Source organism: Camelus bactrianus, unplaced genomic scaffold (genome assembly GCF_048773025.1).
Source record: "Camelus bactrianus isolate YW-2024 breed Bactrian camel unplaced genomic scaffold, ASM4877302v1 HiC_scaffold_34, whole genome shotgun sequence".
In the NCBI taxonomy this organism is placed as follows: Eukaryota; Metazoa; Chordata; class Mammalia; order Artiodactyla; family Camelidae; genus Camelus; species Camelus bactrianus.
In genome coordinates this window covers 5,915,313-6,059,491 of record NW_027413949.1, presented here as the reverse complement: position 1 = coordinate 6,059,491, position 144,179 = coordinate 5,915,313, and positions in this window count along the sequence as shown.

Here is a 144,179-nt window from a genome sequence, read left to right as displayed (position 1 = left end):
AGTATGAAAGGCATATTTACACCGAGAAGCATTTAATATTATTTCGCAGCATTTTCTTAACTCCAGATTAGAAAATGAGGCATATTGCGCAGAAAATTCCTCTTTGAGTGTGTTGTATCCACTAGAATTTTTATTTAAATTGTTTCTCTCACCGTGAGTTTCCACGTTCTGAACACGATACATGCATCACGGATTCGACAAATATTTTTAATGAGTTGTGAGCATTTTTCATGAATTACCAAACTTTCATCCTCCATACAAGGCATATTAACAACTAGATATATTTATTCTCAGTTTGCAGGTTATTCATAACGCTGGATTCCAAAATCAGGCAGTTTTCTCAAAAAAATCCTCTTGGAGCGAATTCTAACCAATAGACATGTAATTTACTTTTCTTCCTCCACCGTGACATTCCGTGTTATGAACACGCTACGTGCAACACGGATTCGAGAAAAGATTCATGACTGAGTTGTGAGCATGTGGATTACTGAACTTTCATCCCCATACATGGCAGAGTTACACCTAGAAAATTTTTCTCTGATTTCCCAGGTTTTTCCTAACACCAGTTTTGAAAATTAGGTAGATATCACAGAAAAATTCTCTTGGAGCGAGTTCTACCCAATCGGCATGTAATTTACATATTTTCCTCAGCATGATATTCCGTGTTCCGCACACGTAACATGCATCACGCATACGACAAACATGCATTACAGAGGTGAGAACATGAGGATTAACAAACTTTCAACACCATACAGGGCATATTTACACCAAGAAACATTTACTCTGTGTTCACAGTATTTTCCTAAAGACAGTTTCGAAAATGAGGGAGATTTCACACACAAATGCTCTTGGAGCAAATTCTACCCAATAAAATTATAATTTACATAATTTCCCTCACTGTGACATTCCGTGTTCCGAACATTCTACAAGCATCAAGGATTTCACAAGCATTCATTACTGAGATGTGAGTATGTGTATTGAGATCTTTCATCCACCATGCAAGGCATATTTATACCTAGAAATTTTTACCAGATTTCGCAGAAATTTCCTAAAGCCAGTTTCAAAATTCATGAAGATTTCGCAGAAAAATTCTCTTGGGTGAGTCCGTTCAAATAGTATTTTAATTTACATAGTTTCCTCACCATGATATTCCGTGTTCCGAGCACGCTACATGAATGACGGATTTCACCAACATTACTTACTGAGTTTTAATCATGAGGATTACCAATCTTTCATCCACCATAAAAGGCATATTGTCACCTAGAAGCATTTACTCAGATTTCGCATCTTTTCTTAACATCAGTTACGGAAATGAGGCATATTTTGTGGAAAAATTCTCTTGTAAGGAGCTCTTCCCTATAGATATGTAATTTACATAGCTTAACTGATTGTGTCATTCCGTCTTCCGATCACGTTAAATACAACACGGATTCGAAAAACATACATTACTGAGTTGTGAACATGTGGATAACCGAACTTTCAATCACCATTCAAGGCATATAAACACCTAGAAATATTTATTTTGAGTTTGCATCTTTTTTCTAATGCCAGTATCAAAAATCAGGCAGTTTCCACAGAAATATCCTTGTGGAGGAGGTTATACACAATAGACGTATAATTTACATATTAGCCCTCACCGTGAATATCCGTGTTCTGAACACACTACATGCATGACGGATTCGTCAAACATTTATTTCTGATTTGTGAACTTGTTGATTACTGAACTTTCATCCACCACAGAAGACATATTAACACTTAGAAACACTTACTCTGGTGTCACAGGTTTTTCCTAATGCCATAACCGAAAATGAGGTAGATTACTCAGAAAAATACTCTTGGAGCGATTTATAACCAATAGACATGTAATTTACACTGTTTCCCTCACCATGAATTTCCGTGTTCAGAACAGGCTTTATGTATCACGGATTCGACAAACAATCGTTACTGAGTTCTGAGAATGTGGATTAGAGAACTTTCATCCACCGTACAAGGCATTTTACACCTAGAAACATTTAGTCTGTGTGCGCAGATTTTCCCTAATGTCAGATTCGAAAATCAGGCAGTTTTCATAGAAAAATACTCTTGGAGCGATTTCTACCCAATAGACATGTAATATAATTTGTTTCCCTCACCGTGACATTCGGTGTTCCAAAAATGCTACACGCATTACGGATTCGACAAACAATGGTTACTGAGCTGTGATCATGTGGATTACCGAACTTTCATTCACCATAAAAGGAATCCTTACACATAGAAGTATTTACCTTGATTTTGCAGCTTATTCTTATCGCCAGGTTAGAAAATGAGAAAGATTGTGCTGAAAAATTCTCTTTGAGTGTGTTCTACACACGAGACATGTAAATTACATTGTTTACCAGAACGTGACATCCGTGTTCCCAACAGAGTACAAGCATCCCGGATTTGACAAAAATTCATTACTGAGATGTGAGCATGTGTATTACAAACTTTCATTAACCATACATGGCATATTTATTCCTAGAAATACTTTCTAATTTTTCGCAGGTATTTCATAACGCCTGTTTCAGAAATCATGAAGTTTTTGCAGTAAAATCCTCTTGGTGCGAGTTCTACCAAATAGAAATTTAATTTACACAGTTTCCCTAACCATGATATTCTGTTTTTTGAACACGCTACATACATGACGGATTGCACAAACATTCTTTAATGAGTTGTGTGCATGTGGAGTACCGAACTTTCATCCACCATAAAAGGCATATTGTCACCTTGAAGCATTTACTCAGATTTCGCAGCTTTTCATAACTCCAGTTTTGGATATGTGGTATTTTTCACAGATAAATGGTTTTAGAGCGAGTTCTACCCGACAGATATGTAATTTCCATAGCTTACCTGACCGTGTCATTCCATCTTCCAAACACATTAATTGCATCACAGGCTTGAAAAACATTCATTACTGAGTTGTGAGCATGTGGATTACCGAAATCTCATTCACCATTAAAGACATATGTGCACCTACAGAATTTACTCTGATTTTGAAAGTTTTTCTAATGCCAGTTTAAAAATGAGGCAGATGGCTCAGTAAAATACACTTTGAGATTGATGTACCCACAAGACATCTAGTTTACATAGTCTCTTCACCATGATATTCTGTGTACCGAACACGTTACATGCATCAGGGTTTCGAAAAAACATTCATTACTGAGTTGTGAGAACGAGGATTAATGAACATTCATCACCAAAATGGGCATATTGACACCGAAGAAATTTTACTCTTATTTCCCAGCTTTCTCCTAACACCAGTTTTGAAATTGAGGTAGATTTCACAGAAAAATTCTCTTGGAGCGAGTTTTTCCCAATCGACATTGAATTTACATAGTTTCCTCACCGTGATATTCCACGTTCTGAACCTGTTACATGCATCAAGGATACGAAAAACATTCATTACTGAGGTGAGAACATGTGGATTACCAAACTTTCAACACCATGCAGGGCATATTTACACCAAGAAACATTTACCCTGATTTCACAGACTTTTCCAATAGCCAGTTTCAGAAATGAGGCATATTTTGCAGAAAAATACTCTTTTATCGACTTCTACCCAATAGACATGTAATTTACATAGTTTACCTGACCGTGACATTCTGTGCTCCGAACACATTACATGCATCACGGATTCGACAAACAGTTATTACTGATTAGTGAGCATGTGCATTACCCAGCTTTCATTCACCATTCAAGGAATATTAACACTTAGAATTATTTACTCTGAGTTCCCAGATATATTCTAATGCCAGTTTTGAAAAACAGGCAGTTTTCACAGAAAAACCGTCTTACATCGAGTTCTATCCAACAGAAATGTAATTGACAGAGATTCCCTCACCGTGTAATTCCATGTTCCGTATATGCTACATGCATCACGGATTCGACACATATTCACTAATGAGTTGTTCGCATGTGGATTACTGAACTTTCACCTACTATGAAAGGCATATTTACACCGAGAAGCATTTAATATTATTTCGCAGCATTTTCTTAACTCCAGTTTAGAAAATGAGGCATATTGCGCAGAAAAATCCTCTTTGAGTGTGTTGTATCCACTAGTCCTTTTATTTAAATAGTTTCACTCACCGTGACTTTCCATGTTCTGAATACGATATATGCATCACGGATTCGACAAACATTTTTAATGAGTTTTGAGCATTTTTCATGAATTACTGAACTTTCATCCTCCATACAAGGCATATTAACAACTAGATATATTTATTCTCAGTTTGCAGGTTATTCATAACGCTGGATTACAAAAGCAGGTAGTTTTCTCAAAAAAAATTCTTGGAGCGAATTCTAACCAATAGACATGTAATTTACTTTTCTTCCTCCACCGTGACATTCCGTGTTATGAACACGCTACATGCAACACGGATTCGAAAAAACATTAATGACTGAGTTGTGAGCATGTGGATTACTGAACTTTCATCCCCATACAAAGCAGAGTTACACCTAGAAAATTTTTCTCTGATTTCCCAGCTTTTTCCTAAGACCAGTTTTGAAAATGAGGTAGATATCACAGAAAAATTCTCTTGGAGCGTGTTCTACCCAATCGGCATGTAATTTACATAGTTTCCTCAGCGTGATATTCCGTGTTCCGCACACGTAACATGCATCACGCATACGACAAACATGCATTACAGAGGTGAGAACATGTGGATTAACAAACTTTCAACACCATACAGGGCATATTTACACCAAGAAACATTTACTCTGAGTTCACAGTATTTTCCTAAAGACAGTTTCGAAAATGAGGGAGATTTCACACACAAATGCTCTTGGAGCGAGATCTACCCAATAGAAATGTAACTCACATAATTTCCCTCACTGTGACATTCCGTGTTCGGAACATTCTACAAGCATCCAGGATTTCTCAAGCGTTCATTACTGAGATGTGAGTATGTGTATTGAGATCTTTCAACCACCATGCAAGGCATATTTATACCTAGAAATTTTTACCAGATTTCGCAGAAATTTCCTAAAGCCAGTTTCAAAATTCATGAAGATTTCACAGAAAAATTCTCTTGGGCAAGTCCGTTCAAATAGTATTTTAATTTACATAGTTTCCCTCACAATGATATTCTGTGTTCCGAGCACGCTACATGCATGACGGATTTGACAAACATTACTTACTGAGTTGTAAGCATGAGGATTACCGATCTTTCATCCACCATAAAAGGCATATTGTCACCTAGAAGCATTTTCTCAGATTTCACAGCTTTTCCTAACATCAGTTTCTGAAATGAGGCATATTTCACGGAAAAATGCTCTTGTAGGGAGCTCTTCCCTATAGGTATGTAATTTACATAGCTTAACTGATTGTGTCATTCCGTCTTCCGTTCACGTTAAATACAACACGGATTCGAAAAACATTCATTACTGAGTTGTGTGCATGTGGATAACCGAATTTTCAATCACCATTCAAGGCATATAAACACCTAGAAATATTTATTTTGAGTTCGCATTTTTTTTTCTAATGCCAGTATCGAAAATCAGGCAGTTTCCACAGAAATATCCTTGTGGAGGAAGTTATACACAATAGACGTTTAATTTACATAGTTGCCCTCACCGTGAATATCCGTGTTCTGAACACAATACATGCATGATGGATTCGTCAAACATTTATTTCTGAGTTGTGAACATGTGGATTACTGAACTTTCATCCACCATAGAAGGCATATTTACAAATAGAAACAATTACTCTGTTTTCGCAGGTTTTTCCTAATGTCACATCCGAAAATGAGGTAGATTTCTCATAAAAATCCTCTTGGAGCGATTTATAACCAATAGACATTTAATTTACACAGTTTCCCTCACCATGACGTTCCGTGTTCAGAACAGGCTTTATGTATCACGGATTCGAAAAACAATCATTACTGAGTTTTGAGAATGTGGATTAGAGAACTTTCATCCACCATACAAGGCATTTTACACCTAGAAACACTTAGTCTGTGTGCGCAGATTTTCCCTAATGTCAGATTCGAAAATCAGGCAGTTTTCATAGAAAAATACTCTTGGAGCGATTTCTACCCAATAGACATGTAATATAATTTGTTTCCCTCACCGTGACATTCGGTGTTCCAAAAATGCTACACGCATTACGGATTCGACAAACAATGGTTACTGAGCTGTGATCATGTGGATTACCGAACTTTCATTCACCATAAAAGGAATCCTTACACATAGAAGTATTTACCTTGATTTTGCAGCTTATTCTTATCGCCAGGTTAGAAAATGAGAAAGATTGTGCTGAAAAATTCTCTTTGAGTGTGTTCTACACACGAGACATGTAAATTACATTGTTTACCAGAACGTGACATCCGTGTTCCCAACAGAGTACAAGCATCCCGGATTCGACAAAAATTCATTACTGAGATGTGAGCATGTGTATTACAAACTTTCATTAACCATACATGGCATATTTATTCCTAGAAATACTTTCTAATTTTTCGCAGGTATTTCATAACGCCTGTTTCAGAAATCATGAAGTTTTTGCAGTAAAATCCTCTTGGTGCGAGTTCTACCAAATAGAAATTTAATTTACACAGTTTCCCTAACCATGATATTCTGTTTTTTGAACACGCTACATACATGACGGATTGCACAAACATTCTTTAATGAGTTGTGTGCATGTGGAGTACCGAACTTTCATCCACCATAAAAGGCATATTGTCACCTTGAAGCATTTACTCAGATTTCGCAGCTTTTCATAACTCCAGTTTTGGATATGTGGTATTTTTCACAGATAAATGGTTTTAGAGCGAGTTCTACCCGACAGATATGTAATTTCCATAGCTTACCTGACCGTGTCATTCCATCTTCCAAACACATTAATTGCATCACAGGCTTGAAAAACATTCATTACTGAGTTGTGAGCATGTGGATTACCGAAATCTCATTCACCATTAAAGACATATGTGCACCTACAGAATTTACTCTGATTTTGAAAGTTTTTCTAATGCCAGTTTAAAAATGAGGCAGATGGCTCAGTAAAATACACTTTGAGATTGATGTACCCACAAGACATCTAGTTTACATAGTCTCTTCACCATGATATTCTGTGTACCGAACACGTTACATGCATCAGGGTTTCGAAAAAACATTCATTACTGAGTTGTGAGAACGAGGATTAATGAACATTCATCACCAAAATGGGCATATTGACACCGAAGAAATTTTACTCTTATTTCCCAGCTTTCTCCTAACACCAGTTTTGAAATTGAGGTAGATTTCACAGAAAAATTCTCTTGGAGCGAGTTTTTCCCAATCGACATTGAATTTACATAGTTTCCTCACCGTGATATTCCACGTTCTGAACCTGTTACATGCATCAAGGATACGAAAAACATTCATTACTGAGGTGAGAACATGTGGATTACAAAACTTTCAACACCATGCAGGGCATATTTACACCAAGAAACATTTACCCTGATTTCACAGACTTTTCCAATAGCCAGTTTCAGAAATGAGGCATATTTTGCAGAAAAATGCTCTTTTATCGACTTCTACCCAATAGACATGTAATTTACATAGTTTACCTGACCGTGACATTCTGTGCTCCGAACACATTACATGCATCACGGATTCGACAAACAGTTATTACTGATTAGTGAGCATGTGCATTACCCAGCTTTCATTCACCATTCAAGGAATATTAACACTTAGAATTATTTACTCTGAGTTCCCAGATATATTCTAATGCCAGTTTTGAAAAACAGGCTGTTTTCACAGAAAAACCGTCTTACATCGAGTTCTATCCAACAGAAATGTAATTGACAGAGATTCCCTCACCGTGTAATTCCATGTTCCGTATATGCTACATGCATCACGGATTCGACACATATTCACTAATGAGTTGTTCGCATGTGGATTACTGAACTTTCACCTACTATGAAAGGCATATTTACACCGAGAAGCATTTAATATTATTTCGCAGCATTTTCTTAACTCCAGTTTAGAAAATGAGGCATATTGCGCAGAAAAATCCTCTTTGAGTGTGTTGTATCCACTAGTCCTTTTATTTAAATAGTTTCACTCACCGTGACTTTCCATGTTCTGAATACGATATATGCATCACGGATTCGACAAACATTTTTAATGAGTTTTGAGCATTTTTCATGAATTACTGAACTTTCATCCTCCATACAAGGCATATTAACAACTAGATATATTTATTCTCAGTTTGCAGGTTATTCATAACGCTGGATTACAAAAGCAGGTAGTTTTCTCAAAAAAAATTCTTGGAGCGAATTCTAACCAATAGACATGTAATTTACTTTTCTTCCTCCACCGTGACATTCCGTGTTATGAACACGCTACATGCAACACGGATTCGAAAAAACATTAATGACTGAGTTGTGAGCATGTGGATTACTGAACTTTCATCCCCATACAAAGCAGAGTTACACCTAGAAAATTTTTCTCTGATTTCCCAGCTTTTTCCTAAGACCAGTTTTGAAAATGAGGTAGATATCACAGAAAAATTCTCTTGGAGCGTGTTCTACCCAATCGGCATGTAATTTACATAGTTTCCTCAGCGTGATATTCCGTGTTCCGCACACGTAACATGCATCACGCATACGACAAACATGCATTACAGAGGTGAGAACATGTGGATTAACAAACTTTCAACACCATACAGGGCATATTTACACCAAGAAACATTTACTCTGAGTTCACAGTATTTTCCTAAAGACAGTTTCGAAAATGAGGGAGATTTCACACACAAATGCTCTTGGAGCGAGATCTACCCAATAGAAATGTAACTCACATAATTTCCCTCACTGTGACATTCCGTGTTCGGAACATTCTACAAGCATCCAGGATTTCTCAAGCGTTCATTACTGAGATGTGAGTATGTGTATTGAGATCTTTCAACCACCATGCAAGGCATATTTATACCTAGAAATTTTTACCAGATTTCGCAGAAATTTCCTAAAGCCAGTTTCAAAATTCATGAAGATTTCACAGAAAAATTCTCTTGGGCAAGTCCGTTCAAATAGTATTTTAATTTACATAGTTTCCCTCACAATGATATTCTGTGTTCCGAGCACGCTACATGCATGACGGATTTGACAAACATTACTTACTGAGTTGTAAGCATGAGGATTACCGATCTTTCATCCACCATAAAAGGCATATTGTCACCTAGAAGCATTTTCTCAGATTTCACAGCTTTTCCTAACATCAGTTTCTGAAATGAGGCATATTTCACGGAAAAATGCTCTTGTAGGGAGCTCTTCCCTATAGGTATGTAATTTACATAGCTTAACTGATTGTGTCATTCCGTCTTCCGTTCACGTTAAATACAACACGGATTCGAAAAACATTCATTACTGAGTTGTGTGCATGTGGATAACCGAATTTTCAATCACCATTCAAGGCATATAAACACCTAGAAATATTTATTTTGAGTTCGCATTTTTTTTTCTAATGCCAGTATCGAAAATCAGGCAGTTTCCACAGAAATATCCTTGTGGAGGAAGTTATACACAATAGACGTGTAATTTACATAGTTGCCCTCACCGTGAATATCCGTGTTCTGAACACAATACATGCATGATGGATTCGTCAAACATTTATTTCTGAGTTGTGAACATGTGGATTACTGAACTTTCATCCACCATAGAAGGCATATTTACAAATAGAAACAATTACTCTGTTTTCGCAGGTTTTTCCTAATGTCGCATCCGAAAATGAGGTAGATTTCTCATAAAAATCCTCTTGGAGCGATTTATAACCAATAGACATTTAATTTACACAGTTTCCCTCACCATGACGTTCCGTGTTCAGAACAGGCTTTATGTATCACGGATTCGAAAAACAATCATTACTGAGTTTTGAGAATGTGGATTAGAGAACTTTCATCCACCATACAAGGCATTTTACACCTAGAAACACTTAGTCTGTGTGCGCAGATTTTCCCTAATGTCAGATTCGAAAATCAGGCAGTTTTCATAGAAAAATACTCTTGGAGCGATTTCTACCCAATAGACATGTAATATAATTTGTTTCCCTCACCGTGACATTCGGTGTTCCAAAAATGCTACACGCATTACGGATTCGACAAACAATGGTTACTGAGCTGTGATCATGTGGATTACCGAACTTTCATTCACCATAAAAGGAATCCTTACACATAGAAGTATTTACCTTGATTTTGCAGCTTATTCTTATCGCCAGGTTAGAAAATGAGAAAGATTGTGCTGAAAAATTCTCTTTGAGTGTGTTCTACACACGAGACATGTAAATTACATTGTTTACCAGAACGTGACATCCGTGTTCCCAACACAGTACAAGCACCCTGGATTCGACAAAAATTCATTACTGAGATGTGAGCATGTGTATTACAAACTTTCATTAACCATACATGGCATATTTATTCCTAGAAATACTTTCTAATTTTTCGCAGGTATTTCATAACGCCTGTTTCAGAAATCATGAAGTTTTTGCAGTAAAATCCTCTTGGTGCGAGTTCTACCAAATAGAAATTTAATTTACACAGTTTCCCTAACCATGATATTCTGTTTTTTGAACACGCTACATACATGACGGATTGCACAAACATTCTTTAATGAGTTGTGAGCATGTGGAGTACCGAACTTTCATCCACCATAAAAGGCATATTGTCACCTAGAAGCATTTACTCAGATTTCGCAGCTTTTCATAACTCCAGTTTTGGATATGTGGTATTTTTCACAGATAAATGGTCTTAGAGCGAGTTCTACCCGACAGATATGTAATTTCCATAGCTTACCTGACCGTGTCATTCCATCTTCCAAACACATTAATTGCATCACAGACTTGAAAAACATTCATTACTGACTTGTGAGCATGTGGATTACCGAAATCTCATTCACCATTAAAGGCATATATGCACCTACAGAATTTACTCTGATTTTGCAAGTTTTTCTAATGCCAGTTTAAATATGAGGCAGATGGCTCAGTAAAATACATTTTGAGATTAATGTACCCACTAGATATCTAGTTTACATAGTCTCTTCACCATGATATTCTGTGTTCCGAACACGTTACATGCATCAGGGTTTCGAAAAAACATTCATTACTGAGTTGTGAGCACGAGGATTAATGAACATTCATCACCAAAATGGGCATATTGACACCGAAGAAATTTTACTCTTATTTCCCAGCTTTTTCCTAACACCAGTTTTGAAATTGAGGTAGATTTCTCAGAAAAATTCTCTTGGAGCGAGTTCTTCCCAATCGACATTGAATTTACATAGTTTCCTCACCGTGATATTCCGCGTTCCGAACCTGTTACATGCATCAAGGATACGAAAAACATTCATTACTGAGGTGAGAACATGTGGATTACCAAACTTTCAACACCATACAGGGCATATTTACACCAAGAAACATTTACCCTGATTTCACATACTTTTCCAATAGCCAGTTTCGGAAATGAGGCATATTTTGCAGAAAAATGCTCTTTTATCGACTTCTACCCGATAGACATGTAATTTACATAGTTTACCTGACCGTGACATCCTGTGCTCCGAACACATTACATGCATCACGGATTCGACAGTTATTACTGATTTGTGAGCATGTGCATTACCGAGCTTTCATTCACCATTCAAGGAATATTAACACTTGGAATTATTTACTCTGAGTTCCCAGCTATTTTCTAATGCCAGTTTTGAAAAACAGGCAGTTTTCACAGAAAAATCGTCTTACATCGAGTTCTATCCAACAGAAATGTAATTGACAGAGATTCCCTCACCGTGTAATTCCATGATCCATATATGCTACATGCATCACGGATTCGACACATATTCACTAATGAGTTGTTAGCATGTGGATTACTGAACTTTCACCTACTATGAAAGGCATATTTACACCGAGAAGCATTTAATCTTATTTCGCAGCATTTTCTTAAATCCTGTGTATAAAATGTGGCATATTGTACAGAAAAATCCTCTTTGAGTGTGTTATATCCACTAGACCTTTTATTTAATTGTTTCACTCACCGTGACTTTCCATGTTCTGAACACGATACATGCATCACGGATTCGACAAATATTTTTTATGAGTTGTGAGCATATTTCATGAATTACCGAACATTCATCCACCATATAAGGCATATTTACACCTAGATATATTTATTCCAGTTTGCAGTTTATTCATAATGCCAGATTCCAAAATCCGGCAGTTTTCTCAAAAAAAATCCTCTTGGAGCGAGTTCTAACCAATATAAATATCATTTACATTTCTTCCTCCACTGTGACATTCCGTGTTACGAACACACTACATGCAACACGGATTCGAAAAAACATTCATGACTGAGTTTTGAGCATGTGGATTACTGAACTTTCATCCCCATACATGGCAGAGTTACCCCTAGAAAATTTTTCTCTGATTTCCCAGCTTTTTCCTAACACCAGTTTCAAAAATGAGGTAGATATCACAGAAAACTTCTCTTTCAGCGAGTTCTACCCAATCGGCATGTAATTTACATGGTTTCCTCAGCTTGATATTCCGTGTTCCGAACAAGTTACATACATCGCGGATACGACAAACATGCATTACAGAGGTGAGAACATGTGGATTAACAAACTTTCAACACCATACAGGGCATATTTACACCAAGAAACATTTACTCTGTGTTCACAGATATTTCCTAATGACAGTTTCGAAAATGATGGAGATTTCACAGTCAAATACTCTTGGAGCGAGTTCTACACAGTAGAAATGTAATTTACATAATTTCCTTCACCGTGACTTTACGTGTTCCAAACATTCTACAACCATCAATGATTTCACAAGCATTCATTACTGAGATGTGAGTATGTGTATTGCGATCTTTCATCCACCATGCAAGGCATATTTTTACCTAGAAATTTTTACCAGATTTCGCAGAAATTTCCTAACGCTAGTTTCAAAATTCATGAAGATTTCGCAGAAAACTTCTCTTTGGGCGAGTCATTTCAAATAGTATTTTAATTTACATAGTTTCCCTCACCATGATATTCTGTGTCCGAGTATGCTACATGCATGAAGGATTTGACAAACTTTACTTACTGATTTGTCAGCATGTGGATTACCGATCTTTCATTCACCATGCATGGCCTATACGTACCTAGAAATATTTACACTTATTTCTCAGTTTTTCTAACGCCAGTTTTAAAAATCATGAAATTATCACAGAAAAATCCTCTTGCTGTGAGTACTACCAAATAGAATTTTAATTTACATAGTTTCCCTCACCATGAAATACTGTGCTACAAAACGCTACATGCATGATGGATTCGACAAACATACTTTAATAAGTTGTGAGCATGTGGATTATCGAAATTTCATCCACCATAAAAGGCCAATTGTCACCTAGAAGCATTTACACATATTTCGCTGCTTTTCCTTAAGCCAGTTTCTGATATGAGTCATATTTCACATAAAAATGATCATTTAGCGATTTCTAACCGACAGATATTTATTTTACATAGCTTAATTGACAATGTCATTCCGTGTTCCAAACACATTAAATTCATCACGGATTGGAAAAACTTTCATTACTGAGTATTGAGCATGTGGATTACACAACTTTCATCCACAATAAAAGCGATCCTTACACAGAGAATTATTTACCTTGATTTTGCAGCTTATTCTTTTCGCCCGGTTAGAAAATGAGAAAGTTTGCGCAGATAAATCCTCTTTGTGTGAGTTCTACACACGAGACATGTAAATTACATTGTTTTCCAGATCCTGATATCCGTGTTCCCAACACAATACAAGCATCACGGATTCGACAAAAATTCATTACTGAGATGTGAGCATGTGTATTACAAACTTTCATTCACCATGCATGGCATATTTATTCTTAGAAATATTTACTCAGATTTCGCAGGTTTTTCATAAAGCCTGTTTCAGAAATCATGAAGTTTTTGCAGTAAAATCCTCTTGGTGCGAGTTCTACCAAATAGAAATTTAATTTACACAGTTTCCCTAACCATGATATTCTGTGTTTCGAACACATTACATGCATGATGAATTGCACAAAAATTCTTTAATGAGTTGTGAGCATGTGGAGTACTGAACATTCAACCACCATAAAAGGCATATTGTCACCTAGAATCATTTACTCAGATTTTGCAGATTTTTCCAATGCCAGTTTAAAAATGAGGCAGATGGCTCTGTAGAATACACTTTGAGCGTGATGTACCCACTAGACATCTAGTTTACATAGTTTCCTCACCATGATATTCTGTGTTCCTAACACGCTTCATGCATAATGGATAAGAGAACATTAATAACTCAGTACTCAGAATGTGTATTACTGACATTTCAACCACGATAGAAGGCATATTTACACCTAGAAGTACTGACTCTGTTTTCACAGATTTTTCCTAATGCCACATCCAAAAATGTGGTACATTTTGCAGAAAAATCCTCTTGCAGTGATTTTGACCCAAGAGACATGCAATTTACATACTTTCAATCCCCATTACATTCCATGTTCTGAACATGATTCAAGCATCACTGATTCGACTACATTCGTTGCTAAGCAGTGAGGATGTGTATTACTAAACTTGTATCCACAATACAATGCATAGTAAAACCTAGAAACATTTATTGTTAGTTCGCAGTTTTCCTAACGCCAGTTTTGAAAATGAGGCATATTTCACAGAAAAATGCTGTTTTATCGAGTTCTACCCAAGAGACATGTAATTTACATAGTTTAACTGACCGTGACATTCTGTGTTCCAAACACATTACATGCAATAGGGATTCGACAAACATTTATTACTGAGTTGTGAGCATGTGGATTACCGAGCTTTCATTCACCATTCAAGGCATATTAACACCTAGAAATATTTACACTGAATTCCCAGTTCTTTCTAACACCAGGTTTGAAAAACAGTTTTCACAGTTAACTACCCTTACATCGATTTCTAACCATTACAAATGTAATTGACATAGATTCCCTCACCATGTCATTCTGTGTTCCGAACATACTACATGCATCATGGATTCTAGAAAAATTAATTACTGAGATGTGACCATGTGTTTTACGAACATTCATCCACCATGCATGGCCTATACATACCTAGAAGTATTTACACTGATTTCGCAGTATTTTCCTAATGCCAGATTTAAAAAACCTGAAATTATCACAGAAAAAATCTCGTGCTGCGAGTCCTACCAAATAGAATTTTAATTTACATAGTTTCCCTCACCATGATATACTGTTACGAAAACGCTACGTGCATGCTGGATTCGACAAACATACTTTAATGAGTTGTGAGCATGTGGATTATCGAAATTTCATCCACCATAAAAGCCCTATTGTCACCTAGAAGCATTTACACAGATTTCGCTGCTTTTCCTTAAGCCAGTTTCTGATATGAGGCATATTTCACATAAAAATGGTCATTTAGCGAGTTCTACCCGTCAGATATGTAATTTACATAGCTTACTTGACCATGTCATTCCGTGTTCAAAACACATTAAATTCATCACAGATTGGAAAAACTTTAATTACTGAGCTTTGAGCATGTGGATTAACAAACTTTCACCCACCGTACAAGGCATATTAACACCTAGAAGCATTTACTTTTATTTTGCAGCTTTTTCCTCGCTCCAGTATAGAAAATGAGGCATATTGCGCAGAAAAATCCTCTTTGAGTGAGTTGACCCACTAGAAATTTTTTTTAAATTGTTTCACACAATGTGACATTCCGTGTTCTGAACATGCTACATGCATCATGGATTCGACAATCATTCTTTAATGAGTTGTGAGCATGTGGATTACCGAAATTTCATTCACCATTTAAGACATATGTGCACCTACAGCATTTACTCTGATTTTGCAGCATTTTTCTAATGGAAGTGTAAAAATGAGGCAGATTGTTCAGTAAAATACACTATGAGCGTGTTGTACCCACTAGACCTGTAGTTTACATAGTCTCCTCACCATGATATTCTGTACTCCGAAAACATTACATGCATCAAGGATTCGACAAACAGTTATTACTGATTTGTGAGCATGTGGATTACAGAGCTTTCATTCACCATTCAAGGAGTATTAACACTTAGAATTATTTACTCTGAGTTCACAGCTTTTTTCTAATGCCAGGTTTGAAAAACAGGCAGTTTTCAAAGAAAAACAGTCTTACATCGAGTTCTATCCAACAGAAATATAATTGACAGAGGTTCCCTGACTGTGTATTTCTGTGTTCCGTATATGCTACATGCATCACGGATTCGACACATATTCACTACTGAGTTGTTCGCATGTGGATTACTGAACTTCCACCTACTATGAAAGGCATATTTACACCGAGAAGCATTTAATCTTATTTCGCAGCATTTTCTTAAATCCAGTATAGAAAATGAGGCATATTGCACAGAAAAATTCTCTTTGAGTGTGTTGTATCCACTAGACCTTTTATTTAAATTGTTTCACTCACCGTGACTTTCCATGTTCTGAACACGATACATGCATCACGGATTTGACAAAAATTTTTAATGAGTTGTGAGAATTTTTCATGAATTACCGAACTTTCATCCGCCATACAAGGCATATTTACTCCTAGATATATTTATAATCAGTTCGCAGTTTATTCATAACGCCGGATTTCAAAATCAGGCAGTTTTCTCAAAAAAATTCTCTTGGAGCGAGTTCTAACCAATAGACATGTAATTTACATTTTTTCCTCCACCTTGACATTCACTGTTACGAACACGCTACAGGCAACACGGATTCGAACAAACATTCATGACTCAGTTGTGAGCATGTGGATTACTGAACTTTCATCCCCATACATGGCAGAGTTAAACCTAGAAAATTTTTCTCTGATTTCCCACTTTTTCCTAAGACCAGTTTTGAAAATGAGGTAGATATCACAGAAAAATTCTCTTGGAGCGAGTTCTACCCAATCGACATGTAATATACATAGATAACTCAGCGTGATATTCCGTGTTCCGAACACTTTACATGCATCACGGATACGACAAACATGCATTACAGAAGTGAGAACATGTGGATTAACAAACTTTCCACACCATACAGGGCATATTTACACCAAGAAAAATTTACTCCTGGTTCACAGTTTTTTCCTAATGACAGTTTCGAAAATGAGGGAGATTTCTCAGACAAATGCTCTTGGAGCGAGTTCTACCCAATAGAAATGTAATTTACATAATTTCCCTCACCGTGACATTCCATGTTCCGAACATTCTACAAGCATCAAGGATTTCACAAGCATTCATTACTGAGATGTGAGTATGTGTATTGCGATCTTACATCCACCATGCAAGGCATATTTATACCTAGAAATTTTTACCAGATTTTGCAGAAATTTCCTAGCGCCAGTTTCAAAAATCATGAAGATTTCGCAGAAAACTACTCTTGGGGCGAGTCCTTTCAAATAGTATTTTAATTTACATAGTTTCCCTCACCATGATATATCATGTTCCGAGCACGCTACATGCATGACGGATTTGACAAACATTACTTACTGAGTTGTGAACATGTGGATTACCGATCTTTCATCCACCATGCATGGCCTCTACATACCTAGAAATATTTACACTAATTTCTCATCTTATTCCTAAAGCCAGTTTTAAAAATCATGAAATTATCACAGAAAAATTCTCTTGCTGCGTGTCCTACCAAATAGAATTTAAATTTACTTAGTTTCCCTCACCATGAAATATTGTGTTACATACACACTACATGCATGATGGATTCGACATTCTTAATGGGTTGTGAGCATGTGGATTATCGAAATTTCATTCACCATAAAAGTCCTATTGTCACCTGGAAGCATTTACACAGATTTCGCTGCTTTCCTTAAGCCAGTTTCTGATATGAGTCATGTTTCACATAAAAATGGTCATTTAACAAGTTCTACCCGACAGATATGTAATTTATATAGATTATTTGACCATGTCATTCCGTGTTCCAAACACATTAATTTCATCACGGAATGGAAAAACTTTCATTACTGAGTTGTGAGTATGTGGATTACCCAACTCTCATCCACCATACAAGGCATATTAACACCTAGAAGCACTTACTCTTATTTCGCAGCTATTTCCTCACTCCAGTATAGAAAATGAAGCATATTGCGCAGAAAAATTTCTTTGAGTGAGTTGACCCACTAGACATTTTATTTAAAGTGTTTCACTCACCGTGACATTCCGTGCTCTGAACATGCTATATGAATCATGGATTCGACAATCATTCTTTAATGAGTTGTGAGCATGTTGATTACCTAAATTTCATTCACCATTTAAGGCATATTTGCACCTACAGCATTTACTCTGATTTTGCAGCATTTTTCTAACGGCAGTTTAAAAATGAGGCAGATTGCTCAGTAAAATACTCTTTGAGCGTGTTGTACCCACTAGACCTGTAGTTTACAAAGTCTCCTCACCATGATATTCTGTGTTCCGAACACGTTACATGCATCATGGATTCGAAAAAACATACATTACTGAGTTGTGAGCACGAGGATTAATGTACATTCATCACCAAAATGGGCATATTAACACCGAAGACAGTTTACTCTTATTTCCCAGCTTTTCCTAGCACCAGTTTTGAAATTGAGGTAGATTTCACAGGAAAATTCTCTTGGAGCGAGTTCTACCCAATCGACATTTAATTTACATAGATTCCTCACTGTGATATTCTGCATTCCGGAACTTTTACATGCATCATGGATTCGACAAACAGTTATTACACATTTGTGAGCATGTGGATTACAGAGCTTTCATTCACCATTCAAGAAATATTAACACTTAGAATTATTTACTCTGAGTTCTCAGCTTTTTTCTAATACAAGTTTGAAAAACAGGCAGTTTTCACAGAAAAACTGTCTTACATCAATTAATATCCAACAGAAATCTAAATGACAGAGATTCCCTAACCGTGTAATTCCGTGTTCCATATATGCTACATGCATCACGGATTCAACACAAATTCACTACTGAGTTGTTTGCATGTGGATTACTGAACTTTCACTTACTATGAGAGGCATATTAACACTGAGAAGCATTTAATCTTATTTCACAGCATTTTCTTAACTCCAGTTTAGAAAATGAGGCATAATGCACAGAAAAATCCTCTTTGAGTGTGTTGTATCCACTAGACCTTTTATTTAAATTGTTTCACTCACCGTGACTTTCCATGTTCTGAACACGATACATGCATCATGGATTTGACAAATATTTTTAATGAGTTGTGAGCATTTTTCATGAATTACCGATCTTTCATCCACCATAAAAGGCATATTTACTCCTAGATACATTTATTCTCAGTTCGCAGGTTATTCATAAGGCCAGATTCCAAAATCAGGTAGTTTTCTCAAAAAAATCCTCTTGGAGCGAGTTCTAACCAATAGACATGTAATTTACATTTCTTCCTCCACCGTGACATTCCGTGTTACAAACACGCTGCATGCAACACGGATTCGAAAAAACATTCATGAATGAGTTGTGAGCATGTGGATTACTGAACTTTCATCCCCATACATGGCAGAGTTAACCTAGAAAACTTTTCTATGATTTCCCAGCATTTTCCTAACACCAGTTTCGAAAATGAGGTAGATATCACAGAAAAATTCTCTTGGAGCGAGTTCTACCCAATCGGCATGTAATTTACATAGATTCCTCAGCGTGATATTCCATGTTCCGAACACGTTTCATGCATCACGGATAGGACAAACATGAATTACAGAGGTGAGTACATGTGGATTAACAAAATTTCAACACCAAACAGGGCATATATACACCAAGAAAGATTTACTCTGAGTTCACAGTTTTTTCCTAATGACAGTTTGGAAAATGAGGGAGATTACGCAGACAAATGCTCTTGAAGCGAGTTCTACCCAATAGAAATGTAATTTACATAATTTCCCTCACCGTGACATTCCATGTTCCGAACATTCTACAAGCATCAAGGATTTCACAAGCATTCATTACTGAGATGTGAGTATGTGTATAGCGATGTTTCATCCACCATGTAAGGCATATTTATACCTAGAAATTTTACCATATTTCGCAGAAATTTCCTAACGCCAGTTTAAAAAATCATGAAGATTTCGCAGAAAACTACTCTTGGGGCGAGTCCTTTCAAATAGTATTTTAATTTACATAGTTTCCCTCACCATGATATATCATGTTCCGAGCACGCTACATGCATGACAGATTTGACAAACATTACTTACTGAGTTGTGAACATGTGGATTACCGATCTTTCATCCACCATGCATGGCCTCTACATACCTAGAAATATTTACACTAATTTCTCATCTTATTCCTAAAGCCAGTTTTAAAAATCATGGAATTATCACAGTAAAATCCTCTTGCTGTGGGTCCTACCAAATAGAATTTTAATTTACATTGTTTCCCTCACCATGAAATACTGTGTCACGAACACGCTACATGCATGATGGATTCGACATTCTTTAATGAGTTATGAGCATGTGGATTATCGAAATTGCATCCACCATAAAAGCCCTATTGTCACCTAGAAGCATTTACACATATTTCGCTGATTTTCCTTAAGCCAGTTTCTGATATGAGGCATATTTCACATAAAAATGGACATTTAGCGAGTTCTAACCGACAGATATGTAATTTACATAGCTTACTTGACCATGTCATTCCGTGTTCCAAACACATTAAATTCATCACGGATTGGAAAAACTTTCATTACTGAGTTGTGAGCATGTGGATTACCCAACTATCATCCACCGTAGAAGGCATATTAACACCTAGAAGCATTTACTCTTATTTCGCAGCTATTTCCTCACTCCAGTATAGAAAATGAGGCATATTGCGCAGAAAAATCCTCTTTGAGTGAGTTGACCCACTAGACATTTTATTTACATTGTTTCACTCACCGTGACATTCCGTGCTCTGAACATGCTACATGAATCATGGATTCGACAATCATACTTTAATGAGTTGTTTGCATGTGGATTCCCTAAATTTCATTCACCATTTAAGGCATATTTGCACCTACAGCATTTACTCTGATTTTGCAGCATTTTTCTAACGGCAGTTTAAAAATGAGGCAGATTGCTCAGTAAAATACTCTTTGAGCGTGTTGTACCCACTAGACCTGTAGTTTACATAGTCTCCTCACCATGATATTCTGTGTTCCGAACACGTTACATACATCAAGGATTCGAAAAAACATTCATTACTGAGTTGCACGAGGATTAATGTACATTCATCAGCAAAATGGGCATATTAACACCGAAGAAAGTTTACTTTTATTTCCCAGGTTTTCCTAACACCAGTCTTGAAATTGAGGTAGATTTCACAGGAAAATTCTCTTGGAGCGAGTTCTAACCATTCGACATTTAATTTACATAGTTTCCTCACCGTGATATTCCACATTCTGAACCTGTTACATGCATCAAGGCTACGACAAACATTCATTACTGAGGTGAGAACATGCGGATTACCAAACTTTCAACAAAATACAGGGCATATTTACACCAAGAAACATTTACCCAGATTTCACAGTGTTTTCCAAAAGCCAGTTTCGGAAGTGAGGCATATTTTGCAGAAAAATGCTCTTTTATCTAGTTCTACCCGATATACATGTAATTTACATAGTTTACCTGACCGTGATATTTTGTTCTCTGAACACATTACATGCATCAAGGATTCGAGAAACAGTTATTACTGATTTGTGAGCATGTGTATTACCGAGCTTTCATTCACCATTCAAAGGAATTTTAACACTTAGAATTATTTACTCTGAGTTCCCAGCTTTTTTCTAATACAAGTTTGAAAAACAGGCAGTTTTCACAGAAAAACTGTCTTACATCGAGTTCTATCCAACAGAAATATAATTAACAGAGATTCCCTCACCGTGTAATTCCGTGTTCCATATATGGTACATGCATCACGGATTCAACACATATTCACTACTGAGTTGTTCTCATGTGGATTACTGAACTTTCACCTACTATGAAAGGCATATTTACACCGAGAAGCATTTAATCTTATTTCGCAGCATTTTCTTAACTCCAGTTTAGAAAATAAGGCATATTGCGCAGAGAATTCTTCTTTGAGTGTGTTGTATCCACTAGACATTTTATTTAAATGGTTTTACTCAACGTGACTTTCCATGTTCTGAAAACGATACATGCATCACGGATTTTACAAAAATTTTTAATGAGTTTTGAGCATTTTTCATGAATTACCGAACTTTCATCCACCATACAAGGCATATTTATTCCTAAATATATTCATTATCATTTTGCAAGTTATTCATAACGCCAGATTCCAAAATCAGGCAGTTTTCTCAAAAAAATTCTCTTGGAGCGTGTTCTAACCAATAGATATGTAATTTACATTTCTTTCTTCACCGGGACATTCCGTGATACGAACACGCTAAATGCAACTCGGATTCGAAAAAACATTCATAACTGAGTTGTGAGCATGTGGATTACTGATCTTTCATCCCCATACATGGCAGAGTTAAACCTAGAAAATTTTTCTCTGATTTCCCACTTTTTCCTAAGACCAGTTTTGAAAATGAGGTAGATATCACAGAAAAATTCTCTTGGAGCGAGTTCTACCCAATCGACATGTAATATACATAGATAACTCAGCGTGATATTCCGTGTTCCGAACACTTTACATGCATCACGGATACGACAAACATGCATTACAGAAGTGAGAACATGTGGATTAACAAACTTTCCACACCATACAGGGCATATTTACACCAAGAAAAATTTACTCCTGGTTCACAGTTTTTTCCTAATGACAGTTTCGAAAATGAGGGAGATTTCTCAGACAAATGCTCTTGGAGCGAGTTCTACCCAATAGAAATGTAATTTACATAATTTCCCTCACCGTGACATTCCATGTTCCGAACATTCTACAAGCATCAAGGATTTCACAAGCATTCATTACTGAGATGTGAGTATGTGTATTGCGATCTTACATCCACCATGCAAGGCATATTTATACCTAGAAATTTTTACCAGATTTCGCAGAAATTTCCTAGCGCCAGTTTCAAAAATCATGAAGATTTCGCAGAAAACTACTCTTGGGGCGAGTCCTTTCAAATAGTATTTTAATTTACATAGTTTCCCTCACCATGATATATCATGTTCCGAGCACGCTACATGCATGACGGATTTGACAAACATTACTTACTGAGTTGTGAACATGTGGATTACCGATCTTTCATCCACCATGCATGGCCTCTACATACCTAGAAATATTTACACTAATTTCTCATCTTATTCCTAAAGCCAGTTTTAAAAATCATGAAATTATCACAGAAAAATTCTCTTGCTGCGTGTCCTACCAAATAGAATTTAAATTTACTTAGTTTCCCTCACCATGAAATATTGTGTTACATACACACTACATGCATGATGGATTCGACATTCTTAATGGGTTGTGAGCATGTGGATTATCGAAATTTCATTCACCATAAAAGTCCTATTGTCACCTGGAAGCATTTACACAGATTTCGCTGCTTTCCTTAAGCCAGTTTCTGATATGAGTCATGTTTCACATAAAAATGGTCATTTAACAAGTTCTACCCGACAGATATGTAATTTATATAGATTATTTGACCATGTCATTCCGTGTTCCAAACACATTAATTTCATCACGGAATGGAAAAACTTTCATTACTGAGTTGTGAGTATGTGGATTACCCAACTCTCATCCACCATACAAGGCATATTAACACCTAGAAGCACTTACTCTTATTTCGCAGCTATTTCCTCACTCCAGTATAGAAAATGAAGCATATTGCGCAGAAAAATTTCTTTGAGTGAGTTGACCCACTAGACATTTTATTTAAAGTGTTTCACTCACCGTGACATTCCGTGCTCTGAACATGCTATATGAATCATGGATTCGACAATCATTCTTTAATGAGTTGTGAGCATGTTGATTACCTAAATTTCATTCACCATTTAAGGCATATTTGCACCTACAGCATTTACTCTGATTTTGCAGCATTTTTCTAACGGCAGTTTAAAAATGAGGCAGATTGCTCAGTAAAATACTCTTTGAGCGTGTTGTACCCACTAGACCTGTAGTTTACAAAGTCTCCTCACCATGATATTCTGTGTTCCGAACACGTTACATGCATCATGGATTCGAAAAAACATACATTACTGAGTTGTGAGCACGAGGATTAATGTACATTCATCACCAAAATGGGCATATTAACACCGAAGACAGTTTACTCTTATTTCCCAGCTTTTCCTAGCACCAGTTTTGAAATTGAGGTAGATTTCACAGGAAAATTCTCTTGGAGCGAGTTCTACCCAATCGACATTTAATTTACATAGATTCCTCACTGTGATATTCTGCATTCCGGAACTTTTACATGCATCATGGATTCGACAAACAGTTATTACACATTTGTGAGCATGTGGATTACAGAGCTTTCATTCACCATTCAAGAAATATTAACACTTAGAATTATTTACTCTGAGTTCACAGCTTTTTTCTAATACAAGTTTGAAAAACAGGCAGTTTTCACAGAAAAACTGTCTTACATCAATTAATATCCAACAGAAATCTAAATGACAGAGATTCCCTAACCGTGTAATTCCGTGTTCCATATATGCTACATGCATCACGGATTCAACACAAATTCACTACTGAGTTGTTTGCATGTGGATTACTGAACTTTCACTTACTATGAGAGGCATATTAACACTGAGAAGCATTTAATCTTATTTCACAGCATTTTCTTAACTCCAGTTTAGAAAATGAGGCATAATGCACAGAAAAATCCTCTTTGAGTGTGTTGTATCCACTAGACCTTTTATTTAAATTGTTTCACTCACCGTGACTTTCCATGTTCTGAACACGATACATGCATCATGGATTTGACAAATATTTTTAATGAGTTGTGAGCATTTTTCATGAATTACCGATCTTTCATCCACCATAAAAGGCATATTTACTCCTAGATACATTTATTCTCAGTTCGCAGGTTATTCATAAGGCCAGATTCCAAAATCAGGTAGTTTTCTCAAAAAAATCCTCTTGGAGCGAGTTCTAACCAATAGACATGTAATTTACATTTCTTCCTCCACCGTGACATTCCGTGTTACAAACACGCTGCATGCAACACGGATTCGAAAAAACATTCATGAATGAGTTGTGAGCATGTGGATTACTGAACTTTCATCCCCATACATGGCAGAGTTAACCTAGAAAACTTTTCTATGATTTCCCAGCATTTTCCTAACACCAGTTTCGAAAATGAGGTAGATATCACAGAAAAATTCTCTTGGAGCGAGTTCTACCCAATCGGCATGTAATTTACATAGATTCCTCAGCGTGATATTCCATGTTCCGAACACGTTTCATGCATCACGGATAGGACAAACATGAATTACAGAGGTGAGTACATGTGGATTAACAAAATTTCAACACCAAACAGGGCATATATACACCAAGAAAGATTTACTCTGAGTTCACAGTTTTTTCCTAATGACAGTTTGGAAAATGAGGGAGATTACGCAGACAAATGCTCTTGAAGCGAGTTCTACCCAATAGAAATGTAATTTACATAATTTCCCTCACCGTGACATTCCATGTTCCGAACATTCTACAAGCATCAAGGATTTCACAAGCATTCATTACTGAGATGTGAGTATGTGTATAGCGATGTTTCATCCACCATGTAAGGCATATTTATACCTAGAAATTTTACCATATTTCGCAGAAATTTCCTAACGCCAGTTTAAAAAATCATGAAGATTTCGCAGAAAACTACTCTTGGGGCGAGTCCTTTCAAATAGTATTTTAATTTACATAGTTTCCCTCACCATGATATATCATGTTCCGAGCACGCTACATGCATGACAGATTTGACAAACATTACTTACTGAGTTGTGAACATGTGGATTACCGATCTTTCATCCACCATGCATGGCCTCTACATACCTAGAAATATTTACACTAATTTCTCATCTTATTCCTAAAGCCAGTTTTAAAAATCATGGAATTATCACAGTAAAATCCTCTTGCTGTGGGTCCTACCAAATAGAATTTTAATTTACATTGTTTCCCTCACCATGAAATACTGTGTCACGAACACGCTACATGCATGATGGATTCGACATTCTTTAATGAGTTATGAGCATGTGGATTATCGAAATTGCATCCACCATAAAAGCCCTATTGTCACCTAGAAGCATTTACACATATTTCGCTGATTTTCCTTAAGCCAGTTTCTGATATGAGGCATATTTCACATAAAAATGGACATTTAGCGAGTTCTAACCGACAGATATGTAATTTACATAGCTTACTTGACCATGTCATTCCGTGTTCCAAACACATTAAATTCATCACGGATTGGAAAAACTTTCATTACTGAGTTGTGAGCATGTGGATTACCCAACTATCATCCACCGTAGAAGGCATATTAACACCTAGAAGCATTTACTCTTATTTCGCAGCTATTTCCTCACTCCAGTATAGAAAATGAGGCATATTGCGCAGAAAAATCCTCTTTGAGTGAGTTGACCCACTAGACATTTTATTTACATTGTTTCACTCACCGTGACATTCCGTGCTCTGAACATGCTACATGAATCATGGATTCGACAATCATACTTTAATGAGTTGTTTGCATGTGGATTCCCTAAATTTCATTCACCATTTAAGGCATATTTGCACCTACAGCATTTACTCTGATTTTGCAGCATTTTTCTAACGGCAGTTTAAAAATGAGGCAGATTGCTCAGTAAAATACTCTTTGAGCGTGTTGTACCCACTAGACCTGTAGTTTACATAGTCTCCTCACCATGATATTCTGTGTTCCGAACACGTTACATACATCAAGGATTCGAAAAAACATTCATTACTGAGTTGCACGAGGATTAATGTACATTCATCAGCAAAATGGGCATATTAACACCGAAGAAAGTTTACTTTTATTTCCCAGGTTTTCCTAACACCAGTCTTGAAATTGAGGTAGATTTCACAGGAAAATTCTCTTGGAGCGAGTTCTAACCATTCGACATTTAATTTACATAGTTTCCTCACCGTGATATTCCACATTCTGAACCTGTTACATGCATCAAGGCTACGACAAACATTCATTACTGAGGTGAGAACATGCGGATTACCAAACTTTCAACAAAATACAGGGCATATTTACACCAAGAAACATTTACCCAGATTTCACAGTGTTTTCCAAAAGCCAGTTTCGGAAGTGAGGCATATTTTGCAGAAAAATGCTCTTTTATCTAGTTCTACCCGATATACATGTAATTTACATAGTTTACCTGACCGTGATATTTTGTTCTCTGAACACATTACATGCATCAAGGATTCGAGAAACAGTTATTACTGATTTGTGAGCATGTGTATTACCGAGCTTTCATTCACCATTCAAAGGAATTTTAACACTTAGAATTATTTACTCTGAGTTCCCAGCTTTTTTCTAATACAAGTTTGAAAAACAGGCAGTTTTCACAGAAAAACTGTCTTACATCGAGTTCTATCCAACAGAAATATAATTAACAGAGATTCCCTCACCGTGTAATTCCGTGTTCCATATATGGTACATGCATCACGGATTCAACACATATTCACTACTGAGTTGTTCTCATGTGGATTACTGAACTTTCACCTACTATGAAAGGCATATTTACACCGAGAAGCATTTAATCTTATTTCGCAGCATTTTCTTAACTCCAGTTTAGAAAATAAGGCATATTGCGCAGAGAATTCTTCTTTGAGTGTGTTGTATCCACTAGACATTTTATTTAAATGGTTTTACTCAACGTGACTTTCCATGTTCTGAAAACGATACATGCATCACGGATTTTACAAAAATTTTTAATGAGTTTTGAGCATTTTTCATGAATTACCGAACTTTCATCCACCATACAAGGCATATTTATTCCTAAATATATTCATTATCATTTTGCAAGTTATTCATAATGCCAGATTCCAAAATCAGGCAGTTTTCTCAAAAAAATTCTCTTGGAGCGTGTTCTAACCAATAGATATGTAATTTACATTTCTTTCTTCACCGGGACATTCCGTGATACGAACACGCTAAATGCAACTCGGATTCGAAAAAACATTCATAACTGAGTTGTGAGCATGTGGATTACTGATCTTTCATCCCCATACATGGCAGAGTTACACCTGGAAAATTTTTCTCTGATTACCCAGAATTTCCTAACACCAATTTCGAAAATGAGGTAGATATCACAGAAAAATTCTCTTGGAGCTAGTTCTACCCAATCGGCATGTAATTTACATAGATTCCTCAGCGTGATATTCCATGTTACGAAAACGTTACATGCATCACGGATACGACAAACATGCATTACAGAGGTGAGAACATGTGGATTAACAAACTTTCAACACCATACAGGGCATATTTACACCAAGAAACATTTACACTTAGTTCACAGTTTTTTCCTAATGACAGTTTGGAAAATGAGGGAGATTACGCAGACAAATGCTCTTGGAGCGAGTTCTACCCAATAGAAATGTAATTTACATAATTTCCCTCTCCTTGACATTCCATGTTCCGAACATTCTACAAGCATCAAGGATTTCACAAGCATTCATTACTGAGATGTGAGTATGTGTATTGCGATGTTTCATCCACCATGCATGCCCTATTCATACCTAGAAATATTTACACTGACTTCTCTGTATTTCCTAACGCCAGTTTTAAAAATCATGAAATTATCACAGAAAAATTCTCTTGCTGCTGTTCCTACCAAACAGAATTTTAATTTACATAGTTTCCCTCACCATGAAAAACTGTGTTACGAACACTCTACATGCATGATGGATTCGACATTCTTTAATGAGTTGTGAGCATGTGGATTATCTAAATTTCATCCACCATAAAAGTCCTATTGTCACCTAGAAGCATTTACACAGATTTCGCTGCTTTTCCTTAAGCCAGTTTCTGATATGAGGCATATTTCACATAAAAATGGTCATTTAGCGAGTTTTACCCGACAGATATGTAATTTACACAGCTTACTTGACCATGTCATTCCATGTTCCAAACACATTAAATTCATCACGGATTGGAAAAACTTTCATTACTGAGTTGTGAACATGTGGATTACCCAACTATCATCCACCGTAGAAGGTATATTAACACCTAGAAGCACTTACTCTTATTTCGCAGCTATTTCCTCACTCCAGTATAGAAAATGAGGCATATTGCGCAGAAAAATCCTCTTTGAGTGAGTTGACCCACTAGACATTTTAATTAAATTGTTTCACTCACCGTGACATTCCATGCTCTGAACATGCTACTTGAATCATGGATTCGACAATCATACTTTAATGAGTTGTGAGCATGTGGATTACCTAAATTTCATTCACAATTTAAGGCATATTTGCACCTACAGCATTTACTCTGATTTTGCAGCATTTTTCTAACGGCAGTTTAAAAATGAGGCAGATTGCTCAGTAAAATACTCTTTGAGCGTGTTGTACCCACTAGACCTGTAGTTTACATAGTCTCCTCACCATGCTATTCTGTGTTCGGAACACGTTACATGCATCATGGTTTCGAAAAAACATTCATTACTGAGTTGAGAGCACGAGGATTAATGAACATTCATCACCAAAATGGGCATATTAACACCGAAGAAATTTACTCTTATTTCCCAGTTTTTCCTAAATCCAGTTTTGAAATTGAGGTAGATTTCACAGGAAAATTCTCTTGGAGCGTGTTCTACCCAATCGATATTTAATTTATATAGTTTCCTCACCGTGATATTCCGCATTCCGAACCTGTTACATGCATCAAGGATATGACAAACATTCATTACTGAGGTGAGAACATGTGGATTACCAAACTTTCAACAAAATACAGGGCATATTTACACCAAGAAACATTTACCCAGATTTCACAGTCTTTTCCAAAAGCCAGTTTCTGAAGTGAGGCATATTTTGCAGAAAAATGCTCTTTTATCGACTTCTACCCGATATACATGTTATTTACATAGTTTAGCTGACCGTGATATTTTGTGCTCCGAACACATTACATGCATCACGGATTCGACAAAGAGTTATTACTGATTTGAGTGCATGTGGATTACCGAGCTTTCATTCACCATTCAAGGAATATTAACACTTAGAATTATTTAACCTGAGCTCCCAGCTATTTTCTAATGCCAGTTTGAATAACAGGCAGTTTTCACAGAAAAACTGCCTTACATCGAGTTCTATCCAACAGAAATGTAATTGACAGTGATTCCCTCACCGTGAAATTCCGTGTTCTATATATGCTACATGCATCATGGATTCAACACATATTCACTACTGAGTTGTTCGCATGTGGATTACTGAACTTTCACCTACTATGAGAGGCATATTAACACCGAGAAGCATTTAAACTTATTTCGCAGCATTTTCTTAACTCCAGTTTAGAAAATAAGGCATATTGCGCAGAGAAAACCTCTTTGAGTGTGTTGTATCCACTAGACATTTTATTTAAATTGTTTTACTCAGCGTGACTTTCCATGTTCTGAACATGATACATGCATCACGGATTTGACAAAAATTTTTAATGAGTTGTGAGCATTTTTCATGAATTACCGAACTTTCATCCACCATACAAGGCATATTTACTCCTAGATATATTCATTATCAGTTCGCAGGTTATTCATAACGCCAGATTCCAAAATCAGGCAGTTTTCTCAAAAAAATCCTCTTGGAGCGTGTGCTAACCAATAGGTATGTAATTTACATTTCTTTCTTCACCGGGACATTCCGTGTTACGAACACGCTACATGCATCTCGGATTCGAAAAATCATTCATAACTGAGTTGTGAGCATGTGGATTACTGGACTTTCATTCCCATACATGGCAGTGTTACACCTAGAAAATTTTTCTCTGATTACCCAGCTTTTTCCTAACACCAGTTTTGAAAATGAGGTAGATATCACAGAAAAATTCCCTTGGAGCGAGTTCTACCCAATCAGCATGTAATTTACATAGATTCCTCAGCGTGATATTCCATGTTTAGAACACGTAACATGCATCACGGATTCAACAAACATGCATTACAGAGGTGAGAACATGTGGATTAACAAACTTTCAACACCATACAGGGCATATTTACACAAAGAAATATTTACTCTGAGTTCACAAATTTTCCTAATGAAAGTTTGGAGAATGAGGGAGATTTCTCAGACAAATGCTCTTGGAGCGAGTTCTACCCAATAGAAATGTAATTTACATAATTTCCCTCACCGTGACAATCCATGTTCCGAACATTCTACAAGCATCAAGGATTTCACAAGCATTCATTACTGAGATGTGATTATGTGTATTGCGATGTTTCATCCACCATGCAAGGCATATTTATACCTGTAAATTTTTACCAGATTTCGCAGAAATTTCCTAACGCCAGTTTAAAAATCATAATTTCATAGAAAAATTCTCTTGAGGCGAGTATGTTCAAATAGTATTTTAATTTACATAGTTTCCCTCACCATGATTTTCCTTGTTCCAAGCATGCTACATGCATGACAGATTTTACACACATTACTTACTGAGTTGTAAGCATGTGGATTACAGATCTTTCATCCACCATGCATGCCCTCTTCATACCTAGAAATATTTACACTGATTTCTCAGTTTTTCCTAAAGCCAGTTTTAAAAATCAAGAAATTATCATAGAAAAATACTCTTGCTGCGAGTCCTACCAAATAGAATTTTAATTTACATTGTTTCCCTCACCATGAAATACTGTGTCACGAACACGCTACATGCATGATGGATTCGACATTCTTTAATGAGTTGTGAGCAAGTTGATTATCGAAATTTCATCCACCATAAAAGTCCTATTGTCACCTGGAAACTTTTACACACATTTCGCTGCTTTTCCTTAAGCCAGTTTCTGATATGAGGCATATTTCACATAAAAATGGTCATTTAGCGAGTTCTACCCGACAGATTTGTAATTTACATAACTTACTTGACCATGTCATTCCATGTTCCAAACACATTAAATTCATCACGGATTGGAAAAACTTTCATTACTGAGTTGTGAACATGTGGATTACCCAACTATCATCCACCGTAGAAGGCATATTAACACCTAGAAGCACTTACTCTTATTTCGCAGCTATTTCCTCACTCCAGTATAGAAAATGAGGCATATTGCGCAGAAAAATCTTCTTTGAGTGAGTTGACCCACTAGACATTTTATTTAAATTGTTTCACTCACCTTGACATTCCGTTCTCTGAACATGCTACATGAATCATGGATTCGACAATCATTCTTTAATGTGTTGTGAGCATGTGGATTCCCTAAATTTCATTCACCATTTAAGGCATATTTGCACCTAAAGCATTTACTCTGATTTTGCAGCATTTTTCTAACGGCAGTTTAAAAATGAGGCAGATTGCTCAGTAAAATACTCTTTGAGCGTGTTGTACCCACTAGACCTGTAGTTTACATAGTCTCCTCACCATGATATTCTGTGTTCGGAACACGTTACATGCATCATGGTTTCGAAAAAAACATTCATTACTAAGTTGAGAGCACGAGGATTAATGAACATTCATCACCAAAATGGGCATATTAACACCGAAGAAATTTACTCTTATTTCCCAGTTTTTCCTAAAACCAGTTTTGAAATTGAAGTAGATTTCACAGGAAAATTCTCTTGGAGCGAGTTCTACCGAATCGACATTTAAATTACATAGTTTCCTCACCGTGATATTCCGCATTCCGAACCTGTTACATGCATCGATATAACAAACATTCATTACTTAGGTGAGAACATATGGATTACCAACTTTCAACACCATACAGGGCATATTTACACCAAGAAACATTGACACTGATTTCACAGTCTTTTGCAAAGCCAGTTTTGGAAACGAGGCATATTTGAAGGAAAATGCTCTTTTATCGAGTTCTACCCAATAGACATGTAATTTACATATTTTACCTGACCGTGACATTCTGTGCTCCGAAAACATTACATTCATCACGGATTCGACAAACAGTTATTATGGATTTGTGAGCATGTGGATTACAGAGCTTTCATTCACCATTCAAGGAGTATTAACACTTAGAATTATTTACTCTGAGTTCCCAGCTTTTTTCTAATGCCAGTTTTGAAAAACAGGCAGTTTTCACAGAAAAACCGTCTTACATCGAGTTCTATCCAACAGAAATCTAATTGACAGAGTTTCCCTCAACGTGAAATTCCATGTTCCATATATGCTACATGCAACACGCATTCGACACATTCACTACTGAGTTGTTCGCATGTGGATTACTGAACTTTTACCTACTATGAAAGGCATATTTACACCAAGAAGAATTTAATCTTATTTTGCAGCATTTTCATAACTGCAGATTAGAAAATGAGGCATATTGCGCAGAAAAATCCTCTTTGAGTGTGTTGTATCCACTAGACCTTTTATTTAAATTTTTTCACTCACCGTGACTTTCCATGTTCTGAACAAGATATATGCATCACGTATTTGACAAACATTTTTATTGATTTGTGAATATTTTTCATGAATTACCGAACTTTCATCCACCATAAAAGGCATATTTATTCCTAGATATATTTATTCTCAGTTCGCAGGGTATTCATAATGCCAGATTCCATAATCAGGCAGTTTTCTCAAAAAAATCCTCTTGGAGCGAGTTCTAACCAATAGACATGTAATTTACATTTCTTCCTCCACCGTGACATTCCGTGTTACGAACACACTACATGCAACACGGATTCGAATAAACATTCATGACTGAGTTGTGAGCATGTGGATTAGTGAACTTTCATCCCCATACATGGCAGAGTTACACCTAGAAAATTTTGCTCTGATTTCCCACCTTTTTCCTAACACCAGTTTCGAAAATCAGGTAGATATCACAGGAAAATTCCCTTGGAGCTAGTTCTACCCAATCGACATATAATTTACAGTTTCCTCACCGTGATATTCCGCATTCTGAACCTGTTACATGCATCAGGGATACGACAAACATTCATTCCTGAGGTGAGAACATGTGGATTACCAAACTTTCAACACCATACAGGGCATATTTACACCAAGAAACATTTACCCTGATTTCACAGTATTTTCCAAAAGCCAGTTTCGGAAATGAGGCATATTTTGCAGAAAAATGCTCTTTTATCGAGTTCTACCCAATAGACATGTAATTTACATAGTTTACCTGACCGTGACATTCTGTGCTCCGAAAAAATTATATGCATCATGGATTCGACAAACAGTTATTACTCATTTGTGCACATGTGGATTCACAATTCAAGGAATATTAAAACTTAGAATTATTTACTCTGAGTTCCCAGCTTTTTTCTAATGCCAGATTTGAAAAAAAGGCAGTTTTCACAGAAAAACCGTCTTACATCGTGTTCTATCCAACAGAAAGCTAATTAACAGAGATTCCCTCACCGTGTAATTCCGTGTTCCATATATGCTACATGCATCACGGATTCAACACATATTCACTACTCAGTTGTTTGCATGTGGATTACTGAACTTTCACCTACTATGAGAGGCATATTAACACCGAGAAGCATTTAATCTTATTTCGCGGCATTGTCTTAACTCCAGTTTAGAAAATGAGGCATATTGCACAGAAAAATCCTCTTTGAGTGTGTTGTATCCACTAGAACATTTATTTAAATTGTTTCACTCAACGTGACTTTCCATATTCTGAACACGATACATGCATCATGGATTTGACAATCATTTTTAATGAGTTGTGAGAATTTTTCATGAATTACCGATCTTTCATCCTCCATAAAATCATATATACTCCTAGATATATTTATTCTCAGTTCGCAGGTTATTCATAACGCCAGATTCCAAAATCATGCAGTTTTCTCAAAAAAATCCTCTTGGAGTGAGTTCTAACCAATAGACATGTAATTTACATTTCTTCCTCCACCGTGACATTCCGTGTTACAAACACGCTACATGCAATACGGATTCGAAAAAACATTCCTGACTGAGTTGTGAGCATGTGGATTACTGAACTTTCATCCCCATACATGGCAGAGTTACACCTAGAAAACTTTTCTATGATTTCCCAGCATTTTCAAAACACCAGTTTCGTAAATGAGGTAGATATCACAGAAAAATTCTCTTGGAGCGAGTTCTACCCAATCGGCATGTAATTTACATAGACTCCTCAGCGTGAAATTACATGTTCCTAACACTTACATGCATCACGGATACGACAAACATGCATTACAGAGGTGAGAACATGTGGATTAACAAAATTTCCACACCATACAGGGCATATTTACACCAAAAAAGATTTACTCTGAGTTCACAGTTTTTTCATAATGACATTTTGGAAAATGAGGGAGATTTCTCAGAAAAATGCTCTTGGAGCGAGTTCTACCCAATAGAAATGCAATTTACATAATTTCCCTCACCGTGACATTCCGTGTTCCGAACATTCTACAAGCATCAAGGATTTCACAAGCATTCATTACTGAGATGTGACTATGTGTATTGCGATCTTTCATCCAACATGTAAGGCATATTTATACCTAGAAATTTTACCAGATTTCGCAGAAATTTCCTAACACCAGTTTCAAAAATCATGAAGATTTCGCAGATAATTCCTCTTGGGGTGAGTCCTTTAAAATAGTATTTTAATTTACATAGTTTCGCTCACCATTATATTGAGTTTTCCGAGCATGCTACATGCATGACGGATTTGAAAAACATTACTTACTGAGTTGTGAGCATGTGTATTAGCGATCTTTCATCCACCATAAAAGGCATATTGTCACCTAGAAGCATTTACTCAGATTTCGCAGATTTTCCTAACACCAGTTTCGGAAATCAGGCATATTTCGTGGAAAAATGCTCTTGTAGGGAGTTCTTCCCGATAGATATGTAATTTACATAGCTTAACTTATTGTGTCATTCCGTCTTCCGATCACGTTAAATACAACACGGTATCGAAAAACATTCATTACTGAGTTGTGAGCATGTGGATTACCGAACTTTCATTCACCATAAAAGAAATCCTTACACATAGAATTATTTACCTTGATTTTGCAGCTTATTCTTATCTCCAGGTTAGAAAATGAGAAAGATTGTGTAGAAAAATCCTCTATGAGTGAGTTCTAAACATGAGACATGTAAATTACATTGTTTTCCAGAACGTGACATCCGTGTTCCCAACACAATACAAGCATCACGGATTCGACAATAATTCATTACTGAGATGTGAGCATGTGTATTACAAACTTTCATTCACCATGCATGGCATATTTATTCCTAGAATTATTTACTCAGATTTCGCAGGTTTTTCTTAACGCCTGTTTCAGAAATCATGAAGTTTTTGCAGTAAAATCCTCTTGGTGCGAGTTCTACCAAATAGAAATTTAATTTACACAGTTTTCCTAACCATGATATTCTGTGTTTCGAACACGCTACATACATGACGGATTGCACAAACATTATTTAATGAGTTGTGAGCATGTGGAGTACCGAACTTTCATCCACCATAAAAGGCATATTGTCACCTAGAAGCATTTACTCAGATTTCGCAGCTTTTCCTAACGCCAGTTTTGGATATGAGGAATTTTTCTCAGATAAATGATCTTATAGCGAGGTCTACCCGACAGATATGTAATTTCCATAGCTTACCTGACCGTGTCGTTCCATCTTCCAAACACATTAATTGCATGACAGACTTGAAAAACATTCATTACTGAGTTGTGAGCATGTGGATTACCGAAATCTCATTAAACATTAAAGGCATATATGCACCTACAGTATTTACTCTGATTTTGCAAGTTTTTCTAATGCCAGTTTAAAAATGAGGCAGATGGCTCAGTAAAATACACTTTGAGCTTGATTTACCCACTAGACATTTAGTTTACATTGTCTCCTCACCATATTCTGTGTTCCGAACATGTTACATGCATCACGGATTCGAATGTACATTCATTACTGAGTTGTGAGCACGAGGATTAATGAACATTCATAACCAAAATGGGCATATTGACACCGAAGAAATTTTACTCTTATTTCCCAGCTTTTTCCTAACACCAGTTTTGAAATTGAGGTAGATTTCACAGAAAAATTCTCTTGGAGCGAGTTCTTCCCAATTGACATTGAATTTACATAGTTTCCTCACCGTGATATTCCACGTTCCGAACCTGTTACATGCATCATGGATAAGACAAAGATTCATTACTGAGGTGAGAACATATGGATTACCAAACTTTCAACACCATACAGGGCATATTTACACCAAGAAATATTTACCCTGATTTCACAGTCTTTTCCAAAAGCCAGTTTCGGAAATGAGGCATATTTTTCAGAAAAATGCTCTATTATCGAGTCCTACCTGATAGACATGTAATTTACATAGTTTAAATTACTGTGACATTCTGTGCTCTGAACACATTACATGCATCACGGATTCGACATATATTCACTACAGACTTGTTAGCATAAAGATTACCGAACTTTCATCCACCATAAAAGCCATTTTGATACTTTGAATCATTTTCTCATATTTCGAAAGTTGTTCCTAATGCCAGTTTTGAAAAGGAGGCTGATTCGCAGAAAAATTCTCGTGGAGCGAGTACTTCCCTATAGAAATGTAATTTACATTGTTTCCCTCACAGTGACATTCGATTTTCCGAACACGTTACATGTATCAAGGTTTCAAAAAATTTTTTGAATGAGCTGTGAACATGTAGATTAAAGAACTTTCATCCACCATAAATGGCATATATACATCTAGAAACATTAACTCTGAATTTGCAGCTTTTTCCTAATGCCAGTTTCGAAAATCAGGCAGATTTTTCAGGAAAAAATTTTTGGAGCGAATTCTAACCAGTAGGTGTGTAATTTACATAGATTCCATCTCCGGCATTTTCCGTGAAACCATCAGGCTACATGCATAATGCTTTCTACAAATATTCACCACAGATTTGTTTGCATGTGTTTTTACAATCTTGCATCACAATACAAGGCATATTGACACTTTGAAGCATTTTCAATGATTTTGCAGATATTTTCAAATGCCAGATTCAAAAATGATGAAGTTTTCTCAGAAAAACCCTCTCGGAGCTAGTTCTACCCAATAGAGAAGTAATTTAAATTGTTTCATTCACCGTGAAATTCCAAGTTCTAAACACGGTACATGCACCACGGATTAGAAAAGATTCTTTAATATGTTGTGAAAATTTGGATTACCGAACCTTCTTGCAACATAAAGGCACATGTACACCTACAAAAATTTACTCTCGATCTTGCATCACAATACAAGGCATATTGACTCTTTGAAGCATTTTCAATGATTTTCCTGATATTTTCAAAAGCCAGTTCCAAAAATGAGGCAGATTTCCCAGATAAAACTTTTGGAGAGAATTCTACCCAAGAGAAATATATTTTACATAGATTCGCTCACCGTGATATTCTGTGTTCCGAACACGTTTCACGTATCTCGGATTCAACTAATATTCACTACAGAGTTGTTAGCATGCGGATAACCAAACTTTCATCCACCATACAAGGCAGATTTATACCGAGAATCTAGTAATCTGAGTTCGTAGAGTTTTCCTAAAGTCAGTTTCAAAAATCAGGATTATTCCTCAGAAAAAACTCTTGGAATGATTTCTAACCAAGAGAAATGTAATTTACATAAATTCCCTGGCCGTGAAATTCCGTGTTCCGAACATGCTACATGCATAAAGGATTCGACAAATATTCACTACAAATTTGTTAGCATGTGGATTACCGAACTATCATCACAATACATTGAATATTAATTCTTAGAAGTATTTTCTCAGATTTTGCAGCGATATCCAAACGCCAGTTTCGAAAATGACAAAGTTATCGCAGAAAAAATCTCCCAGAGCGAGTTCTACCCAATAGAGAATTATTTTAAATTGTGTCAATCACCGTGAAATTTCACGTTCTGAACACGGTACATGCACAACGGATACAAAAAGATTTTTAATATGTTGTGAAAATGTGGATTACTGAACTTTCTTGCAAAATAAAGGCACATGTACACTTACAAATATTTATTCTCGTTTTGCAGGTTTTTCCAAACTTCAGATTCGATAATCATACAATTTTCGCAGAAAAATTCTCTTCTAGCTCATTCTACTCAATAGAATTGTAATTTACATCGTTTCATTACCGTGAAATTCCATTTTCCAAAAGCACTACATGAATCATGGTTTACAAAATAATTACTACACTGTTATTAACATGTGGATTACCGGACTTTCATTCACCATTCAAGGCATATTGACACTTAGAAGCATTTTCTCAGATTTCACAGGGTTCTCCTAATGGCAGTTTTGAAAATGAGGCACATTTCGCAGAAAAATTCTCTTCAAGCGAGTTCTACCCAATAGACATATAACTTACATTGTTTCCTTCACTATGACATTCCGTATTCCGAAGACGTTACATGCATCACGAATTTGACAAACATTCTTTAATGAGTGTGAGCATGTGGATTACCGAACTTTCATCCACCATACAAGGCATATTTACACCTAGAAGTAGTTATTCTGATTTCGCAGGTTTTTCCTTACATCCAGTTTCGAAAATCATGAAATTGTCGCAGAAACATTCAATTCAAGCGAGTTCTATCTAGAAGAATTGTTATTTTCAGAGTTTCACTCACCGAGACATTCCGTGTTCCGAAAACGTTACATTCATCACGGCTTAGACAAACATTATTTAATGACCGTGAGCATGTGGTTTACCGATTTTTCAACCACAATACAAGGCATATATACACGTAGAAACATTTACTTAAATTTCGCAGGTTTTCCTAACGTCAGGTACGAAAATCAGGCAGTTTTCGCAGAAAAATTCTCTTGGTGCATGTTCTAACCAATAGACATCTCATTTTCATAGATACCGTCACCGTAACATTCCGTGTTCCGAAAACGGTACATGCACCACGGATTCAACAAATATTCACTGCTGAGTTCTTACCATGTGAATTACACATCTTTAATAACCCATTGAAGAAATATTGTCACCTTAAAGCATTTACTCAGATTTTGCAGCATTTTCAAAACACCAGTTTCCAAACTGAGGCAGATTTTTCAGTAAAATGCTCCTGGAGCGTGTTCTAAACAAGAGATATGTAATTTACATAGTTTCCCTCACCGTGACAGTCCGTGTTCCGAACACGCTACATACATCACGGATTTGAGAAACATTTTTAATGAGTTGTGTACATGTGTATTACAGAACTTTCATCCACCATACAAGGCATATTTACACCTAGAAACATTAACTGTCATTTCGCAGCTTTTTCCTAATAGCAGTTTCGAAAATCAGGCAGTTTTCAAAGAAAAAAACTGTTGGAGCGTTTTCTACCCAATAGATATGTAAATTACAAATATTCTCCCGCTGTGAAATTACGTGTTTCAAACACGCTACATGCCGAAAAGATTCGAAAAAAATACACTACAGTGTTGTTTGCATGTGGATTAAAGGACTTTCAAAACAGTAGTAGGCATATTGATGCTTAGAAGTTTTTCTCTGATTTCACAGAGCTTTCGAAACGCCAGTTTCGAAAATGAGGCAGCTTTCATGGCAAAATCCTCTTGGAGCGGGTTCTAACCAATAGACATTTAATTTACATGGATTCGCTCACCGTGAAATTCCGTGTTCCGAACATGCTACATGCATCTCGGATGCGAGATTTATTCACTACAGAGTTGTTAGCAAGTGGATTACAGCACTTTCATCCACCATACAAGGCTTAATGACACTTTGAAGAATTTTCTCAGATTTCACAGCTTAGTTTTAATGCCAGTTTTGAAAATGAGGCAGATTTGGCCGAAAAATGCTCTTGGAGCCAGTTCTACCCAAAAGATATGTAACTTACTTAGTTTCAATCACCGTGACATTCCGTGTTCTGAACACGTTACATGCACCACGGATTCAACAATCATTCTTTAATGAGTTGTGAACATGTGTATTAACGAATTTTCATCCACCATACAGTGCATATTTATACATAGAAATTTTATTCTGATTTAGTAGTTTTCTCCTAATGTCAGTCTCTAAATTCATGCAGTTTCCACAGAAAAATCCTCTTGGAGCGAGTTCTACCCAATAGACATGCAATTTACATACAACACGTCATCGTGAAATTCCGTGTTCCGAAAAAGCTAAATGCATCACGGATTCAAAAATATTCACCACAGAGTTGTTAGCATAAGGATTACCGAACTTTTATCCACCATAAAAGCCATGTTGACACTTTGAAGCATTTTCCCATATTTCGAAAGATTTTCCTAATGCCAGTTTTGAAAAGGAGGCAGATTGGCAGAAAAATCCTCGTGGAATGAGTACTTCCCAATAGAAATGTAATTTACATAGTTTCCCTCACAGTGACATTCCATTTTCTGAACACAATAAATGCATCAAGGTTTCAACAAACTTTCTCGAATGAGTTGTGAACATGTAGATTACAGAACTTTTATCCACCATAAATGGCATATATACACTTAGAAACTAACTCTGAATTTGCAGGTTTTTCCTAATGCCAGTTTTGAAAATCAGGCCGTTTTCTCAGGAAAAAATTTTTGGAGCAAATTCTAACCAATAGGCGTGTAGTTTACATAGATTCCATCGCCGGCATTTTCCGTGAAACCATCAGGCTACATGCATAATGCTTTCTACAAATATTCACCACAGATTTGTTTGCATGTGGTTTTACGATCTTGCATCACAATACAAGGCATATTGACACTTTGAAGCATTTTCAATGATTTTGCAGATATTTTCAAAAGCCAGTTTCAAAAATGAGGCAGATATCCCTGAAAAATCTCTTGGTGCGAATTCTACCCAAGAGACATATATTTTACATAGATTCGCTCACCGTGATATTCTGTGTTCCGAACACATTTCACGTATCTCGGATTCAACAAATATTCACTACGAAGTTGATAGCATACGGATTACCAAACTTTCATCCACCATACAAGGCAGATTTACACCGAGAATGTTGTAATATAATTTCGCAGGGTTTTCCTAATGTCAGTTTCAAAAATAAGGCCTATTTCTCAGGAAAAATCTCTTGGATTGATTTCTAACCAAGAGGAATGTGATATACATAAATTCCCTTGCCGTGAAATTCCGTGTCACGAACATGCTACATGCATAAAGTATTCTACAAATATTCACTACAAATTTGTTAGCATGTGGATTACCGAACTTTCATCAGAATACATTGAATATTGATTCTTAGAAGTATTTTCTCAGATTTTGCAGCGTTTTCCAAACGCAGGTTACAAAATTGATGAAGTTTTCGCAGATAAACCCTCTCGGAGCGAGTTCTACCCAAAAGAAATGTCATTTAAATTGTTTCAATCACCGTGAAATTCAACGTTCTGAACATGGTAAATGCACCACGGATTAGAAAAAGATTCTTTAATATGTTGTGAAAATGAGGATTACCGAACTTTCTTGCAACATAAAGGCACATTTACACCTACAAATATTTACTCTCATTTTGCAGCTTTTTCCAAAATTCAGATTCGATAATCATGCAATTTTCGCAGAAAAATTCTCTTCTAGCTCGTTCTACTCAATAGAATTGTAATTTACTTTGTTTCATTACCATGAAATTCCAATTTCCAAAAGTGCTACATGAATCACGGTTTACAAAATAAATACTACACTGTTATTAACATGTGGATTACCGGACTTTCATTCACTATTCAAGACATATTGACACTTAGAAGCATTTTCTCAGATTTCACAGGGTTCTCCTAATGGCAGTTTTGAAAATGAGTCACATTTCGCAGAAAAATTCTCTTCAAGCGAGTTCTACCCAATAGACATGTAACTTACATTGTTTCCTTCACTATGACATTCCATATTCCCAACACGTTACATGCATCACGAGTTCGACAAACATTCTTTAATGAGTGTGAGCATGTGGATTACCGAACTTTCAAACACCATACAAGGCATATTTACACCTAGAAGTAGTTATTCTGATTTCGCAGGTTTTTCCTAACATCCAGTTTCAAACATCATGAAATTTTCACAGAAACATTCAATTCAAGTGAGTTCTATCCAGTAGAATTGTTATTTTCAGAGTTTCACACACCGAGACATTCCGTGTTCCGAAAACATTACATTCATCATGGCTTCGAGAAACATTATTTAATGACCGTGAGCATGTGGATTACCATTTTTTAAACCACAATAAAAGGCATATTTACACCTAGAAATATTTACTTAGATTTCTCAGGTTTTCCTAACGTCAGTTACGAAAATCAGACAGTTTTCGCAGAAAAATTCTCTTGGTGCATGTTCTATCCAATAGACATCTCATTTTCATAGATACCGTCACCGTAACATTCCGTGTTCCGAGAACGGTACATGCACCACGGATTCAACAAATAATCACTGCTGAGTTCTTAGCATGTGAATTACACATCTTTAATAACCCATTGAAGACATATTGTCACCTTAAAGAATTTACTCAGATTTTGCAGCATTTTCAAAACACCGGTTTCCAAACTGAGGCAGATTTTTCAGTAAAATGCTCCTGGAGCGTGTTCTAAACAAGAGATATGTAATTTACATAGTTTCCCTCACCGTGACAGTCCGTGTTCCGAACACGCTACATACATCACGGATTTGACAAAAATTCTTAATGAGTTGTGTACATGTGTATTACAGAACTTTTATCCACCATACAAGGCATATGTACACCTAGAAACATTAACTGTGAGTTCGCAGCTTTTTCCGAAAAGCAGTTTTGAAAATCAGGCAGTTTTGAAAGGAAAACACATTTGGAGCATGTCCTACCCAATAGATAAGTAAATTACATAGATTCTCCCGCTGTGAAATTACGTGTTTTGAACACGCTACGTGCAGAAAAGTTTCGACAGAAATTCACTACACTGTTGTTTGCATGTGGATTATAGGACTTTCTTCTCAGTAGTAGGCATTTTGATGCTTAGAAGCTTTTTCTCTGATTTCACAGAGCTTTCGAAACACCAGTTTCAAAAATGAGGCAGATTTCATGGCAAAAACCTCTTGGAGCGTGTTCTAACCAATAGACATGTAATTTACATGGATTCGCTCACCGTGAAATTCCGTGATTCGAACACCCTACATGCATCTCGGATGCGAAAAATATTCACTACAGAGTTGTTAGCAAGTGGATTACAGCACTTTTATCCACCATACAAGGATTACTGACACTTTGAAGAATTTTCTCAGATTTCACAGGTTAGTTTTAATGCCAGTTTTGAAAATGAGGCAGATTTGGCAGAAAAGTGCTCTTGGAGCCAGTTCTACCCAAAAGATATGTAACTTACCTAGTTTCAATCACCGTGACATTCCGTGTTCTGAACACGTTGCATGCACCACGGATTCAACAATCATTCTTTAATGAGTTGTGAACATGTGTATTAACGAACTTTCATCCACCTTACAGTGCATATTTATACATAGAAATTTTATTGTGATTTAGTAGATTTCTCCTAATGTCAATCTCTAAAATCATGCAGTTTCCACAGAAAAGTCTTTTTGGAGCGAGTTCTACCCAATAGACATGCAATTTACATACAAACTGTCATCGTGAAATTCCTTGTTCCGAAAAAGCTACATGCATTACGGATTCAACAATTATTCACCACAGAATTGTTAGAGTAAGGATTAACAAACTTTCATCCACCATAAAAGCCATGTTGACATTTTGAATTATTTTGTCATATTTCAAAAGATTTTCCTAATGCCAGTTTTGAAAAGGAGGCAGATTGGCAGAAAAATCCTCTTGGAGCGAGTACTTCCCAATAGAAATGTAATTTACATAGTTTCCCTCACAGTGACGCTCCATTATCCGAACACAATAAATGCATCAAGGTTTCAACAAACTTTCTCGAATGAGTTGTGAACATATAGATTACAGACCTTTCATCCACCATAAATGGAATATATACACCTAGAAACATTAACTCAGAATTTGCACCTTTTTCCTAATGCCAGTTTCGAAACTCAGGCCATTTTCTCAGGAAAAAATTTTTGGAGCATATACTAACCAATAGGTGTGTAATTTACATAGATTACATTGCCGGCATTTTCCGTGAAAACATCAGGCTACATGCATAATGATTTCTACAAATATTCACCACAGATTTGTTTGCATGTGTTTTTACGATCTTGCATCACAATACAAGGCATATTGACACTTTGAAGCATTTTCAATGATTTTGCAGATATTTTCAAAAGCCAGTTTCAAAAATGAGGCAGATATCCCAGAAAAATCTCTTGGAGCGAATTCTACCCAAGAGACATATATTTTACATAGATTCGCACACCGTGATATTCTGTGTTTCGAACACGCTTCATGTATCTAAGATTTGACAAATATTCACTACAGATTTGTTAGCATGTGGATTACCGAACTTTCATCCGTCATACAAGGCAGATTTACACCGAGAATCTAGTAATCTGATTTCGCAGGTTTTTCCTAACATCAGTTTCAAAAATCAGGCCTATTTCTCAGGAAAAATAGCTTGGAGTGGTTTCTAACCAAGAGAAATTTAATTTACATAAATTCCCTGGCCGTGAAGTTATGTGTTCCGAACATGCTACATGCTTAAAGATTCGACAAATATTCACTACACATTTGTTAGCATGTGGATTACCGAACTTTCAACACAATACATTGAATATTGATTCTTAGAAGTATTTTCTCAGATTATGCAGCGTTTTCCAAACGCCAGTTTCAAAAATGATAAGTTTCCCAGAAAAACCCTCTCGGAGCGAGTTCTACCCATTAGAGAAGTAATTTACATTGTTTCAATCACCGTGAAATTCCACGTTCTGAACACGGTACATGCACAATGGTTTAGAAAAAGATTCTTTAATATGTTGTGAAAATGTGGATTACCGAACTTTCTTGCAACATAAAGGCACATTTACACCTACAAATATTTACTCTCATTTTGCAGCTTTTTCCAAACTTCATATTCGATAATCATGCAATTTTCGCAGAAAAATTCTCTTCTAGCACGTTCTACTCAATAGAATTGTAATTTACATCATTTCATTACCGTGAAATTCCATTTTCCAAAAGCGCTACATGAATCACGGTTTACAAAATAATTACTACACTGTTATTAACATGTGCATTACCGGACTTTCATTCACCATTCAAGGCATATTGACACTTAGAAGCATTTTCTCAGATTTCACACGGTTCTCTTAATGGCAGTTTTGAAAATGAGGCACATTTTGCAGAAAAATTCTCTTCAAGCGAGTTCTACCCAACAGATATGTAACTTACATTGTTTCCTTCACTATGACATTCCGTATTCCGAACACGTTACATGCATCACTAATTCGACAAACATTCTTTAATGAGTGTGAGCATGTGGATTACCGAACTTTCATCCACCATACAAGGCATATTTACACCTAGAAGTAGTTATTCTGATTTCGCAGGTTTCTCCTAACATCCAGTTTCGAAAATCATGAAATTGTCGCAGAAACATTCAATTCAAGCGAGTTCTATCCAGTAGAATTTTTATTTTCAGAGTTTCACTCAACGAGACATTCTGTGTTCCGAAAATGTTACATTAATCACGGCTTCGACAAACAATATTTAGTGACCGTGAGCATGTGGATTACCGATTTTTCAACCACAATACAAAGCATATTTACACCTAGAAACTTTTACTTAGATTTCGCAGGTTTTCCTAAAGTCAGTTATGAAAATCAGGCAGTTTTCGCAGAAAAATTCTCTTGGTGCATGTTCTATCCAACAGACATCTCATTTTCATAGATACATTCACCGTAAAATTCCGTGTTCCGAAAACGGTACATGCACCACGGATTCAACAAATATTCACTGCTGAGTTCTTAGCATGTGAATTACACATCTTTAATAACCCATTGAAGACATATTGTCACCTTAAAGCATTTACTCAGATTTTGCAGCATTTTCAAAACACCAGTTTCCAAACTGAGGCAGATTTTTCAGTAAAATGCTCCTGGAGCGTGTTCTAACCAAGAGATATGTAATTTACATAGTTTCCCTCACCGTGACATTCCATGTTCCGAACACGCTAAATACATCATGGATTTGACAAACATGTTTAATGAGTTGTGTACATGTGTATTACAGAACTTTCATCCACCTTACTAGGCATATGTACACCTAGAAATATTAACTCTGAGTTCGCAGTTTTTCCTAACAGCAGTTTTGAAAATAAGGCCGTTTTCAAAGGAAAAACTGTTGGAGCGTGTTCTACCCAATAGATATGTAAATTACATAGATTCTCCCGCTGTGAAAATACGTTATTCGAACACGCTACATGCCGAACAGATTCGACAAAAATACACTACAGTGTTGTTTGCATGTGGATTACAAGACTTTCATTCACCATAAAAGGAATCCTTACACATAGAATTATTTACCTTGATTTTGCAGCTTATTCTTATCGCCAGGTTAGAAAATGAGAAAAATTGTGCCGAAAAATCCTTTTAGTGAGTTCTAAACATGAGACATGTAAATTACATTGTTTTCCAGAACGTGACATCCGTGTTCCCAACACAGTACAAGCATCACGGATTCGACAAAAATTCATTACTCAGATGTGAGCATGTGTATTACAAACTTTCATAAACCATGCATGGCATATTTATTCCTAGAAATATTTACTCAGATTTCGCAGGTATTTCTTAACGCCTGTTTCAGAAATCATGAAGTTTTTGCAGTAAAATCCTCTTGGTGCGAGTTCTACCAAATAGAAATTTAATTTACACAGTTTTCCTAACCATGATATTCTGTGTTTCGAACATGCTACATGCATGACGGATTGCACAAACATTCTAATGAGTTGTGAGCATGTGGAGTACCAAACTTTCATCCACCATAAAAGGCATATTGTCACCTAGAAACATTGACTCAGATTTCGCAGCTTTTCCTAACTCCTGTTTTGGATATGAGGAATTTTTCTCAGATAAATGATCTTATAGCGAGGTCTACCCGACAGATATGTAATTTCCATAGCTTACCTGACCGTGTTGTTCCATCTTCCAAACACATTAATTGCATCACAGACTTGAAAAACATTCATTACTGAGTTGTGGGCATGTGGATTACCGAAATCTCATTAACCATTAAAGGCATATGTGCACCTACAGTATTTACTCTGATTTTGCAAGTTTTTCTAATGCCAGTTTAAAAATGAGGCAGATGGCTCAGTAAAATACACTTTGAGCTTGATTTACCCACTAGACATTTAGTTTACATAGTCTCCTCACCATATTCTGTGTTCCGAATATGTTACATGCATCACGGATTCGAAAGTACATACATTACTGAGTTGTGAGCACGAGGATTAATGAACATTCATAGCCAAATTGGGCATATTGACACCGAAGAAATTTTACTCTTATTTACCAGCTTTTTCCTAACACCAGTTTTGAAATTGAGGTAGATTTCACAGAAAAATTCTCTTGGAGCGAGTTCTTCCCAATCGACATTGAATTTACATAGTTTCCTCACCGTGATATTCCACGTTCCGAACCTGTTACATGCATCAAGGATAAGACAAAGATTCATTACTGAGGTTAGAACATATGGATTACCAAACTTTCCACACCATACAGGGCATATTTACACCAAGAAATATTTACCCTGATTTCACAGACTTTTCAAAAGCCAGTTTCGGAAATGAGGCATATTTTTCAAAAAAATGCTCTATTATCGAGTCCTACCTGATAGACATGTAATTTACATAGTTTAAATGACCGTGACATTCTGTGCTCTGAACACATTACATGAATCACGGATTCGACAAATATTCACTACAGAGTTGTTAGCATAAGGATTACCGAACTTTCATCCACCATAAAAGCCATTTTGATACTTTGAATCATTTTCTCATATTTCGAAAGTTGTTCCTAATGCCAGTTTTGAAAAGGAGGCTGATTCGCAGAAAAATCCTCGTGGAGCGAGTACTTCCCAATAGAAATGTAATTTACATTGTTTCCCTCACAGTGACATTCCATTTTCCGAACACTCTACATGTATCAAAGTTTCAAAAAATTTCTCGTATGAGCTGTGAACATGTAGATTACATAACTTTCATCCACCATAAATGGAATATATACATCTAGAAACATTAACTCTGAATTTGCAGTTTTTCCTAATGCCAGTTTCGAAAATCAGGCATTTTTTTCAGGAAAAAATTTTTGGAGCGAATTCTAACCATTAGGTGTGTAATTTACATAGATTCCATCTCCGGCATTTTCCGTGAAACCATCAGGCTACATGCATAATGCTTTCTACAAATATTCACCACAGATTTGTTTGCATGTGTTTTTACAATCTTGCATCACAATACAAGGCATATTGACACTTTGAAGCATTTTCAATGATTTTGCATATATTTTCAAAAGCCAGTTTCAAAAATGATGAAGTTTCCTCAGAAAAACCCTCTCGGAGCTAGTTCTACCCAATAGAGAAGTAATTTAAATTGTTTCATTCACCGTGAAATTCCAAGTTCTAAACACAGTACATGAACCACGGATTAGAAAAGATTCTTTCTTATGTTGTGAAAATTTGGATTACCGAACTTTCTTGCAACATAAAGGCACATGTACACCTACAAAAATTTACTCTCGATCTTGCATCACAATACAAGGCATATTGACACTTTGAAGCATTTTCAATGATTTTGCAGATATTTTCAAAAGCCAGATTCAAAAATGAGGCAGATATCCCTGAAAAATCTCTTGGTGCGAATTCTACCCAAGAGACAAATATTTTACATAGATTCGCTCACCGTGATATTCTGTGTTCCGAACACATTTCACGTATCTCGGATTCAACAAATATTCACTACGAAGTTGATAGCATTCGGATTACCGAACTTTCATCCACCATACAAGGCAGATTTACACCGAGAATGTAGTAATATAATTTCCCAGGGTTTTCCTAATGTCAGTTTCAAAAATAAGGCATATTTCTCAGGAAAAATCTCTTGGAGTGATTTCTAACCAAGAGGAATGTAATATACATAAATTCCTTGCCCGTGAAATTCCGTGTTACGAACATGCTACATGCATAAAGTATTCTACAAATAATCACTACAAATTTGTTAGCATGTGGATTACCGAACTTTCATCACAATACATTGAATATTGATTCTTAGAAGTATTTTCACAGATTTGGCAGCGTTTTCCAAACGCAAGTTACAAAAATGATGAAGTTTTCGCAGATAAACCCTCTCGGAGCGAGTTCTACCCAAAAGAAATGTCATTTAAATTGTTTCAATCACCGTGAAATTCCACGTTCGGAACATGGTAAATGCACCACGGATTAGGAAAAGATTCTTTAATATGTTGTGAAAATGAGGATTACCGAACTTTCTTGCAACATAAAGGCACATTTACACCTACAAATATTTACTCTCCATTTGCAGCTTTTTCCAAACTTCAGATTCGATAATCATGCAATTTTCGCAGAAAAATTCTCTTCTAGCTCGTTCTACTCAATAGAATTGTAATTTACATTGTTTCATTACCATGAAATTCCATTTTACAAAAGTGCTACATGAATCACGGTTTACAAAATAACTACTACACTGTTATTAACATGTGGATTACCGGACTTTCATTCACTATTCAAGACATATTGACACTTAGAAGCATTTTCTCAGATTTCACAGGGTTCTCCTAATGGCAGTTTTGAAAATGAGGCACATTTCGCAGAGAAATTCTCTTCAAGCCAGTTCTAACCAATAGACATGTAACTTACATTGTTTCCTTCACTATGACTTTCCGTATTCCGAACACATTACATGCATCACGAGTTCGACAAACATTCTTTAATGAGTGTTAGCATGTGGATTACCGATTTTTCAAATACAATACAAGGCATATTTACACCTAGAATAATTTACTTAGATTTCGCAGGTTTTCCTAACGTCAGTTACGAAAATCAGGCAGTTTTCACAGAAAAATTCTCTTGGTGCATGTTCTATCCAATAGACATCTCATTTTCATAGATACCGTCACCGTAACATTCCGTGTTCCGAGAACGGTACATGCACCACGGATTCAACAAATATTCACTGCTGAGTTCTTAGCATGTGAATTACACATCTTTAATAAACTATTGAAGACATACTGTCACCTTAAAGAATTTACTCAGATTTTCCAGCATTTTCAAAACACCGGTTTCCAAACTGAGGCAGATTTTTCAGTAAAATGCTCCTGGAGCGTGTTCTAAACAAGAGATATGTAATTTACATAGTTTCCCTCACCGTGAAAGTCCTTGTTCCGAACACGCTACATACATCACGGATTTGACAAACATTGTTATTGAGTTGTCTACATGTGTATTACAGAACTTTCATCCACCATACAAGGCATATGTACACCTAGAAACATTAACTGTGATTTCGCAGCTTTTTCCAAAAAGCAGTTTTGAAAATCAGGCAGTTTTGAAAGGAAAACACAGTTGGAGCATATTCTACCCAATAGATAAGTAAATTACATAGATTCTCCCGCTGTGATATTACGTGTTTTGAACACGCTACATGCAGAAAAGATTCGACAAAAATTCACTACACTGTTGTTTGCATGTGGATTATAGGACTTTCACCTCAGTAGTAGGCATTTTGATGCTTAGAAGCTTTTTCTCTGATTTCACAGAGCTTTCGAAACGCCAGTTTCAAAAATGAGGCAGATTTTACGGCAAAAACCTCTTGGAGCGGGTTCTAACCAATAGACATGTAATTTACATGCATTCGCTCACCGTGAAATTCCGTGTTCCGAACACGCTACATGCATCTCGGTTGCGACAAATATTCACTACAGAGTTGTTAGCAAGTGGATTACAGCGCTTTCATCCACCATACAAGGCTTACTGACACTTTGAAGAATTTTCTCAGATTTCACAGGTTAGTTTTAATGCCAGTTTTGAAAATGAGGCAGATTTGTCAGAAAAATGCTCTTGGAGCCAGTTCTACCCAAAAGATATGTAACTTACCTAGTTTCATTCACCGTGACATTCCGTGTTCTGAACACGTTACATGCACCACGGATTCAAAAATCATTCTTTAATGAATTGTAAACATGTGTATTAACGAACTTTCATCCACCTTACAGTGCATATTTATACATAGAAATTTTATTCTGATTTAGTAGATTTCTCCTAATGTCAGTCTCTAAAATCATGCAGTTTCCACAGAAAAATCCTCTTGGGGCGAGTTCTACCCAATAGACATGCAATTTACATACAAACCGTCATCGTGAAATTCCTTGTTCCGAAAAAGCTACATGCATCACGGATTCAACAATTATTCACCACAGAGTTGTTAGAATAAGGATTACCAAACTTTCATCCACCATAAAAGCCATGTTGACACTTTGAAGTATTTTGTCATATTTCAAAATATTTTCCTAATGCCAGTTTTGAAAAGGAGGCAGATTGGCAGAAAAATCCTCGTGGAGCGAGTACTTCCCAATAGAAATGTAATTTACATAGTTTCCCTCACAGTGACATTCCATTATCCGAACACAATAAATGCATCAAGGTTTCAACAAACTTTCTCGAATGAGTTGTGAACATGTAGATTACAGACCTTTCATCCACCATAAATGGAATATATACACCTAGAAACATTAACTCTGAATTTGCAGCTTTTTCCTAATTCCAGTTTCGATACTCAGGCCATTTTCACAGGAAAAAATTTTTGGAGCGAATTCTAACCAATAGGTTTGTAATTTACATAGATTACATCGCCGGCATTTTCCGTGAAACCATCAGGCTACATGCACAATGATTTCTACAAATATTCACCACAGATTTGTTTGCATGTGTTTTTACGATCTTGCATCACAATACAAGGCATATTGACACTTTGAAACATTTTCAATGATTTTGCAGATATTTTCAAAAGCCAGTTTCAAAAATGAGGCAGATATCCCAGAAAAATCTCTTGGAGCGAATTCTACCCAAGAGACATATATTTTACATAGATTCGCACACCGTGATATTCTGTGTTTCGAACACGCTTCACGTGTCTCAGATTTGAGAAATATTCACTACAGAGTTGTTAGCATGTGGATTACCGAACTTTCATCCGACATACAAGGCAGATTTACACCGAGAAACTAGTAATCTGATTTCGCAGGTTTTCTTACATCAGTTTCAAAAATCAGGCCTATTTCTCAGGAAAAATCTCTTGGAATGGTTTCTAACCAAGAGAAATTTAATTTACATAAATTCCCTGGCCGTGAAGTTCTGTGTTCCGAATATGCTACATGCTTAAAGATTCGACAAATATTCACTACACATTTGTTAGCATGTGGATTATTGAACTTTCATCACAATGCATTGAATATTGATTCTTAGAAGTATTTTCTCAGATTTTGCAGCGTTTTCCAAACGCCAGTTTCAAAAATGACGAAGTTTCCCAGAAAAACCCTCTCGGAGCGAGTTCTACTCATTAGAGAAGTAATTTACATTGTTTCAATCACCGTGGAATTCCACGTTCTGAACAAGGTACATGCACCACGGATTAGAAAAAGATTCTTTAATATGTTGTGAAAATGTGGATTACCGAACTTTCTTGCAACATAAAGGCACATTTACACCTACAAATATTTACTCTCCTTTTGCAGCTTTTTCCAAACTTCATATTCGATAATCATGTAATTTTCGCAGAAAAATTCTCTTCTAGCTCGTTCTACTCAAAAGAATTGTAATTTACATAGTTTCATTACCGTGAAATTCCATTATCCATAAGCGCTACATGAATCACGGTTTAAAAAATTATTAATACACTGTTATTAACATGTGGATTACCGGACTTTCATTCACCATTCAAGGCATATTGACACTTAGAAGCATTTTCTCAGATTTCACAGGGTTCTCCTAATGGCAGTTTTGAAAATGAGGCACATTTCGCAGAAAAATTCTCTTCAAGCGAGTTCTACACAATAGATCTGTAATTTACATTGTTTCCTTCACTATGACATTCCATATTCCGAACAGGTTACATGCATCACGAGTTCGAAAAAACATTCTTTAATGAGTGTGAGCATGTGGATTACCGAACTTTCATCCACCATACAAGGCATATTTACACCTAGAAGTAGTTATTGTAATTTCGCAGGTTTTTCCTAACATCCAGTTTCGAAAATCATGAAATTGTCGCAGAAACATTCAATTCAAGCGAGTTCTATCTAGTAGAATTGTTATTTTCAGAGTTTCACTCACCGAGACATTCCGTGTTCCGAAAACGTTACATTAATCACGGCTACGACAAACATTATTTAATGACCGTGAGCATGTGGATTACCGATTTTTCAACCACAATACAAAGCATATTTACACCTAGAAACTTTTACTTAGATTTCAGAGGTTTTCCTAACATCAGTTATGAAAATCAGGCAGTTTTCGCAGAAAAATACTCTTGGCGCATGTTCTATCCAATAGACATCTCATTTTCATAGATACCGTCACCGTAACATTCTGTGTTCCGAAAACGGTACATGCACCACGGATTCAACAAATATTCACTGCTGAGTTCTTAGCATGTGAATTACACATCTTTAATAACCCATTGAAGACATATTGTCACCTTAAAGCATTTACTCAGATTTTGCAGCATTTTCAAAACACCAGTTTCCAAACTGAGGCAGATTTTTCAGTAAAATGCTCCAAGAGCGTGTCCTAACCAAGAGATATGTAATTTACATAGTTTCCCTCACCGTGACAGTCCGTGTTCCGATCACGCTACATACATCACGGATTTGACAAACATTTTTAATGAGTTGTGTACATATGTATTACAGAAATTTCATCCACCATAGAAGGCATATGAACACCTAGAAACATTAACTCTGAGTTCGCAGCTTTTTCCTAATAGCAGTTTCGAAAATCAGGCAGTTTTCAAAGGAAAAAATTTTGGAGCGTGTTCTACCCAATAGATATGTAAATTACATAGATTCTCCAGCTGTGAAATTACGTGATTCGAACACGCTACATGCCGAACACATTAGACAAAAATACACTACAGTGTTGTTTGCATGTGGATTACAGGACTTTCATCGCAGTAGTAGGCATATTGATGCTTAGAAGCTTTTTCTCTGATTTCACAGAGCTTTCGAAACGCCACCTCGAAAATGAGACAGCTTTCACGGCAAAAACCTCTTGGAGCGGGTTCTAACCAATAGGCATGTAATTTACATGGATTCGCTCACCGTGAAATTCCGTGTTCCGAACACGCTACATGCATCTCGGATGCGAGAATTATTCACTACCAAGTTGTTAGCAAGTGGATTACAGTACTTTAATCCACCATAAAAGGCTTACAGACACTTTGAAGAATTTTCTCTGATTTCACAGGTTAGTTTTAATACCAGTTTTGAAAATGAGGCAGATTTGGCAGAAAAATGCTCTTGGAGCCAGTTCTAACCAAAAGATATGTAACTTACCTAGTTTCAATCACCGTGACATTCAGTGTTCTGAACACGTTACATGCACCACGGATTCAACAAACATTCTTTAATGAGTTGTGAACATGTGTATTAACGAACTTTCGTCCACCTTACAGTGCATATTTATCCATAGAAATTTTATTCTGATTTAGTAGTTTTATCCTAATGTCAGTCTCTAAATTCATGCAGTTTCCAGAGAAAAATCTTCTTGGAGCCAGTTCTACCCAATAGACATGCAATTTACATACAACCCGTCATCGTGAAATTCCATTTTCCGAAAAAGCTACATGCATCATGGATTCAACAAACATTCACTACAGAGTTGTTAGCATAAGGATTACCAAACTTTCATCCACCATAATAGCCATGTTGACACTTTGAAGCATTTTCCCATATTTCAAAAGTTTTCGTAATGCCAGTTTTGAAAAGGAGGCAGATTGGCAGAAAAATTCTCGTGGAGCGAGTACTTCCCAATAGAAATGTAATTTACATAGTTTCCCTCAGAGTGACATTCCATTTTCCGAACACGCTTCATGCATCAAGGTTTCAACAAACTTTCTCGAATGAGTTGTGAACATGTAGATTACAGAACTTTCATCCACCTTAAATGGAATATATACACCTAGAAATATTAACTCAGAATTTGCAGATATTTCCTAATGCCAGTTTAGAAAATCAAGCCGTTTTCTCAGGAAAAAATTTTTGGAACGAATTCTAACCAAAAGTCGTGTAACTTACATAGATTACATCGCCGGCCTTTTCCGTGAAACCATCAGGGTTCATGCATAATGCTTTCTACAAATATTCACCACAGATTTGTTTGCATCTCTTTTTACAATCTTGCATCTCAATACAAGGCATATTGACACTTTGAAGCATTTTCAATGATTTTGCAGACTCTTTCAAAAGCCAGTTTCAAAAATGAGGCAGATTTCCCAGAAAAATCTTGGAGAGAATTCTACCCAAGAGACATGTATTTTAAATAGATTCGCACACCGTGATATTCTGTGTTACGAACACGCTTCTCGTATTTCGGTTTCGACAAATATTCACTACAGAGTTTTTATCATGCGGATTACCGAACTTTCATCCACCATACAAGGCAGATTTACAGCGAGAATCTAGTAATCTGAGTTCACAGATTTTTCCTAACGTCAGTTTCAAAAATCAGGCTTATTTCTCAGGAAAAATCTCTTGGAGTGATTTCTAACCAAGAGAAATTTAATTTACATAATTTCCCTGGCCGTGAAATTCCGTGTTCCGCACATGCTACATGCATAAAGGATTGGACAAATATTCACTACAAATTTGTTAGCATGTGGATTACCGAACTTTCATCACAATACATTGAATATTGATTCTTAGAATTATTTTCTCAGATTTTGCAGCATTTTCCAAACGCCAGTTTCAAAACTGACGAAGCATTGGCAGAAAAACACTCTCGGAGCGAGTTCTACCCAATAGAGAAGTAATTTACATTGTTTCAATCACCGTGAAATTCCACGTTCTGAACACGGTACATGCACCACGGATTAGAAAAAGATTCTTTAATATGTTGTGAAAATGTGGATTACCGAAATTTCTTGCAACATAAAGGCACATTTACACCTACAAATATTTACTCTCCTTTTGCAGCTTTTTCCAAACTTCAGATTGGATAATCATGCAATTTTCGCAGAAAAATTCTCTTCTAGCTCGTTCTACTCAATAGAATTTTAATTTAAATTGTTTCATTACCGTGAAATTCCATTTTCCAAAAGCGCTACATGAATCACGGTTTAAAAAATAATTAAAATACCATTATTAACATGTGGATTACCGGATTTTCATTCACCATTCAAGGCATATTGACACTTAGAAGCATTTTCTCAGATTTCACAGGGTTCTCCTAATGGCAGTTTTGAAAATGAGGCACATTTCGCAGAAAAATTCTCTTCAAGCGAGTTCTACACAATAGATCTGTAATTTACATTGTTTCCTTCACTATGACATTCCATATTCCGAACAGGTTACATGCATCACGAGTTCGAAAAAACATTCTTTAATGAGTGTGAGCATGTGGATTACCGAACTTTCATCCACCATACAAGGCATATTTACACCTAGAAGTAGTTATTGTAATTTCGCAGGTTTTTCCTAACATCCAGTTTCGAAAATCATGAAATTGTCGCAGAAACATTCAATTCAAGCGAGTTCTATCTAGTAGAATTGTTATTTTCAGAGTTTCACTCACCGAGACATTCCGTGTTCCGAAAACGTTACATTAATCACGGCTACGACAAACATTATTTAATGACCGTGAGCATGTGGATTACCGATTTTTCAACCACAATACAAAGCATATTTACACCTAGAAACTTTTACTTAGATTTCAGAGGTTTTCCTAACATCAGTTATGAAAATCAGGCAGTTTTCGCAGAAAAATACTCTTGGCGCATGTTCTATCCAATAGACATCTCATTTTCATAGATACCGTCACCGTAACATTCTGTGTTCCGAAAACGGTACATGCACCACGGATTCAACAAATATTCACTGCTGAGTTCTTAGCATGTGAATTACACATCTTTAATAACCCATTGAAGACATATTGTCACCTTAAAGCATTTACTCAGATTTTGCAGCATTTTCAAAACACCAGTTTCCAAACTGAGGCAGATTTTTCAGTAAAATGCTCCAAGAGCGTGTCCTAACCAAGAGATATGTAATTTACATAGTTTCCCTCACCGTGACAGTCCGTGTTCCGATCACGCTACATACATCACGGATTTGACAAACATTTTTAATGAGTTGTGTACATATGTATTACAGAAATTTCATCCACCATAGAAGGCATATGAACACCTAGAAACATTAACTCTGAGTTCGCAGCTTTTTCCTAATAGCAGTTTCGAAAATCAGGCAGTTTTCAAAGGAAAAAATTTTGGAGCGTGTTCTACCCAATAGATATGTAAATTACATAGATTCTCCAGCTGTGAAATTACGTGATTCGAACACGCTACATGCCGAACACATTAGACAAAAATACACTACAGTGTTGTTTGCATGTGGATTACAGGACTTTCATCGCAGTAGTAGGCATATTGATGCTTAGAAGCTTTTTCTCTGATTTCACAGAGCTTTCGAAACGCCACCTCGAAAATGAGACAGCTTTCACGGCAAAAACCTCTTGGAGCGGGTTCTAACCAATAGGCATGTAATTTACATGGATTCGCTCACCGTGAAATTCCGTGTTCCGAACACGCTACATGCATCTCGGATGCGAGAATTATTCACTACCAAGTTGTTAGCAAGTGGATTACAGTACTTTAATCCACCATAAAAGGCTTACAGACACTTTGAAGAATTTTCTCTGATTTCACAGGTTAGTTTTAATACCAGTTTTGAAAATGAGGCAGATTTGGCAGAAAAATGCTCTTGGAGCCAGTTCTAACCAAAAGATATGTAACTTACCTAGTTTCAATCACCGTGACATTCAGTGTTCTGAACACGTTACATGCACCACGGATTCAACAAACATTCTTTAATGAGTTGTGAACATGTGTATTAACGAACTTTCGTCCACCTTACAGTGCATATTTATCCATAGAAATTTTATTCTGATTTAGTAGTTTTATCCTAATGTCAGTCTCTAAATTCATGCAGTTTCCAGAGAAAAATCTTCTTGGAGCCAGTTCTACCCAATAGACATGCAATTTACATACAACCCGTCATCGTGAAATTCCATTTTCCGAAAAAGCTACATGCATCATGGATTCAACAAACATTCACTACAGAGTTGTTAGCATAAGGATTACCAAACTTTCATCCACCATAATAGCCATGTTGACACTTTGAAGCATTTTCCCATATTTCAAAAGTTTTCGTAATGCCAGTTTTGAAAAGGAGGCAGATTGGCAGAAAAATTCTCGTGGAGCGAGTACTTCCCAATAGAAATGTAATTTACATAGTTTCCCTCAGAGTGACATTCCATTTTCCGAACACGCTTCATGCATCAAGGTTTCAACAAACTTTCTCGAATGAGTTGTGAACATGTAGATTACAGAACTTTCATCCACCTTAAATGGAATATATACACCTAGAAATATTAACTCAGAATTTGCAGATATTTCCTAATGCCAGTTTAGAAAATCAAGCCGTTTTCTCAGGAAAAAATTTTTGGAACGAATTCTAACCAAAAGTCGTGTAACTTACATAGATTACATCGCCGGCCTTTTCCGTGAAACCATCAGGGTTCATGCATAATGCTTTCTACAAATATTCACCACAGATTTGTTTGCATCTCTTTTTACAATCTTGCATCTCAATACAAGGCATATTGACACTTTGAAGCATTTTCAATGATTTTGCAGACTCTTTCAAAAGCCAGTTTCAAAAATGAGGCAGATTTCCCAGAAAAATCTTGGAGAGAATTCTACCCAAGAGACATGTATTTTAAATAGATTCGCACACCGTGATATTCTGTGTTACGAACACGCTTCTCGTATTTCGGTTTCGACAAATATTCACTACAGAGTTTTTATCATGCGGATTACCGAACTTTCATCCACCATACAAGGCAGATTTACAGCGAGAATCTAGTAATCTGAGTTCACAGATTTTTCCTAACGTCAGTTTCAAAAATCAGGCTTATTTCTCAGGAAAAATCTCTTGGAGTGATTTCTAACCAAGAGAAATTTAATTTACATAATTTCCCTGGCCGTGAAATTCCGTGTTCCGCACATGCTACATGCATAAAGGATTGGACAAATATTCACTACAAATTTGTTAGCATGTGGATTACCGAACTTTCATCACAATACATTGAATATTGATTCTTAGAATTATTTTCTCAGATTTTGCAGCATTTTCCAAACGCCAGTTTCAAAACTGACGAAGCATTGGCAGAAAAACACTCTCGGAGCGAGTTCTACCCAATAGAGAAGTAATTTACATTGTTTCAATCACCGTGAAATTCCACGTTCTGAACACGGTACATGCACCACGGATTAGAAAAAGATTCTTTAATATGTTGTGAAAATGTGGATTACCGAAATTTCTTGCAACATAAAGGCACATTTACACCTACAAATATTTACTCTCCTTTTGCAGCTTTTTCCAAACTTCAGATTGGATAATCATGCAATTTTCGCAGAAAAATTCTCTTCTAGCTCGTTCTACTCAATAGAATTTTAATTTAAATTGTTTCATTACCGTGAAATTCCATTTTCCAAAAGCGCTACATGAATCACGGTTTAAAAAATAATTAAAATACCATTATTAACATGTGGATTACCGGATTTTCATTCACCATTCAAGGCATATTGACACTTAGAAGCATTTTCTCAGATTTCACAGGGTTCTCCTAATGGCAGTTTTGAAAATGAGGCACATTTCGCAGAAAAATTCTCTTCAAGCGAGTTCTACACAATAGATCTGTAATTTACATTGTTTCCTTCACTATGACATTCCATATTCCGAACAGGTTACATGCATCACGAGTTCGAAAAAACATTCTTTAATGAGTGTGAGCATGTGGATTACCGAACTTTCATCCACCATACAAGGCATATTTACACCTAGAAGTAGTTATTGTAATTTCGCAGGTTTTTCCTAACATCCAGTTTCGAAAATCATGAAATTGTCGCAGAAACATTCAATTCAAGCGAGTTCTATCTAGTAGAATTGTTATTTTCAGAGTTTCACTCACCGAGACATTCCGTGTTCCGAAAACGTTACATTAATCACGGCTACGACAAACATTATTTAATGACCGTGAGCATGTGGATTACCGATTTTTCAACCACAATACAAAGCATATTTACACCTAGAAACTTTTACTTAGATTTCAGAGGTTTTCCTAACATCAGTTATGAAAATCAGGCAGTTTTCGCAGAAAAATACTCTTGGCGCATGTTCTATCCAATAGACATCTCATTTTCATAGATACCGTCACCGTAACATTCTGTGTTCCGAAAACGGTACATGCACCACGGATTCAACAAATATTCACTGCTGAGTTCTTAGCATGTGAATTACACATCTTTAATAACCCATTGAAGACATATTGTCACCTTAAAGCATTTACTCAGATTTTGCAGCATTTTCAAAACACCAGTTTCCAAACTGAGGCAGATTTTTCAGTAAAATGCTCCAAGAGCGTGTCCTAACCAAGAGATATGTAATTTACATAGTTTCCCTCACCGTGACAGTCCGTGTTCCGATCACGCTACATACATCACGGATTTGACAAACATTTTTAATGAGTTGTGTACATATGTATTACAGAAATTTCATCCACCATAGAAGGCATATGAACACCTAGAAACATTAACTCTGAGTTCGCAGCTTTTTCCTAATAGCAGTTTCGAAAATCAGGCAGTTTTCAAAGGAAAAAATTTTGGAGCGTGTTCTACCCAATAGATATGTAAATTACATAGATTCTCCAGCTGTGAAATTACGTGATTCGAACACGCTACATGCCGAACACATTAGACAAAAATACACTACAGTGTTGTTTGCATGTGGATTACAGGACTTTCATCGCAGTAGTAGGCATATTGATGCTTAGAAGCTTTTTCTCTGATTTCACAGAGCTTTCGAAACGCCACCTCGAAAATGAGACAGCTTTCACGGCAAAAACCTCTTGGAGCGGGTTCTAACCAATAGGCATGTAATTTACATGGATTCGCTCACCGTGAAATTCCGTGTTCCGAACACGCTACATGCATCTCGGATGCGAGAATTATTCACTACCAAGTTGTTAGCAAGTGGATTACAGTACTTTAATCCACCATAAAAGGCTTACAGACACTTTGAAGAATTTTCTCTGATTTCACAGGTTAGTTTTAATACCAGTTTTGAAAATGAGGCAGATTTGGCAGAAAAATGCTCTTGGAGCCAGTTCTAACCAAAAGATATGTAACTTACCTAGTTTCAATCACCGTGACATTCAGTGTTCTGAACACGTTACATGCACCACGGATTCAACAAACATTCTTTAATGAGTTGTGAACATGTGTATTAACGAACTTTCGTCCACCTTACAGTGCATATTTATCCATAGAAATTTTATTCTGATTTAGTAGTTTTATCCTAATGTCAGTCTCTAAATTCATGCAGTTTCCAGAGAAAAATCTTCTTGGAGCCAGTTCTACCCAATAGACATGCAATTTACATACAACCCGTCATCGTGAAATTCCATTTTCCGAAAAAGCTACATGCATCATGGATTCAACAAACATTCACTACAGAGTTGTTAGCATAAGGATTACCAAACTTTCATCCACCATAATAGCCATGTTGACACTTTGAAGCATTTTCCCATATTTCAAAAGTTTTCGTAATGCCAGTTTTGAAAAGGAGGCAGATTGGCAGAAAAATTCTCGTGGAGCGAGTACTTCCCAATAGAAATGTAATTTACATAGTTTCCCTCAGAGTGACATTCCATTTTCCGAACACGCTTCATGCATCAAGGTTTCAACAAACTTTCTCGAATGAGTTGTGAACATGTAGATTACAGAACTTTCATCCACCTTAAATGGAATATATACACCTAGAAATATTAACTCAGAATTTGCAGATATTTCCTAATGCCAGTTTAGAAAATCAAGCCGTTTTCTCAGGAAAAAATTTTTGGAACGAATTCTAACCAAAAGTCGTGTAACTTACATAGATTACATCGCCGGCCTTTTCCGTGAAACCATCAGGGTTCATGCATAATGCTTTCTACAAATATTCACCACAGATTTGTTTGCATCTCTTTTTACAATCTTGCATCTCAATACAAGGCATATTGACACTTTGAAGCATTTTCAATGATTTTGCAGACTCTTTCAAAAGCCAGTTTCAAAAATGAGGCAGATTTCCCAGAAAAATCTTGGAGAGAATTCTACCCAAGAGACATGTATTTTAAATAGATTCGCACACCGTGATATTCTGTGTTACGAACACGCTTCTCGTATTTCGGTTTCGACAAATATTCACTACAGAGTTTTTATCATGCGGATTACCGAACTTTCATCCACCATACAAGGCAGATTTACAGCGAGAATCTAGTAATCTGAGTTCACAGATTTTTCCTAACGTCAGTTTCAAAAATCAGGCTTATTTCTCAGGAAAAATCTCTTGGAGTGATTTCTAACCAAGAGAAATTTAATTTACATAATTTCCCTGGCCGTGAAATTCCGTGTTCCGCACATGCTACATGCATAAAGGATTGGACAAATATTCACTACAAATTTGTTAGCATGTGGATTACCGAACTTTCATCACAATACATTGAATATTGATTCTTAGAATTATTTTCTCAGATTTTGCAGCATTTTCCAAACGCCAGTTTCAAAACTGACGAAGCATTGGCAGAAAAACACTCTCGGAGCGAGTTCTACCCAATAGAGAAGTAATTTACATTGTTTCAATCACCGTGAAATTCCACGTTCTGAACACGGTACATGCACCACGGATTAGAAAAAGATTCTTTAATATGTTGTGAAAATGTGGATTACCGAAATTTCTTGCAACATAAAGGCACATTTACACCTACAAATATTTACTCTCCTTTTGCAGCTTTTTCCAAACTTCAGATTGGATAATCATGCAATTTTCGCAGAAAAATTCTCTTCTAGCTCGTTCTACTCAATAGAATTTTAATTTAAATTGTTTCATTACCGTGAAATTCCATTTTCCAAAAGCGCTACATGAATCACGGTGTACAAAATAATTACTACACTGTTATTAACATTTGGATTACCGGACTTTCATTCACCATTCAAGGCATATTGACACTTAGAAGCATTTTCTCAGAATTCACAGTGTTCTCCTAATGGCAGTTTTGAAAATGAGGCACATTTCGCAGAAAAATTCTATCAAGCGAGTTCTAACCAATAGACATGTAACTTACATTTTTTCCTTCACTATGACATTCCGTATTCCGAACATGTTACATGCATCACGAATTCGACAAACATTCTTTAATGAGTGTGAGCATGTGGATTACCGAACTTTCATCCACCATAAAAGGCATATTTACACCTAGAAGTAGTTATTCTGATTTCGCAGGTTTTTCCTTACATCCAGTTTTGAAAATCATGAAATTGTCGCAGAAACATTCAATTCAAGCGAGTTCTATCCAGTAGAATTGTTATTTTCAGAGGTTCACTCACCGAGATATTCCGTGTTCCGAAAACATTACATTCATAACGGCTTCAACAAAGATGATTTACTGGCTGTGAGCATGTGGATTATCGATTTTTCAACCACAATACAAGGCATATTTACACCTAGAAACATTTACTTATATTTCGCAGCTTTTCCTAACGTCAGTTACGAAAATCAGGAAGTTTTCGCAGAAAAATTCTCTTGGTGCATGTTCTTTCCAATAGACATCTCATTTTCATAGATACCGTCACCGTAACATTCCGTGTTCCGAAAACGGTACATGCACCACGGATTCAACAAATATTCAATGCTGAGTTCTTAGCATGTGAATTACACATCTTTAATAACCCATTGAAGACATATTGTCACCTTAAAGCATTTACTCAGATTTTGCATCATTTTCAAATCACCAGTTTCCAAACTGAGGCAGATTTTTCAGTAAAATGCTCCTGGAGAGTGTTCTAAACAAGAGATATGTAATTTATATATTTTCCCTCACCGTGACAGTCCGTGTTCCGAACACGCTACATACATCACGGATTTGACAAACATTTTTAATGAGCTGTGTACATATGTATTACAGATCTTTAATCCACCATAGAAGGCATATGTACACCTAGAAATATTAACTGTGAGTTCGCAGATTTTTCCTACTAGCAGTTTCAAAAATCAGGCAGTTTTCAAAGGAAAAAACTTTTGGAGCGTGTTCTACCCAATAGATATGTAAATTACATACATTCTCCCGCTGTGAAATTACGTGTTTCGAACAAGCTACATGCCGAACAGATTCGACAAAAATACACTACAGTGTTGTTTGCATGTGGATTACAGGACTTTCATCACAGTAGTAGGCATATTGATGCTTAGAAGCTTTTTCTCTGATTTCACAGAGCTTTCAAAACGCCAGTTTCGAAAATGAGGCAGCTTTCACGGCAAAAACCTCTTGGAACGAGTCCTAACCAATAGACATTTAATTTACATGGATTCGCTCACCGTGAAATTCCGTCTTCCGAACACACTACATGCATCTCGGATGCGACAAACATTCACTACAGAGTTGTTAGCATAAGGATTAATGAACTTTCATCCACCATAAAAGCCATGTTGACACTTTGAAGCATTTTCTCATATTTCGAAAGATTTTCCTAATGCCAGTTTTGAAAAGGAGGCAGATTTGCAGAAAAATTCTCGTGGAGCGAGTACTTCCCAATAGAAATGTAATTTACATAGTTTCCCTCACAGTGACATTCCATTTTCCGAACACGCTACATGCATCAAGGTTTCAATAAACTTTCTCGAATGAGTTGTGAACATGTAGATTACAGAACTTTCATCTACCTTAAATGGAATATATACACCTATAAATATTAACTCAGAATTTGCAGATTTTTCCTAATGCCAGTTTAGAAAATCAAGCCGTTTTCTCAGGAAAAAATTTTTGGAGTGAATTCTAACCAAAAGTCGTGTAATTTACATAGATTACATCGCCGGCATTTTCCGTGAATCCTTCAGGATACATGAATAATGCTTTCTACAAATATTCACCACAGATTTGTTTGCATGTTTTTTACGATGTTGCATCACAATAAAATGCATATTGACACTTTGAAGCATTTTCACTGATTTTGCAGATATTTTCAAAAGCCAGTTTCAAAAATGAGGCAGATTTCCCAGAAAGTACTCTTGGAACGAATTCTACCCAAGAGACATGTATTTTACATAGATTCGCACACCGTGATATTCTGTGTTTCGAACACGCTTCACGTATCTCAGATTTGAGAAATATTCACTACAGAGTTTTTAGCATGTGGATTACCGAACTTTCATCCACCATCCAATGCAGATTTACACTGAGAATCTAGTAATCTGAGTTTGCAGTGTTTTCCTAATGTCAGATTCAAAAAGCAGGCCTATTTCTCAGGAAAAATCTCTTGGAGTGATTTCTAACCAAGAGGAATGTAATATAAATAAATTCCCTGGCCGTGAAATTGCGTGTTCCGAACATGCTACATACATAAAACATTCGACAAATATTCACTACAAATTTGTTAGCATGTGGATTACGGAACTTTCATCACAATACATTGAATATTGTTTCTTAGATGTATTTTCACAGATTTTGCAGCGTTTTCCAAACGCCACTTTCAAAAATAATGAAGTATTTGCATAAAAACACTCTCAGAGCGAGTTCTACCCAATAGAGTAGTAATTTACATTGTTTCAATCACCGTGAAATTCCACGTTCTGAACACAGTACATGCACCATGGATTAGAAAAAGATTCTTTAATATGTTGTGAAAATGTGGATTACCGAACTTTCTTGCAACATAAAGGCACATTTACACCTACAAATATTTACTCCCTTTTTGCAGCTTTTTCCAAACTTCAGATTTGATAATCATGCAATTTTCGCAGAAAAATTCTCTTCTAGCTCGTTCTACTCAATAGAATTGTAATTTACATAGTTTCATTACCGTGAAATTCCATTTTCCAACAGCGCAACATGAATCACGGTTTACAAAATAATTACTACACTGTTAATAACATGTGGATTACCGGACTTTCATTCACCATTCAAGGCATATTGACACTTAGAAGCATTTTCTCAGATTTCACAGGGTTCTCCTAATGGCAGTTTTGAAAATGAGGCACATTTCACAGAAAAATTCTCTTCAAGCGAGTTCTACCCAATAGACATGTAACTTACATTGTTTTTAAATATGACATATCGTATTCCGAACAGGCTACATGCATCATGAATTCGAAAAACATTCTTTAATGGGGGTGAGCATGTGGATTACCGAATTTTCATCAACCATACAAGGCATATTTACACCTAGAAGTAGTTATTCTGATTTCGCAGGTTTTTCCTAACATCCAGTTTTGAAAATAATGAAATTGTCACAGAAACATTCAATTCAAGCGAGTTCTATCCAGTAGAATTGTTATTTTCAGAGTTTCACTCACCGAGGTATTCCATTTTCTGAAAAACTTACATTCATCACGGCTTCTACAAACATTATTTAATGACCGTGAGCATGTGGATTACCGATTTTTCAACCACAGTACAAGGCATATTTACAACTAGAAACATTTACATAGATTTCGCAGGTTTTCATTACGTCAGTTACGAAAATCAGGCAGTTTTCGCAGAAAAATTCTCTTGGTGCATGTTCTATCCAATAGACATCTCATTTTCATAGATACCGTCACCGTAACATTCCGTGTTCCGAAAACGGTACATGCACCACGGATTCAACAAATATTCACTGCTGAGTTCTTAGCATGTGAATTACACATCTTTAATAACCCATTGAAGACATATTGTCACCTTAAAGCATTTACTCAGATTTTGCAGCAGTTTCAAAACACCAGTTTCCAAACTGAGGCAGATTTTTCACTGAAATGCTCCTGGAGCGTGTTCTAACCAAGAGATATGTAATTTACATAGTTTCCCTCACCGTGACAGTCCGTGTTCCGATCACACTACATATATCACGGATTTGACAAACATTTTTAATGAGATGTGTACATGTGTATTACAGAACTTTCATCCACCATACAAGGCATATGTACACCTAGAAACATTAATTCTGAATTTGCAGCTTTTTCCTAATAGCAGTTTCGAAAATCAGGCAGTTTTCAAAGGAAAAAACTGTTGGACCGTGTTCTACCCAATAGATATGTAAATTACATAGAGTCTTCCGCTGTGAAATTACTTGTTTTGAACACGCTACATGCAGGAAAGTTTCAACAAATATACACTAAACTATTGTTTGCATGTGGATTACAGGACTTTCATCGCAGTAGTAGGCATATTGATGCTTAGAAGCTTTTTCTCTGATTTCACAGAGCTTTCGAAACACCAGTTTCGAAAATGAGGCAGATTTCATGGCAAAAATCTCTTGGAGCGGGATCTAACCAATTGACATGTAATTTACATGGATTCGCTCACCGTGAAATTCCGTGTTCTGAACACGCTACAAGCATCTCGGATGCGACAAATATTCACTACAGAGTTGTTAGCAAGTGGATTACAGCACTTTCATCCACCATACAAGGCTTAATGACACTTTCAAGAATTTTCTCAGATTTCACAGGTTACTTTTAATGCCAGTTTTGAAAATGAGGCCGATTTGACAGAAAAATGCTCTTGGAGCCAGTTCTAGCCAAAAGATATGTAATTTACCTAGTTTCAATCACCATGACATTCCGTGTACTGAACACGTTACATGCACCACGGATTCAACAAAACTTCTTTAATGAGTTGTGAACATGTGTATTAACGAACTTTAATCCACCTTATAGTTCATATTTATACAGAGAAATTTTATTCTGATTTAGTAGTTTTCTCCAAATATCAGTCTCTAAAATCATGCAGTTTCCACAGTAAAATCCTCTTGGAACGAGTTCTACAAAATAGACATGCAATTTACATAGAACCAGTCATCGTGAAATTCCGTGTTCTGAAAAAGCTACAAGCATCTTGGATTCGACAAATATTCACTACAGAGTAGTTAGCATAAGGATTACCGAACTTTCATCCACCATAAAAGCCATGTTGACACTTTGAAGCATTTTCTCATATTTCGAAAGTTTTTCCTAATGCCAGTTTTCAAAAGGAGGCAGATTGACAGAAAATTTCTCGTGGAGCGAGTACTTCCCAAAAGAAATGTAATTTACATAGTTTCCCTCAGAGTGACATTCCATTTTCCAAACACGCTACATGCATCAAGATTTCAACAAACTTTCTCGAATGAGTTGTGAACATGTAGATTACAGAACTTTCATCCAACATATATGGCATATATACACCTAGAAATATTAACTCTGAATTTGCAGTTTTTCCTAATGCCAGTTTCGAAAATCAGGCCGGTTTCTCAGAAAAAAATTTTTGGAGCAAATTCTAACCAATAGGCGTGTAATTTACATAGATTCCATCGCCGGCATTTTCCGTGAAACCATCAGGCTACATGCATAATGCTTTCTACAAATATTCACCACAGATTAGTTTGCATGTGTTTTTATGATCTTGCATCACAATACAAGGCATATTGTCACTTTGAAGCATTTTCAATTAATTTGCAGATATTTTCAAAAGCCAGTTTCAAAAATGAGGCAGATTTCACAGAAAAAATTCTTGGAGCGAATTCTACCCAAGAGACATGTATTTTACATAGATTCACTCAACGTGATATTCTCTGTTCCGAACACGCTTCACGTATCTCGGATTCGACAAATATTCACTACAGAGTTGTTAGCATGCGGATTATCGAACTTTCATCCACCATACAAGGCAGATTTACACCGAGAATCTAGTAATCTGAGTTCGCAGGTTTTCCTAAAGTCAGTTTCAAAAATCAGGCCTATTTCTCTGGAAAAATCACTTGCAGTGAATTCTAACCAAGAGAAATGTAATTTACATAAATTCGCTGCCCGTGAAATTCTGAATTCCGAAGATGCTACATGCATAAATGATTCGACAAATATTCAGTACAAATTTGTTAGCATGTGGATGACCGAACTTTCATCACAATACATTGAATATTGATTCTTAGAAGTATTTTCTCAGATTTTGCAGCGTTTTCCAGATGCCAGTTTCAAAAATGACGAAGTTTTTGCAGAAAATCTCTCCCGGAGCGAGTTCTAACAAAAAGAGAAGTAATTTATATTGTTTCAATCACCGTGAAATTCCACGTTCTTAACACGGTACATGAACCACGGATTAGAAAAAGATTCTTTAATAAGTTGTGAAAATGTGGATTACCGAACTTTTTTGCAACATAAAGGCACATTTACACCTGCAAATATTTACTGCATTTTTGCAGATTTTTCCAAACTTCAGATTCGATAATCATGCAATTTTTGCAGAAAAATTCTCTTCTAGATCGTTCTACTCAATAGAATTGTAATTTACATAGTTTCATTACCGTGAAATTCCATTTTCCAAAAGTGCTACATGAATCACGGTTTACAAAATAATTACTACACTGTTAATAACATGTGGATTACCGGACTTTCATTCAGCACTCAAGGCATATTGACACTTAGAAGAAGCATTTTCTCAGATTTCTCAGTGTTCTCCTAATGGCAGTTTTGAAAATGAGGCACATTTCGCAGAAAAATTCTCTTCAAGAGTGTTCTACCCAACAGACATGTAACTTACATTGTTTCTTTAACTATGACGTTCCGTATTCCAAACAGGCTACATGCATCATGAATTCGAAAAACATTCTTTAATGAGTGTGAGCACGTGGATTAGAGAACTTTCATCCACCATACAAGGCATATTTACACCTAGAAGTAGTTATTCTGATTTCGCAGGTTTTTCCCAACATCCAGTTTTGAAAATCATGAAATTGTCGCAGAAACATTCAATTCAAGCGAGTTCTATCCAGTAGAATTGTTATTTTCAGAGTTTCACTCACCGAGGTATTCCGTGTTCCGGAAACGTTACATTCATCACGGCTTCTACAAACATTATTTAATGACCGTGAGCATGTGGATTACCGATTTTTCAACCACAGTACAAGGCATATTTACAACTAGAAACATTTACATAGATTTCGCAGGTTTTCCTTACGTCAGTTACGAAAATCAGGCAGTTTTCGCAGAAAAATTCACTTGGTGCATGTTCTATCCAATAGACATCTCATTTTCATAGATACCGTCACCGTAACATTCCCTGTTCCGAAAACGGTACATGCACCACGGATTCAACAAGTATTCACTGCTGAGTTCTTAGCATGTGAATTACACATCTTTAATAACCCATTGAAGACATATTGTCACCTTAAAGCATTTACTCAGATTTTGCAGCATTTTCAATACACCAGTTTCCAAACTGAGGCAGATTTTTCAGTAAAATGCTCCTGGAGCGTGTTCTAACCAAGAGATATGTAATTTACATAGTTTCCCTCACCGTGATATTCCGTGTTCCGATCACGCTACATACATCACGGATTTGACAAACATTTTTAATGAGTTGTGTACATGTGTATTACAGAATTTTCATCCACCATACAAGGCATATGTACACCTAGAAATATTAACCCTGAGTTCGCAGCATTTTCCTAATAGCAGTTTCGAAAATCAGGCAGTTTTCAAAGGAAAAAACTTTTGGAGCGTTTTCTACCCAATAGATATGTAAATTACATAGAGTTTCCAGCTGTGAAATTACTTGTTTTGAACAGGCTACATGCAGAAAAATTTCGACAAAAATTCACTACACTGTTGTTTGCAAGTGGATTACTGGACTTTCATCTCCGTAGTAGGCATATTGATGCTTAGAAGCCTTTTCTCTCATTTCACAGAGCTTTCCAAATGCCAGTTTTGAAAATGAGGCAGATTTCACGGCAGAAAACTCTTGGAGCGGGTTCTAACCAATAGACATGTAATTTACATGGATTCGCTCACCGTGAAATTCCGTGTTCCGAACATGCTACATGAATCGCGGATGCGAGAAATATTCACTACAGAATTGTTAGCAAGTGGATTAAAGCACTTTCATCCACCATACAATGGTTACTGACACTTTGAAGAATTTTCTCAAATTTCACAGTTTAGTTTTAATGCCAGTTTTGAAAATGAGGCCGATTTGGCAGAGAAATGCACTTGCAGCCAGTTCAACCCAAAAGATATGTAACTTACCTAGTTTCAATCACCGTGACATTCCGTGTTTTGAACACATACATGCACCACGGATTCAACAAATATTCTTTAATGAGTTGTGAACATGTTAATTAACGAAATTTCATCCACCTTACAGTGCATATTTATACATAGAAATTTTATTCTGATTTACTAGATTTCTCCGAATGTCAGTCTCTAAAATCATGCAGTTTCCACAGAAAAATCCTCTTGGAGCGATTTCTACCCAATAGACATGCAATTTACATACAACCCGTCATCGTGAAATTCCGTGTTCCGAAAAAGCTACATGCATCACGGATTCGACAATATTCACCACAGAGTTGTTAGCATAAGGATTACCGAACTTTCATCCACCATAAAAGCCATGTTGACAATTTGAAGCATTTTCTCATATGTCGAATGATTTTCCTAATGCCAGTTTTGAAAAGGAGGCAGATTGGCAGAAAAATTCTCTTTGATTGAGTACTTCCCAATAGAAATGTAATTTACATAGTTTCCCTCACAATGACATTCCATTTTCCGAACACGCTACATGCATCAAGGTTTCAAAAAAATTTCTCGAATGAGTTGTGAACATATAGATTACAGAATTTCATCCACCATAAATTGCATATATACACCTAGAAACATTAACTCTGAATTTGCAGCTTTTTCCTAATGCCAGTTTGGAAAATCAGGACGTTTTCTCAGGAAAAAACTTTTGGAGCGAATTCTAACCAATAGGCGTGTAATTTACATAGATTCCATCGCCGGCATTTTCCGTGAAACCATCAGGCTACATGCATAACGCTTTCTACAAATATTCACCATAGATTTGTTTGCATGTGTTTTTATGATCTTGCATCACAATACAAGGCATATTGACACTTTGAAGCATTTTCAATGATTTTGCAGATATTTTCTAAAGCCAGTTTCAAAAATGAGGCAGATTTCCCAGAAAAATCTCTTGGAGCGAATTCTACCCAAGAGATATGTATTTTACATAGATTCGCTCACCTTGATATTCTGTGTTCCGAACACACTTCATGAATCTCGGATTCGAGAAATATTCACTACAGAGTTCTTAGCATGCGGATTACCGAACTTTCATCACAATACATTGAATATTGATCCTTAGATGTACTTTCTCAGATTTTGCAGCGTTTTCTAAAAGCCAGTTTCAAAAATGACAAAGTTTTTGCAGAAAAACTCTCTCTGAGCGAGTTCTACCCAATAGAGAAGTAATTTACATTGTTTCAATCACCGTGAAATTACAAGTTCTGAACACGGTACATGCACCATGGATTAGAAAAAGATTCTTTAATATGTTGTGAAAATGTGGATTACCGAACTTTCTTGGAACATAAAGGCACATTTACACCTACAAATATTTACTCTCGTTTTCCAGCTTTTTCCAAACTTCAGATTCGATAATCATGCAATTTTTGCAGAAAAATTCTCTTCTAGATCGTTCTACTCAATAGAATTGTAATTTACATAGTTTCATTACCGTGAAATTCCATTTTCCAAAAGTGCTACATGAATCACGGTTTACAAAATAATTACTACACTGTTAATAACATGTGGATTACCGGACTTTCATTCAGCACTCAAGGCATATTGACACTTAGAAGAAGCATTTTCTCAGATTTCTCAGTGTTCTCCTAATGGCAGTTTTGAAAATGAGGCACATTTCGCAGAAAAATTCTCTTCAAGAGAGTTCTACCCAACAGACATGTAACTTACATTGTTTCTTTAACTATGACGTTCCGTATTCCGAACAGGCTACATGCATCATGAATTCGAAAAACATTCTTTAATGAGTGTGAGCACGTGGATTAGAGAACTTTCATCCACCATACAAGGCATATTTACACCTAGAAGTAGTTATTCTGATTTCGCAGGTTTTTCCCAACATCCAGTTTTGAAAATCATGAAATTGTCGCAGAAACATTCAATTCAAGCGAGTTCTATCCAGTAGAATTGTTATTTTCAGAGTTTCACTCACCGAGGTATTCCGTGTTCCGAAAACGTTACATTCATCACGGCTTCTACAAACATTATTTAATGACCGTGAGCATGTGGATTACCGATTTTTCAACCACAGTACAAGGCATATTTACAACTAGAAACATTTACATAGATTTCGCAGGTTTTCCTTACGTCAGTTACGAAAATCAGGCAGTTTTCGCAGAAAAATTCACTTGGTGCATGTTCTATCCAATAGACATCTCATTTTCATAGATACCGTCACCGTAACATTCCCTGTTCCGAAAACGGTACATGCACCACGGATTCAACAAGTATTCACTGCTGAGTTCTTAGCATGTGAATTACACATCTTTAATAACCCATTGAAGACATATTGTCACCTTAAAGCATTTACTCAGATTTTGCAGCATTTTCAATACACCAGTTTCCAAACTGAGGCAGATTTTTCAGTAAAATGCTCCTGGAGCGTGTTCTAACCAAGAGATATGTAATTTACATAGTTTCCCTCACCGTGATATTCCGTGTTCCGATCACGCTACATACATCACGGATTTGACAAACATTTTTAATGAGTTGTGTACATGTGTATTACAGAATTTTCATCCACCATACAAGGCATATGTACACCTAGAAATATTAACCCTGAGTTCGCAGCTTTTTCCTAATAGCAGTTTCGAAAATCAGGCAGTTTTCAAAGGAAAAAACTTTTGGAGCGTTTTCTACCCAATAGATATGTAAATTACATAGAGTTTCCAGCTGTGAAATTACTTGTTTTGAACAGGCTACATGCAGAAAAATTTCGACAAAAATTCACTACACTGTTGTTTGCAAGTGGATTACTGGACTTTCATCTCCGTAGTAGGCATATTGATGCTTAGAAGCTTTTTCTCTCATTTCACAGAGCTTTCCAAATGCCAGTTTTGAAAATGAGGCAGATTTCACGGCAGAAAACTCTTGGAGCGGGTTCTAACCAATAGACATGTAATTTACATGGATTCGCTCACCGTGAAATTCCTTTTTCCAAACACACTACATGCATCTCGGATGCGATAAATATTCACTACAGAGTTGTTAGCAAGTGGATTACAGCACTTTCACACACCATACAAGGCTGAATGAAACTTTGAAGAATTTTCTCTGATTTCACATGTTAGTTTTAATGCCAGTTTTGAAAATGAGGCAGATTTGGCAGAAAAATGCCCTTGGAGCCAGTTCTAACCAAAAGATATTTAATTAACCTAGTTTCAATCACCGTGAAATTCCGTTTTCTGAACACGTTACATTCACCATGGATTCAACAAACCTTCTTTAATGAGTTGTGATTATGTGTATTAACGAACTTTCAACCACCTTACAGTGCATATTTATACATAGAAATTTTATTCTGATTTAGTAGATTTATCCTAATGTCAGTCTCTAAAATCATGCAGTTTCCACAGAAAAATACTCTTGGAGCGAGTTCTACCCAATAGACATGCAATTTACATAGAACCCGTCATCGTGAAATTCCGTGTTCCGAAAAAGCTACATGCATCAAGGATTCGACAATTATTCACTACAGAGTTCTTAGCAAAAGGATGACCGAACTTTTATCCACCATAAAAGCTATGTTGACCCTTTGAAGCATTTTCTCATATTTCAAAAGTTTTCCTAATGCCAGTTTTGAAAAGGAGGCAGATTCACAGAAAAATTCTCGTGGAGCGAGTACTTCCCAATAGAAATGTAATTTACATAGTTTCCCTCAGAGTGACATTCCAATTTCCGAACACGCTACATGCATCTAGGTTTCAACAAACTTTCTCGAATGAGTTGTGAACATGTAGATTACAGAACTTTCATCCACCATAAATGGGATATATACACCTAGAAATATTAACTCTGAATTTGCAGCTTTTTCCTAATGCCAGTTTCGAAAATCAGGACTTTTTCTCAGGAAAAAATTTCTGGGGCGAATTCTAACCAATAGGCGTGTAATTTACTTAGATCCCATTGCCGGCATTTTCCGTGAAACGATCAGGCTACATGCATAATGATTTGTACAAATATTCACCACAGATATGTTTGCATGAGTTTTTAAGATCTTGCATCACAATACAAGGCATATTGACACTTTGAAGCATTTTCACTGATTTTGCAGATATTTTCAAAAGCCAGTTTCAAAAATGAGGCAGATTTCCCAGAAAAATCTCTTGGAGCGAATTCTACCCAAGAGACATGTATTTTACATAGATTCGCTAACCGTGATATTCTTTGATCAGAATATGATTCACGTATCTCGGATTCGACAAATATTCACTACAGAGTTGTTAGCATGCGGATTACCGAACTTTCATCCACCATTCAAGGCAGATTTAGACCGAGAATCTAGTAATCTGAGTTCGCAGGGTTTTCCTAACATCAGTGTCAAAAACCAGGCCTATTTCTCAGGAAAAAACTCTTGGAGTGATTTCTAACCAAGAGAAATGTAATTTACATAAATTCCCTGGCCGTGAAATTCTGTGTTCCGAACATGCTACATGCATAAAAGATTCGACAAATATTCACTACAAATTTGTTAGCATGTGGATTACCGAATTTTCATCACAATACATTGAATATTGTTTCTTAGAAGAATTTTCTCACATTTTGCTGCGTTTTCAAAATGCCAGTTTCAAAAATGACGAAGTTTTCGCAGAAAAATCCTCTCGGAGCGAGGTCTACCAAATAGAGAAGTAATTTACATTGTTTCAATCACCGTGAAATTCCACGTTCTGAACACGGTACATGCACAACGGTTTAGAAAAAGATTCTTTAATATGTTGTGAAAATGTGGATTACTGAACTTTCTTGAAAAACAAATGAACATTTACACCTACAAATATTTACTCTCATTTTGCAGCTTTTTCCAAATTTCAGATTTGAAAATCATGCAATTTTCGCAGAAAAATTCTCTTCTACCTCGTTCTACTCAATAGAATTGTAATTTACATAGCTTCATTACCGTGAAATTTGGTTTTCCAAAAGCGCTACGTGAATCACGGTTTTAAAAATAATTACAACACTGTTATTAACTTGTGGAATCCCTGACTTTCATTCAGCATTCAAGGCATATTGACACTTAGAAGCATTTTCTCAGATTTCACAGGGTTCTCCTAATGGCAGTTTTGAAAATGAGGCACATTTCACAGAAAAATTTTCTTCAAGCCAGTTCTACCCAATACAAAATGTAACTTACATTGTTTCCTTCAGTATGACATTCCGTATTCCGAACACGTTACATGCATCACGAATTCGACAAACATTCTTTAATGGGTGTGAGCATGTGGATTACCGAACTTTCATCCACCATACAAGGCATATTTACACCTAGAAATACTTATTCTGATTTCGCAGGTTTTTCCAAACAGCCAGCTTCGAAAATCATAAAATTTTCGCAGAAACATACAATTCAAGGGAGTTCTATCCACTAGAATTGTGATTTTCAGGGTTTCGCTCACAGAGACATTCCATGTTCTGAAAACGTTACATTCATCACGACTTCGACAAACATTATTTAATGACCGTGAGCATGTGGATTACTGATTTTTCAACCACAATACAAGGCATATTTACACCTAGAAACATTTACTTAGATTTCGCAGGATTTCCTAACGTCAGTTATGAAAATCAGGCAGTTTTTGCAGAAAAATACTCTTGGTGCATGTTCTATCCATTAGACATCTCATTTTCATTCATACCGTCACCGTAAAATTCCGTGTTCCGAAAACGGTACAAGCACCACGGATTCAACAAATATTCACTGCTGAGTTCCTTGCATGTGAATTACACATCTTTAATTACCCTTTGAAGACATATTGCCACCTTAGTGCATTTACTCAGATTTTGCAGCATTTTCAAAACACCAGTTTCCAAACTGAGGCAGATTTTTCAGTAAAATGCTCCTGGAGCGTGTTCTAACCAATAGATATGTAATTTACATAGTTTCCCTCACCGTGACAGTCCGTGTTCCGAACACGCTACATACATCACGGATTTGACAAACATTTTTAATGAGTTGTGTACATGTGTATTACAGAACTTTCATCCACCTTACAAGGCATATTTACACCTAGAAACATTAACTCTGAGTTCGCAGAATTTTCCTAATAGCAGTTTCGAAAATAAGGCAGATTTCAAAGGAAAAAATGTTGGAGCGTGTTCTACCCAATAGATATGCAAATTACATAGATTCTCCCGCTGTGAAATTACGTGTTTCGGACACGCTACATGCAGAAAAGTTTCAACAATAAAACACTACATTATTGTTTCCATGTGGATTAAAGGACTTTCATCACAATATAAGGCATATTGATGCTTAGAAGCATTTTCTCTGATTTCACAGAGCTTTCGAAACGGCAGTTTCGTAAATGAGGCAGATTTCATGGCAAAAACTCTTGGAGCGGATTCTAACCAATAGAAATATAATTTACATTGATTCGCTCACCGTGAAATTCCGTGTTCCGAACACGCTACATGCATCGCGGATTCGACAGATATTCACTACAGAGTTGTTAGCAAGTGGATTACAGTACTTTCATCCACCATACAAGGCTTAATGACACTTTGAAGAATTTTCTCAGATTTCACAGGTTAGTTTTAATGCCAGTTTTTAAAATGAGGCAGATTTGGCAGAAAAATGCTCTTGGAGCCAGTTCCACCCAAAAGATATGTAATTTACATAGTTTAACTCACTGTGACTTTCCGTGTTCCGAACACGTTTCATGCACCACAGATTCAACAAACCATCTTTAATGAGTTGTTAACATGAGTATTACTGAACTTTCATCCACCTTACAATGCAGATTACACCATAGAATATTTTATTCTGATTTAGTAGATTTCTCCTAACGTAAGTGTCTAAAATTATTCAGTATTCGCAGAAAAATCCTCTTGGAGCGAGTTCTACCCAATAGATATGCAATTTACATAGAACCCGTCATCGTGAATTTCCGTGTTCCGAAAAAGCTACAAGCATCACGGGATCGACAAATATTCACTACAGAGTTGCTAGCATAAGGATTACCGTACTTTCATCCACCATAAAAGCTATGTTGAAACATTGAAGCATTTTCTCATATTTCAAAAGATTTTCCTAATGCCAGTTTTGAAAATGAGGTAGATTCGCAGAAATATACTCTTGGATCGAATACGTCCGAATAGATATATAATTTACATAGTTTCCCTCACAGTGACATTCCAAATTCTGAACACGCTACATGCATCATGGCTTCAACAAACTTTCTCGAATGAGTTGTGAACATGTAGATTACAGAACTTTCATCCACCATACATGGCATAATTACACCTAGAAACATTAACTCTGAGTTTGCACCTTTTTCCTAATGCCAGTTTCGAAAATCAGGCCGGTTACTCAGGAAAAATATTTGGAGCCAATTCTAACGAATTGGCGTGTAATTTACATAGATTCCATCTCCGGCATTTTGCGTCATACGATCAGGCTACATGCATAATGTTTTCTAAAAATATTCACCACAGAATTGATTGCATGTGTTTTTATGATCTTGCATCACAATACAAGTCATATTGACACTTTGAAGCATTTTCTCTGATTTTCCAGAGATTTTCAAACGCCAGTTTCCAAAATGAGGCATATTTGGGAAAATAATCTCTTGGAGCAAATTCTACCCAAGAGACGTGTATTTTACATACATTCGCTCACCGTGATATTCTGTGTTCTGAACACGATTCACGTATCTCGGATTCGACAAATATTCTCTACAGAGTTGTTAGCATGCGGATTACCGAAGTTTCATCCACATTACAAGGCAGATTTACACCAAGAATCGAGTAATCTGACTTTGCAGGATTTTCCTAATTCCAGTTTCGAAAATCAGGCCGATTTCTCAGGAAAAAATCTCTTGGAGTGATTTCTAACCAAGAGAAATGTAATTTATATAAATTCCCTGGCCGTGAAGTTCCGTGTTCCGAACATGCTACATGCATAAAGGATTCGACAAATATTCACTACAAATTTGTTAACATGTGGATTACTGATCTTTCATCACAATACATTGAATATTGTTTCTTAGAAGTATTTTCTCAGATTTTGCTGCGTTTTCAAAAGGCCAGTTTCAATAATGACGAAGTTTTCGCATAAAAACACTATCGGAGCGAGGTCTACCCAATAGAGTAGTAATTTACATTGTTTCAATCACTGTGAAATTCCACATTCTGAACACGGTACATGAATCACGGATTAGAAAAAGATTCTTTAATATGTTGTGAAAATGTGGATTACCGAACTTTCTTGCAAAACAAAGGCACATTTACACCTACAAATATTTACTCTCATTTTGCAGCTTTTTCAAAGTTCAGATTCGATAATCAAGTAATTTTCTCAGAAAAATTCTCCTCTAGCTCGTTCTACTCAATAGAATTGTAATTTAAATAGCTTCATTACCGTGAAATTTGGTTTTCCAAAAGCGCTACGTGAATCACTGTTTTAAAAATAATTACAACACTGTTATTAACATGTGGATTCCCTGACTTTCATTCAGCATTCAAGGCATATTGACACTTAGAAGCATTTTCTCAGATTTCACAGTGTTCTCCTAATGGCAGTTTTGATAATGAGGCACATTTCGCAGAGAAATTCTCTTCAAGCCAGTTCTACCCAATACAAAATGTAACTTACATTGTTTCCTTCAGTATGACATTCCGTATTCCGAACACGTTACATGCATCACGAATTCGACAAACATTCTTTAATGGGTGTGAGCATGTGGATTACCGAACTTTCATCCACCATACATGGCATAATTACACCTAGAAACATTAACTCTGAGTTTGCACATTTTTCCTAATGCCAGTTTCGAAAATCAGGCCGATTTCTCAGGAAAAAATCTCTTGGAGTGATTTCTAACCAAGAGAAATGTAATTTATATAAATTCCCTGGCCGTGAAGTTCCGTGTTCCGAACATGCTACATGCATAAAGGATTCGACAAATATTCACTACAAATTTGTTAACATGTGGATTACTGATCTTTCATCACAATACATTGAATATTGTTTCTTAGAAGCATTTTCTCAGATTTTGCTGCGTTTTCAAAAGGCCAGTTTCAATAATGACGAAGTTTTCGCATAAAAACACTATCGGAGCGAGGTCTACCCAATAGAGTAGTAATTTACATTGTTTCAATCACTGTGAAATTCCACATTCTGAACACGGTACATGAATCACGGATTAGAAAAAGATTCTTTAATATGTTGTGAAAATGTGGATTACCGAACTTTCTTGCAAAATAAGGGCACATTTAAACCTACAAATATTTACTCTCATTTTGCAGCTATTTCCAAATTTCAGATTCGATATTCATGCAATTTTCGAAGAAAAATTCTCCTCCAGATCGTTCTACTCAATAGAATTGTAATTTACATAGCTTCATTACCGTGAAATTTGGTTTTCCAAAAGCGCTACGTGAATCACGGTTTTAAAAATAATTACAACACTGTTATTAACATGTGGAATCCCTGACTTTCATTCAGCATTCAAGGCATATTGACACTTAGAAGCATTTTCTCAGATTTCACAGGGTTCTCCTAATGGTAGTTTTGATAATGAGGCACATTTCACAGAAAAATTATCTTCAAGCCAGTTCTACCCAATACAAAATGTAACTTACATTGTTTCCTTCAGTATGACATTCCGTATTCCGAACACGTTACATGCATCACGAATTCGACAAACATTCTTTAATGGGGGTGAGCATGTGGATTACCGAACTTTCATCCACCATAGAAGGCATATTTACACCTAGAAGTAGTTATGCTGATTTCGCAGGTTTTTCCAAACAGCCAGTTACGACAATCATGAAATTTTCGCAAAATCATACAATTCAATGGAGTTCTATCCAGTAGAATTGTGATTTTCAGAGTTTCGCTCACAGAGACATTCCGTGTTCTGAAAACGTTACATTCATCACGACTTCGACAAACATTATTTAATGAACGTGAGCATGTGGATTACTGATTTTTCAACCACAATACAAGGCATATTTACACCTAGAAACATTTACTTAGATTTCGCAGGATTTCCTAACGTCAGTTATGAAAATCAGGCAGTTTTTGCAGAAAAATACTCTTGGTGCATGTTCTATCCATTAGACATCTCATTTTCATACATACCGTCACCGTAACATTCCGTGTTCCGAAAACGGTACATGCACCACGGATTCAACAAATATTCACTGCTGAGTTCCTTGCATGTGAATTACACATCTTTAATTACCCTTTGAAGACATATTGTCACCTTAATGCATTTAATCATGTTATGCAGCATTTTCAAAACGCCAGTTTCGAAACTGAGGCAGATTTTTCAGTAAAATGCTCCTGGAGCGTGTTCTAACCAATAGATATGTAATTTACATAGTTTCCCTCACCGTGACAGTCCGTGTTCCGAACACGCTACATACATCACGGATTTGACAAACATTTTTAATGAGTTGTGTACATGTGTATTACAGAACTTTCATCCACCTTACAAGGCATATTTACACCTAGAAACATTAACTCTGAGTTCGCAGCATTTTCCTAATAGCAGTTTCGAAAATAAGGCAGATTTCAAAGGAAAAAATGTTGGAGCGTGTTCTACCCAATAGATATGTAAATTACATATATTCTCCCGCTGTGGAATTACGTGTTTCGAACACGCTACATGCAGAAAAGTTTCAAAAAAGAAACACTACAGTATTGTTTCCATGTGGATTAAAGGACTTTCATCACAATATAAGGCATATTGATGCTTAGAAGCATTTTCTCTGATTTCACAGAGCTTTCGAAACGGCAGTTTCATAAATGAGGCAGATTTAATGGCAAAAACTCTTGGAGCGGATTCTAACCAATAGAAATATAATTTACATGGATTCGCTCACCGTGAAATTCCGTGTTCCTAACACGCTACATGCATCACGGATGCGAGATATATACACTACAGAGTTGTTAGCAAGTGGATTACAGCACTTTCATCCACCATACAAGGCTTAATGACACTTTGAAGAATTTTCTCAGATTTCACAGCTTAGTTTCAATGCCAGTTTTGAAAATGAGGCAGATTTGGCAGAAAAATGCTCTTGGAGCCAGTTCTACCCAAAAGATATGTAATTTACCTAGCTTCAATCACCATGATATTCCATGTTCTGAACACGTTACATGCACCATGGATTCAAAAAACCTTCTTTAATGAGTTGTGAACATGTGTATTAATGAACTTTAATCCACCTTACAGTGCATATATATACATAGAAATTTTATTCTGATTTAGTAGATTTCTCCTAACGTCAGTGTCTAAAATTATGCAGTTTTCGCAGAAAAATCCTCTTGGAGCGAGTTCTACCCAATAGATATGCAATTTACATAGAAACCGTCATCGTGAATTTCCGTGTTCCGTAAAAGCTACATGCATCATGGAATCGACAAATATTCACTACAGAGTTGTTAGCATAAGGATTACCGAACTTTCATCCACCATAAAAGCTATGTTGAAACATTGAAGCATTTTCTCATATTTCAAAAGATTTTCCTAATGCCAGTTTTGAAAATGAGGTAGATTCGCAGAAATACACTCTTGGATCGAATACGTCTGAAAAGATATATAATTTAAATAGTTTCCCTCATAGTGACATTCCAAATTCAGAACACGCTACATGCATCATGGTTTCAACAGACTTTCACGAATGAGTTGTGAACATGTAGATTACAGAACTTTCATCCACCATACATGGCATAATTACACCTAGAATCATTAACTCTGAGTTTGCAAATTTTTCCTAATGCCAGTTTCGAAAATCAGGCCGGTTACTCAGGAAAAATATTTGGAGCCAATTCTAACGAATTGGCGTGTAATTTACATAGATTCCATCTCCGGCATTTTCCGTCATACGATCAGGCTACATGCATTATGCTTTCTACAAATATTCACCACAGATTTGATTGCATGTGTTTTTATGATCTTGCATCACAATACAAGTCATATTGACACTTTGAAGCATTTTCTCTGATTTTCCAGAGATTTCCAAACGCCAGTTTCCAAAATGAGGCATATTTGGGAAAATAATCTCTTGGAGCAAATTCTACCCAAGAGACATGTATTTTACATTCATTCGCTCACCGTGATATTCTGTGTTCCGAACACAATTCACGTATCTCGGATTCGACAAATATTCTCTACAGAATTGTTAGCATGCGGATTACCGAAGTTTCATCCACATTACAAGGCAGATTTACACCGAGAATCGAGTAATCTGAGTTTGCAGGATTTTCCTAATTCCAGTTTCGAAAATCAGGCCGATTTCTCAGGAAAAATCTCTTGGAGTGATTTCTAACCAAGAGAAATGTAATTTATATAAATTCCATGGCCGTGAAGTTCCGTGTTCCGAACATGCTACATGCATAAAGGATTCGACAAATATTCACTACAAATTTGTTAACATGTGGATTACTGATCTTTCATCACAATACATTGAATATTGATTCTTAGAAGTATTTTCTCAGATTTTACAGCATTTTCCAAAGGCCAGTTTCAAAAATGACGAAGTTTTCGCATAAAAACTCTATCGGAGGGAGGTCTACCCAATAGAGTAGTAATTTACATTGTTTCAATCACTGTGAAATTCCACATTCTGAACACGGTACATGAATCACGGATTAGAAAAAGATTCTTTAATATGTTGTGAAAATGTTGATTACCGAACTTTCTTGCAAAATAAAGGCACATTTACACCTACAAATATTTACTCTCATTTTGCAGCTTTTTCCAAAGTTCAGATTCGATAATCAGGCAATTTTCTCAGAAAAATTCTCATCTAGCTCGTTCTACTCAATAGAATTGTAATTTACATAGCTTCATTACCGTGAAATTTGGTTTTCCAAAAGCGCTACGTGAATCACGGTTTTAAAAATAATTACAACACTGTTATTAACATGTGGATTCCCTGACTTTCATTCAGCATTCAAGGCATATTGACACTTAGAAGCATTTTCTCATATTTCACAGGGTTCTCCTAATGGCAGTTTTAAAATTGAGGCACATTTCGCAGAGAAATTCTCTTCAAGCCAGTTCTACCCAATACAAAATGTAACTTAAATTGTTTCCTTCAGTATGACATTCCGTATTCCGAACACGTTACATGCATCACGAATTCGACAAACATTCTTTAATGGGTGTGAGCATGTGGATTACCGAACTTTCATCCACCATACAAGGCATATTTACACCTAGAAATAGTTATTCTGATTTCGCAGGTTTTTCCAAACAGCCAGTTTCGAAAATCATGAAATTTTCGCAGAAACCTACAATTCAAGGGAGTTATATCCAGTAGAATTGTGATTTTCTGGGTTTCGCTCACAGAGACATTCCGTGTTCTGAAAACCTTACATTCATCACGACTTCGACAAACATTATTTAATGACCGTGAGCATGTGGATTACTGATTTTTCAACCACAATGCAAGGCATATTTACACCTAGAAACATTTACTTAGATTTCGCAGGATTTCCTAACGTCAGTTATGAAAATCAGGCAGTTTTCGCAGAAAAATACTCTTGGTGCATGTTCTATCCATTAGACATCTCATTTTCATACATACCATCACCGTAACATTCCGTGTTCCGAAAACGGTACATGCACCACGGATTCAACAAATATTCACTGCTGAGTTCCTTGCATGTGAATTACACATCTTTAATAACCCATTGAAGACATATTTTCACCTTAATTCATTTACTCAGATTTTGCAGCATTTTCAAAACACCAGTTTCCAAACTGAGGCAGATTTTTCAGTAAAATGCTCCTGGAGCGTGTTCTAACCAATAGATATGTAAATTACATAGATTTTCCCGCTGTGAAATTACGTGTTTCGAACACGCTACATGCAGAAATGTTTCAACAATAAAACACTACAGTATTGTTTCCATGTGGATTAAAGGACTTTCATCACAATATAAGGCATATTGATGCTTAGAAGCATTTTCTCTGATTTCACAGAGCTTTCGAAACGGCAGTTTCGTAAATGAGGCAGATTTCATGGCAAAAACTCTTGGAGCGGATTCTAACCAATAGAAATGTAATTTACATGGATTCGCTCACCGTGAAATTCCGTGTTCCAAACACGCTACATGCATCTCGGATGCGAGATATATTCACTACAGAGTTGTTAGCAAGTGGATTACAGCACTTTCATCCACCATACAAGGCTTAATGACACTTTGAAGAATTTTCTCATATTTCACAGCTTAGTTTTAATGCCAGTTTTGAAAATGAGGCAGATTTGGCAGAAAAATGCTCTTGGAGCCAGTTCTACCCAAAAGATATGTAATTAACCTAGCTTCAATCACCATGATATTCCATGTTCTGAACACATTACATGCACCACGGATTCAAAAAACCATCATTAATGAGTTGTGAACATGTGTATTAATGAACTTTAATCCACCTTACAGTGCATATTTATAGATAGAAAATTTATTCTGATTTAGTAGATTTCTCCTAACGTCAGTGTCTAAAATTATGCAGTTTTCGCAGAAAAATCCTCTTGGAGCGAGTTCTACCCAATAGATATGCAATTTACATAGATCCCGTCATCGTGAATTTCCGTGTTCCGTAAAAGCTACATGCATCATGGAATCGACAAATATTCACTACAGAGTTGTTAGCATAAGGATTACCGAACTTTCATCCACCATATAAGCTATGTTGAAACATTGAAGCATTTTCTCATATTTCAAAAGATTTTCCTAATGCCAGTTTTGAAAATGAGGTAGATTCGCAGAAATATACTCTTGGATCGAATACGTCCGAATAGATATATAATTTACATAGTTTCCCTCACAGTGACATTCCAAATTCTGAACACGCTACATGCATCATGGTTTCAACAAACTTTCTCGAATGAGTTGTGAACATGTAGATTACAGAACTTTCATCCACCATATATGGCATAATTACACCTAGAAACATTAACTCTGAGTTTGCACCTTTTTCCTAATGCCAGTTTCGAAAATCAGGCCGGTTACTCAGGAAAAATATTTGGAGCCAATTCTAACGAATTGGCATGTAATTTACATAGATTCCATCTCCGGCATTTTCCGTCATACGATCAGGCTACATGCATAATGCTTTCTACAAATATTCACCACAGATTTGATTGCATGTGTTTTTATGATCTTGCATCACAATACAAGTCATATTGACACTTTGAAGCATTTTCTCTGATTTTCCAGAGATTTTCAAACGCCAGTTTCCAAAATGAGGCATATTTGGGAAAATAATCTCTTGGAGCAAATTCTACCCAAGAGACATGTATTTTACATACATTCGCTCACCGTGATATTCTGTGTTCCGAACACGATTCACGTATCTCGGATTCGACAAATATTCTCTACAGAGTTGTTAGCATGCGGATTACCGAAGTTTCATCCACATTACAAGGCAGATTTACACCGAGAATCGAGTAATCTGAGTTTGCAGGATTTTCCTAATTCCAGTTTCGAAAATCAGGCCGATTTCTCAGGAAAAATCTCTTGGAGTGATTTCTAACCAAGAGAAATGTAATTTATATAAATTCCCTGGCCGTGAAGTTCCGTGTTCCGAACATGCTACATGCATAAAGGATTCCACAAATATTCACTACAAATTTGTTAACATGGGGATTACTGATCTTTCATCACAATACATTGAATATTGATTCTTAGAAGTATTTTCTCAGATTTTGCAGCGTTTTCCAAAGGCCAGTTTCAAAAATGACGAAGTTTTCGCATAAAAACTCTATCGGAGCGAGGTCTACCCAATAGAGTAGTAATTTACATTGTTTCAATCATTGTGAAATTCCACATTCTGAACACGGTACATGAATCTCGGATTAGAAAAAGATTCTTTAATATGTTGTGAAAATTTGGATTATCGAACTTTCTTGCATAATAAAGGCACATTTAAACCTACAAATATTTACTCTCATTTTGCACCTTTTTCCAAAGTTCAGATTCGATAATCATGCAATTTTGGCAGAAAAATTCTCCTCCAGCTCGTTCTACTCAATAGAATTGTAATTTACATAGATTCATTACCATGAAATTTGGTTTTCCAAAAGCGCTACGTGAATCACGGTTTAAAAAATAATTACAACACTGTTATTAACATGTGGATTCCCTGACTTTCATTCAGCATTCTAGGCATATTGACACTTAGAAGCATTTTCTCAGATTTCACAGGGTTCTCCTAATGGCAGTTTTGAAAATGAGGCACATTTCGCAGAGAAATTCTCTTCAAGCCAGTTCTACCCAATACAAAATGTAACTTACATTGTTTCCTTCAGTATGACATTCCGTATTCCGAACACGTTACATGCATCACGAATTCGACAAACATTCTTTAATGGGTGTGAGCATGTGGATTACCGAACTTTCATCCACCATACAAGGCATATTTACACCTAGAAATAGTTATTCTGATTTCGCAGGTTTTTCCAAACAGCCAGTTTCGAAAATCATGAAATTTTCGCAGAAACCTACAATTCAAGGGAGTTCTATCCAGTAGAATTGTGATTTTCAGAGTTTCGCTCACAGAGACATTCCGTGTTCTGAAAACGTTACATTCATCACGACTTCGACAAACATTATTTAATGACCGTGAGCATGTGGATTACTGATTTTTCAACCACAATACAAGGCATATTTACACCTAGAAACATTTACTTAGATTTCGCAGGATTTCCTAACGTCAGTTATGAAAATCAGGCAGTTTTCGCAGAAAAATACTCTTGGTGCATGTTCTATCCATTAGACATCTCATTTTCATACATACCGTCACCGTAACATTCCGTGTTCCGAAAACGGTACATGCACCACGGATTCAACAAATATTCACTGCTGAGTTCCTTGCATGTGAATTACACATCTTTAATAACCCATTGAAGACATATTGTCACCTTAATGCATTTACTCAGATTTTGCAGCATTTTCAAAACACCAGTTTCCAAACTGAGGCAGATTTCTCAGTAAAATACTCCTGGAGCGTGTTCTAACCAATAGATATGTAATTTACATAGTTTCCCTCAACGTGACAGTCCGTGTCCCGAACACGCTACATACATCACGGATTTGACAAACATTTTTAATGAGTTGTGTACATGTGTATTACAGAAATTTCATCCAGTTTACAAGGCATATTTACACCTAGAAACATTAACTCTGAGTTCGCAGCTTTTACCTAATAGCAGTTTCGAAAATCAGGCAGATTTCAAAGGAAAAAAATGTTGGAGCGTGTTCTACCCAATAGATATGTAAATTACATAGATTCTCCCGCTGTGAAATTACGTGTTTCGAACACGCTACATGCAGAAAAGTTTCAACAAAGAAACACTACAGTATTGTTTCCATGTGGATTAAAGGACTTTCATCACAATATAAGGCATTTTGATGCTTAGAAGCATTTTCTCTGATTTCACAGAGCTTTCGAAACGGCAGTTTCGTAAATGAGGCAGATTTCATGGCAAAAACTCTTGGAGCGGATTCTAACCAATAGAAATGTAATTTACATGGATTCGCTCACCGTGAAATTCCGTGTTCCGAACACGCTACATGCATCTCGGATGCGAGATATATTCACTACTGAGTTGTTAGCAAGTGGATTACAGCACTTTCATCCACCATACAAGGCTTAATGACACTTTGAAGAATTTTCTCAGATTTCACAGCTTAGTTTTAATGCCAGTTTTGAAAATGAGGCAGATTTGGCAGAAAAATGCTCTTGGAGCCAGTTCTACCCAAAAGATATGTAATTTACCTAGCTTCAATCACCATGATATTCCATGTTCTCAACACGTTACATGCACCACAGATTCAACAAGCCTACTTTAATGAGTTGTGAACATGTGTATTAATGAACTTTAATCCACCTTACAGTGCATATTTATACATAGAAATTTTATTCTGATTTAGTAGTTTTCTCCTAACGTCAGTGTCTAAAATTATGCAGTTTTCGCAGAAAAATCCTCTTGGAGCGAGTTCTACCCAATAGATATGCAATTTACATAGAACCCGTCATCGTGAATTTCCGTGTTCCGTAAAAGCTACATGCATCACGGAATCGACAAATATTCACTACAGAGTTGTTAGCATAAGGATTACCGAACTTTCATCCACCATAAAAGCTATGTTGAAACATTGAAGCATTTTCTCATATTTCAAAAGATTTTCCTAATGCCAGTTTTGAAAATGAGGTAGATTCGCAGAAATATACTCTTGGATCGAAGACGTCCGAATAGATATATAATTTACATAGTTTCCCTCACAGTGACATTCCAAATTCTGAACACGCTACATGCATCATGGTTTCAACAAACTTTCTCGAATGAGTTGTGAACATGTAGATTACAGAACTTTCATCCACCATACATGGCATAATTACACCTAGAAACATTAACTCTGAGTTTGCACCTTTTTCCTAATGCCAGTTTCGAAAATCAGGCCGGTTTCTCAGGAAAAATATTTGGAGCCAATTCTAACGAATTGGCATGTAATTTACATAGATTCCATCTCCGGCATTTTCCGTCATACGATCAGGCTACATGCATAATGCTTTCTACAAATATTCACCACAGATTTGATTGCATGTGTTTTTATGATCTTGCATCACAATACAAGTCATATTGACACTTTGAAGCATTTTCTCTGATTTTCCAGAGATTTTCAAACGCCAGTTTCCAAAATGAGGCATATTTGGGAAAATAATCTCTTGGAGCAAATTCTACCCAAGAGACATGTATTTTACATACATTCGCTCACCGTGATATTCTGTGTTCCGAACACGATTCACGTATCTCGGATTCGACAAATATTCTCTACAGAGTTGTTAGCATGCGGATTACCGAAGTTTCATCCACATTACAAGGCAGATTTACACCGAGAATCGAGTAATCTGAGTTTGCAGGATTTTCCTAATTCCAGTTTCGAAAATCAGGCCGATTTCTCAGGAAAAATCTCTTGGAGTGATTTCTAACCAAGAGAAATGTAATTTATATAAATTCCCTGGCCGTGAAGTTCCGTGTTCCGAACATGCTACATGCATAAAGGATTCGACAAATATTCACTACAAATTTGTTAACATGTGGATTACTGATCTTTCATCACAATACATTGAATATTGATTCTTAGAAGTATTTTCTCAGATTTTGCAGCGTTTTCCAAAGGCCAGTTTCAAAAATGACGAAGTTTTCGCATAAAAACCCTATCGGAGCGAGGTCTACCCAATAGAGTAGTAATTTACATTGTTTCAATCACTGTGAAATTCCACATTCTGAACACGGTACATGAATGACGGATTAGAAAAAGATTTTTTAATATGTTGTGAAAATGTGGATTACCGAAATTTCTTGCAAAATAAAGGCACATTTACACCTACAAATATTTACTCTCATTTTGCAGCTTTTTCCAAAGTTCAGATTCGATAATCATGCAATTTTCGCAGAAAAATTCTCCTCCAGCTCGTTCTACTCAATAGAATTGTAATTTACATAGCTTCATTACCGTGAAATTTGGTTTTCCAAAAGCTCTACGTGAATCACGGTTTAAAAAAAATTACAACACTGTTATTAACATGTGGATTCCCTGACTTTCATTCAGCATTCAAGGCATATTGACACTTAGAAGCATTTTCTCATATTTCACAGGGTTCTCCTAATGGCAGTTTTGAAATTGAGGCACATTTCGCAGAGAAATTCTCTTCAAGCCAGTTCTACCCAATACAAAATGTAACTTACATTGTTTCCTTCAGTATGACATTCCGTATTCCGAACTCGTTACATGCATCACGAATTCGACAAACATTCTTTAATGGGTGTGAGCATGTGGATTACCGAACTTTCATCCACCATACAAGGCATATTTACACCTAGAAATAGTTATTCTGATTTCGCAGGTTTTTCCAAACAGCCAGTTTCGAAAATCATGAAATTTTCGCAGAAACCTACAATTCAAGGGAGTTCTATCCAGTAGAATTGTGATTTTCAGAGTTTCGCTCACAGAGACATTCCGTGTTCTGAAAACGTTACATTCATCACGACTTCGACAAACATTATTTAATGACCGTGAGCATGTGGATTACTGATTTTTCAACCACAATACAAGGCATATTTACACCTAGAAACATTTACTTAGATTTCGCAGGATTTCCTAACGTCAGTTATGAAAATCAGGCAGTTTTCGCAGAAAAATACTCTTGGTGCATGTTCTATCCATTAGACATCTCATTTTCATACATACCGTCACCGTAACATTCCGTGTTCCGAAAACGGTACATGCACCACGGATTCAACAAATATTCACTGCTGAGTTCCTTGCATGTGAATTACACATCTTTAATAACCCATTGAAGACATATTGTCACCTTAATGCATTTACTCAGATTTTGCAGCATTTTCAAAACACCAGTTTCCAAACTGAGGCAGATTTCTCAGTAAAATACTCCTGGAGCGTGTTCTAACCAATAGATATGTAATTTACATAGTTTCCCTCAACGTGACAGTCCGTGTCCCGAACACGCTACATACATCACGGATTTGACAAACATTTTTAATGAGTTGTGTACATGTGTATTACAGAAATTTCATCCAGTTTACAAGGCATATTTACACCTAGAAACATTAACTCTGAGTTCGCAGCTTTTACCTAATAGCAGTTTCGAAAATCAGGCAGATTTCAAAGGAAAAAAATGTTGGAGCGTGTTCTACCCAATAGATATGTAAATTACATAGATTCTCCCGCTGTGAAATTACGTGTTTCGAACACGCTACATGCAGAAAAGTTTCAACAAAGAAACACTACAGTATTGTTTCCATGTGGATTAAAGGACTTTCATCACAATATAAGGCATTTTGATGCTTAGAAGCATTTTCTCTGATTTCACAGAGCTTTCGAAACGGCAGTTTCGTAAATGAGGCAGATTTCATGGCAAAAACTCTTGGAGCGGATTCTAACCAATAGAAATGTAATTTACATGGATTCGCTCACCGTGAAATTCCGTGTTCCGAACACGCTACATGCATCTCGGATGCGAGATATATTCACTACAGAGTTGTTAGCAAGTGGATTACAGCACTTTCATCCACCATACAAGGCTTAATGACACTTTGAAGAATTTTCTCAGATTTCACAGCTTAGTTTTAATGCCAGTTTTGAAAATGAGGCAGATTTGGCAGAAAAATGCTCTTGGAGCCAGTTCTACCCAAAAGATATGTAATTTACCTAGCTTCAATCACCATGATATTCCATGTTCTCAACACGTTACATGCACCACAGATTCAACAAGCCTACTTTAATGAGTTGTGAACATGTGTATTAATGAACTTTAATCCACCTTACAGTGCATATTTATACATAGAAATTTTATTCTGATTTAGTAGATTTCTCCTAACGTCAGTGTCTAAAATTATGCAGTTTTCGCAGAAAAATCCTCTTGGAGCGAGTTCTACCCAATAGATATGCAATTTACATAGAACCCGTCATCGTGAATTTCCGTGTTCCGTAAAAGCTACATGCATCACGGAATCGACAAATATTCACTACAGAGTTGTTAGCATAAGGATTACCGAACTTTCATCCACCATAAAAGCTATGTTGAAACATTGAAGCATTTTCTCATATTTCAAAAGATTTTCCTAATGCCAGTTTTGAAAATGAGGTAGATTCGCAGAAATATACTCTTGGATCGAAGACGTCCGAATAGATATATAATTTACATAGTTTCCCTCACAGTGACATTCCAAATTCTGAACACGCTACATGCATCATGGTTTCAACAAACTTTCTCGAATGAGTTGTGAACATGTAGATTACAGAACTTTCATCCACCATACATGGCATAATTACACCTAGAAACATTAACTCTGAGTTTGCACCTTTTTCCTAATGCCAGTTTCGAAAATCAGGCCGGTTTCTCAGGAAAAATATTTGGAGCCAATTCTAACGAATTGGCATGTAATTTACATAGATTCCATCTCCGGCATTTTCCGTCATACGATCAGGCTACATGCATAATGCTTTCTACAAATATTCACCACAGATTTGATTGCATGTGTTTTTATGATCTTGCATCACAATACAAGTCATATTGACACTTTGAAGCATTTTCTCTGATTTTCCAGAGATTTTCAAACGCCAGTTTCCAAAATGAGGCATATTTGGGAAAATAATCTCTTGGAGCAAATTCTACCCAAGAGACATGTATTTTACATACATTCGCTCACCGTGATATTCTGTGTTCCGAACACGATTCACGTATCTCGGATTCGACAAATATTCTCTACAGAGTTGTTAGCATGCGGATTACCGAAGTTTCATCCACATTACAAGGCAGATTTACACCGAGAATCGAGTAATCTGAGTTTGCAGGATTTTCCTAATTCCAGTTTCGAAAATCAGGCCGATTTCTCAGGAAAAATCTCTTGGAGTGATTTCTAACCAAGAGAAATGTAATTTATATAAATTCCCTGGCCGTGAAGTTCCGTGTTCCGAACATGCTACATGCATAAAGGATTCGACAAATATTCACTACAAATTTGTTAACATGTGGATTACTGATCTTTCATCACAATACATTGAATATTGATTCTTAGAAGTATTTTCTCAGATTTTGCAGCGTTTTCCAAAGGCCAGTTTCAAAAATGACGAAGTTTTCGCATAAAAAACCTATCGGAGCGAGGTCTACCCAATAGAGTAGTAATTTACATTGTTTCAATCACTGTGAAATTCCACATTCTGAACACGGTACATGAATGACGGATTAGAAAAAGATTTTTTAATATGTTGTGAAAATGTGGATTACCGAAATTTCTTGCAAAATAAAGGCACATTTACACCTACAAATATTTACTCTCATTTTGCAGCTTTTTCCAAAGTTCAGATTCGATAATCATGCAATTTTCGCAGAAAAATTCTCCTCCAGCTCGTTCTACTCAATAGAATTGTAATTTACATAGCTTCATTACCGTGAAATTTGGTTTTCCAAAAGCTCTACGTGAATCACGGTTTAAAAAAAATTACAACACTGTTATTAACATGTGGATTCCCTGACTTTCATTCAGCATTCAAGGCATATTGACACTTAGAAGCATTTTCTCATATTTCACAGGGTTCTCCTAATGGCAGTTTTGAAATTGAGGCACATTTCGCAGAGAAATTCTCTTCAAGCCAGTTCTACCCAATACAAAATGTAACTTACATTGTTTCCTTCAGTATGACATTCCGTATTCCGAACACGTTACATGCATCACGAATTCGACAAACATTCTTTAATGGGTGTGAGCATGTGGATTACCGAACTTTCATCCACCATACAAGGCATATTTACACCTAGAAATAGTTATTCTGATTTCGCAGGTTTTTCCAAACAGCCAGTTTCGAAAATCATGAAATTTTCGCAGAAACCTACAATTCAAGGGAGTTCTATCCAGTAGAATTGTGATTTTCAGAGTTTCGCTCACAGAGACATTCCGTGTTCTGAAAACGTTACATTCATCACGACTTCGACAAACATTATTTAATGACCGTGAGCATGTGGATTACTGATTTTTCAACCACAATACAAGGCATATTTACACCTAGAAACATTTACTTAGATTTCGCAGGATTTCCTAACGTCAGTTATGAAAATCAGGCAGTTTTCGCAGAAAAATACTCTTGGTGCATGTTCTATCCATTAGACATCTCATTTTCATACATACCGTCACCGTAACATTCCGTGTTCCGAAAACGGTACATGCACCACGGATTCAACAAATATTCACTGCTGAGTTCCTTGCATGTGAATTACACATCTTTAATAACCCATTGAAGACATATTGTCACCTTAATGCATTTACTCAGATTTTGCAGCATTTTCAAAACACCAGTTTCCAAACTGAGGCAGATTTCTCAGTAAAATGCTCCTGGAGTGTGTTCTAACCAATAGATATGTAATTTACATAGTTTCCCTCAACGTGACAGTCCGTGTCCCGAACACGCTACATACATCACGGATTTGACAAACATTTTTAATGAGTTGTGTACATGTGTATTACAGAAATTTCATCCAGTTTACAAGGCATATTTACACCTAGAAACATTAACTCTGAGTTCGCAGCTTTTACCTAATAGCAGTTTCGAAAATCAGGCAGATTTCAAAGGAAAAAAATGTTGGAGCGTGTTCTACCCAATAGATATGTAAATTACATAGATTCTCCCGCTGTGAAATTACGTGTTTCGAACACGCTACATGCAGAAAAGTTTCAACAAAGAAACACTACAGTATTGTTTCCATGTGGATTAAAGGACTTTCATCACAATATAAGGCATTTTGATGCTTAGAAGCATTTTCTCTGATTTCACAGAGCTTTCGAAACGGCAGTTTCGTAAATGAGGCAGATTTCATGGCAAAAACTCTTGGAGCGGATTCTAACCAATAGAAATGTAATTTACATGGATTCGCTCACCGTGAAATTCCGTGTTCCGAACACGCTACATGCATCTCGGATGCGAAATATATTCACTACAGAGTTGTTAGCAAGTGGATTACAGCACTTTCATCCACCATACAAGGCTTAATGACACTTTGAAGAATTTTCTCAGATTTCACAGCTTAGTTTTAATGCCAGTTTTGAAAATGAGGCAGATTTGGCAGAAAAATGCTCTTGGAGCCAGTTCTACCCAAAAGATATGTAATTTACCTAGCTTCAATCACCATGATATTCCATGTTCTCAACACGTTACATGCACCACAGATTCAACAAGCCTACTTTAATGAGTTGTGAACATGTGTATTAATGAACTTTAATCCACCTTACAGTGCATATTTATACATAGAAATTTTATTCTGATTTAGTAGATTTCTCCTAACGTCAGTGTCTAAAATTATGCAGTTTTCGCAGAAAAATCCTCTTGGAGCGAGTTCTACCCAATAGATATGCAATTTACATAGAACCCGTCATCGTGAATTTCCGTGTTCCGTAAAAGCTACATGCATCACGGAATCGACAAATATTCACTACAGAGTTGTTAGCATAAGGATTACCGAACTTTCATCCACCATAAAAGCTATGTTGAAACATTGAAGCATTTTCTCATATTTCAAAAGATTTTCCTAATGCCAGTTTTGAAAATGAGGTAGATTCGCAGAAATATACTCTTGGATCGAAGACGTCCGAATAGATATATAATTTACATAGTTTCCCTCACAGTGACATTCCAAATTCTGAACACGCTACATGCATCATGGTTTCAACAAACTTTCTCGAATGAGTTGTGAACATGTAGATTACAGAACTTTCATCCACCATACATGGCATAATTACACCTAGAAACATTAACTCTGAGTTTGCACCTTTTTCCTAATGCCAGTTTCGAAAATCAGGCCGGTTTCTCAGGAAAAATATTTGGAGCCAATTCTAACGAATTGGCATGTAATTTACATAGATTCCATCTCCGGCATTTTCCGTCATACGATCAGGCTACATGCATAATGCTTTCTACAAATATTCACCACAGATTTGATTGCATGTGTTTTTATGATCTTGCATCACAATACAAGTCATATTGACACTTTGAAGCATTTTCTCTGATTTTCCAGAGATTTTCAAACGCCAGTTTCCAAAATGAGGCATATTTGGGAAAATAATCTCTTGGAGCAAATTCTACCCAAGAGACATGTATTTTACATACATTCGCTCACCGTGATATTCTGTGTTCCGAACACGATTCACGTATCTCGGATTCGACAAATATTCTCTACAGAGTTGTTAGCATGCGGATTACCGAAGTTTCATCCACATTACAAGGCAGATTTACACCGAGAATCGAGTAATCTGAGTTTGCAGGATTTTCCTAATTCCAGTTTCGAAAATCAGGCCGATTTCTCAGGAAAAATCTCTTGGAGTGATTTCTAACCAAGAGAAATGTAATTTATATAAATTCCCTGGCCGTGAAGTTCCGTGTTCCGAACATGCTACATGCATAAAGGATTCGACAAATATTCACTACAAATTTGTTAACATGTGGATTACTGATCTTTCATCACAATACATTGAATATTGATTCTTAGAAGTATTTTCTCAGATTTTGCAGCGTTTTCCAAAGGCCAGTTTCAAAAATGACGAAGTTTTCGCATAAAAACCCTATCGGAGCGAGGTCTACCCAATAGAGTAGTAATTTACATTGTTTCAATCACTGTGAAATTCCACATTCTGAACACGGTACATGAATGACGGATTAGAAAAAGATTTTTTAATATGTTGTGAAAATGTGGATTACCGAAATTTCTTGCAAAATAAAGGCACATTTACACCTACAAATATTTACTCTCATTTTGCAGCTTTTTCCAAAGTTCAGATTCGATAATCATGCAATTTTCGCAGAAAAATTCTCCTCCAGCTCGTTCTACTCAATAGAATTGTAATTTACATAGCTTCATTACCGTGAAATTTGGTTTTCCAAAAGCTCTACGTGAATCACGGTTTAAAAAAAATTACAACACTGTTATTAACATGTGGATTCCCTGACTTTCATTCAGCATTCAAGGCATATTGACACTTAGAAGCATTTTCTCATATTTCACAGGGTTCTCCTAATGGCAGTTTTGAAATTGAGGCACATTTCGCAGAGAAATTCTCTTCAAGCCAGTTCTACCCAATACAAAATGTAACTTACATTGTTTCCTTCAGTATGACATTCCGTATTCCGAACACGTTACATGCATCACGAATTCGACAAACATTCTTTAATGGGTGTGAGCATGTGGATTACCGAACTTTCATCCACCATACAAGGCATATTTACACCTAGAAATAGTTATTCTGATTTCGCAGGTTTTTCCAAACAGCCAGTTTCGAAAATCATGAAATTTTCGCAGAAACATACAATTCAAGGGAGTTCTATCCAGTAGAATTGTGATTTCCAGAGTTACGCTCACAGAGACATTCCGTGTTCTGAAAACGTTACATTCATCACGACTTCGACAAACATTATTTAATGACCGTGAGCATGTGGATTACTGATTTTTCAACCACAATACAAGGCATATTTACACCTAGAAACATTTACTTAGATTTCGCAGGATTTCCTAACGTCAGTTATGAAAATCAGGCAGTTTTCGCAGAAAAATACTCTTGGTGCATGTTCTATCCATTAGACATCTCATTTTCATACATACCGTCACCGTAACATTCCGTGTTCCGAAAACGGTACATGCACCACGGATTCAACAAATATTCACTGCTGAGTTCCTTGCATGTGAATTACACATCTTTAATAACCCATTGAAGACATATTGTCACCTTAATGCATTTACTCAGATTTTGCAGCATTTTCAAAACACCAGTTTCCAAACTGAGGCAGATTTCTCAGTAAAATGCTCCTGGAGTGTGTTCTAACCAATAGATATGTAATTTACATAGTTTCCCTCAACGTGACAGTCCGTGTCCCGAACACGCTACATACATCACGGATTTGACAAACATTTTTAATGAGTTGTGTACATGTGTATTACAGAAATTTCATCCAGTTTACAAGGCATATTTACACCTAGAAACATTAACTCTGAGTTCGCAGCTTTTACCTAATAGCAGTTTCGAAAATCAGGCAGATTTCAAAGGAAAAAAATGTTGGAGCGTGTTCTACCCAATAGATATGTAAATTACATAGATTCTCCCGCTGTGAAATTACGTGTTTCGAACACGCTACATGCAGAAAAGTTTCAACAAAGAAACACTACAGTATTGTTTCCATGTGGATTAAAGGACTTTCATCACAATATAAGGCATTTTGATGCTTAGAAGCATTTTCTCTGATTTCACAGAGCTTTCGAAACGGCAGTTTCGTAAATGAGGCAGATTTCATGGCAAAAACTCTTGGAGCGGATTCTAACCAATAGAAATGTAATTTACATGGATTCGCTCACCGTGAAATTCCGTGTTCCGAACACGCTACATGCATCTCGGATGCGAGATATATTCACTACAGAGTTGTTAGCAAGTGGATTACAGCACTTTCATCCACCATACAAGGCTTAATGACACTTTGAAGAATTTTCTCAGATTTCACAGCTTAGTTTTAATGCCAGTTTTGAAAATGAGGCAGATTTGGCAGAAAAATGCTCTTGGAGCCAGTTCTACCCAAAAGATATGTAATTTATCTAGCTTCAATCACCATGATATTCCATGTTCTGAACACATTACATGCACCACGGATTCAACAAACCTTCTTTAATGAGTTGTGAACATGTGTATTAATGAACTTTAATCCACCTTACAGTGCATATTTATACATAGAAATTTTATTCTGATTTAGTAGATTTCTCCTAACGTCAGTGTCTAAAATTATGCAGTTTTCGCAGAAAAATCCTCTTGGAGCGAGTTCTACCCAATAGATATGCAATTTACATAGAACCCGTCATCGTGAATTTCCGAGTTCCGTAAAAGCTACATGCATCACGGAATCGACAAATATTCACTACAGAGTTGTTAGCATAAGGATTACCGAACTTTCATCCACCATAAAAGCTATGTTGAAACATTGAAGCATTTTCTCATATTTCAAAAGATTTTCCTAATGCCAGTTTTGAAAATGAGGTAGATTCACAGAAATATACTCTTGGATCGAATACGTCCGAATAGATATATAATTTATATAGTTTCCCTTACAGTGACATTCCAAATTCTGAACACGCTACATGCATCATGGTTTCAACAAACTTTCCCGAATGAGTTGTGAACATGTAGATTACAGAACTTTCATCCACCATACATGGCATAATTACACCTAGAAACATTAACTCTGAGTTTGCACCTTTTTCCTAATGCCAGTTTCGAAAATCAGGCCGGTTTCTCAGGAAAAATATTTGGAGCCAATTCTAACGAATTGGCATGTAATTTAGATAGATTCCATCTCCGGCATTTTCCGTCATACGATCAGGCTACATGCATAATGCTTTCTACAAATATTCACCACAGATTTGATTGCATGTGTTTTTATGATCTTGCATCACAATACAAGTCATATTGACACTTTGAAGCATTTTCTCTGATTTTCCAGAGATTTTCAAACGCCAGTTTCCAAAATGAGGCATATTTGGGAAAATAATCTCTTGGAGCAAATTCTACCCAAGAGACATGTATTTTACATACATTCGCTCACCGTGATATTCTGTGTTCCGAACACGATTCACGTATCTCGGATTCGACAAATATTCTCTACAGAGTTGTTAGCATGCGGATTACCAAAGTTTCATCCACATTACAAGGCAGATTTACACCGAGAATCGAGTAATCTGAGTTTGCAGGATTTTCCTAATTCCAGTTTCGAAAATCAGGCCGATTTCTCAGGAAAAATCTCTTGGAGTGATTTCTAACCAAGAGAAATGTAATTTATATAAATTCCCTGGCCGTGAAGTTCCGTGTTCCGAACATGCTACATGCATAAAGGATTCGACAAATATTCACTACAAATTTGTTAACATGTGGATTACTGATCTTTCATCACAATACATTGAATATTGATTCTTAGAAGTATTTTCTCAGATTTTGCAGCGTTTTCCAAAGGCCAGTTTCAAAAATGACGAAGTTTTCGCATAAAAACCCTATCGGAGCGAGGTCTACCCAATAGAGTAGTAATTTACATTGTTTCAATCACTGTGAAATTCCACATTCTGAACACGGTACATGAATGACGGATTAGAAAAAGATTTTTTAATATGTTGTGAAAATGTGGATTACCGAAATTTCTTGCAAAATAAAGGCACATTTACACCTACAAATATTTACTCTCATTTTGCAGCTTTTTCCAAAGTTCAGATTCGATAATCATGCAATTTTCGCAGAAAAATTCTCCTCCAGCTCGTTCTACTCAATAGAATTGTAATTTACATAGCTTCATTACCGTGAAATTTGGTTTTCCAAAAGCTCTACGTGAATCACGGTTTAAAAAAAATTACAACACTGTTATTAACATGTGGATTCCCTGACTTTCATTCAGCATTCAAGGCATATTGACACTTAGAAGCATTTTCTCATATTTCACAGGGTTCTCCTAATGGCAGTTTTGAAATTGAGGCACATTTCGCAGAGAAATTCTCTTCAAGCCAGTTCTACCCAATACAAAATGTAACTTACATTGTTTCCTTCAGTATGACATTCCGTATTCCGAACACGTTACATGCATCACGAATTCGACAAACATTCTTTAATGGGTGTGAGCATGTGGATTACCGAACTTTCATCCACCATACAAGGCATATTTACACCTAGAAATAGTTATTCTGATTTCGCAGGTTTTTCCTAACAGCCAGTTTCGAAAATCATGAAATTTTCGCAGAAACCTACAATTCAAGGGAGTTCTATCCAGTAGAATTGTGATTTTCAGAGTTTCGCTCACAGAGACATTCCGTGTTCTGAAAACGTTACATTCATCACGATTTCGACAAACATTATTTAATGACCGTGAGCATGTGGATTACTGATTTTTCAACCACAATACAAGGCATATTTACACCTAGAAACATTTACTTAGATTTCGCAGGATTTCCTAACGTCAGTTATGAAAATCAGGCAGTTTTCGCAGAAAAATACTCTTGGTGCATGTTCTATCCATTAGACATCTCATTTTCATACATACCGTCACCGTAACATTCCGTGTTCCGAAAACGGTACATGCACCACGGATTCAACAAATATTCACTTCTGAGTTCCTTGCATGTGAATTACACATCTTTAATAACCCATTGAAGACATATTGTCACCTTAATGCATTTACTCAGATTTTGCAGCATTTTCAAAACACCAGTTTCCAAACTGAGGCAGATTTTTCAGTAAAATGCTCCTGGAGCGTGTTCTAACCAATAGATATGTAATTTACATAGTTTCCCTCACCGTGACAGTCCGTGTTCTGAATACGCTACATACATCACGGATTTGACAAACATTTTTAATGAGTTGTGTACATGTGTATTACAGAACTTTCATCCACCTTACAAGGCATATTTACACCTAGAAACATTAACTCTGAGTTCGCAGCTTTTTCCTAATAGCAGTTTCGAAAATCAGGCAGATTTCAAAGGAAAAAAATGTTGGAGCGTGTTCTACCCAATAGATATGTAAATTACATAGATTCTCCCGCTGTGAAATTATGTGTTTTGAACACGCTACATGCAGAAAAGTTTCAACAAAAAAACACTACAGTATTGTTTCCATGTGGATTAAAGGACTTTCATCACAATATAAGGCATATTGATGCTTAGAAGCATTTTCTCTGATTTCACAGAGCTTTCGAAACGGCAGTTTCGTAAATGAGGCAGATTTCATGGCAAAAACTCTTGGAGCGGATTCTAACCAAAAGAAATGTAATTTACATGGATTCGCTCACCGTGAAATTCCGTGTTCCGAACACGCTACATGCATCTCGGATGCGAGATATATTCACTACAGAGTTGTTAGCAAGTGGATTACAGCACTTTCATCCACCATACAAGGCTTAATGACACTTTGAAGAATTTTCTCAGATTTCACAGCTTAGTTTTAATGCCAGTATTGAAAATGAGGCAGATTTGGCAGAAAAATGCTCTTGGAGCCAGTTCTACCCAAAAGATATGTAATTTACCTAGCTTCAATCACCATGATATTCCATGTTCTGAACACATTACATGCACCACGGATTCAAAAAACCATCATTAATGAGTTGTGAACATGTGTATTAATGAACTTTAATCCACCTTACAGTGCATATTTATAGATAGAAAATTTATTCTGATTTAGTAGATTTCTCCTAACGTCAGTGTCTAAAATTATGCAGTTTTAGCAGAAAAATCCTCTTGGAGCGAGTTCTACCCAATAGATATGCAATTTACATAGAACCCGTCATCGTGAATTTCCGTGTTCCGTGAAAGCTACATGCATCAAGGAATCGACAAATATTCACTACAGAGTTGTTAGCATAAGGATTACCGTACTTTCATCCACCATATAAGCTATGTTGAAACATTGAAGCATTTTCTCATATTTCAAAAGATTTTCCTAATGCCAGTTTTGAAAATGAGGTAGATTCGCAGAAATATACTCTTGGATCGAATACGTCCGAATAGATATATAATTTACATTGTTTCCCTCACAGTGACATTCCAAATTCTGAACACGCTACATGCATCATGGTTTCAACAAACTTTCTCGAATGAGTTGTGAACATGTAGATTACAGAACTTTCATCCACCATACATGGCATAATTACACCTAGAAACATTAACTCTGAGTTTGCACCTTTTTCCTAATGCCAGTTTCGAAAATCAGGCCGGTTACTCAGGAAAAATATTTGGAGCCAATTCTAACGAATTGGCGTGTAATTTACATAGATTCCATCTCCGGCATTTTCCGTCATACGATCAGGCTACATGCATAATGCTTTCTACAAATATTCACCACAGATTTGATTGCATGTGTTTTTAAGATCTTGCATCACAATACAATTCATATTGACACTTTGAAGCATTTTCTGTGATTTTCCAGAGATTTTCAAACGCCAGTTTCCAAAATGAGGCATATTTGGGAAAATAATCTCTTGGAGCAAATTCTACCCAAGAGACATATATTTTACATACATTCGCTCACCGTGATATTCTGTGTTCCGAACACGATTCACGTATCTCGGATTCGACAAATATTCTCTACAGAGTTGTTAGCATGTGGATTACCGAAGTTTCATCCACATTACAAGGCAGATTTACACCGAGAATCGAGTAATCTGAGTTTGCAGGATTTTCCTAATTCCAGTTTCGAAAATCAGGCCGATTCTCAGGAAAAATCTCTTGGAGTGATTTCTAACCAAGAGAAATGTAATTTATATAAATTCCCTGGCCGTGAAGTTCCGTGTTCCGAACATGCTACATGCATAAAGGATTCGACAAATATTCACTACAAATTTGTTAACATGGGGATTACTGATCTTTCATCACAATACATTGAATATTGATTCTTAGAAGTATTTTCTCAGATTTTGCAGCGTTTTCCAAAGGCCAGTTTCAAAAATGACGAAGTTTTCGCATAAAAACACTATCAGAGCGAGGTCTACCCAATAGAGTAGTAATTTACATTGTTTCAATCATTGTGAAATTCCACATTCTGAACACGGTACATGAATCACGGATAAGAAAAAGATTCTTTAATATGTTGTGAAAATGAGGATTAACGTACTTTCTTGCAAAATAAAGGCACATTTACACCTGCAAATATTTACTCTCATTTTGCAGCTTTTTCCAAAGTTCAGATTCGATATTCATGCTATTTTCTCAGAAAAATTATCCTCCAGCTCGTTCTACTCAATAGAATTGTAATTTACATAGCTTCATTACCGTGAAATTTGGTTTTCCAAAAGCGCTACGTGAATCACGGTTTAAAAAATAATTACAACACTGTTATTAACATGTGGATTCCCTGACTTTCATTCAGCATTCAAGGCATATTGACACTTAGAAGCATTTTCTCAGATTTCACAGGTTTCTCCTAATGGCAGTTTGGAAAATGAGGCACATTTCGCAGAAAAATTCTCTTCAAGCCAGTTCTACCCAATACAAAATGTAACTTACATTGTTTCCTTCAGTATGACATTCCATATTCCGAACACGTTGCATGCATCACGAATTCGACAAACATTCTTTAATGGGTGTGAGCATGTGGATTACCGAACTTTCATCCACCATACAAGGCATATTTACACCTAGAAATAGTTATTCTGATTTCGCAGGTTTTTCCAAACAGCCAGTTTCGAAAATCATGAAATTTTCGCAGAAACATACAATTCAATGGAGTTCTATCCAGTAGAATTGTGATTTTCAGAGTTTCGCTCACAGAGACATTCCGTGTTCTGAAAACGTTACATTCATCACGACTTCGACAAACATTATTTAATGACCGTGAGCATGTGGATTACTGATTTTTCAACCACAATACAAGGCATATTTACACCTAGAAACATTTACTTAGATTTCGCAGGATTTCCTAACGTCAGTTATGAAAATCAGGCAGTTTTCGCAGAAAAATACTCTTGGTGCATGTTCTATCCAATAGACATCTCATTTTCATACATACCGTAACCGTAACATTCCGTGTTCCGAAAACGGTACATGCACCACGGATTCAACAAATATTCACTGCTGAGTTCCTTGCATGTGAATTACACATCTTTAATAACCCATTGAAGACATATTGTCACCTTAATGCATTTACTCAGATTTTGCAGCATTTTCAAAACACCAGTTTCCAAACTGAGGCAGATTTTTCAGTAAAACGCTCCTGGAGCGTGTTCTAACCAATAGATATGTAATTTACATAGTTTCCCTCACCGTGACAGTCCGTGTTCCGAACACGCTACATACATCACGGATTTGACAAACATTTTTAATGAGTTGTGTACATGTGTATTACAGAACTTTCATCCACCTTACAAGGCATATTTACACCTAGAAACATTAACTCTGAGTTCGCAGCTTTTTCCTAATAGCAGTTTCGAAAATCAGGCAGATTTCAAAGGAAAAAAATGTTGGAGCGTGTTCTACCCAATAGATATGTAAATTACATACATTCTCCTGCTGTGAAATTACGTGTTTCGAACACGCTACATGCAGAAAAGTTTCAACAATAAAACACTACAGTATTGTTTCCATGTGGATTAAAGGACTTTCATCACAATATAAGGCATATTGATGCTTAGAAGCATTTTCTCTGATTTCACAGAGCTTTCGAAACGGCAGTTTCGTAAATGAGGCAGATTTCATGGCAAAAACTCTTGGAGCGGATTCTAACCAATAGAAATGTAATTTACATGGATTCGCTCACCGTGAATTTCCGTGTTCCGAACACGCTACATGCATCTTGGATGCGAGATATATTCACTACAGAGTAGTTAGCAAGTGGATTACAGCACTTTCATCCACCATACAAGGCTTAATGACACTTTGAAGAATTTTCTCAGATTTCACAGCTTAGTTTTAATGCCAGTTTTGAAAATGAGGCAGATTTGGCAGACAAATGCTCTTGGAGCCAGTTCTACCCAAAAGATATGTAATTTACCTAGCTTCAATCACCATGATATTCCATGTTCTGAACACGTTACATGCACCACGGATTCAACAAACCTTCTTTAATGAGTTGTGAACATGTGTATTAATGAACTTTAATCCACCTTACAGTGCATATTTATACATAGAAATTTTATTCTGATTTAGTAGATTTCTCCTAACGTCAGTGTCTAAAATAATGCAGTTTTCGAAGAAAAATCCTCTTGGAGCGAGTTCTACCCAATAGATATGCAATTTACATAGAACCCGTCATCGTGAATTTCCGTGTTCCGTAAAAGCTACATGCATCACGGAATCGACAAATATTCACTACAGAGTTGTTAGCATAAGGATTACCGAACTTTCATCCACCATAAAAGCTATGTTGAAACATTGAAGCATTTTCTCCTATTTCAAAAGATTTTCCTAATGCCAGTTTTGAAAATGAGGTAGATTCGCAGAAATATACTCTTGGATCGAATATGTCCGAATAGATATATAATTTACATAGTTTCCCTCACAGTGACATTCCAAATTCTGAACACGCTACATGCATCATGGTTTCAACAAACTTTCTCGAATGAGTTGTGAACATGTAGATTACAGAACTTTCATCCACCATACATGGCATAATTACACCTAGAAACATTAACTCTGAGTTTGCACCTTTTTCCTAATGCCAGTTTCGAAAATAAGGCCGGTTACTCAGGAAAAATATTTGGAGCCAATTCTAACGAATTGGCGTGTAATTTACATAGATTCCATCTCCGGCATTTTCCGTCATACGATCAGGCTACATGCATAATGCTTTCTACAAATATTCACCACAGATTTGATTGCATGTGTTTTTAAGATCTTGCATCACAATACAATTCATATTGACACTTTGAAGCATTTTCTGTGATTTTCCAGAGATTTTCAAACGCCAGTTTCCAAAATGAGGCATATTTGGGAAAATAATCTCTTGGAGCAAATTCTACCCAAGAGACATGTATTTTACATACATTCGCTCACCGTGATATTCTGTGTTCCGAACACGATTCACGTATCTCGGATTCGACAAATATTCTCTACAGAGTTGTTAGCATGCTGATTACCGAAGTTTCATCCACATTACAAGGCAGATTTACACCGAGAATCGAGTAATCTGAGTTTGCAGGATTTTCCTAATTCCAGTTTCGAAAATCAGGCCGATTCTCAGGAAAAATCTCTTGGAGTGATTTCTAACCAAGAGAAATGTAATTTATATAAATTCCCTGGCCGTGAAGTTCCGTGTTCCGAACATGCTACATGCATAAAGGATTCGACAAATATTCACTACAAATTTGTTAACATGTGGATTACTGATCTTTCATCACAATACATTGAATATTGATTCTTAGAAATATTTTCTCAGATTTTGCAGCGTTTTCCAAAGGCCAGTTTCAAAAATGACGAAGTTTTCGCATAAAAACACTATCAGAGCGAGGTCTACCCAATAGAGTAGTAATTTACATTGTTTCAATCATTGTGAAATTCCACATTCTGAACACGGTACATGAATCACGGATAAGAAAAAGATTCTTTAATATGTTGTGAAAATGAAGATTAACGTACTTTCTTGCAAAATAAAGGCACATTTACACCTGCAAATATTTACTCTCATTTTGCAGCTTTTTCCAAAGTTCAGATTCGATATTCATGCTATTTTCTCAGAAAAATTATCCTCCAGCTCGTTCTACTCAATAGAATTGTAATTTACATAGCTTCATTACCGTGAAATTTGGTTTTCCAAAAGCGCTACGTGAATCACGGTTTAAAAAATAATTACAACACTGTTATTAACATGTGGATTCCCTGACTTTCATTCAGCATTCAAGGCATATTGACACTTAGAAGCATTTTCTCAGATTTCACAGGTTTCTCCTAATGGCAGTTTGGAAAATGAGGCACATTTCGCAGAAAAATTCTCTTCAAGCCAGTTCTACCCAATACAAAATGTAACTTACATTGTTTCCTTCAGTATGACATTCCATATTCCGAACACGTTGCATGCATCACGAATTCGACAAACATTCTTTAAGGGGTGTGAGCATGTGGATTACCGAACTTTCATCCACCATACAAGGCATATTTACACCTAGAAATAGTTATTCTGATTTCGCAGGTTTTTCCAAACAGCCAGTTTCGAAAATCATGAAATTTTCGCAGAAACATACAATTCAATGGAGTTCTATCCAGTAGAATTGTGATTTTCAGAGTTTCGCTCACAGAGACATTCCGTGTTCTGAAAACGTTACATTCATCACGACTTCGACAAACATTATTTAATGACCGTGAGCATGTGGATTACTGATTTTTCAACCACAATACAAGGCATATTTACACCTAGAAACATTTACTAAGATTTCGCAGGATTTCCTAACGTCAGTTATGAAAATCAGGCAGTTTTCGCAGAAAAATACTCTTGGTGCATGTTCTATCCAATAGACATCTCATTTTCATACATACCGTAACCGTAACATTCCGTGTTCCGAAAACGGTACATGCACCACGGATTCAACAAATATTCACTGCTGAGTTCCTTGCATGTGAATTACACATCTTTAATAACCCATTGAAGACATATTGTCACCTTAATGCATTTACTCAGATTTTGCAGCATTTTCAAAACACCAGTTTCCAAACTGAGGCAGATTTTTCAGTAAAACGCTCCTGGAGCGTGTTCTAACCAATAGATATGTAATTTACATAGTTTCCCTCACCGTGACAGTCCGTGTTCCGAACACGCTACATACATCACGGATTTGACAAACATTTTTAATGAGTTGTGTACATGTGTATTACAGAACTTTCATCCACCTTACAAGGCATATTTACACCTAGAAACATTAACTCTGAGTTCGCAGCTTTTTCCTAATAGCAGTTTCGAAAATCAGGCAGATTTCAAAGGAAAAAAATGTTGGAGCGTGTTCTACCCAATAGATATGTAAATTACATACATTCTCCTGCTGTGAAATTACGTGTTTCGAACACGCTACATGCAGAAAAGTTTCAACAATAAAACACTACAGTATTGTTTCCATGTGGATTAAAGGACTTTCATCACAATATAAGGCATATTGATGCTTAGAAGCATTTTCTCTGATTTCACAGAGCTTTCGAAACGGCAGTTTCGTAAATGAGGCAGATTTCATGGCAAAAACTCTTGGAGCGGATTCTAACCAATAGAAATGTAATTTACATGGATTCGCTCACCGTGAATTTCCGTGTTCCGAACACGCTACATGCATCTTGGATGCGAGATATATTCACTACAGAGTAGTTAGCAAGTGGATTACAGCACTTTCATCCACCATACAAGGCTTAATGACACTTTGAAGAATTTTCTCAGATTTCACAGCTTAGTTTTAATGCCAGTTTTGAAAATGAGGCAGATTTGGCAGAAAAATGCTCTTGGAGCCAGTTCTACCCAAAAGATATGTAATTTACCTAGCTTCAATCACCATGATATTCCATGTTCTGAACACGTTACATGCACCACGGATTCAACAAACCTTCTTTAATGAGTTGTGAACATGTGTATTAATGAACTTTAATCCACCTTACAGTGCATATTTATACATAGAAATTTTATTCTGATTTAGTAGATTTCTCCTAACGTCAGTGTCTAAAATTATGCAGTTTTCGAAGAAAAATCCTCTTGGAGCGAGTTCTACCCAATAGATATGCAATTTACATAGAACCCGTCATCGTGAATTTCCGTGTTCCGTAAAAGCTACATGCATCACGGAATCGACAAATATTCACTACAGAGTTGTTAGCATAAGGATTACCGAACTTTCATCCACCATAAAAGCTATGTTGAAACATTGAAGCATTTTCTCCTATTTCAAAAGATTTTCCTAATGCCAGTTTTGAAAATGAGGTAGATTCGCAGAAATATACTCTTGGATCGAATATGTCCGAATAGATATATAATTTACATAGTTTCCCTCACAGTGACATTCCAAATTCTGAACACGCTACATGCATCATGGTTTCAACAAACTTTCTCGAATGAGTTGTGAACATGTAGATTACAGAACTTTCATCCACCATACATGGCATAATTACACCTAGAAACATTAACTCTGAGTTTGCACCTTTTTCCTAATGCCAGTTTCGAAAATCAGGCCGGTTACTCAGGAAAAATATTTGGAGCCAATTCTAACGAATTGGCGTGTAATTTACATAGATTCCATCTCCGGCATTTTCCGTCATACGATCAGGCTACATGCATAATGCTTTCTACAAATATTCACCACAGATTTGATTGCATGTGTTTTTAAGATCTTGCATCACAATACAATTCATATTGACACTTTGAAGCATTTTCTGTGATTTTCCAGAGATTTTCAAACGCCAGTTTCCAAAATGAGGCATATTTGGGAAAATAATCTCTTGGAGCAAATTCTACCCAAGAGACATGTATTTTACATACATTCGCTCACCGTGATATTCTGTGTTCCGAACACGATTCACGTATCTCGGATTCGACAAATATTCTCTACAGAGTTGTTAGCATGCTGATTACCGAAGTTTCATCCACATTACAAGGCAGATTTACACCGAGAATCGAGTAATCTGAGTTTGCAGGATTTTCCTAATTCCAGTTTCGAAAATCAGGCCGATTCTCAGGAAAAATCTCTTGGAGTGATTTCTAACCAAGAGAAATGTAATTTATATAAATTCCCTGGCCGTGAAGTTCCGTGTTCCGAACATGCTACATGCATAAAGGATTCGACAAATATTCACTACAAATTTGTTAACATGTGGATTACTGATCTTTCATCACAATACATTGAATATTGATTCTTAGAAGTATTTTCTCAGATTTTGCAGCGTTTTCCAAAGGCCAGTTTCAAAAATGACGAAGTTTTCGCATAAAAACACTATCAGAGCGAGGTCTACCCAATAGAGTAGTAATTTACATTGTTTCAATCATTGTGAAATTCCACATTCTGAACACGGTACATGAATCACGGATAAGAAAAAGATTCTTTAATATGTTGTGAAAATGAAGATTAACGTACTTTCTTGCAAAATAAAGGCACATTTACACCTGCAAATATTTACTCTCATTTTGCAGCTTTTTCCAAAGTTCAGATTCGATATTCATGCTATTTTCTCAGAAAAATTATCCTCCAGCTCGTTCTACTCAATAGAATTGTAATTTACATAGCTTCATTACCGTGAAATTTGGTTTTCCAAAAGCGCTACGTGAATCACGGTTTAAAAAATAATTACAACACTGTTATTAACATGTGGATTCCCTGACTTTCATTCAGCATTCAAGGCATATTGACACTTAGAAGCATTTTCTCAGATTTCACAGGTTTCTCCTAATGGCAGTTTGGAAAATGAGGCACATTTCGCAGAAAAATTCTCTTCAAGCCAGTTCTACCCAATACAAAATGTAACTTACATTGTTTCCTTCAGTATGACATTCCATATTCCGAACACGTTGCATGCATCACGAATTCGACAAACATTCTTTAAGGGGTGTGAGCATGTGGATTACCGAACTTTCATCCACCATACAAGGCATATTTACACCTAGAAATAGTTATTCTGATTTCGCAGGTTTTTCCAAACAGCCAGTTTCGAAAATCATGAAATTTTCGCAGAAACATACAATTCAATGGAGTTCTATCCAGTAGAATTGTGATTTTCAGAGTTTCGCTCACAGAGACATTCCGTGTTCTGAAAACGTTACATTCATCACGACTTCGACAAACATTATTTAATGACCGTGAGCATGTGGATTACTGATTTTTCAACCACAATACAAGGCATATTTACACCTAGAAACATTTACTAAGATTTCGCAGGATTTCCTAACGTCAGTTATGAAAATCAGGCAGTTTTCGCAGAAAAATACTCTTGGTGCATGTTCTATCCAATAGACATCTCATTTTCATACATACCGTAACCGTAACATTCCGTGTTCCGAAAACGGTACATGCACCACGGATTCAACAAATATTCACTGCTGAGTTCCTTGCATGTGAATTACACATCTTTAATAACCCATTGAAGACATATTGTCACCTTAATGCATTTACTCAGATTTTGCAGCATTTTCAAAACACCAGTTTCCAAACTGAGGCAGATTTTTCAGTAAAACGCTCCTGGAGCGTGTTCTAACCAATAGATATGTAATTTACATAGTTTCCCTCACCGTGACAGTCCGTGTTCCGAACACGCTACATACATCACGGATTTGACAAACATTTTTAATGAGTTGTGTACATGTGTATTACAGAACTTTCATCCACCTTACAAGGCATATTTACACCTAGAAACATTAACTCTGAGTTCGCAGCTTTTTCCTAATAGCAGTTTCGAAAATCAGGCAGATTTCAAAGGAAAAAAATGTTGGAGCGTGTTCTACCCAATAGATATGTAAATTACATACATTCTCCTGCTGTGAAATTACGTGTTTCGAACACGCTACATGCAGAAAAGTTTCAACAATAAAACACTACAGTATTGTTTCCATGTGGATTAAAGGACTTTCATCACAATATAAGGCATATTGATGCTTAGAAGCATTTTCTCTGATTTCACAGAGCTTTCGAAACGGCAGTTTCGTAAATGAGGCAGATTTCATGGCAAAAACTCTTGGAGCGGATTCTAACCAATAGAAATGTAATTTACATGGATTCGCTCACCGTGAATTTCCGTGTTCCGAACACGCTACATGCATCTTGGATGCGAGATATATTCACTACAGAGTAGTTAGCAAGTGGATTACAGCACTTTCATCCACCATACAAGGCTTAATGACACTTTGAAGAATTTTCTCAGATTTCACAGCTTAGTTTTAATGCCAGTTTTGAAAATGAGGCAGATTTGGCAGAAAAATGCTCTTGGAGCCAGTTCTACCCAAAAGATATGTAATTTACCTAGCTTCAATCACCATGATATTCCATGTTCTGAACACGTTACATGCACCACGGATTCAACAAACCTTCTTTAATGAGTTGTGAACATGTGTATTAATGAACTTTAATCCACCTTACAGTGCATATTTATACATAGAAATTTTATTCTGATTTAGTAGATTTCTCCTAACGTCAGTGTCTAAAATTATGCAGTTTTCGAAGAAAAATCCTCTTGGAGCGAGTTCTACCCAATAGATATGCAATTTACATAGAACCCGTCATCGTGAATTTCCGTGTTCCGTAAAAGCTACATGCATCACGGAATCGACAAATATTCACTACAGAGTTGTTAGCATAAGGATTACCGAACTTTCATCCACCATAAAAGCTATGTTGAAACATTGAAGCATTTTCTCCTATTTCAAAAGATTTTCCTAATGCCAGTTTTGAAAATGAGGTAGATTCGCAGAAATATACTCTTGGATCGAATATGTCCGAATAGATATATAATTTACATAGTTTCCCTCACAGTGACATTCCAAATTCTGAACACGCTACATGCATCATGGTTTCAACAAACTTTCTCGAATGAGTTGTGAACATGTAGATTACAGAACTTTCATCCACCATACATGGCATAATTACACCTAGAAACATTAACTCTGAGTTTGCACCTTTTTCCTAATGCCAGTTTCGAAAATCAGGCCGGTTACTCAGGAAAAATATTTGGAGCCAATTCTAACGAATTGGCGTGTAATTTACATAGATTCCATCTCCGGCATTTTCCGTCATACGATCAGGCTACATGCATAATGCTTTCTACAAATATTCACCACAGATTTGATTGCATGTGTTTTTAAGATCTTGCATCACAATACAATTCATATTGACACTTTGAAGCATTTTCTGTGATTTTCCAGAGATTTTCAAACGCCAGTTTCCAAAATGAGGCATATTTGGGAAAATAATCTCTTGGAGCAAATTCTACCCAAGAGACATGTATTTTACATACATTCGCTCACCGTGATATTCTGTGTTCCGATCATGATTCACGTATCTCGGATTCGACAAATATTCTCTACAGAGTTGTTAGCATGCTGATTACCGAAGTTTCATCCACATTACAAGGCAGATTTACACCGAGAATCGAGTAATCTGAGTTTGCAGGATTTTCCTAATTCCAGTTTCGAAAATCAGGCCGATTCTCAGGAAAAATCTCTTGGAGTGATTTCTAACCAAGAGAAATGTAATTTATATAAATTCCCTGGCCGTGAAGTTCCGTGTTCCGAACATGCTACATGCATAAAGGATTCGACAAATATTCACTACAAATTTGTTAACATGGGGATTACTGATCTTTCATCACAATACATTGAATATTGATTCTTAGAAGTATTTTCTCAGATTTTGCAGCGTTTTCCAAAGGCCAGTTTCAAAAATGACGAAGTTTTCGCATAAAAACACTATCAGAGCGAGGTCTACCCAATAGAGTAGTAATTTACATTGTTTCAATCATTGTGAAATTCCACATTCTGAACACGGTACATGAATCACGGATAAGAAAAAGATTCTTTAATATGTTGTGAAAATGAGGATTAACGTACTTTCTTGCAAAATAAAGGCACATTTACACCTGCAAATATTTACTCTCATTTTGCAGCTTTTTCCAAAGTTCAGATTCGATATTCATGCTATTTTCTCAGAAAAATTATCCTCCAGCTCGTTCTACTCAATAGAATTGTAATTTACATAGCTTCATTACCGTGAAATTTGGTTTTCCAAAAGCGCTACGTGAATCACGGTTTAAAAAATAATTACAACACTGTTATTAACATGTGGATTCCCTGACTTTCATTCAGCATTCAAGGCATATTGACACTTAGAAGCATTTTCTCAGATTTCACAGGTTTCTCCTAATGGCAGTTTGGAAAATGAGGCACATTTCGCAGAAAAATTCTCTTCAAGCCAGTTCTACCCAATACAAAATGTAACTTACATTGTTTCCTTCAGTATGACATTCCATATTCCGAACACGTTGCATGCATCACGAATTCGACAAACATTCTTTAATGGGTGTGAGCATGTGGATTACCGAACTTTCATCCACCATACAAGGCATATTTACACCTAGAAATAGTTATTCTGATTTCGCAGGTTTTTCCAAACAGCCAGTTTCGAAAATCATGAAATTTTCGCAGAAACATACAATTCAATGGAGTTCTATCCAGTAGAATTGTGATTTTCAGAGTTTCGCTCACAGAGACATTCCGTGTTCTGAAAACGTTACATTCATCACGACTTCGACAAACATTATTTAATGACCGTGAGCATGTGGATTACTGATTTTTCAACCACAATACAAGGCATATTTACACCTAGAAACATTTACTTAGATTTCGCAGGATTTCCTAACGTCAGTTATGAAAATCAGGCAGTTTTCGCAGAAAAATACTCTTGGTGCATGTTCTATCCAATAGACATCTCATTTTCATACATACCGTAACCGTAACATTCCGTGTTCCGAAAACGGTACATGCACCACGGATTCAACAAATATTCACTGCTGAGTTCCTTGCATGTGAATTACACATCTTTAATAACCCATTGAAGACATATTGTCACCTTAATGCATTTACTCAGATTTTGCAGCATTTTCAAAACACCAGTTTCCAAACTGAGGCAGATTTTTCAGTAAAACGCTCCTGGAGCGTGTTCTAACCAATAGATATGTAATTTACATAGTTTCCCTCACCGTGACAGTCCGTGTTCCGAACACGCTACATACATCACGGATTTGACAAACATTTTTAATGAGTTGTGTACATGTGTATTACAGAACTTTCATCCACCTTACAAGGCATATTTACACCTAGAAACATTAACTCTGAGTTCGCAGCTTTTTCCTAATAGCAGTTTCGAAAATCAGGCAGATTTCAAAGGAAAAAAATGTTGGAGCGTGTTCTACCCAATAGATATGTAAATTACATACATTCTCCTGCTGTGAAATTACGTGTTTCGAACACGCTACATGCAGAAAAGTTTCAACAATAAAACACTACAGTATTGTTTCCATGTGGATTAAAGGACTTTCATCACAATATAAGGCATATTGATGCTTAGAAGCATTTTCTCTGATTTCACAGAGCTTTCGAAACGGCAGTTTCGTAAATGAGGCAGATTTCATGGCAAAAACTCTTGGAGCGGATTCTAACCAATAGAAATGTAATTTACATGGATTCGCTCACCGTGAATTTCCGTGTTCCGAACACGCTACATGCATCTTGGATGCGAGATATATTCACTACAGAGTAGTTAGCAAGTGGATTACAGCACTTTCATCCACCATACAAGGCTTAATGACACTTTGAAGAATTTTCTCAGATTTCACAGCTTAGTTTTAATGCCAGTTTTGAAAATGAGGCAGATTTGGCAGAAAAATGCTCTTGGAGCCAGTTCTACCCAAAAGATATGTAATTTACCTAGCTTCAATCACCATGATATTCCATGTTCTGAACACGTTACATGCACCACGGATTCAACAAACCTTCTTTAATGAGTTGTGAACATGTGTATTAATGAACTTTAATCCACCTTACAGTGCATATTTATACATAGAAATTTTATTCTGATTTAGTAGATTTCTCCTAACGTCAGTGTCTAAAATTATGCAGTTTTCGAAGAAAAATCCTCTTGGAGCGAGTTCTACCCAATAGATATGCAATTTACATAGAACCCGTCATCGTGAATTTCCGTGTTCCGTAAAAGCTACATGCATCACGGAATCGACAAATATTCACTACAGAGTTGTTAGCATAAGGATTACCGAACTTTCATCCACCATAAAAGCTATGTTGAAACATTGAAGCATTTTCTCCTATTTCAAAAGATTTTCCTAATGCCAGTTTTGAAAATGAGGTAGATTCGCAGAAATATACTCTTGGATCGAATATGTCCGAATAGATATATAATTTACATAGTTTCCCTCACAGTGACATTCCAAATTCTGAACACGCTACATGCATCATGGTTTCAACAAACTTTCTCGAATGAGTTGTGAACATGTAGATTACAGAACTTTCATCCACCATACATGGCATAATTACACCTAGAAACATTAACTCTGAGTTTGCACCTTTTTCCTAATGCCAGTTTCGAAAATCAGGCCGGTTACTCAGGAAAAATATTTGGAGCCAATTCTAACGAATTGGCGTGTAATTTACATAGATTCCATCTCCGGCATTTTCCGTCATACGATCAGGCTACATGCATAATGCTTTCTACAAATATTCACCACAGATTTGATTGCATGTGTTTTTAAGATCTTGCATCACAATACAATTCATATTGACACTTTGAAGCATTTTCTGTGATTTTCCAGAGATTTTCAAACGCCAGTTTCCAAAATGAGGCATATTTGGGAAAATAATCTCTTGGAGCAAATTCTACCCAAGAGACATGTATTTTACATACATTCGCTCACCGTGATATTCTGTGTTCCGATCATGATTCACGTATCTCGGATTCGACAAATATTCTCTACAGAGTTGTTAGCATGCTGATTACCGAAGTTTCATCCACATTACAAGGCAGATTTACACCGAGAATCGAGTAATCTGAGTTTGCAGGATTTTCCTAATTCCAGTTTCGAAAATCAGGCCGATTCTCAGGAAAAATCTCTTGGAGTGATTTCTAACCAAGAGAAATGTAATTTATATAAATTCCCTGGCCGTGAAGTTCCGTGTTCCGAACATGCTACATGCATAAAGGATTCCACAAATATTCACTACAAATTTGTTAACATGGGGATTACTGATCTTTCATCACAATACATTGAATATTGATTCTTAGAAGTATTTTCTCAGATTTTGCAGCGTTTTCCAAAGGCCAGTTTCAAAAATGACGAAGTTTTCGCATAAAAACACTATCAGAGCGAGGTCTACCCAATAGAGTAGTAATTTACATTGTTTCAATCATTGTGAAATTCCACATTCTGAACACGGTACATGAATCACGGATAAGAAAAAGATTCTTTAATATGTTGTGAAAATGAGGATTAACGTACTTTCTTGCAAAATAAAGGCACATTTACACCTGCAAATATTTACTCTCATTTTGCAGCTTTTTCCAAAGTTCAGATTCGATATTCATGCTATTTTCTCAGAAAAATTATCCTCCAGCTCGTTCTACTCAATAGAATTGTAATTTACATAGCTTCATTACCGTGAAATTTGGTTTTCCAAAAGCGCTACGTGAATCACGGTTTAAAAAATAATTACAACACTGTTATTAACATGTGGATTCCCTGACTTTCATTCAGCATTCAAGGCATATTGACACTTAGAAGCATTTTCTCAGATTTCACAGGTTTCTCCTAATGGCAGTTTGGAAAATGAGGCACATTTCGCAGAAAAATTCTCTTCAAGCCAGTTCTACCCAATACAAAATGTAACTTACATTGTTTCCTTCAGTATGACATTCCGTATTCCGAACACGTTACATGCATCACGAATTCGACAAACATTCTTTAATGGGGGTGAGCATGTGGATTACCGAACTTTCATCCACCATACAAGGCATATTTACACCTAGAAATAGTTATTCTGATTTCGCAGGTTTTTCCAAACAGCCAGTTTCGAAAATCATGAAATTTTCGCAGAAACATACAATTCAATGGAGTTCTATCCAGTAGAATTGTGATTTTCAGAGTTTCGCTCACAGAGACATTCCGTGTTCTGAAAACGTTACATTCATCACGACTTCGACAAACATTATTTAATGACCGTGAGCATGTGGATTACTGATTTTTCAACCACAATACAAGGCATATTTACACCTAGAAACATTTACTTAGATTTCGCAGGATTTCCTAACGTCAGTTATGAAAATCAGGCAGTTTTCGCAGAAAAATACTCTTGGTGCATGTTCTATCCAATAGACATTTCATTTTCATACATACCGTCACCGTAACATTCCGTGTTCCGAAAACGGTACATTGCACCACGGATTCAACAAATATTCACTGCTGAGTTCCTTGCATGTGAATTACACATCTTTAATAACCCATTGAAGACATATTGCCACCTTAATGCATTTACTCAGATTTTGCAGCATTTTCAAAACACCAGTTTCCAAACTGAGGCAGATTTTTCAGTAAAATGCTCCTGGAGCGTGTTCTAACCAATAGATATGTAATTTACATAGTTTCCCTCACCGTGACAGTCCGTGTTCCGAACACGCTACATACATCACGGATTTGACAAACATTTTTAATGAGTTGTGTACATGTGTATTACAGAACTTTCATCCACCTTACAAGGCATATTTACACCTAGAAACATTAACTCTGAGTTCGCAGCTTTTTCCTAATAGCAGTTTCGAAAATCAGGCAGATTTCAAAGGAAAAAAATGTTGGAGCGTGTTCTACCCAATAGATATGTAAATTACATACATTCTCCTGCTGTGAAATTACGTGTATCGAACACGCTACATGCAGAAAAGTTTCAACAATAAAACACTACAGTATTGTTTCCATGTGGATTAAAGGACTTTCATCACAATATAAGGCATATTGATGCTTAGAAGCATTTTCTCTGATTTCACAGAGCTTTCGAAACGGCAGTTTCGTAAATGAGGCAGATTTCATGGCAAAAACTCTTGGAGCGGATTCTAACCAATAGAAATGTAATTTACATGGATTCGCTCACCGTGAATTTCTGTGTTCCGAACACGCTACATGCATCTCGGATGCGAGATATATTCACTACAGAGTAGTTAGCAAGTGGATTACAGCACTTTCATCCACCATACAAGGCTTAATGACACTTTGAAGAATTTTCTCAGATTTCACAGCTTAGTTTTAATGCCAGTTTTGAAAATGAGGCAGATTTGGCAGAAAAATGCTCTTGGAGCCAGTTCTACCCAAAAGATATGTAATTTACCTAGCTTCAATCACCATGATATTCCATGTTCTGAACACGTTACATGCACCACGGATTCAACAAACCTTCTTTAATGAGTTGTGAACATGTGTATTAATGAACTTTAATCCACCTTACAGTGCATATTTATACATAGAAATTTTATTCTGATTTAGTAGATTTCTCCTAACGTCAGTGTCTAAAATTATGCAGTTTTCGCAGAAAAATCCTCTTGGAGCGAGTTCTACCCAATAGATATGCAATTTACATAGAACCCGTCATCGTGAATTTCCGTGTTCCGTAAAAGCTACATGCATCACGGAATCGACAAATATTCACTACAGAGTTGTTAGCATAAGGATTACCGAACTTTCATCCACCATAAAAGCTATGTTGTAACATTGAAGCATTTTCTCCTATTTCAAAAGATTTTCCTAATGCCAGTTTTGAAAATGAGGTAGATTCGCAGAAATATACTCTTGGATCGAATACGTCCGAATAGATATATAATTTACATAGTTTCCCTCACAGTGACATTCCAAATTCTGAACACGCTACATGCATCATGGTTTCAACAAACTTTCTCGAATGAGTTGTGAACATGTAGATTACAGAACTTTCATCCACCATACATGGCATAATTACACCTAGAAACATTAACTCTGAGTTTGCACCTTTTTCCTAATGCCAGTTTCGAAAATCAGGCCGGTTTCTCAGGAAAAATATTTGGAGCCAATTCTAACGAATTGGCATGTAATTTACATAGATTCCATCTCCGGCATTTTCCGTCATACGATCAGGCTACATGCATAATGCTTTCTACAAATATTCACCACAGATTTGATTGCATGTGTTTTTATGATCTTGCATCACAATACAAGTCATATTGACACTTTGAAGCATTTTCTCTGATTTTCCAGAGATTTTCAAACGCCAGTTTCCAAAATGAGGCATATTTGGGAAAATAATCTCTTGGAGCAAATTCTACCCAAGAGACATGTATTTTACATACATTCGCTCACCGTGATATTCTGTGTTCCGAACACGATTCACGTATCTCGGATTCGACAAATATTCTCTACAGAGTTGTTAGCATGCTGATTACCGAAGTTTCATCCACATTACAAGGCAGATTTACACCGAGAATCGAGTAATCTGAGTTTGCAGGATTTTCCTAATTCCAGTTTCGAAAATCAGGCCGATTCTCAGGAAAAATCTCTTGGAGTGATTTCTAACCAAGAGAAATGTAATTTATATAAATTCCCTGGCCGTGAAGTTCCGTGTTCCGAACATGCTACATGCATAAAGGATTCGACAAATATTCACTACAAATTTGTTAACATGTGGATTACTGATCTTTCATCACAATACATTGAATATTGATTCTTAGAAGTATTTTCTCAGATTTTGCAGCGTTTTCCAAAGGCCAGTTTCAAAAATGACGAAGTTTTCGCATAAAAACACTATCAGAGCGAGGTCTACCCAATAGAGTAGTAATTTACATTGTTTCAATCATTGTGAAATTCCACATTCTGAACACGGTACATGAATCACGGATAAGAAAAAGATTCTTTAATATGTTGTGAAAATGAGGATTACCGAACTTTCTTGCAAAATAAAGGCACATTTACACCTGCAAATATTTACTCTCATTTTGCAGCTTTTTCCAAAGTTCAGATTCGATATTCATGCTATTTTCTCAGAAAAATTATCCTCCAGCTCGTTCTACTCAATAGAATTGTAATTTACATAGCTTCATTACCGTGAAATTTGGTTTTCCAAAAGCGCTACGTGAATCACGGTTTAAAAAATAATTACAACACTGTTATTAACATGTGGATTCCCTGACTTTCATTCAGCATTCAAGGCATATTGACACTTAGAAGCATTTTCTCAGATTTCACAGGTTTCTCCTAATGGCAGTTTGGAAAATGAGGCACATTTCGCAGAAAAATTCTCTTCAAGCCAGTTCTACCCAATACAAAATGTAACTTACATTGTTTCCTTCAGTATGACATTCCATATTCCGAACACGTTGCATGCATCACGAATTCGACAAACATTCTTTAAGGGGTGTGAGCATGTGGATTACCGAACTTTCATCCACCATACAAGGCATATTTACACCTAGAAATAGTTATTCTGATTTCGCAGGTTTTTCCAAACAGCCAGTTTCGAAAATCATGAAATTTTCGCAGAAACATACAATTCAATGGAGTTCTATCCAGTAGAATTGTGATTTTCAGAGTTTCGCTCACAGAGACATTCCGTGTTCTGAAAACGTTACATTCATCACGACTTCGACAAACATTATTTAATGACCGTGAGCATGTGGATTACTGATTTTTCAACCACAATACAAGGCATATTTACACCTAGAAACATTTACTAAGATTTCGCAGGATTTCCTAACGTCAGTTATGAAAATCAGGCAGTTTTCGCAGAAAAATACTCTTGGTGCATGTTCTATCCAATAGACATCTCATTTTCATACATACCGTAACCGTAACATTCCGTGTTCCGAAAACGGTACATGCACCACGGATTCAACAAATATTCACTGCTGAGTTCCTTGCATGTGAATTACACATCTTTAATAACCCATTGAAGACATATTGTCACCTTAATGCATTTACTCAGATTTTGCAGCATTTTCAAAACACCAGTTTCCAAACTGAGGCAGATTTTTCAGTAAAACGCTCCTGGAGCGTGTTCTAACCAATAGATATGTAATTTACATAGTTTCCCTCACCGTGACAGTCCGTGTTCCGAACACGCTACATACATCACGGATTTGACAAACATTTTTAATGAGTTGTGTACATGTGTATTACAGAACTTTCATCCACCTTACAAGGCATATTTACACCTAGAAACATTAACTCTGAGTTCGCAGCTTTTTCCTAATAGCAGTTTCGAAAATCAGGCAGATTTCAAAGGAAAAAAATGTTGGAGCGTGTTCTACCCAATAGATATGTAAATTACATACATTCTCCTGCTGTGAAATTACGTGTTTCGAACACGCTACATGCAGAAAAGTTTCAACAATAAAACACTACAGTATTGTTTCCATGTGGATTAAAGGACTTTCATCACAATATAAGGCATATTGATGCTTAGAAGCATTTTCTCTGATTTCACAGAGCTTTCGAAACGGCAGTTTCGTAAATGAGGCAGATTTCATGGCAAAAACTCTTGGAGCGGATTCTAACCAATAGAAATGTAATTTACATGGATTCGCTCACCGTGAATTTCCGTGTTCCGAACACGCTACATGCATCTTGGATGCGAGATATATTCACTACAGAGTAGTTAGCAAGTGGATTACAGCACTTTCATCCACCATACAAGGCTTAATGACACTTTGAAGAATTTTCTCAGATTTCACAGCTTAGTTTTAATGCCAGTTTTGAAAATGAGGCAGATTTGGCAGAAAAATGCTCTTGGAGCCAGTTCTACCCAAAAGATATGTAATTTACCTAGCTTCAATCACCATGATATTCCATGTTCTGAACACGTTACATGCACCACGGATTCAACAAACCTTCTTTAATGAGTTGTGAACATGTGTATTAATGAACTTTAATCCACCTTACAGTGCATATTTATACATAGAAATTTTATTCTGATTTAGTAGATTTCTCCTAACGTCAGTGTCTAAAATAATGCAGTTTTCGAAGAAAAATCCTCTTGGAGCGAGTTCTACCCAATAGATATGCAATTTACATAGAACCCGTCATCGTGAATTTCCGTGTTCCGTAAAAGCTACATGCATCACGGAATCGACAAATATTCACTACAGAGTTGTTAGCATAAGGATTACCGAACTTTCATCCACCATAAAAGCTATGTTGAAACATTGAAGCATTTTCTCCTATTTCAAAAGATTTTCCTAATGCCAGTTTTGAAAATGAGGTAGATTCGCAGAAATATACTCTTGGATCGAATATGTCCGAATAGATATATAATTTACATAGTTTCCCTCACAGTGACATTCCAAATTCTGAACACGCTACATGCATCATGGTTTCAACAAACTTTCTCGAATGAGTTGTGAACATGTAGATTACAGAACTTTCATCCACCATACATGGCATAATTACACCTAGAAACATTAACTCTGAGTTTGCACCTTTTTCCTAATGCCAGTTTCGAAAATCAGGCCGGTTACTCAGGAAAAATATTTGGAGCCAATTCTAACGAATTGGCGTGTAATTTACATAGATTCCATCTCCGGCATTTTCCGTCATACGATCAGGCTACATGCATAATGCTTTCTACAAATATTCACCACAGATTTGATTGCATGTGTTTTTAAGATCTTGCATCACAATACAATTCATATTGACACTTTGAAGCATTTTCTGTGATTTTCCAGAGATTTTCAAACGCCAGTTTCCAAAATGAGGCATATTTGGGAAAATAATCTCTTGGAGCAAATTCTACCCAAGAGACATATATTTTACATACATTCGCTCACCGTGATATTCTGTGTTCCGAACACGATTCACGTATCTCGGATTCGACAAATATTCTCTACAGAGTTGTTAGCATGCTGATTACCGAAGTTTCATCCACATTACAAGGCAGATTTACACCGAGAATCGAGTAATCTGAGTTTGCAGGATTTTCCTAATTCCAGTTTCGAAAATCAGGCCGATTCTCAGGAAAAATCTCTTGGAGTGATTTCTAACCAAGAGAAATGTAATTTATATAAATTCCCTGGCCGTGAAGTTCCGTGTTCCGAACATGCTACATGCATAAAGGATTCGACAAATATTCACTACAAATTTGTTAACATGGGGATTACTGATCTTTCATCACAATACATTGAATATTGATTCTTAGAAGTATTTTCTCAGATTTTGCAGCGTTTTCCAAAGGCCAGTTTCAAAAATGACGAAGTTTTCGCATAAAAACACTATCAGAGCGAGGTCTACCCAATAGAGTAGTAATTTACATTGTTTCAATCATTGTGAAATTCCACATTCTGAACACGGTACATGAATCACGGATAAGAAAAAGATTCTTTAATATGTTGTGAAAATGAGGATTAACGTACTTTCTTGCAAAATAAAGGCACATTTACACCTGCAAATATTTACTCTCATTTTGCAGCTTTTTCCAAAGTTCAGATTCGATATTCATGCTATTTTCTCAGAAAAATTATCCTCCAGCTCGTTCTACTCAATAGAATTGTAATTTACATAGCTTCATTACCGTGAAATTTGGTTTTCCAAAAGCGCTACGTGAATCACGGTTTAAAAAATAATTACAACACTGTTATTAACATGTGGATTCCCTGACTTTCATTCAGCATTCAAGGCATATTGACACTTAGAAGCATTTTCTCAGATTTCACAGGTTTCTCCTAATGGCAGTTTGGAAAATGAGGCACATTTCGCAGAAAAATTCTCTTCAAGCCAGTTCTACCCAATACAAAATGTAACTTACATTGTTTCCTTCAGTATGACATTCCATATTCCGAACACGTTGCATGCATCACGAATTCGACAAACATTCTTTAATGGGTGTGAGCATGTGGATTACCGAACTTTCATCCACCATACAAGGCATATTTACACCTAGAAATAGTTATTCTGATTTCGCAGGTTTTTCCAAACAGCCAGTTTCGAAAATCATGAAATTTTCGCAGAAACATACAATTCAATGGAGTTCTATCCAGTAGAATTGTGATTTTCAGAGTTTCGCTCACAGAGACATTCCGTGTTCTGAAAACGTTACATTCATCACGACTTCGACAAACATTATTTAATGACCGTGAGCATGTGGATTACTGATTTTTCAACCACAATACAAGGCATATTTACACCTAGAAACATTTACTTAGATTTCGCAGGATTTCCTAACGTCAGTTATGAAAATCAGGCAGTTTTCGCAGAAAAATACTCTTGGTGCATGTTCTATCCAATAGACATCTCATTTTCATACATACCGTAACCGTAACATTCCGTGTTCCGAAAACGGTACATGCACCACGGATTCAACAAATATTCACTGCTGAGTTCCTTGCATGTGAATTACACATCTTTAATAACCCATTGAAGACATATTGTCACCTTAATGCATTTACTCAGATTTTGCAGCATTTTCAAAACACCAGTTTCCAAACTGAGGCAGATTTTTCAGTAAAACGCTCCTGGAGCGTGTTCTAACCAATAGATATGTAATTTACATAGTTTCCCTCACCGTGACAGTCCGTGTTCCGAACACGCTACATACATCACGGATTTGACAAACATTTTTAATGAGTTGTGTACATGTGTATTACAGAACTTTCATCCACCTTACAAGGCATATTTACACCTAGAAACATTAACTCTGAGTTCGCAGCTTTTTCCTAATAGCAGTTTCGAAAATCAGGCAGATTTCAAAGGAAAAAAATGTTGGAGCGTGTTCTACCCAATAGATATGTAAATTACATACATTCTCCTGCTGTGAAATTACGTGTTTCGAACACGCTACATGCAGAAAAGTTTCAACAATAAAACACTACAGTATTGTTTCCATGTGGATTAAAGGACTTTCATCACAATATAAGGCATATTGATGCTTAGAAGCATTTTCTCTGATTTCACAGAGCTTTCGAAACGGCAGTTTCGTAAATGAGGCAGATTTCATGGCAAAAACTCTTGGAGCGGATTCTAACCAATAGAAATGTAATTTACATGGATTCGCTCACCGTGAATTTCCGTGTTCCGAACACGCTACATGCATCTTGGATGCGAGATATATTCACTACAGAGTAGTTAGCAAGTGGATTACAGCACTTTCATCCACCATACAAGGCTTAATGACACTTTGAAGAATTTTCTCAGATTTCACAGCTTAGTTTTAATGCCAGTTTTGAAAATGAGGCAGATTTGGCAGAAAAATGCTCTTGGAGCCAGTTCTACCCAAAAGATATGTAATTTACCTAGCTTCAATCACCATGATATTCCATGTTCTGAACACGTTACATGCACCACGGATTCAACAAACCTTCTTTAATGAGTTGTGAACATGTGTATTAATGAACTTTAATCCACCTTACAGTGCATATTTATACATAGAAATTTTATTCTGATTTAGTAGATTTCTCCTAACGTCAGTGTCTAAAATTATGCAGTTTTCGAAGAAAAATCCTCTTGGAGCGAGTTCTACCCAATAGATATGCAATTTACATAGAACCCGTCATCGTGAATTTCCGTGTTCCGTAAAAGCTACATGCATCACGGAATCGACAAATATTCACTACAGAGTTGTTAGCATAAGGATTACCGAACTTTCATCCACCATAAAAGCTATGTTGAAACATTGAAGCATTTTCTCCTATTTCAAAAGATTTTCCTAATGCCAGTTTTGAAAATGAGGTAGATTCGCAGAAATATACTCTTGGATCGAATATGTCCGAATAGATATATAATTTACATAGTTTCCCTCACAGTGACATTCCAAATTCTGAACACGCTACATGCATCATGGTTTCAACAAACTTTCTCGAATGAGTTGTGAACATGTAGATTACAGAACTTTCATCCACCATACATGGCATAATTACACCTAGAAACATTAACTCTGAGTTTGCACCTTTTTCCTAATGCCAGTTTCGAAAATCAGGCCGGTTACTCAGGAAAAATATTTGGAGCCAATTCTAACGAATTGGCGTGTAATTTACATAGATTCCATCTCCGGCATTTTCCGTCATACGATCAGGCTACATGCATAATGCTTTCTACAAATATTCACCACAGATTTGATTGCATGTGTTTTTAAGATCTTGCATCACAATACAATTCATATTGACACTTTGAAGCATTTTCTGTGATTTTCCAGAGATTTTCAAACGCCAGTTTCCAAAATGAGGCATATTTGGGAAAATAATCTCTTGGAGCAAATTCTACCCAAGAGACATGTATTTTACATACATTCGCTCACCGTGATATTCTGTGTTCCGATCATGATTCACGTATCTCGGATTCGACAAATATTCTCTACAGAGTTTTTAGCATGCTGATTACCGAAGTTTCATCCACATTACAAGGCAGATTTACACCGAGAATCGAGTAATCTGAGTTTGCAGGATTTTCCTAATTCCAGTTTCGAAAATCAGGCCGATTCTCAGGAAAAATCTCTTGGAGTGATTTCTAACCAAGAGAAATGTAATTTATATAAATTCCCTGGCCGTGAAGTTCCGTGTTCCGAACATGCTACATGCATAAAGGATTCCACAAATATTCACTACAAATTTGTTAACATGGGGATTACTGATCTTTCATCACAATACATTGAATATTGATTCTTAGAAGTATTTTCTCAGATTTTGCAGCGTTTTCCAAAGGCCAGTTTCAAAAATGACGAAGTTTTCGCATAAAAACACTATCAGAGCGAGGTCTACCCAATAGAGTAGTAATTTACATTGTTTCAATCATTGTGAAATTCCACATTCTGAACACGGTACATGAATCACGGATAAGAAAAAGATTCTTTAATATGTTGTGAAAATGAGGATTAACGTACTTTCTTGCAAAATAAAGGCACATTTACACCTGCAAATATTTACTCTCATTTTGCAGCTTTTTCCAAAGTTCAGATTCGATATTCATGCTATTTTCTCAGAAAAATTATCCTCCAGCTCGTTCTACTCAATAGAATTGTAATTTACATAGCTTCATTACCGTGAAATTTGGTTTTCCAAAAGCGCTACGTGAATCACGGTTTAAAAAATAATTACAACACTGTTATTAACATGTGGATTCCCTGACTTTCATTCAGCATTCAAGGCATATTGACACTTAGAAGCATTTTCTCAGATTTCACAGGTTTCTCCTAATGGCAGTTTGGAAAATGAGGCAAATTTCGCAGAAAAATTCTCTTCAAGCCAGTTCTACCCAATACAAAATGTAACTTACATTGTTTCCTTCAGTATGACATTCCGTATTCCGAACACGTTACATGCATCACGAATTCGACAAACATTCTTTAATGGGGGTGAGCATGTGGATTACCGAACTTTCATCCACCATACAAGGCATATTTACACCTAGAAATAGTTATTCTGATTTCGCAGGTTTTTCCAAACAGCCAGTTTCGAAAATCATGAAATTTTCGCAGAAACATACAATTCAATGGAGTTCTATCCAGTAGAATTGTGATTTTCAGAGTTTCGCTCACAGAGACATTCCGTGTTCTGAAAACGTTACATTCATCACGACTTCGACAAACATTATTTAATGACCGTGAGCATGTGGATTACTGATTTTTCAACCACAATACAAGGCATATTTACACCTAGAAACATTTACTTAGATTTCGCAGGATTTCCTAACGTCAGTTATGAAAATCAGGCAGTTTTCGCAGAAAAATACTCTTGGTGCAGGTTCTATCCAATAGACATTTCATTTTCATACATACCGTCACCGTAACATTCCGTGTTCCGAAAACGGTACATTGCACCACGGATTCAACAAATATTCACTGCTGAGTTCCTTGCATGTGAATTACACATCTTTAATAACCCATTGAAGACATATTGCCACCTTAATGCATTTACTCAGATTTTGCAGCATTTTCAAAACACCAGTTTCCAAACTGAGGCAGATTTTTCAGTAAAATGCTCCTGGAGCGTGTTCTAACCAATAGATATGTAATTTACATAGTTTCCCTCACCGTGACAGTCCGTGTTCCGAACACGCTACATACATCACGGATTTGACAAACATTTTTAATGAGTTGTGTACATGTGTATTACAGAACTTTCATCCACCTTACAAGGCATATTTACACCTAGAAACATTAACTCTGAGTTCGCAGCTTTTTCCTAATAGCAGTTTCGAAAATCAGGCAGATTTCAAAGGAAAAAAATGTTGGAGCGTGTTCTACCCAATAGATATGTAAATTACATACATTCTCCTGCTGTGAAATTACGTGTATCGAACACGCTACATGCAGAAAAGTTTCAACAATAAAACACTACAGTATTGTTTCCATGTGGATTAAAGGACTTTCATCACAATATAAGGCATATTGATGCTTAGAAGCATTTTCTCTGATTTCACAGAGCTTTCGAAACGGCAGTTTCGTAAATGAGGCAGATTTCATGGCAAAAACTCTTGGAGCGGATTCTAACCAATAGAAATGTAATTTACATGGATTCGCTCACCGTGAATTTCTGTGTTCCGAACACGCTACATGCATCTCGGATGCGAGATATATTCACTACAGAGTAGTTAGCAAGTGGATTACAGCACTTTCATCCACCATACAAGGCTTAATGACACTTTGAAGAATTTTCTCAGATTTCACAGCTTAGTTTTAATGCCAGTTTTGAAAATGAGGCAGATTTGGCAGAAAAATGCTCTTGGAGCCAGTTCTACCCAAAAGATATGTAATTTACCTAGCTTCAATCACCATGATATTCCATGTTCTGAACACGTTACATGCACCATGGATTCAACAAACCTTCTTTAATGAGTTGTGAACATGTGTATTAATGAACTTTAATCCACCTTACAGTGCATATTTATACATAGAAATTTTATTCTGATTTAGTAGATTTCTCCTAACGTCAGTGTCTAAAATTATGCAGTTTTCGAAGAAAAATCCTCTTGGAGCGAGTTCTACCCAATAGATATGCAATTTACATAGAACCCGTCATCGTGAATTTCCGTGTTCCGTAAAAGCTACATGCATCACGGAATCGACAAATATTCACTACAGAGTTGTTAGCATAAGGATTACCGAACTTTCATCCACCATAAAAGCTATGTTGAAACATTGAAGCATTTTCTCCTATTTCAAAAGATTTTCCTAATGCCAGTTTTGAAAATGAGGTAGATTCGCAGAAATATACTCTTGGATCGAATATGTCCGAATAGATATATAATTTACATAGTTTCCCTCACAGTGACATTCCAAATTCTGAACACGCTACATGCATCATGGTTTCAACAAACTTTCTCGAATGAGTTGTGAACATGTAGATTACAGAACTTTCATCCACCATACATGGCATAATTACACCTAGAAACATTAACTCTGAGTTTGCACCTTTTTCCTAATGCCAGTTTCGAAAATCAGGCCGGTTACTCAGGAAAAATATTTGGAGCCAATTCTAACGAATTGGCGTGTAATTTACATAGATTCCATCTCCGGCATTTTCCGTCATACGATCAGGCTACATGCATAATGCTTTCTACAAATATTCACCACAGATTTGATTGCATGTGTTTTTAAGATCTTGCATCACAATACAATTCATATTGACACTTTGAAGCATTTTCTGTGATTTTCCAGAGATTTTCAAACGCCAGTTTCCAAAATGAGGCATATTTGGGAAAATAATCTCTTGGAGCAAATTCTACCCAAGAGACATATATTTTACATACATTCGCTCACCGTGATATTCTGTGTTCCGAACACGATTCACGTATCTCGGATTCGACAAATATTCTCTACAGAGTTGTTAGCATGCTGATTACCGAAGTTTCATCCACATTACAAGGCAGATTTACACCGAGAATCGAGTAATCTGAGTTTGCAGGATTTTCCTAATTCCAGTTTCGAAAATCAGGCCGATTCTCAGGAAAAATCTCTTGGAGTGATTTCTAACCAAGAGAAATGTAATTTATATAAATTCCCTGGCCGTGAAGTTCCGTGTTCCGAACATGCTACATGCATAAAGGATTCCACAAATATTCACTACAAATTTGTTAACATGGGGATTACTGATCTTTCATCACAATACATTGAATATTGATTCTTAGAAGTATTTTCTCAGATTTTGCAGCGTTTTCCAAAGGCCAGTTTCAAAAATGACGAAGTTTTCGCATAAAAACACTATCAGAGCGAGGTCTACCCAATAGAGTAGTAATTTACATTGTTTCAATCATTGTGAAATTCCACATTCTGAACACGGTACATGAATCACGGATAAGAAAAAGATTCTTTAATATGTTGTGAAAATGAGGATTAACGTACTTTCTTGCAAAATAAAGGCACATTTACACCTGCAAATATTTACTCTCATTTTGCAGCTTTTTCCAAAGTTCAGATTCGATATTCATGCTATTTTCTCAGAAAAATTATCCTCCAGCTCGTTCTACTCAATAGAATTGTAATTTACATAGCTTCATTACCGTGAAATTTGGTTTTCCAAAAGCGCTACGTGAATCACGGTTTAAAAAATAATTACAACACTGTTATTAACATGTGGATTCCCTGACTTTCATTCAGCATTCAAGGCATATTGACACTTAGAAGCATTTTCTCAGATTTCACAGGTTTCTCCTAATGGCAGTTTGGAAAATGAGGCACATTTCGCAGAAAAATTCTCTTCAAGCCAGTTCTACCCAATACAAAATGTAACTTACATTGTTTCCTTCAGTATGACATTCCATATTCCGAACACGTTGCATGCATCACGAATTCGACAAACATTCTTTAATGGGTGTGAGCATGTGGATTACCGAACTTTCATCCACCATACAAGGCATATTTACACCTAGAAATAGTTATTCTGATTTCGCAGGTTTTTCCAAACAGCCAGTTTCGAAAATCATGAAATTTTCGCAGAAACATACAATTCAATGGAGTTCTATCCAGTAGAATTGTGATTTTCAGAGTTTCGCTCACAGAGACATTCCGTGTTCTGAAAACGTTACATTCATCACGACTTCGACAAACATTATTTAATGACCGTGAGCATGTGGATTACTGATTTTTCAACCACAATACAAGGCATATTTACACCTAGAAACATTTACTTAGATTTCGCAGGATTTCCTAACGTCAGTTATGAAAATCAGGCAGTTTTCGCAGAAAAATACTCTTGGTGCATGTTCTATCCAATAGACATCTCATTTTCATACATACCGTAACCGTAACATTCCGTGTTCCGAAAACGGTACATGCACCACGGATTCAACAAATATTCACTGCTGAGTTCCTTGCATGTGAATTACACATCTTTAATAACCCATTGAAGACATATTGTCACCTTAATGCATTTACTCAGATTTTGCAGCATTTTCAAAACACCAGTTTCCAAACTGAGGCAGATTTTTCAGTAAAACGCTCCTGGAGCGTGTTCTAACCAATAGATATGTAATTTACATAGTTTCCCTCACCGTGACAGTCCGTGTTCCGAACACGCTACATACATCACGGATTTGACAAACATTTTTAATGAGTTGTGTACATGTGTATTACAGAACTTTCATCCACCTTACAAGGCATATTTACACCTAGAAACATTAACTCTGAGTTCGCAGCTTTTTCCTAATAGCAGTTTCGAAAATCAGGCAGATTTCAAAGGAAAAAAATGTTGGAGCGTGTTCTACCCAATAGATATGTAAATTACATACATTCTCCTGCTGTGAAATTACGTGTATCGAACACGCTACATGCAGAAAAGTTTCAACAATAAAACACTACAGTATTGTTTCCATGTGGATTAAAGGACTTTCATCACAATATAAGGCATATTGATGCTTAGAAGCATTTTCTCTGATTTCACAGAGCTTTCGAAACGGCAGTTTCGTAAATGAGGCAGATTTCATGGCAAAAACTCTTGGAGCGGATTCTAACCAATAGAAATGTAATTTACATGGATTCGCTCACCGTGAATTTCTGTGTTCCGAACACGCTACATGCATCTCGGATGCGAGATATATTCACTACAGAGTAGTTAGCAAGTGGATTACAGCACTTTCATCCACCATACAAGGCTTAATGACACTTTGAAGAATTTTCTCAGATTTCACAGCTTAGTTTTAATGCCAGTTTTGAAAATGAGGCAGATTTGGCAGAAAAATGCTCTTGGAGCCAGTTCTACCCAAAAGATATGTAATTTACCTAGCTTCAATCACCATGATATTCCATGTTCTGAACACGTTACATGCACCATGGATTCAACAAACCTTCTTTAATGAGTTGTGAACATGTGTATTAATGAACTTTAATCCACCTTACAGTGCATATTTATACATAGAAATTTTATTCTGATTTAGTAGATTTCTCCTAACGTCAGTGTCTAAAATTATGCAGTTTTCGAAGAAAAATCCTCTTGGAGCGAGTTCTACCCAATAGATATGCAATTTACATAGAACCCGTCATCGTGAATTTCCGTGTTCCGTAAAAGCTACATGCATCACGGAATCGACAAATATTCACTACAGAGTTGTTAGCATAAGGATTACCGAACTTTCATCCACCATAAAAGCTATGTTGAAACATTGAAGCATTTTCTCCTATTTCAAAAGATTTTCCTAATGCCAGTTTTGAAAATGAGGTAGATTCGCAGAAATATACTCTTGGATCGAATATGTCCGAATAGATATATAATTTACATAGTTTCCCTCACAGTGACATTCCAAATTCTGAACACGCTACATGCATCATGGTTTCAACAAACTTTCTCGAATGAGTTGTGAACATGTAGATTACAGAACTTTCATCCACCATACATGGCATAATTACACCTAGAAACATTAACTCTGAGTTTGCACCTTTTTCCTAATGCCAGTTTCGAAAATCAGGCCGGTTACTCAGGAAAAATATTTGGAGCCAATTCTAACGAATTGGCGTGTAATTTACATAGATTCCATCTCCGGCATTTTCCGTCATACGATCAGGCTACATGCATAATGCTTTCTACAAATATTCACCACAGATTTGATTGCATGTGTTTTTAAGATCTTGCATCACAATACAATTCATATTGACACTTTGAAGCATTTTCTGTGATTTTCCAGAGATTTTCAAACGCCAGTTTCCAAAATGAGGCATATTTGGGAAAATAATCTCTTGGAGCAAATTCTACCCAAGAGACATATATTTTACATACATTCGCTCACCGTGATATTCTGTGTTCCGAACACGATTCACGTATCTCGGATTCGACAAATATTCTCTACAGAGTTGTTAGCATGCTGATTACCGAAGTTTCATCCACATTACAAGGCAGATTTACACCGAGAATCGAGTAATCTGAGTTTGCAGGATTTTCCTAATTCCAGTTTCGAAAATCAGGCCGATTCTCAGGAAAAATCTCTTGGAGTGATTTCTAACCAAGAGAAATGTAATTTATATAAATTCCCTGGCCGTGAAGTTCCGTGTTCCGAACATGCTACATGCATAAAGGATTCCACAAATATTCACTACAAATTTGTTAACATGGGGATTACTGATCTTTCATCACAATACATTGAATATTGATTCTTAGAAGTATTTTCTCAGATTTTGCAGCGTTTTCCAAAGGCCAGTTTCAAAAATGACGAAGTTTTCGCATAAAAACACTATCAGAGTGAGGTCTACCCAATAGAGTAGTAATTTACATTGTTTCAATCATTGTGAAATTCCACATTCTGAACACGGTACATGAATCACGGATAAGAAAAAGATTCTTTAATATGTTGTGAAAATGAGGATTAACGTACTTTCTTGCAAAATAAAGGCACATTTACACCTGCAAATATTTACTCTCATTTTGCAGCTTTTTCCAAAGTTCAGATTCGATATTCATGCTATTTTCTCAGAAAAATTATCCTCCAGCTCGTTCTACTCAATAGAATTGTAATTTACATAGCTTCATTACCGTGAAATTTGGTTTTCCAAAAGCGCTACGTGAATCACGGTTTAAAAAATAATTACAACACTGTTATTAACATGTGGATTCCCTGACTTTCATTCAGCATTCAAGGCATATTGACACTTAGAAGCATTTTCTCAGATTTCACAGGTTTCTCCTAATGGCAGTTTGGAAAATGAGGCACATTTCGCAGAAAAATTCTCTTCAAGCCAGTTCTACCCAATACAAAATGTAACTTACATTGTTTCCTTCAGTATGACATTCCATATTCCGAACACGTTGCATGCATCACGAATTCGACAAACATTCTTTAATGGGTGTGAGCATGTGGATTACCGAACTTTCATCCACCATACAAGGCATATTTACACCTAGAAATAGTTATTCTGATTTCGCAGGTTTTTCCAAACAGCCAGTTTCGAAAATCATGAAATTTTCGCAGAAACATACAATTCAATGGAGTTCTATCCAGTAGAATTGTGATTTTCAGAGTTTCGCTCACAGAGACATTCCGTGTTCTGAAAACGTTACATTCATCACGACTTCGACAAACATTATTTAATGACCGTGAGCATGTGGATTACTGATTTTTCAACCACAATACAAGGCATATTTACACCTAGAAACATTTACTTAGATTTCGCAGGATTTCCTAACGTCAGTTATGAAAATCAGGCAGTTTTCGCAGAAAAATACTCTTGGTGCATGTTCTATCCAATAGACATCTCATTTTCATACATACCGTAACCGTAACATTCCGTGTTCCGAAAACGGTACATGCACCACGGATTCAACAAATATTCACTGCTGAGTTCCTTGCATGTGAATTACACATCTTTAATAACCCATTGAAGACATATTGTCACCTTAATGCATTTACTCAGATTTTGCAGCATTTTCAAAACACCAGTTTCCAAACTGAGGCAGATTTTTCAGTAAAACGCTCCTGGAGCGTGTTCTAACCAATAGATATGTAATTTACATAGTTTCCCTCACCGTGACAGTCCGTGTTCCGAACACGCTACATACATCACGGATTTGACAAACATTTTTAATGAGTTGTGTACATGTGTATTACAGAACTTTCATCCACCTTACAAGGCATATTTACACCTAGAAACATTAACTCTGAGTTCGCAGCTTTTTCCTAATAGCAGTTTCGAAAATCAGGCAGATTTCAAAGGAAAAAAATGTTGGAGCGTGTTCTACCCAATAGATATGTAAATTACATACATTCTCCTGCTGTGAAATTACGTGTTTCGAACACGCTACATGCAGAAAAGTTTCAACAATAAAACACTACAGTATTGTTTCCATGTGGATTAAAGGACTTTCATCACAATATAAGGCATATTGATGCTTAGAAGCATTTTCTCTGATTTCACAGAGCTTTCGAAACGGCAGTTTCGTAAATGAGGCAGATTTCATGGCAAAAACTCTTGGAGCGGATTCTAACCAATAGAAATGTAATTTACATGGATTCGCTCACCGTGAATTTCCGTGTTCCGAACACGCTACATGCATCTTGGATGCGAGATATATTCACTACAGAGTAGTTAGCAAGTGGATTACAGCACTTTCATCCACCATACAAGGCTTAATGACACTTTGAAGAATTTTCTCAGATTTCACAGCTTAGTTTTAATGCCAGTTTTGAAAATGAGGCAGATTTGGCAGAAAAATGCTCTTGGAGCCAGTTCTACCCAAAAGATATGTAATTTACCTAGCTTCAATCACCATGATATTCCATGTTCTGAACACGTTACATGCACCACGGATTCAACAAACCTTCTTTAATGAGTTGTGAACATGTGTATTAATGAACTTTAATCCACCTTACAGTGCATATTTATACATAGAAATTTTATTCTGATTTAGTAGATTTCTCCTAACGTCAGTGTCTAAAATTATGCAGTTTTCGCAGAAAAATCCTCTTGGAGCGAGTTCTACCCAATAGATATGCAATTTACATAGAACCCGTCATCGTGAATTTCCGTGTTCCGTAAAAGCTACATGCATCACGGAATCGACAAATATTCACTACAGAGTTGTTAGCATAAGGATTACCGAACTTTCATCCACCATAAAAGCTATGTTGAAACATTGAAGCATTTTCTCCTATTTCAAAAGATTTTCCTAATGCCAGTTTTGAAAATGAGGTAGATTCGCAGAAATATACTCTTGGATCGAATATGTCCGAATAGATATATAATTTACATAGTTTCCCTCACAGTGACATTCCAAATTCTGAACACGCTACATGCATCATGGTTTCAACAAACTTTCTCGAATGAGTTGTGAACATGTAGATTACAGAACTTTCATCCACCATACATGGCATAATTACACCTAGAAACATTAACTCTGAGTTTGCACCTTTTTCCTAATGCCAGTTTCGAAAATCAGGCCGGTTACTCAGGAAAAATATTTGGAGCCAATTCTAACGAATTGGCGTGTAATTTACATAGATTCCATCTCCGGCATTTTCCGTCATACGATCAGGCTACATGCATAATGCTTTCTACAAATATTCACCACAGATTTGATTGCATGTGTTTTTAAGATCTTGCATCACAATACAATTCATATTGACACTTTGAAGCATTTTCTGTGATTTTCCAGAGATTTTCAAACGCCAGTTTCCAAAATGAGGCATATTTGGGAAAATAATCTCTTGGAGCAAATTCTACCCAAGAGACATGTATTTTACATACATTCGCTCACCGTGATATTCTGTGTTCCGATCATGATTCACGTATCTCGGATTCGACAAATATTCTCTACAGAGTTGTTAGCATGCTGATTACCGAAGTTTCATCCACATTACAAGGCAGATTTACACCGAGAATCGAGTAATCTGAGTTTGCAGGATTTTCCTAATTCCAGTTTCGAAAATCAGGCCGATTCTCAGGAAAAATCTCTTGGAGTGATTTCTAACCAAGAGAAATGTAATTTATATAAATTCCCTGGCCGTGAAGTTCCGTGTTCCGAACATGCTACATGCATAAAGGATTCCACAAATATTCACTACAAATTTGTTAACACGGGGATTACTGATCTTTCATCACAATACATTGAATATTGATTCTTAGAAGTATTTTCTCAGATTTTGCAGCGTTTTCCAAAGGCCAGTTTCAAAAATGACGAAGTTTTCGCATAAAAACACTATCAGAGCGAGGTCTACCCAATAGAGTAGTAATTTACATTGTTTCAATCATTGTGAAATTCCACATTCTGAACACGGTACATGAATCACGGATAAGAAAAAGATTCTTTAATATGTTGTGAAAATGAGGATTAACGTACTTTCTTGCAAAATAAAGGCACATATACACCTGCAAATATTTACTCTCATTTTGCAGCTTTTTCCAAAGTTCAGATTCAATATTCATGCTATTTTCTCAGAAAAATTATCCTCCAGCTCGTTCTACTCAATAGAATTGTAATTTACATAGCTTCATTACCGTGAAATTTGGTTTTCCAAAAGCGCTACGTGAATCACGGTTTAAAAAATAATTACAACACTGTTATTAACATGTGGATTCCCTGACTTTCATTCAGCATTCAAGGCATATTGACACTTAGAAGCATTTTCTCAGATTTCACAGGTTTCTCCTAATGGCAGTTTGGAAAATGAGGCACATTTCGCAGAAAAATTCTCTTCAAGCCAGTTCTACCCAATACAAAATGTAACTTACATTGTTTCCTTCAGTATGACATTCCGTATTCCGAACACGTTACATGCATCACGAATTCGACAAACATTCTTTAATGGGGGTGAGCATGTGGATTACCGAACTTTCATCCACCATACAAGGCATATTTACACCTAGAAATAGTTATTCTGATTTCGCAGGTTTTTCCAAACAGCCAGTTTCGAAAATCATGAAATTTTCGCAGAAACATACAATTCAATGGAGTTCTATCCAGTAGAATTGTGATTTTCAGAGTTTCGCTCACAGAGACATTCCGTGTTCTGAAAACGTTACATTCATCACGACTTCGACAAACATTATTTAATGACCGTGAGCATGTGGATTACTGATTTTTCAACCACAATACAAGGCATATTTACACCTAGAAACATTTACTTAGATTTCGCAGGATTTCCTAACGTCAGTTATGAAAATCAGGCAGTTTTCGCAGAAAAATACTCTTGGTGCATGTTCTATCCAATAGACATTTCATTTTCATACATACCGTCACCGTAACATTCCGTGTTCCGAAAACGGTACATTGCACCACGGATTCAACAAATATTCACTGCTGAGTTCCTTGCATGTGAATTACACATCTTTAATAACCCATTGAAGACATATTGCCACCTTAATGCATTTACTCAGATTTTGCAGCATTTTCAAAACACCAGTTTCCAAACTGAGGCAGATTTTTCAGTAAAATGCTCCTGGAGCGTGTTCTAACCAATAGATATGTAATTTACATAGTTTCCCTCACCGTGACAGTCCGTGTTCCGAACACGCTACATACATCACGGATTTGACAAACATTTTTAATGAGTTGTGTACATGTGTATTACAGAACTTTCATCCACCTTACAAGGCATATTTACACCTAGAAACATTAACTCTGAGTTCGCAGCTTTTTCCTAATAGCAGTTTCGAAAATCAGGCAGATTTCAAAGGAAAAAAATGTTGGAGCGTGTTCTACCCAATAGATATGTAAATTACATACATTCTCCTGCTGTGAAATTACGTGTATCGAACACGCTACATGCAGAAAAGTTTCAACAATAAAACACTACAGTATTGTTTCCATGTGGATTAAAGGACTTTCATCACAATATAAGGCATATTGATGCTTAGAAGCATTTTCTCTGATTTCACAGAGCTTTCGAAACGGCAGTTTCGTAAATGAGGCAGATTTCATGGCAAAAACTCTTGGAGCGGATTCTAACCAATAGAAATGTAATTTACATGGATTCGCTCACCGTGAATTTCTGTGTTCCGAACACGCTACATGCATCTCGGATGCGAGATATATTCACTACAGAGTAGTTAGCAAGTGGATTACAGCACTTTCATCCACCATACAAGGCTTAATGACACTTTGAAGAATTTTCTCAGATTTCACAGCTTAGTTTTAATGCCAGTTTTGAAAATGAGGCAGATTTGGCAGAAAAATGCTCTTGGAGCCAGTTCTACCCAAAAGATATGTAATTTACCTAGCTTCAATCACCATGATATTCCATGTTCTGAACACGTTACATGCACCACGGATTCAACAAACCTTCTTTAATGAGTTGTGAACATGTGTATTAATGAACTTTAATCCACCTTACAGTGCATATTTATACATAGAAATTTTATTCTGATTTAGTAGATTTCTCCTAACGTCAGTGTCTAAAATTATGCAGTTTTCACAGAAAAATCCTCTTGGAGCGAGTTCTACCCAATAGATATGCAATTTACATAGAACCCGTCATCGTGAATTTCCGTGTTCCGTAAAAGCTACATGCATCACGGAATCGACAAATATTCACTACAGAGTTGTTAGCATAAGGATTACCGAACTTTCATCCACCATAAAAGCTATGTTGTAACATTGAAGCATTTTCTCCTATTTCAAAAGATTTTCCTAATGCCAGTTTTGAAAATGAGGTAGATTCGCAGAAATATACTCTTGGATCGAATACGTCCGAATAGATATATAATTTACATAGTTTCCCTCACAGTGACATTCCAAATTCTGAACACGCTACATGCATCATGGTTTCAACAAACTTTCTCGAATGAGTTGTGAACATGTAGATTACAGAACTTTCATCCACCATACATGGCATAATTACACCTAGAAACATTAACTCTGAGTTTGCACCTTTTTCCTAATGCCAGTTTCGAAAATCAGGCCGGTTTCTCAGGAAAAATATTTGGAGCCAATTCTAACGAATTGGCATGTAATTTACATAGATTCCATCTCCGGCATTTTCCGTCATACGATCAGGCTACATGCATAATGCTTTCTACAAATATTCACCACAGATTTGATTGCATGTGTTTTTATGATCTTGCATCACAATACAAGTCATATTGACACTTTGAAGCATTTTCTCTGATTTTCCAGAGATTTTCAAACGCCAGTTTCCAAAATGAGGCATATTTGGGAAAATAATCTCTTGGAGCAAATTCTACCCAAGAGACATGTATTTTACATACATTCGCTCACCGTGATATTCTGTGTTCCGAACACGATTCACGGATCTCGGATTCGACAAATATTCTCTACAGAGTTGTTAGCATGCGGATTACCGAAGTTTCATCCACATTACAAGGCAGATTTACACCGAGAATCGAGTAATCTGAGTTTGCAGGATTTTCCTAATTCCAGTTTCGAAAATCAGGCCGATTTCTCAGGAAAAATCTCTTGGAGTGATTTCTAACCAAGAGAAATGTAATTTATATAAATTCCCTGGCCGTGAAGTTCCGTGTTCCGAACATGCTACATGCATAAAGGATTCGACAAATATTCACTACAAATTTGTTAACATGTGTATTACTGATCTTTCATCACAATACATTGAATATTGATTCTTAGAAGTATTTTCTCAGATTTTGCAGCGTTTTCCAAAGGCCAGTTTCAAAAATGACGAAGTTTTCGCATAAAAACCCTATCGGAGCGAGGTCTACCCAATAGAGTAGTAATTTACATTGTTTCAATCACTGTGAAATTCCACATTCTGAACACGGTACATGAATGACGGATTAGAAAAAGATTTTTTAATATGTTGTGAAAATGTGGATTACCGAAATTTCTTGCAAAATAAAGGCACATTTACACCTACAAATATTTACTCTCATTTTGCAGCTTTTTCCAAAGTTCAGATTCGATAATCATGCAATTTTCTCAGAAAAATTCTCCTCCAGCTCGTTCTACTCAATAGAATTGTAATTTACATAGCTTCATTACCGTGAAATTTGGTTTTCCAAAAGCTCTACGTGAATCACGGTTTAAAAAAAATTACAACACTGTTATTAACATGTGGATTCCCTGACTTTCATTCAGCATTCAAGGCATATTGACACTTAGAAGCATTTTCTCATATTTCACAGGGTTCTCCTAATGGCAGTTTTGAAAATGAGGCACATTTCGCAGAGAAATTCTCTTCAAGCCAGTTCTACCCAATACAAAATGTAACTTACATTGTTTCCTTCAGTATGACATTCCGTATTCCGAACACGTTACATGCATCACGAATTCGACAAACATTCTTTAATGGGTGTGAGCATGTGGATTACCGAACTTTCATCCACCATACAAGGCATATTTACACCTAGAAATAGTTATTCTGATTTCGCAGGTTTTTCCAAACAGCCAGTTTCGAAAATCATGAAATTTTCGCAGAAACCTACAATTCAAGGGAGTTCTATCCAGTAGAATTGTGATTTTCAGAGTTTCACTCACAGA